This window comes from Molossus molossus, unplaced genomic scaffold (genome assembly GCF_014108415.1).
Source record: "Molossus molossus isolate mMolMol1 unplaced genomic scaffold, mMolMol1.p scaffold_m16_p_15, whole genome shotgun sequence".
Lineage (NCBI taxonomy): Eukaryota > Metazoa > Chordata > Mammalia > Chiroptera > Molossidae > Molossus > Molossus molossus.
In genome coordinates this window covers 47,081,777-47,225,955 of record NW_023425350.1, presented here as the reverse complement: position 1 = coordinate 47,225,955, position 144,179 = coordinate 47,081,777, and the positions used below count along the sequence as shown (strand labels likewise).

The following is a 144,179-nucleotide window of genomic DNA, read 5'->3' as shown; positions in this document are numbered from 1 at the left end:
ATCAATTGGTTGTCTCCCGCATGACCCCAACTGTGACCGGAGATCAAACCTGCAACCCAGGTATGTGCCCTGGACTGAGCATCAAACCTACAACCCTTCAATCCATGGCCAACACTCTAACCACTGAGCCAAAACCAGTCAAGGCCAACATATATTTTTATTTCTCGTTTCTCTTAAGTAAATGCCTAGGAGTATAATTGCTGGATCACACAGTAACTCTATGTATAAGGAATTGTCAGACTGTTTTTCAAAGTGGCTGCACCCTTTAACATTCCCACAAGCACTGTATGAGGGTTCCATGTCCTTGCCAATACTTGTTATCATCTGTCCTTCTTATTACAGACACTCTATAAATATGAAGTGGTATCTCATTGTGGTTTTCATTTGCTTTTGCCTGATGGCTAATGATGTTGACATCTTTTCATGAGTTTCTTAGCCATTTGTGGATTTTCTTTGGAAAACTGTCTATTCAGTGACTTTGCTCAGTTTTCATTAGGTTTTTTATTATTAAGTTGTACTAGTTCTTTTTAAAATTTTTATTTTGAGGGTACATTTATTAAAGCTGGGGGCAGTGAAATAAGGAAGCACTCAGCATAGAAGAGGCAACAGCAGAGCCCAGGCTGCTTTGATTCACTAAAACTGTTATAGAAAGAAAAGAGCTGAGGCAGGGCTGTTTTACCTCACTGGGAAGTCCGAGGAAAGGGGGCCCTGGAGACGGTTTCAGGGGGTTAGTCCCGGATGAGCTGCTGCCGCCCATTGCTCCCCTGGCTGAAAGTCCTGTGGGGTCCCGTAGAGTTTAGGGGATGTCTGCCTGTGGGGGAAGAAGAAGGGAAAAGGGACGGCACGGGCATGCTCCTGGGAGGGAGAACATGCCTAGTTCTTTTTTTATTTTTATTATTATTTTTTAATTGATTTTAGAGAGAGGATGGGAAAGGAAGAGAGAGGTAGAAACATCGATGAGAGAGAACATTGATTGGCCACCTTCTGTGTGCCCCTGACTGGGGATCAGGCCCACAACCTGGGCATGTGCCTCGACCGGGAATCGAACCAGCAACCTCTTGGTGCATGGGTCAACGCTCAACCAAGCCACACTGGCTGGGCAGCATGCCTAGTTCTTTATATATTCTAGATACAAGTCCCTTTATCTATTTTATCTTTTGTTGTTTGTGATTTCAATGTCATAGTTAAGAAACCATTGCCTAATTTAAGCTCTCAAAGATTTGTCTATATTTTCTTCTGAGTTTTATAATTATAGCTCTTATACTTAGGTCTTAGATCCAATTTGAGTTAGTTTTTGTATATCATATGTGGTAGGGAATGAATATTCTTCTGTATGTGGCTATCCAGCTATCCTAACACCATTTGCTGAAAAGACTATTTTCCTCTATTGAACTGTCTTAGAACTTGTGTTGAAAATCAACTGACCATAAATGTGAGGCTTTATTTCTGAACTCTCAATTATATTCCATTGATCCAAATGTTTATTTTTGCATTGTTGACTCTTACAGATGTCCTCCATTTCTCCCACTTTGCCCACCATATATCTATCTTTATTCCAGTAACACATAATAGCTCTGTAGTTAATTCTGAAATTGGAAAATGTAAGTCATCCAACTTCATTATTCTTTTTCAAGGTTTTTTTTTTATTTGCTATTCTGGGTCCTTTGAATTTCCATATGAATTTTGGGATCAGTTTGTCAGTTTCTGCAATGAATCAAGCTGGGGTTTTTATAGGAATTGTATTAAATCTGTATATCAATTTGAGGAAGATTGACCTGTTAAAAATATTGAGTCTTCTGATCCATAACTGTGGGATGTCTTTCTATTTATTAAAGGTTCTTTCATTTCTGGGTAGCGGAAGCGATTCTTCAATTTCTGGGCCACACACACCAGGAACTTAGCCTCTGCAATAAGAGATGGAGGAGTTGAAAAATGCTGGTGGCATATCCTGGTGATACAATGTATCCCTTGACTATGAACTAAGGGGAAAGAAAGCCCTGTCCTTTTGGCCAGATCTGCCTGGAGTGGATCTTCCATCAAGCTGAGGAGAGAAGAGAGGGAGCAGGTTGTGGTTCAACTGCCACAGATTCTTGCTACTCACACTGAAATTTAATAGATTTATTTGCATAAATATTCCTTTTTGACATAGGACAATATGCAAAGACTTTAAATGTTTTGGGTTATTTTTTGGAAATTTTTACCACTTATGATTATTTTGCTGTGGAACAGATCCATGAATCACTTCATGCTGCCATTCTGGAAATAGAACCCCTTGAATTTTCGTTTTTGCAAACAATCTTAGAATAATTAAAGTAACTGAAGTTCTGAGGGGAAGCAGTTCTTATTTGTAAATAAAAAACTATTACAATCTCAGTTCTTCTGAAACGAATTCTATTGGCTAGATTAACAAGCATTATCTATTAAGTTAGTTAGTTAGTTAGTCCTCATCCAAGGATATTTTTCCATTGATTTTTAGAGTGAATGGGAGGGAGGTAGGAAGAGAGAGAGAGATAGAAACATCCATGTGAGAGACACATTGATTGGTTACCTCCCGCATGACTTCCATCAGGGCCGGGGATTGAACCTGTAACCTAGTTACGTGCCCTTCACTGGGAATCAAACCCGAAACCCTTCGGTCCACAGGTCGATGCTCTAACCGCTGAGCTAAACTGGCCAGGGCAACAAACACTATCCTTTTAAAAGCCATTGTTTACTGAATTTATATTTACAAACCCCATATGCAAACATATATTTTTCCTTTATTAAGTAGACTTAAACAGATATTTATTTATTTATTTATTTATTTATTTTTTTATCCTCACCCGAGGATATTTTTGCATTTTTTGTTCAGACACAGCAGGAGGGAGAGAGAGGAAGAGAGAGAGAGAGAAACATCGATGTGAAGGGACACATCGAGTGGTTGCCACCCGCACGACCAACCAGGGCCGGGGACAAACTGCAACCGAGGTACGTGCCCTTAGCGGGAACCGAACCCGGGTCTCTCTGTACTGCAGGCCGACGCTCTAACCGCTGAGCCAAACCGGCCAGGGCTTAAACAGATATTTAAACATAAAGACAATGATGATTATAAAACACAATAAAACTCTAAGTTAAGGCTTTAGATTTGTTTTAAAACCCATGTTCATAGGTAATGTGTCCAAATCAAACTTTCATCTCTTAAATTGAGTTCATCTGCTCAGGATATGTGTTATTTATCCTGTACCAACAATTCCTTCATATTGGATTGTATCAAATATCAATTAGTAGTAAACATGTTTATTTCACTTTCATACAGTATTAGTTCTTAGAGTTTGGTCTTTATTTTGATGATTTAGTTGTAGCAGCATAAACATATACAGAACAAGGGACAGAACATGTCTTTTTAAACTCAGAAAACCTACAATCTGTACAAATTCTTATTTTCTTAAAACTTGGCCAGCAATAATTTAGGACAACCTAAATACAGAAAACACCAAACATACTTGACCATTCCTGCTATTAAAAACATAGAACACTTTGAAGTAGAGATGGCAGGATTTGTCGACAGGTGGAATGTCAGGTGTGAGAAGAGACAGAAGGATGACTTGGTGACTTTGGGCCCGGGCAACTGGAGGGTTGCAGTTGTCTCTAAAAGAAATAGGCAGTTCTGCAGGGAAAGCAAGTTTTGGGATAGGGAAGGCTTATCAGGATTATGTTAGTAACTAAAATGTTCAGGCCAGTGTCTTAATGACAAATCCACACTCTTAACCTAATTTGAACCTCCCCCCTTTCTCAGCTTTGGCCTTCTTTACACTGGGAAGGCACCAGTTGGCAGAGGGCACGGTCAGCTTGTGGGTCTCTTTTCCCATCTGTTTCTCCTCTTCCCCGGCCCTCACTAGGTTGTCTCCAGCTCTTCTTCTGGGACAGGAAGGGACAGAAAGATTGCACTGACAGGCACTTCCTGAAGGTGCCCTCTGGCAGAGGATTAGTCTGTCCTGTCATGGGTCCTCCTTGAGGTCCCCAGAGATTCTTGTGCTGGGCTCTTTGATGACAGCTTCCTGGACCCTGGAAATACCACTCATCCAACTGCCATTTTAACTGATCCCTTCATCGTTCTGGCTGCCGCTCTGTTGAGATCCCACGGCCTCTCAGGACTCGAATTTGCTGTGTAAGAACCAGCACGCTCTGCCCCGCCCTCAGAGGGAGGCAGTCCACCTCGGTGCAGCCCGCTCTACTCCGCCACCTCCCGTCCCTTTGGCCTGGATAAGTCTTTTCAGGACTGGGTTTGGCGCTCGCCTGTGTACCACACCAGCTCCTAGGGGCACAGGCCAAACTCTCCATCCAAGGGGTTCTCCTGGCATCCCCTCTGTTGTTTGGCTAACACGAGAAGACATATACACCAGAACACAAAACAAAACTAATACCAAGTGTTAGCAAAAAATACGGAACAATTGGAATTATCGTATATTGCTGATGGGAGTGCTTCTTTGGAAAACCTTTGACGGTATCTACTTAAAGTAACCTGGCAATTCCGTATCTAGTTAGATACCCACTACATACATACATAAATATATACATACATACATACAATAGGAAACATATAGAGGGATGGTCACAGCAGTATAAAAGTCATAAACTGAAAACAATGCAAATGTCTGTTAGCAGGAGAATGGATAAATAATGGTTATATATTTTTAAAATGGAATTTTAAAAAAGGAATGAGCTACTGCTATATGCAATAAGGGTAAATTTTACAGACGTATGTTAAGTCAAAGAAGCAAAGTACAAAAGAATAGATATTGTTTGATTTCATTTATATGATGTTCAACAACAGACTAAACTAATCTGCTGTTAGAAGTCAGAATAGTGGAGAAAGTAGTGACTAGGAAATGGGCAAGAGAAAGGTTTCTGGGTTAAGGAATATCGTATATCTTAATCTGGGTGATTGTTAAATTTTGTAAGGTAATGGGTTTATGCATTCCTAAAATTTTGTCTAGATGTACAGTTAAGATTTGTGCATTTTATAACATGTACAGGAGTGGGCAAAAGTAGGTTAAATTACCAGCTATCATTACCTAAAAGATAAAGCATAAGTAAGGATGTGAAATCATAACAATAATAATAGAAGACAAATACAAATAAATGAACAATACAAGAATAAATTCTGTGTTTCGAGTACTCACAACTGTAAAACTATGTTGCCTAACCTTGTATGTTATACTTCACTGCGAAAATAAAAACGAAGTTTATGGAGAAATTTGTGTTTTCCCAACTATTCATTCATTGCATTTTCATTATTTGATACCATGAGCTCAGGATGATTTACAAAGGATGCTTTAGTCATGAGGATATTCTAAGCCAAAAACCCTGGCAGAAACATTTACAAAAGTGAAAATGTTAGGTCTAAGTGAGAACAGCCCTCTTCCTTTGCTGCCTGTGGCTCCAGTTCTCACTTGTTTCTCAGGGTTCCACTTAGCCGGCAGCGCGGCTTCCAGAATTTACCAGCAGGGGTCAGCCCTGTACAAAACCCACAGCTGAGCCCTCTGTGAGTCGGAACTTTCTTCCCAGTTCAGGCAAGTTGTCCTGGTCTTGTTAGTTCTCTCCCTTCACGTCTCCAGCTACCCTTTACTCCTGCGATTGTAACACGGGCCAGAAACTTCACCGCCTTCCTCATCCACTCAAACACACTCTCCTGTCCTTCCACTTTCTCAAGCGACCCTCCAGAAGCATTCCGTTCACCTTATAAAGCCCTTCAGTCCAGTGACCTGATGTTTCTCGCAATCCTGCAGTCTCCTTCTCTTGTCTCGACCCCCTATGCAGCCCTGACATCACTGGTCATCAGTGTAATCACTTTTGCAAACACCTTCAACTCTTTGACCATGCCAGCCCCAGCTTCTACCCCATTAATGATTTCCCGTTGCATTTGGCGTAAGATACAAACCTATTAGAGGGCCCCCAAGGCCCTGCAAGCCCCAGCTCCACCAATAGGAAAGTCCTTTCCTCCAAGTCCACTCCTTTTTTTTTATCCTCACTCGAGGACATTTTTCCATCTTTTGTTCAGATAGAGGGGGAGAGAGAGAGAGAGGAAGAGAGAGAGAGAGAGAAACATCGACGTGAAAGGGACACATCGAGTGGTTGCCACCTGTACGACCCATCCAGGGCCGGGCACAAACCGCAACCGGGGTACGCGCCCTTAGCAGGAACCGAACCCAGGTCTCTCTGGACCACAGACCGACGCTCTACCGCTGAGCCAAACCGGCCAGGGCTCCAAGTCTGCTCTTACTCTCTTTCCTGGCAAGGTCTTTTCTTCCTTCAAGACACAATTTAAAATCATACCCGTATTTGTGTACTTGCTTGTCTTTGACTTGAGACTGTGTACTCCACAAAGGCAGCAACCATTCTAGTTTGTTCATCTTCTGGACAAGCAGTGCCAAGCATCTGCTGGGTGCACAGTAGATGCTCGATAAGTATCTGTTATTAGACTAGCACTCCACCTTGACCCCACAGAGACAAGGGACAGATGTGTGTCCTCTGCTGCTTTAGAAAAAAAATATAGCACTTTATATTTATGTAATATTTGTCCTTTCAAAGCACTTGCATATTTATTATCATAATAACTGTATAAGAAAGGTTACATAAGATAGAAAAGTGTTATAACTCCCATTTGATACAATAAAATGAGGCGCATAGAGCTGACGAAGCTGTCAGAGTAAGGGCTAAGGCCAAAATCTCTAACCTACCCATCTGTGCATCTTTACTAGTCTATGCAAATGTTCGATCTCTTTCTTCTTCATCTTTTTTCCCTTCATTTTCAAATGTTCTGTTTCTTGATCAAACTTACAGTGGAGAGGATAAGTTAATAATTAAATGCTCAGGCTCTAGGGACAGACTGTCCAGGTTCCAAACCCAGATCCAATACTTAACTTGCTATGTGACCTTGAGCAAGTTACTGAATTTCCCTGAGCTTCAGCTTCTTCATATATATTCACTACAAAACTTCAGTACCATGTATACAGACAAAGATCTTTCTATCTATACCCCCCCCACAGGTACTCCCACAAACAGGTACACTCTCTATCTATATATGTATAAAAAATACACATACAGTGCTGAACATGGTACATGGGAAGCACTCCACCAAAATTAGTTATTATTTGTAGAAGTCTTTTGAGAATAATGATTATATTTTATACTCCTCTATAAGTGACAGTTAGCATAGTGCCTTTCACAGCGATATTTAACACGAATGTTAGACATGTCCTCCTGGCAACACTGAGATTTCTGTTTTCTTGAACTTATTCTTACCTGTGAATACTGGTGACTTTAAAGACTGGAAAAAGGTGTAATATGTACCCTTAATGTGACCATTCCCTTTAAAACCTCATAATTAGCAGCAGACTTCTAATTGCCTGTTCTATATTAGTTCCCTCATTTTAGAGACCATTTTCTTGTCCTCCTTTGGAAGAGTATGATTAGTATAACTTGTGTTTTCAAACCTTCCCTTTATTCTGGAATGGGTTATATAATATAGCCATGGCTGTTATGTGAATTGACTTAACAAGGCATTGAGATAATGGGTTAATCTTCCCCCACCCCCAAAGGGCAGGATAGATAATCAGAGTAGGATGCAGAGTAAGCAAGTCAGTTCTTTTTATGATGTTTTCTAACAGAGTTGATTAGAGTAGAAAAATCACGTCATTTGAATAATCCCTTTATGCAGGGTAAAATGATAATTTAAAATAAACCTACAAGGGAGATGTAAAGTTCACGACGTTCTATTTAATTTGCTTGGTCCTTTTAAAAATATGTTATGCTGTAATATTTTTGTTTCCTACAATTATTAATACAAATATATAAACATAATGGCCCATAATGACACTTGTAAAACATCTGAGTGCAAACTTCATGGAGGTTTCCTTGGAAAAAAGAACACAAGTGACTAACGGGCTACACTCTGTTTGAACAGATATATGTTTATGTATGATGGCGTCTTTTCTTCTATCTTTGTCATCATTCATTAACATTTATTACATGGTTACCTGAGGTTATGCAGTAAAAATTTGTTTAAAATACAGTTAAAGCGTTCTTCCCTATTCTGTTGCTTTTATAAAATTTAATAAACTACTAAAAGTATAGAACAGAACAGTCTCCATTTTTAAAAAAAAATTAATTTAAATAAATAAAAGTGGAGGGAATATTTCCTAATTTATTTTATTTTATTATTATTATTTTTTTCATCCTCACCCTAGGATGTTCTTCCATTTTTGTTCAGATGGAGTGGGAGGGAGAGAGAGAGAGAGAGAGAGAAATATCGACATGAGAGGGATACGTCATGACTCTGACCAGGGCCGGGGATGAACTGCAACCAAGGTACATGCCCTTGGCCGGAATTGAACCAGCAACTCATTGGTCCGTGGGCCAACCCTCTAACTGCTGAGCCAAACCGGCCAGTGCAGAACAGTCTCCATCTTAATGTTTAATAATTCAAAGTAATGATGTTCAGCCTTCCAGTTTTAGTTTAAATACTACAAATTGATTGGCTTCAAAATGTTTAAATGCACCCACAGAACTGCAACCGAGGTATGTGCCCTTGACCAGAATTGAACGTGTGACTCTTTGGTCTGCCGGCCGACGCTCTGCAGCTGAGCCAAACCAGCCAGAGCATAATTGAGGTATAATTATCACACAATAGAATGCAAAAAATACAAAGGGTATATTTTGATTCGTTTTGACAAATACAAACCACACCCCAACACCCCAGAAAGTATCTTGTGCCTCCTTCTAGTAAATCCTCTCCTCCCTACCCCAACCCCCAGAAAAAACTTCTTTTATGATGTCTTTCACCAGGGGAGATACTAAGTGTTGTCAAAGATATACAGCAACAAAATGCTCATATGGCCCTGGTCGGTTTGGCTCAGTGGTTGGAGCATTGCCCTGGGGACCAGAGAATCCCGGGTTCAGTTCCCGCTAGGGGCACGTACGAAAAAAAAAAAGAATGCTCATATGTACAGTCTCTTTGGAAAACTGTTTGGCAGCATCTACTAATGCTAAAAATATGTATGGATATGTGTATGTATATATTTATATATATTATCCAACAATCTCATTTCTAGGTGTATATAATCAATAGAGATGTGTATACATGGTTTAAGAATGTTCATAACAACAATGTTCATAACAGCCATATCCCTGTAACCAAAAGCTAGAAACTGCCCAAAAACTCATCAATGGTAGAAGGATAAATAAATTGTGGCATATAAATGTTGTAACCCAGGAGAATCAACCTCACTCGGACACAAAGTAATTTTGACTATTAGGAGCTTTATTACCTGCGCAGGCACTGCAGTCAACCTACAGAGGAGAATTGCAGCCCCGAGCTCAGGGGGAGGGTTGCTTATATAGGACAGGGGTTATTCAAGAGTTTAGCAGAGCAAGCAAGCTACGTGTACAGAAGCGAATATCAGCAGTTAGTAGCTGCACAAGTTGTTTATTTTATATTTCTTAACATTTATTAGATCCCAGCCTTGAATGTCTCATTGTCCTGTCTGACATCTCCTGATTAATTGAGTTCATGGTCAATACCCTTGTGGTCATGGCTGATGCATACCTTCCTCTTCGAGAATTTTCTTGCAAAAACAACTCAGTTTCAAGGATAGGACAAGTTCCTTCTTCTAGGGGATGGAGAATTACTGGGTTATAACAATAAACACAATGGAATGCTATGTATCAATGAGAATGAACAAACTATGCTGTGTGCAATACATAGCTGAACTTCACAACTTAAAATTGAAAACCCATATATCGGAACATATGATTTCATTTATATAAAGTTAAAAAATAGCCAAAACTAATCTTATAATGTCAGAAGAGAGGATATGATTAACCTTAGGGGTCTTTAGGATATGATTAACCTTTGTGACTGGGTACCAGTGACAATAACGCTGGGGTTGTGATAATGCACTATTTAATGATCTATGAGCATTACACAGGAGTGAGAACTTTGTGGAAATTGATCACACTGAACACTAATGATCTGTGCTGTGCACTTTTCTGTACATATATTATACTTCAATCAAAATTTGCTTTAAAAATGCTCTCAGAGCCTGGCCAGTGTGGCTCAGTGGATTGAGCATTACCCCATGGACTGAGAGGTCCCCGTTTGATCCCTGGTCAGGGCACATGCCCAGGTTTCAGGCTCAATCCCCAGCAGGGGGCATGCAGGAGGCAGCTGATCGATGTTCCTCTCTCACATCAATGTTTCTAATTCTCTTTCTTCCTTCCTCTCTCTCTCTCAACAACAACAACAACAAAAAATCAATAAAAACATATTTTAAAAAATAAAAATGCCCTCAGAAGTGAAAGACAACCTGATTAAAATATTCCCTAAACGTTATCTTGTCTCTGTCGGTCCAGGTTTTTGTTTTTTGTTTTTTTCAATTTTCTTTTCAGGTTGATCCGAAAACTCATAGAACTATCAAAAAGGGAAGGGCTTTGTTGCTCCTTGCAGCACCGTGAAGATATCACACATGTGCGTTCTAGAACGGTCTAGGGACACAGCATTAAGCTACATCATCAGTGTACAATAGCCGATGCGTGTGGAAAACAGAATCAAGGCAGCGTTGCAGTGGCATATGGCTTTTACCCCCGTGAGATCAATCATTAACCCAGGCACTCTGTAAGGTGCTGCACTAACCCTGCCAGGGCTCTGGGGCTGCCTTCCTCTCTGAAGGAACAACGAAGAGATATAGTTTGGTGGGAGTTCCAAGTCCAGCTGTCGCTTATCTCACTAAACACGTCTTCCCTCCGATTTCTAAAAGGGTGAAAGCACCTTCAAGAAAAGGTTTTAAATGACTGTGAAGAAAAACCCAACCAAAAGGACACGACCCCCGCCTCCTGTTAACCCGTGGGAAACTTGGGGGAGTTGAATGGCCTGTTGGCTTACCTGCTACCAAATGTTCAAAAATGAGTTAAGAAAATTTTAAATGTTTTTTCTTTTTCCAAAATGAACTTTCCCCTCCCTTGACCCACAGCAATTTCTGGTTTGTCAGCAGAAAATAAAATGACTCACTACGTGATGTGGGTTTCGCCAGAAGAGGGCGAGCAGAAACAGCTCCCGAAGGTTGCGATGAGGTCAGATACTTTCTGTTTTGTATCCCACTTGTGGCTGCCAGATTAAACCACCTGAACTGAGCTACGGTGAAAACTGCCTCAGAAATGTTGAGCAGCAAAACAAACCAACAAACATTGAGCGGCTCTCCGCCACTTAACAAATCAAGCACAAACTCTCGGTATCCTTCCAGGTTAGCTCAAGGTGACTGCTTTAGTGAGGGGTGGTGTATTTGGTCCTGTTGGAGTCTGGATAGTGGAAGCAATGCCATCTTTGTTTAGCAACCTCACTTACTCCATGCCCCTTGCTGTTCAAAGCTCCATTGCTGTAAAGGTAGGGTCCCATGAAAACCTAGCAAAAAGAAACAGCATCAGTAAAGACATGGGGCACAGACTGACAATCCCCAGAAGAGGGGTGTGGAGAGATAAACCACAGAACTTATATGCATGTACGCATAACCGATGGACATGGACAACGAAGCTGGGGACAGGGCGGGGAGGGAGGGGGAAGAGGGTGTCAATGGAGATAAAAGGAGAAGTATCCGTAACAAAAATTAATTAATTAATTAATTTAAAAAAGAAATGGTTTACTCTGGTATTTATTTGTTTGATTATTTATTTATTTATTTTTCTGTATTGATTTTAGAGGGAAGGTAGGGAGAGATGGAAACATGGATGAGAGAGAACATTGATTGGCTGCTTCCTGCATGTCCCCCACTGGGGATTTGGCCCACAACCTGGGCTTGTGCCCTGGCCAGGAATCGAACTGGTGACCTCTTGGTGCACAAGTCAATGCTCAACCACTGGGCTTGCTGGGCTTACTCTGGTATTTAAATTGAAGCAGCTATTATCAGCTATTCTCAATAGTCATCCCATTACCTGGAAAGAAATTAGAATAGTTTTGGGACTACAACATTTTCAAATACTACCGGAAAAAAGTCGCAGATTAAAAATCCTCATCTGGCCTGGCCGGAGTCCAGAGTGGCTCAGTTGGTTGAGCATCAGCCTGTGCACTGAAAGGTGGCCAGCTCCATTCTCAGTTAAGGCCCATACCGGAGTTTCGGGTTTGATCCCTAGTCCCGGAGCATACTGATTGGAAGGCAACAGATCGATGTCATTCTCTCTGTCTTTCTCTCCCTCCTCTCTCTAAGAGTGTCCTCAGGTGAGGATTAAATTTTTTAAAATCCTCATCTGGCCCTAGCCGGTTTGGCTCAGCGGTTAGAGTGTCGCCCTGCGGTCCGGAGAGACCTAAGTTCGATTCCCGCTAAGGGCACATATCTCGGTTGCAGTTTGTCCCTGGCCCCGGTTGGGTCGTGCGTGCGGGAGGCAGCCACTCGATGTGTCCCTTTCATGTCGATGTTTCTCTCTCTCTCTCTCTTCCTCCCACTCTCTCTGAACAAAAAAATAGAAAAATGTCCTCGGGTGAGGATTAAAAAAAAAAAATTGAGGGAAACATTTGCAATAAAAATGACAGAAAATAGTAAATATACTAATAAACTAAGATTCCTAATAAACAAAAGACAGCACCATAGTAAAATGAGCCAGTTTATGAAAAGGCAATTCGTAAAAGAGGAACTAGGAGAAGGTGCTCAGTCTCCCTGGGAGTCAGGAAAATGCAATGAATTCATGAATATTATGAGTAGTTGCCTCAGGTCCCAGGGGCCTAGCAGAGGGTAATGATCCTAAGGACAGAAGTCAGAAGTCTTCAACTTTAACTGCACTGCTTTATTATTTTTTTAAATTAAAATATGTTAAGATTTAAGGGGAACGTGAGAAAATGGTAACAGTTATCCAACTTGAGTTGTGTCTTTTGGTGAACATATATTTGCATTCTGTTCAGTATATGCCTAGGAGTAGGATTGCTAATCATAGGACATGCAATGCATATGCTCTAGTAATGATCTGTTTCTTAATCTAGGTGTTGGTTTTCAGGGTGTGCTCAGTTTACGAAAATTCACTGAGATATGCACTTGTAAGATATACATTTCAAATGAAAAGTTAAACAACAACAAAATAAAAACTATCAGGCAATACCACTTCATAGCCACTATGATGGCTAAAATAAAACAGTGGAAAATAGCAAGTGTTGAGGAACTGGGTTGCTCCTATATTAGTAGTGGGGATTTACCTCCATGCAACCCCTTTGGAAAACTAGCATCATCTACTAACAGCAAAAATAGTTTGTGTCCCATGATCTGATAATTCTACCTATAAGCAAGGCATAACTGAAAGAAATTTGTCTATACAGTATTGTTACCAAAAGACATATATAAGATATATATGATACCATTTTTTTTCAGTATTTTTCCTTTTTTATTTAATTTATTGGGGTGACAAGTTAAAATTATACATGTTTCAGGTACCTCATTCTACAACACATCATCTGTATACTGTATTGTGTGTTCCCCACCCCAAGTCAAGTCTCCATCTACTACCATTTATCCCCACTACACCTTCCTCTACCTCTCCCCAACTTCCCAGTATATTTGTAACAACATTATTAATATATATTTGACATATAAAAATTGTATATATTTAAGGTGTATGATTTAATGTTTTAATATAGTATTGTGGTATCATTTTTAAGGCATCAGATTAGGAGGAAAATAAATTATGGTACATCAAAGATATGAGCTTTATACAAATTAAATCTATCATCTATCTATCTATCTATCTATCTATCTATCCATCATCTATCTATCTATCTATCCATTATCTATCTATCTATCTATCTATCTATCTATCATCTATCTATCTAGGCTTGGTGTGATGTCCCTGAAAAGTTAAGTGAAGTAAGTTGTATATAGACTGATCTTATTTTTGGAAGGATAAAAAACAAAGACAAAACTCCTTTTATGTGCATCTATGTATGTAAGAGCAAGAAGAAAAGACTGCAAGTAAATAGATCAAAATATAGGAGGGTAAAATTAAATGGGAAATGAGGAGTGAGATGATTAACTTTTTCCTTAGTCAACTCCATACTGTCTGACTTGCTAAAACCAGAATTGTTACTAGGTAATTATTTTTTGATTGAGATACAATTCACATACAATAAAATTTATCATTTTAAAGTATACAAGTCAGTAATTTTTTTCTTAGAGGTTTCTCAACTCCATCTTCAGTAGATTTTAGTACAGTATATTCACAAAGTTGTGTAAGCATTACTACTAATTCCTGGACATTTTAATCACACCCCTCAACCCCTCCACACACACAAAAAAACAACACAAAAAACCGTTAGCAGTCACTCCCTAGTCCTCCTGCCGCCCAGTCCCTGGCAACCACTAATGTACTTTCTGTCTCCATGGACTTGCTGCCTATTCTGCACATTTCATATAAATGGAATCATATAATATGTATGAAACATTTTGTGTCTGCCTTCTTTCACTTAGTATAATTTTTCTGAGGTTCAACCATATTGTATCGTGTATTAGTAGTTTATTCCTTTCTATGGCTGAATAATATGTTGTATGTATACAGCACGTTTTATTTATCCATTCACCAGGTGATTATCACTTACATTGTTTTCACTTTTTGACTATTATTAGGAATAATGCTGCTATGAACATTCGTGTACAAGCATTATGTGGACGTATGCTTTCCATTTTCTTAGGTATATACTTAAGAGTGAAATTGCTAGTTTATATAGTAACTGTATGTTTAATCTTCTGAGGAACTGACAGACTACTTTAAAAAAAAAATATGTTTGTATTGATTGTAGAAAGAGAAGAAGTGAGAGAGAGGAAGAAGCATTCATGTAAGAGAGAAACATGGCCCGGCTAGTGTGGCTCACTGGTTGAGCATTGACTCGTGCACCAAGAGGTCGCTGGTTTGACTCCTGGTCAGGGCACATGCTCAGGTTGTGGGCCTAATCCCCAGTGAGGGGCATGCAGGAGGTGACCAAGCAATGTTCTCTCTCATCGACGTTTCTATCTCTCTCTCGCTCTCCCTTCCTCTCTCTCTAAAATCAATAAAAGAAAAAAAAATAATAATTTTAAACAAAGAGAGAGAGAAACAGGGATCAGTTGCCTCCTGTAGGCACCAGGAGATCAAACCTGAAACCTGAGCAGGAATCCAACTGGAGACCTTTCAGTGCATGGGACGACACTGAACCAACTGAGCCACCCCAGCCATGGTCTGCCACACTACTTTTTTTGTTGTTACCGATGTTTCTCTTTTTTCTCCAAAAATATGGAATGCGTCACGAATTTGCATGTCATCCTTGCGCAGGGGCCATGCTAATCTTTTCGGTATCATTTCAATTTTAGTGTATGTGCTGCCGAAGGGAGCACCACACTACTTTTTATTTTTTTCATTTTTTATTTTTTTTTGGTGGTATGTGCCCTTAGCGGACACCAAACCCAGGACTCTCTGATCCGCAGGCCAACGCTCAACCACTGAGCCAAACTGGCCAGGGCACCACACTACTTTTTAAAGCAGCTGCATCATTTAATTTCCTCACCAGCAATGTATGAGGGTTCCAATTTCTTCACATTCTTTGTTCACTTGTTATTACAGTAGTCCCTCATTATCCACCGTTTCACCTTCTGCAGTTTTATTTAACAAGGTCACTAAAAGTTTCGTAGTTTTATCTCTTAAATATAGGTCTCTGATACATTTTAAGTAAATTTTTGTATACGATGTGAAGTAGGAATCTACTTTCCTTCTTTTGCATGTGGATATCCAGTTTTCCCAGCCTCGCTGTTAAGTCTATTCTTCCCCGCCCCCTCCCATTGAACTGTCTTGGTACCTTTGTTGAAAATCAATTAGTCGTAAATGTATGCGTTTATTTCTGGACTCTCAACTTTATTATGTCGATCTATATGTCTAGGCTTATGCCAGTACCATGTCTTGACTATTATGTAGGTAATTAAAAAAAAAAAATTAAAAATACATTTTAATACAGTTGTGAGTATGGGAAATAGTTAACAAAGCTATTGTGATCATTATAATCGACATGTCTTTTCAAGCAACTATAGTCTATGTGCTGCAGGATCCAGCACTTGAACAACTATAAACCTACTTTTGCCCACCCCTGTATTTAGTCATATAACATCAAGGACTTATTAAAGCTCTCTCTGGGGATCTTATTCTGTTTTAACTTTTAAAACAGAGCTTGAGAAAAAGGGAAATGTATCCACATCCCTGTATTTGTTTTCTATTGCTGCTAAACAAATGACTACAAATTTAGTGACTAACACAAAAGATATTGACCTTACATATCTGTAGGTTATAAATCGGACATGGGCCTTACTAGGCTTAAATCAAAGGGTGAATCCGGCCGAATTCTTTTCTGTAAGTTCTAGGGGGGAATCTGTTGCTTTGGACAGCTTTTAGAGGCTGCCCACATTCCTCGGCTTAGGGCCCCTTCCGTCTTCTTCAGAGCCAGAGTGTTGTATCTCTTTTAACCATTCTGTAGACACATCTTCCTCTGACTTTTTTTGAACTCCTCTTTCCCATATAAGGAGACTTGTAATTACATTGGGCCCACTTAGATACTCCAAAATAATCTCTTTTTTTTTACAAAATTATTTTTATTGTTTTTTGGGAGGCAGGGAGAAGGAGGAGAAGCTGGAGGGCAAAGCTGGTGTCCTTTGGGGACCACATACCCATGAGGAGGTAGCCTGCTAGTGCCCGTCCAGGCTGCATCAGAATAATCTTATTTTAAAGATTATTTAAAGATTATTAATTAATTATTAATTCTCCATTGCCATCTAACCTAATATATTGACGGGTTCTGGGGATTAGGATTCAGACATCTTTTCCCTAGGAGTAGAACAAGGCTTTTTCTGCCTTTAATATTCATCATCACAAACTGAATCAGAATACAATTTTTTTAAGGCTTTATTGAGGTGTAATTGACAAATAAAATTGTTGGGTATTTAAAGTGTACATCTTGGTGATTTGATATATTATATACGTTGTGAAAGGCTTCCTCCCATGTAGTTAATTAGCATATCCATCACCTCACATACTTATCTTTTCTTTTTATGTTTTTTAAATTGATTTTTGAGAGAGAGAGATAGAAGCATCGATGTGAGAAACATCGATCAGCTGCCTCCTGCACACCCCCTACTGAGGATGGAGCCTGCAACCTAGGCATGTGCCGTGACCAGGAATCGAACTGGTATCTCTCAGTTCATGGGAGAACATTCAAAATCACTGAGCCACACTACCTGGACAATTATCTTTTTTTTTTTTTTAATTTAATTTTTTTCATCTCCATTTATCCCCCCTATACTTGCTTCCACCTCCACCCACCCCTCCCCCTACTTATCTTTTTTTTAAGTGCCAACATTTAAGTTGTACTCTCTTAGCAAATTCCAATTATACAGCATGGTGTTATCAACTTTAGTCATGTTATACATTAGATCCTCAGATCTTATTCACCTTGTAGCTGAAAGTTTGTACCCTTTCACCAACCTCCCCGTTTCCCCCACCAGTCAGAACACAAATGTTTTTTAATAGTTTACATTGACATTGGTTAAATGAGTCGCTTTAAGATCATACAGCAAATGAGTGACAGGCTGGGGAGAGGACACTGGTGTTTTAATTCCCTGTGTGGTGATCCACTTGCCTCACTTTTCATTTAAGAAATATGTGTTGATCATTTAGATAATGTTGCATGCAAACCTTAGGCCTAAAGCCATTTCAGACTTAACCAGCTTGTTGAGTTTTGAGTTCAAGATCTCTGAAATTTTAAAATTTTAAATAATTTTGAATGAAAATTTAAATGTGGCTGATTATTTATAAAGAGCTGACAGTACAAGTGAAGTCAAAAGCCATTTATGACCAGGAAATGCTAGTGAGGTTGATTGGAAAGGAGCTAAGGGGCTAGGAGACAGTCAATTGCAGGTCCTTTCAGTGATGATCACAAAACAAACCTGTGGCTTCTATAGGAAACAGATGTTTTCACATCTACACTACATGCATTGCTACTGGGGAAGAGCTTGAGAAAAAGGGAAATGTATCCATGCAATAGCAACCACGGAAACTCAATATGTGGCCAAAGTAAGTGAACAAAACAACAACCTGTAGAAGAGCATGTATTACAGAGTTAGTTCATTTCATTTATTCCATCGTTCAACCTGCATAAACTCCAAGCAGTGTGCTATGGCTCTGGGCCTGGTCAGGTAGCTCAGGTGGTTAGAGCATCGGCCCCATACACAACCGGGTCTGATACCTGGTCAGGGCACATTCAAGAAACAACCAATGAATGCAGAAACAAGTGGAACAACAAATCAATGTTTCTCTCTCCCTCTTTCTTTCTCTCTAAAAAAAAGAAAGAAAGAAGGAGGCATGGAATCCCTAATGCAAGTCCCCTTTTTCCCTTGGTTGGGTGCTGCCACTGGGAGAAAGGGTGGGGCCAAGAGAGAAAGTTTCGCAGGCTCAAACCTGCCTCCCACCCCTCCATGGCTTCAGGCTGTTCTCAACACACTCAATGTCCCAAGACTAACAACAAGTTCTAGGGACAAAGTCTAAATTCACATTGAAATGAAAAAGGAAGCTTGCATCAAAGGGACAAATCCGCCAAGGTTTCCATGGCCCCATTGTAGACAACCTCTGAGGTTATTATGCAGATTGGTTTCTTTCCTCTTTTCTCAACTTCCTGCTTCTAGACTTGGCTCAGAAGCGGAACAAAGCCTTCCGCCTAACAAAGCCCATTTCAGTGCATTTCCAACGAGATAGGTCCCTTGGCAACCTTCCTAGAATGTGCAAGCAGCTCATTTTAAAATAGAATCCTTTTTTCCTTTGGTCCTGCCACATTTAGTAAGTATACAGTATACTAAGTGAGCAAATAGTTGTCATAGTCCTTCTCCTTTTCTCCCCTCTCTCTTCTCCTCCTCTTCTGTGTCCCTTTTCTCCCCCTTTTATTTTCATTGTTTCCTTGAATACCTCCTTATGGCTCAGTTGTCCTTGGCTTGATATTGTTCTGAACCAGATAGATGAAAGTCTAGGAAATAGTCATTTCTTTTCTGAATTTGGTGCTTGGGTGAAAAAGGAAAGAGGAGAGATTTTTGAGTGAAGAACTGGAGCTGGTGAGAGAAGCAATCGACTCCAAGCAAGAGACATTCCCTGAACTGATTAGTTCATTTCTGGAGCAATTACTCTTCAGCTTTCCAGGAGTGGACAGACTTCATTTTTCTTAGATTTGAAATAAAATGCATGATGCTGGCCCTGGCTGGTTTGGCTTAGCAGTTAGAGCGTCGGCCTGTGGACCAAAGAGTCTGGGTTCGATTCCAGCCAAGGGCACATACCTCGGTTGCAGTTTGTCCCGGCCCTGGTTGGGGTCGTGTGAGGGGCAACCAGTCAATGTGTCTCTCTCACAGGGGTTATGTGGGTGGCAACCAGTCAATGCATCTCTCTCACATCGATGTCTCTCTTTCTCTCTCTCCCCCTCCCACTCTGTCTGAAGATAAATGTAAAAATATCCTCGGGTGAGGGTTAAAAAAAAAAGCATGATACTGGACCCAAGGCTTCCCCGGTCTTTAATCCAGTCTTTTATCTCTGGGTTTCAGCTGACATCAACTGTCTTTTTTACTTATTGTAAAGTTCCTGTCTGATCTTGGATCCACATATGATTTATTTTGTTGGTTGCTATTTCCTGAGTCGTGAAGGGAGGGGTTCCAGTGTTCAGGAAGCCCAAGAATGGATGAGATTTGCGTGACTGCTTAGCAACCTCTATCTAAAAACGAATCTTTTCAGAATTATGTCCAAGGACCAAGACTAGGATGGTATTTGCTCTTAACTTACAGATACCTTATTTATCTCAATTGTGCTTAGTCTATGAACAATATTTCAAGGGAATGAAAATATTTTCATTTTTAACCACAGTTTATTTTGTGTAGGTAGATGTGACTAGTAACTTTAAACTTTAGCTGTGTGACTCAAACAAAAAAAAAAATCAAGTTGTTATTCAAATTCCTTATTTTTTAAATTACTTTCTGAATTTGAGTGATTGGTTTTGTTAATGTAAAAACATCCAAACCTGTAAGAATTTTTATGAGTTTATTTGAGCCAAACTGACAGTTTCCGGAAATCTCAATGAATTGAGAAAATGCTTTTAAAAATGGTAGTTTTATCGTTTACTTTATACATCAGAACCAAAGGAGAAGATGTAAGGATTACATGAGATTCATCGGTGACGGATTGGGGAGGCAGGATAAAGCAAAGTGGGGGAATCTCTGAGATTGGACGAAAAGTAAAACAAATAGACACATACTTCTTTTACATTGGTGGGTACAGGATAGTTAACAATGAACATTACAGCACATAGAGATGATATGGGGATACCAAGATAATAATAAGGGGTTCTGCCCGGCTGGTGTGGCTCAGTGGTTGAACGTTGACCCATGCACCAAGAAGAGGTCACCAGTTCGATTCCTTGCCAGAACACATGCCCAGGTTGTGGGCCAAATCCCCAGTGGGGGGGCATGCAGGAGGCAGCCAATTAATGTTCTCTCTCAGTGATGTTTCTATCTCTCTCTCCCTCTCCCTTCCTCTCTCTCTAAAATCAATAAAAATTATAAAAAATAATAATAATAACAAAAAGTTCTGCAGTCTTGTGTTCTGGTGGGAGATTGTACCCTGACAGGGTCTGAAAAAAAAAAGGGGGGGTTACTCTGACATTCCAAAGGTATGTTATTGTAGATGAAAAAAGACAATAGTTATCTCAGTTAATGTAAAGATTGACCTTTGTCAGGGGTGATGGCCAGTCCTGGTGTCTGAGTGATTCCCAGGGCCCAGCAAATAGACCAAGTTTCCAGAGTCCTCAAAACAAGGGGTAGCACCCCAAAATATGGACTCATTTTCCACTCCGCCTTCATTAGCCGAGCAGCTGCCAGGAACAAAGGCCGATGGCTGGCAAAGGCAGTGTTGCCTCACGAACTGCTTGCTTGTCTGAGGTACCCACAGTGTGTCTGGGGAGGAGCTTCGAGAACAAGCGAAGGACTGGCCATCCTTCTGAGACTGGAGTGATCCCACGAAAGAACCTGGAGGAGCAGGGGCTCGGGCGGAGGAAGGGCTGCTGAGACGGCGAGGACGCTGCAGAAACGGGAGAAATGCCTGGAGGAGGAGAGAACCGGCCGGGGCAGGGCCCTTGCTCCGGAAACAGCAGGACACCAGAGTGTGGAGACAAGTGAAAAACCCTAAAAGAAGAAAAAGCAAAAGCTCCAGGAGACTCCTCGGGAGACTGGAATGGAAGACCCACCTGTCTCTTTATCCAAAGACAAGAAAGAGAAATCTTTTTGCAAGCAAGAGTTGGTTAGTAGTGATCTTGAAGACACAACTGGCAGCGGGAATCTTCCCAAGAGGAAGAAATCTTTCCCCAAAGAGGGACCAGTTAGTGACCCTGAAGAGGCAGGAATCAGGAGTGTCCCCAGGAAAAAGAGGAAATTCTCTTCAGAGGAGGAGCATCTCAGCAGTGGACCCGAAGAGGCTGCTGGTAGCAAGAGCAGCGGCTCCAGGAAAAAGAAAAAGCTCCCAAAACTGATCCTGGGAGGATTAGAATGGACAGCACCCTGGTGGGGTATCACCTCCCAGTTACCCAACCCCTATCTCCCAATAAAAATAAATCCACAGGGGAAAAAAAAGGCCCAGCCAGTGTGGCTTAGTGGTTGAGCATCAACCCATGCACCAATAGGTCACCAGTTCGATTCCTGGTCAGGGCACATGCCCAGGTTGTGGGCCCGATCCCCAGTGGCGGCATGCAGGGGGCGGCCAGTCGATGTTCTCTCTCATCGATGTTTCTATCTCTCTCCCTCCCTTCCTCTCTCTCTAAAATCAATAAAGAAAAAAAATTTTTTTAAAAGACTGACCTTTGTCAAGGAAGGTACTGACCCTAGGACATGACTGCCCACCATGACTAGCTTTCTTTCTTTCTTTTTACAGAGAGAGGAAGGGAAAGAGAGATAGAAACATCCGTGTGAGAGAGAGATACATCAATCAGCTGCCTCCTGCATACCCCCTGCTGGGGATCGAACCCAGACCTCTCAGTCCATGGGATGACACTCAATCCACTGAGCCATACTGGCATGCTGGCATGACTAACTTTTAAGTTAGATTTTTTTTTTTTTTTTAGATTTTTAAGATTTTCATTATCTTTTCTTTCCCCCTTCCACTTTATTATTATTTTTTCAGCTTTTATTAATTTATTTTTGTCACAGATGTTTCTCCTCCCCCCCCCCCAGATACCGTCTTCCCCATCCTACCCCACGCCCCAGCATTGCTGTCTATGCCTATTAGTTATGCATATAAGTTAGGAATTTTTAATTTCAGACATTCTATGTGGTTACTTTACTTTTAACATTATTTATTTATTTATTTATTCATTTATTTATTATTAAGGGGAGGGGGCATCAATTTGTTTTTCCACTTATTTGTTTATCCCTTGTTTGCTTCTTGTATGTGTGCTGAGGGGAGATCGAACCTGCATCTTTGGCCCACTGGGACAGTGCTCTAACCAAATGAGCTACCTGGCCAGGGCTCTATGTGATTACTTTGGATCCTAAGCTTGTCAGGTTTAGTATGTGGCCCCTCTTTGGTCCACAGTTTGTTTTGAGTTAGTTTTGAAAATGGAACTGAGCCCGGGCAGTGTGGCTCAGTGATTGAGCATTGACCCACGCACGAAGAGGTTGCCAGCTTGATTCCTGATCAGGACACATGCCCAGGTTATGAGCCAGATCCCCAGTGAGGGGCATGCAGGAAGTGGCCAATCGATGTTCTCTATTATCAATGTTCCTACCTCTCTCTCACTGTCCTTTCCTCTCTCTCTAAAATCAATAAAGAAAAAAAAGTTTATATATAAAAAAAAGAAAATGGATCTGATTTTTTTTTACCAATTCAGACAACATTGGTGTGACTTGACTTCTTCATCTTGTAGAGAGGAAGAAATAATTTTCTCTCTACTCTTCTGACTATGTGGCTGAGACACTGTAATAAAAGATATTAGTACGAGAAAAACAAACAGAAGTTGATTAACATGCATACCTCATGTATATATAGGAGATAACCAGGGAAAAAAGAGTAACTCCCAAGGTGCTTCAGAATTCAGGATTAAATGTCATTTTAATAAGGAAAGAGAATGTAGGTCTCTTAGGGGACAGTGAATGATTTTTAGGAAAGATAAATGGGCCCTTAGAAGAAGAGATGAGAGATATTATAGTTTGTGACATTTGTCTAGATGTGGCGTCTACTTCTAATCTCTCCAGTGATAAGAGTCCACCTTCCCTGGGGCTGCTGCGATGCCTAGGGACGGGATTTACGACAGTAGAGTTCTTTTTAAAGGCTCTGTCATCAGGCACATACAGGGGTTCAGAGAAAGCCTCTTTCTGCATTTTCTATTTTTCAAGTGCTTTTATTACTTTCTATTTTTATTTTTTAAATTTATTTTTATTGCCCTGGCTGGTTTGGCTCAGCGGTTAGAGCGTCGGCCTGCGGTCCTGAGAGACCCGGGTTCGGTTCCCGCTAAGGGCGTGTACCTCGGTTGCAGTTTGTCCCCGGCCCTGGTTGGGTTGTGCGGGTGGCAGCCACTCGATGTGTTCCTTTCACATCGATGTTTCTCTCTCTCTCTCTGTTCCTCTCTCTCCCTCCCACTCTACCTGAACAAAAAATGGAAAAATGTCCTCGGGTGAGGATAAAAATAAATAAATAAATAAATAAATTAATTAATTAATTTTTATTGTTGAAAGTATTACAGATGTCCCTCCTTTTTCCCCCCACTGACTCCCTCCTTCCACACTTGCCCCCCCACACTCTGCCTTGCCTTCACCATACTGTTGTCTGTGTCCATTGGTTATGCATATACGCATATAAGTTCTTTGGTTTCTAGCTCAAAATAATCAACATACCAAAGGAGCGTACATGGGGGTGGCATATTCTGCTACCCTTCAATCCTTTATGGAGTCAATGACCAGGGGTTCATTAGGTTGCTCATTTGTTTTTATTTATTTATTTATTTATTTATTTATTCATTTATTTATTTATTCTTTATTGTTTAGAGCAGTGGTTCTCAGCCTTCCTAATGCCGCAACCCTTTAATACAGTTCCTCATGTTGTGTTGACCCCAACCATAAAATTATTTTTGTTGCTACTTCATAACTATAATTTTGCTACTGTTATGAAATATGTGTTTCCGATGGTCTTAGGGGACCCCTGTGAGAAGGTCGTTCGACCCCCAAAGGGGTCGTGACCCAAAGGTTGAGAACCGCTGGTTTAGAGAGAGAAAGGGAGAAGGAGACAGAGATAGAAACATCGATGAGAGAGAACATCAATTGGCCACCTCCTGTATGTTCCCCATTGGGGATTTGGCCCACAACCTGGGCATGTGCCCTGAGTGGGAATCAAACTGGCGACCTCCTGGTGCAAGAATCAATGCTCGACCACTGAGCCACACGGGCCAGACAGGTTGCTCATTTAAAACAACTCAAGGGAGTTATTACATTTCTTTCATGATTACTCAGTCTCAATTAGACCAAGGAAAAATAAATTGCTGATTCTATAAGTGAAAGAGAAGCTGTGAAGTTAGAACAATTCCCATCTTCCCATGAACAACGTTTGCATCCCTCCCTTTACATTTTGATAAAATTAAGCAATCAGAAGATAATGTCCACCAGCGTAATACTATATCCACTTTGTTTTCTCCTTCCTCAGTGGTTGTTCCTTCCAGGTTCTTCCTCCTCAGGCAGACCTCTTAACCTTGGAGTTCCCCAGGGCTCCTTCCTTGGCCCTGGCCACTGTCTGCATTCATTCCCTTGTTTTCTCTTTTAGCCTTTTGACTTTGCTTTGTTCCATTCAGGAATGCAGGAGTGTCCGAGAGTGAAGCTACAAGATGTCTCTGGGGAGGTTCAGAGTCTTTCCAAGATGTGTGTAGATTGTTTTGAGCTAAAGACAACTTTAATTGCAGGCTCAAGAGAAACTTCTGGCCCTCCTTTAACTACATCTAAAAACTTGAATTAGGGGCCTTACCCATAATAAGAGATGATCAGAGATAACCTCTTTTGATCTATTTCTTGAGTAGCACAAATTTCTATGTACTAAGCATCTGCTCTTCTGAACATCCTACAATGACCCTTCGAAGCCCCCAAGGCACCTTACCTCACCCCTGGCTCAGGATGTCTTACATACTCAGGTTCCCTTTCTGCCTCTGAAACCTCTCCTGCATGTGGGGTCTCTGACTCATGTATGCGGGGTCCCATACATATGTATGTATTAAAGTTGGTTATTTTCTCTTGCTAATCTGTCTCATGTTTATTTGATGATTAGAAGACCCAGAAGAACCTTGAGGGAGGAGTAAAGTTTGTTCCTCCCCTACATCTCCAATTCTCAAATGATTCCCTAAAAAAAAAAAAATTAAAACATTTATAAATATATTGTAGAGCAAATATGATAAAATGATAACAATTTTTGAATGGAGGTAAAAGATATTTATTAAATACATGTACATGTTAAAAGAATGAAAATAGCCCTGGCCAGTTTGGCTCAGCGGTTAGAGCGTCGGCCTGCGGTCCGGAGAGACCCGGGTTCGGTTCCCGCTAAGGGCACGTACTTCGGTTGCAGTTTGTCCCCGACCCTGGTTGGTCGTGCGGGTGGCAGCCACTCGATGTGTCCCTTCACGTTGATGTTTCTCTCTCTCTCTCCCTTCCTCTCTTTCCCTCCCACTCTATCTGTACAAAAAATGGAAAAATATCCTCGGGTGAGGATAAAAAAAAAAAAAGAATGAAAATAAGTTTAAAAATATCATCTGTATACTGACAACTTCCAAATTATGTGTCCCACCCTGACCTCTTCCTGAACTCCAGACTCTCACATCCAGCTGATTACTCACTTTCCCATTTGGTTGTCCAAATAACAGACCCGAACCGAACTCCTGATCCGCCCTCTTCCTCACAGGCCTGCTCCGTCAGCAGCTCCCCAGCACAGTTGATGATAGTATAGTTCTTCAGGGCAAAACCCTTGGAGGCACTTAGAGGCTTCTCTCTCTCTCCCAGACCGCGTTCATCCTTCAGGAAATGCGGCAGGTTCTGTCTGCAGGCGTAGAATGTGATCCCTCTTCACTGCTGCCTCTCTGCACCCGGGTCTAAACCACTCCCAGCTCTGTTTTGGATCACTGGAGTAGGCTCCCAGTCGGTCCCCCTGTTTCTGCTCAACCCCCTCAGTTCATTCTCAACAGAGAAGCCAATGAGACTCTTTTAAAATGAAGTCAAACTGAAACTGGACAACAAATAGCTTCAGGCCCCCTGTCACTACTCAAGACAATTAAGCCCTAGCTGGTTTGGTTCAGCGGTTGGACTGTCAGCCTGCGGACCACAGAGTCCTGGGTTTGGTTCCCGCTAGGGGCACGTACCACAACAAAAAAGACAATTAAGCAGAGACAAGGTTGAATTGGATATGAGCGTGTTTTCCAATAATGTGGCAGTATGGGGGAGCAGCAGGGTGTCCTGTAAAAATCTGCTCTGAACTCACTAGATAGACGGTAGTTTAGATTGGGTAGCTACCGGGAAAAGGCAGGTAGGTAAAAACAAATAACAATGGGTAAAGTAGTTACAGATTACAGGCATGGCGAAGTAATGTGAGCTGGGGGCTAAGAAGGGTTCTCTCCAGTACCCTGCCTCCAGGACTGCAAAGTCCTTAGTCTTTCCACGATGAGGGGCTGTTCTCAGATAAGGAGAATGGACAGCATTCCTGAAATAAACTCCCAGGCATTCAGCTTCCAGCCAGCTCAGAATGGGCTTTCTTTAATCAGAAGAAAGCAATCACGATGAACAGAGCAAGGATGATTTACGTTTCTTTCTTTCTTTTTTTTTTAATCCTCACCGGAGAACATTTTTCCATTTTTTGTTCAGATAGAGTGGGAGGGAGAAAGAGAGAGAAACATCGACGTGAAGGGGACACATAGAGTGGTTGCCACCCGCATGACCCAACCAGGGCCGGGGACAAACTGCAACTGAGGTACGTGCCCTTACTGGGAACCAAACCCGGGTCTCTCTGGACCCTAGGCCGACACTCTAACCTCTGAGCCAAACCGGCCAGGGCTGATTAATGTTTATTATATGGCTAGTGACCCACTATGATTAATTCTTTATTATTCTATTATTCTTTCCTCCCCTTTCTTTCTTTTTAAAAAAAATTTTTTTTCCTTTATTAATTTCAGAGAGAAAGGAAGGGAGAGGGAGAGAGAGACAGAAACATCAATGAGACAGAACGTGGATTATTGGCCTCCTCCAGCATGCCCCTGACTGGGGATTTGGCCCACACCCTGGGAATATGCCCTGACTGGGAATCGAACTGGGTCAATGCTCAACCACTCAGCCACACCAGCCCGGCTCTCCTCCCCTTTCAAGACTGTGTTCCTTCTCTGCTCTAAAGCACAGCTCATCCCGAGAGTAAACAGAGAGTGAAAGCTGAAATTCTTCAGTGGCCCCAGGTCGGACATGACCTCTTCCCATTTCCTTCCTGGCCCACTCTGCTCCAGCCACTCTGACCTCCCCGCTGTTTCTGAAATAAGCCAAGGTGCTTACGCTGCCTTCTTGAAATTCTATACCAGTCACTGCCTCTTCCTGGAAGTATCTTCTCCCAAAACAATTGCACCTCTTCCAAGTCTGTTTAAAGTTACCTCTCAAAAAGTCTACCCTGACGATTGCATGCTGCTCCTTTGCTCCCCTGGATTCATCTAACCTGCTCTTATTTCCCTGCAGCCCACAGGCCTTCTATCTAACACACTCTAATTTACTTATGTATTCTGTTTATCGTCTCTCTTCCATCTGGATGTCAGTTCAATGAGGATAGGGATGATTTGCTTGCTGTTATATGCTGTGTCTAGAACAGTGCTTGACCCAATGTGGGGCCTAGCATGCAGTAAATATTTGTGGAATGAATAAATTGAGTGAATTGAGCAAAGAACCTATAGTGTGAACTTATAATAGATCATAAATTGAACTTAATTCAAAAACATTTTTAAATCCAGAATCCTGAGCTGAACCTTTTTTTTTTCATTCCAGTTTGCTCTTTATTTTCTCACTACAGGTACTAAGCTTTCTGTGAATGGCCTCTTCTGTGAATAATTTCATTATTCTGTATGTTATGATTCTTGGAACTCTATCAATTCAGCTGTTTCATTGATTTCACTTCCTTAAAGCAAAATGGCGTTACTCAATATGTGAGAATCAGTGGGGGTTAAAGTCAGAATAAGAATAACTTCCATTTGAGTTGGCAGAATTTAAACTGTGTCCCATGGGATATGAAGATGCACTATTGATATCCATTCTCCCTAAAAGTCACCTGTTGGATTAGAATGAAAAAAAAAATTTATAACAATAAGTTTCTCCCATCCTTTTTTTGGCTGATTCCTTAAATAGCAGAAGCAGAGTTATTGTTATGCTCCCAGGAAGCCAATTTATGTAATGCAACACCATTTTTTTCTATAGTAAGTCTACTAAAAAGGTGGGCCTATTTTTTTTCCTAGCTTGACCATATTCATAGACATATTAAATGTTTTTCTTAGTTTCTCAAAAGAAATGTCATAGTTTACATTTTTTTTTTCCTTTATTGATTTTAGAGAGACAGGAAGGGAGAGGGAGAGAGAGACAGAAACATTGATGAGAGAGAACATCGACTGGCCACCTCCTGCAGTCCCCCACACTGAGGATTGGGCCCACAACCCGGGCATGTGTCCTGACCAGGAATCAAACCAGTGACCACTTGGTGCATGGGTCGACACTCAGCCACTGAGCCACACCGCCTGATCAGAAATCTCATAGTTTTAAATGGATGAAGACCCAGTGGTTACTGAGTAGAATAAATTCATCTCATCCTTTTTACTCCATCTCTTCCCCTTCTATTAGGACACAAAAACTGGTGAATTCAGAGAGAAAAAAACAATGAATACAAGGCACTAGATGAAAATAAATTATACAGACATAAGCTGAATGGAGGTTTTCAAAAAGGTCTGATCCTGCCCTGGCTGGTGTGGTGTAGTGGTTAGAGCATCAGCCCATGTACCAAAAGGGTTGCGGGTTCAATTCCTGGTCAAGGGCATGTATCTGGGTTACAGGTTCCATCCCTGTCCCTGTCGGGGTTCATGTGGAAGGCAACCAATTGAGTGTCTCTTTCACATCAATGTTTCTCTCTCTCTCTACCCCTCCCTCCTTCCCTTCCTTTCATTCTCTCTAAAAATCAATGGAAAAAATATCCTCAGGTGAGGATTAATAAAAAATAAATAAATAAAAATAATAAATAAATAAAAATAATAATTAAAAAAGGTCCGATCCTTCAAAGAGAGAATGATAAAGTTAATGTGGCAAAATGTTAATAACTGAGGAATTTGGGCAAAGGATATCAGGGAGTTTTTTGCACAATTCATGAAGCTTTTCTCTAAGTTTGAACTTATTTTAAAATAAAGAGTTAAGAAAAGGTTTGATCCCTTTGGGCTAAGTATCAGCAAACAGGTCATCAACATGTGTTAAGCATCTAATAGTTGCTGGAGGTACATAAAGATAAATAACATCTGGATCTACTCACATATTGTTCACAGTCTAGAAGGGGAGAGAGACATGTAAATAAAGATCACAGGATAATAAAGCGGGCTAGTCTGTCTCAGCTTCAACTGAAATACCACTGAATAGATATCAGTATAATCAATAAGTTGAAGGTAACCGCCCCCCTCTCCCATGTAGAATTTACACAGGGGATGAAAAGTAACTTGTTTTATAATTCTTAGACTCCTTAGTCTGATCAAGTCTGTAGAAAGGAGAGAGGGCCCAAGCCCTGACAGAAGAGAGCTGGAATGTGACTTTCTTACTTCCACGCTTGAGGGACATTGCAAGGGCATAACTTGGAGAGCTAGAGCTTTCAAATATGTTTCTGTAGAGGGAATAAACAGGGAAAAAATGGCAGATTATTAAATGTAAATGGGCTAAACACACCAATTGAAAAAACAAGACTTTGGTGGAGTGGATAAAATACATGACCCAACTATATGCTGTCTACAAGGAACTCACCCCAAATGTAACCATGTAGGTGGGTTAAAGTATGTTTCTTCCAGTGGAGAGATGCAGAACTGAAGCCTGAGAAATGTAAAACACCATGCAAGAGGCTTTGATTTTTATCCTGGATAATCCAGTGAGAGGGGGGTGCTGCTTTGGTGGTGGAGCCAGGAGACTGCCCTGCACTGGAATTGCTCTGCACTCCCGATCTTCCGTCAGCGCCACTCACCTCATAGAGTGGACAGAGGCTGAGACTACAGGCACGGCATGACTCTCCAGAGGAGCAGGACGGCCTTCTGTGCAGGGAAATGAGAAAGGGGCCCATCCACCTTCCCCCCAGACCCTGACCTTGGCAGTAGTAGGGAAGGAAGTGAGCAAGGGGAGAGCAGAAAGATCGAAGACCTCTGTTCCACTGCAATCAAGTCAGGCTTTTTTTTTTTTTTTTTTGCATTTATCTTCAGATAGAGCATGAGGGAGAGTGGGAGGAAGAGAGAGAGAGAGGAACATTGATGTGAGAGAGACACATTGAATGGTTGCCACTCATACAACCCCAACCGGGGTGGGGACAACCGAGGTACGTGCCTTTAGCAGAAACCGAACCTGGGTCTCTCTGGTCCGAGGGCCGGTGCTCTAACCACTGAGCTAAATCAGCCAGGATCCAAGTCAGGCTTTGAGTTTTGATTATTACAGGAAATTGGACACTCATGATTTCTTCTTTTTTTTTAAGATTGTTGAAATGACAACAAAGGGTTTTTTTTTTTTCCTTTATTGATTTTAGAGAGAGAGAAAGTGAGAGAGAAACATCGATGAGAGGGAACATAGATTGGCCGCCTCCTGCAGGCCCCCCACTGGGGATCAGGCTCACAACCTGGGCATGTGTCCTGACCAGGAATCGAACTGGCGACCTCTTGGTGCATGGGTCGACGCTCAACCACTGAGCCACACCGGCTGGACTCTGATTTCTTTTTAATTTTTTTTCTTTATTGATTTTAGAGAGAGAGGGAGGGAGAGGGAGGGAGAGAGAGATAGAAACATCGATGAGAGAGAAAATCGATTGGCCGCCTCCTGCATGCCCCCTGCTACCCAATGGGGATTTGGCTCACAACCTGGGCATGTACCCTGACCAGGAATCAAACCGGCGACCTATTGGTACATGGGTTGATGTTCAACCACTGAGCCATGGCGACCTGGCTCCATTGATTTTTAGACAGAGTGGAAGGGATTGAGGGAGGGAGAGTTAGAGAGGGAGAAACATCAGTGTGAAAAAGACACATCAATATAGTAGCCTCCCACAGGACCCTGAACAGGGCCAGGGATTGAACTGCAACTCAGGTACGTGTTTTGAGCAGGGATAGAATCCATGACTTTTCAGTCCAAGGGCTGACACTCTAGCCACTGAGCCAAACCAGCCAGGGTATTTCTGGATTTCAAATCTATCCCACTGATCTATATGTCTGTCTATGTGCCAATACCACACTGTCTTGATTATTGTAGCTTTGCAGAAAGTTCTGGAATCCGGCAGTGGTTCAGTCCTTCAACTTTTTAGGGTTTTTTTTTTTGTAAGATTATTTTGCTATTTGAGTTGAGGTCCCTTGCAATTCCATGTGAATTTTAAAATAAACGTTTTTGCTCGGCTGGTGTGGTTCAGTGGTTGAGCATCGACCCATGCACCAAGAGGTCACTAGTTTGATTCCCGGTCAGGGCACATGCCCAGGTTGTGGGCCTGATCCCCGATGGGGGGCATGCAGGAGGCGGCCAATTGATGTTCTCTCTCATCAATGTTTCTATCTCTCTCTCCCTTTCCCTTACTTTCTCTCTAATAATCAATAAAGAAAAATAAATAAATAAACATTTTCACTTTTACAAAACATGACTGTTGAGATTTTGATAGGGATTGCTTTGAATATGTTCATCACTTTGGGTAGAATTACCATCTTAACAACATTGAATTTTCTATCACACAAATGCAGTATGTCTTTCTATTTATTTTGTTCTTCTTTAATTTCTTTAAGCAAGATTTTTTTAGTTTTCAGTTGCACTGAAACTTGCACTTCCTTGGTTAAATTTATTCCTAAGTATTTTAATTTCTTTCTGATTCTATTGCAAATGGAATTATTTTCTTAATTTTATTTTTAGATTGTTTGTTGTCTAGCATATGGTAATACAACTAATTTTTGTGTGTTGATCTTGTAGCCTGTAGCTTTGCTGAATTTATTTATTACCTCTCATAGTTTTAGGATTTTCTATATATAAGATCATGTCATCTGCAAACAGATATATATATTTTTTTACCTCTTCTTTTCCAATTTGAATGCCATGTATATTTTTTTCTTACTTAATTCCTCTGGCTGGAACTTTCAGTACAATAGTGAATAGAAGTGGGCATTCTGAAAGTGGGCATTTTGTTTTGTTTCCAATCTTATAATGTGCTTATTTGAAATAGAGTGTGGGGAGACTAAAAATCTGATTTGTAGCTTTGGGTGCATGCATGGACCTTACTGACTGAATTTCTCTGTAGTTGATCTGGTTGTGCTAGTTAGTTGGAAGACCTTTCCATGTCATTTCCTTATTAGGTTTCTCTGTTCAGCTAAATTCCTTGCCCTCTGCTTTCCAGCTTCCAAAATTGTGTTGCTGTTGTCTCTTCTCCCCTTCTTTCTGTCCTTGCAGGTTTATGCCTTTGAAACATATCCCTCTACATTGTATACTCTTGTTTTAAGGAGAAAAATGTATTTACCATCTTTCCCTGAAATTCTAGGACTGAAATTAATAGGTTTTGTGCCATGTGTTCTTTGTTATCTCTAACTCCAGCACTCAGGCCTAATTCAATTCCAGGGATAAAATAGGATTTTCACTTCTCAGAAGACTTTCAGAGTTTGAAATGGCGTGTACTTTCTCTTTAGATCTCAGTAAGCCAGAGCCACCAATGACATGACCTCCTGGCCCTGACAGGTGTTGTGCTAGGCTGTCCCTTAGGAACACCAAGAGTCATCCAGCAATGTGAAAGCAGTTAGTCACCAGTGAACGGAAGCTTCCAGGGAAGTTTCTATCCTCACTCACTATTTTTGTGTTCTTTTTGCTGATCTGCACCACAGAATAAACCCCAGTTACAGAAACTACTTGTGAATTGGCTTTGTATCACATCAGGAAAAAGTCTGTCTCCTACTCGAGGTCATCAGAAAGCTGTGGCACCATGGAGCTTCTGAAGAGCCTTCTGCAGAGTCTCATCTAGACATATGTCTTCTGCTTGGGAGTCACCGGTGTCACTGATTATAGGGCACAGTCTCTGAAGGCTGACTGCACATGAGAATTGTCTTTTAAAAAAACTTGAGCCCTGGACGGTTTGGCTCAGCTGTTAGAGCGTCGGCCCCCGGACCAATGAGTCGCGGATCCGATTCCGGTCAAGGGCACTTATCTCAGTTGCGGTTCGTCCTGGCCCTACCTTATGACACAGTGATTCCACTTTTGGAAATATATTCGAAGAAACCCAAAATACTAATTTGAAAGAACATATGCAATGTTTTTATTGCAGCATTATTTGCAATAGCCACGATATGGAAGCAACCTAAGTGCTCATCAATAGATGAGTAAAAAAGATGTGGTGTATACATACAACAAAATATTACTCAGCCATAAAAAAGAATGAAATCTTACCATTTGTAACAGCATGGATGGGCCTAGAGGATATTATGCTAACTGAAATAGGTCAGTCAAAGAAAGAAAATACCATATGATTTTACTTTTATGTGGAATTTAAAGAACAAAATAAATAAACAAAATAAAAACAGACTTATAGATACACAGAAGATTGATGGTTGCCCAAGGGGAAAGAGGTTGGGGGACTGGGTAAAAAACTTGAAGGGATTAAGATGTACAAATTACAAAATAGTCCCAGGGGTGTAAAGTATAGCATGGGGAATATAGTCAATAGCATTGTAATAACTATGTATGTGCCAGGTGGGTACTGGAAATATCGGGGAAACACTTTGTAAAGTATATGATTGTTTAACCACTATGCTGTACACCTGAAACTAACACAAAATAATATTGATAAACTGTAATTAAAAAATAAAAATTTTAAAATAAATAAAACATCCCTTCCCGTTTTTCTTCACATAATCTAGATATATTCCTTCACTCATTCATTTATTCAATAAATATGTATTGAACACCTACTCTGCTCCAGGCACAGTTCTGGGATCCAGAGATTCAGCAGGAAGCAAATAAGGCTCCTGTTCTCAGGGAGTTTGCTTTCTAGTGGAAGACTTCTTGTAATCAAATAGGTGAGCTAAATGCAAAAGACATCCTGCCAGAGTACCTCTAGGGTCTGTTAAACACTTGGAATGTGTTTAACTAAGTTAAGGGAGCGTGTTATGAAAGAGACTTTGTAAGCCAGAGTGTAAAAACATTTCAAAAGAATCACACAAAATAATGTATGATGAAATCATAACTGTCATTAGTGTGTGAATTACATATGTATTCAGGTGACAAAGAAAGTGGAAGGTGTATGGAGGTACTGCTTAATCATTAAGAATTGTACTTTAGCTGACCGGTGTGGCTCGGTGGATTGAGCATTGTCCCCTGGACTGAGAGGTCCTATTCCATACCAGGTCAGGGCACATGCCCAGGGTTGTGGGCTCAATCCCCAATGAGGGGTATGGGGGAGGTGGCCCATTGATGTGTCTCTCTCAAATGGATGTTCCTATCTCTCTCTCCCTTCTTCTCTCTCTAAAAAAAAAAATCAATAAAAACATATTTTAAAAAAATAATTATACTTTAGAGGGCATTTGTCTTACCTGCAAATGGTTTGGGACAGGCTAATGGTCACCACTTTTATGCTGAGTTTTATTTATTTGTTTATTTATTTATTTATTTAACAGAGAGAGAAAAGGATAATGAGAAAGAAACATCAATGTGTTGCTCCACTTATTTATGCATTCATTGGTTACGTTTTTGTTTTTTTTTTAATCCTCACCCAAGAATATTTTTCCATTTATCTTCAGATAGAGTGGGAGAGAGAGAGAAAGGAAGAGAGAAACATCGAAGTGAGAGGGGCACATCGAGTGGTTGCCTCCCACATGATTGTGACCAGGGCCGGGGACAAACCAAAACCGAGGTATGTGCCCTTGACCAGAATCAAACCCTAGACTCTTTGGTCTGCAGGCTGACACTCACTGTTGAGCCAAACTGGCCAGGGCCATTGGTTGCTTCCTGTATGTGCCCTGACCGGAGATTGAACCCACAATTTTGGTGTATGGGGACGATGTTCTAATCAACTGAGCTACCTAGCCAGGGCCTATGCAGAGCATTTTTAAGTACTATAGGAGAATACAAAAAAAAAAAAGGCATTTATGTTGATTGTGTGAACTCGTAAGAAAAACTATTAGTCTTGTTTTATATCATTTAGTAACAAAACCATGCATATATGAAACCTTAGCACTCTTAGCAGTAAAATAATAGTTAATGCAAAAAATGGAGCAACTAGCAACATTTGGAATTCTGACTATTCACACCTGTCCTTGTTTTCTGTATAAGGAAGCAATAAAGCGAGCAGTTAAGAACACAGATTTTAGAGTCCAAACATACTTGGGTTCTAATCCCAGCTCTGCCTCTTGAGAGCCATGTGGCCTCAAAAAGTTTCTTAACCTCTCTGACCCTCATCTGTAAGACAGGAACAGTAATTATACTACTCTCACAGAATTATTATAGTGGCTAAATAAAAACAATCTATGTATAATTCAATATCGACTGATTATTTAATGATTTGCTATACCCATAAAAAGAGGCTCCCATCCTCTTTCCCTGACAGTGACCCTGCATTACTATTGGCAGCGATAAAGGGGTGCTTCACTAGTGCCCATCATGACACTCCCCTCATCTTCTTCTCCAGATTCGGTCGCGCTTGTCCACTGCTGCTGTCTGCAGCTTTACTGGGATGCTCCTGATTTCACCCCCAAGGTGTGTTCATAACATTTCCACTTCTCAGAGCCCCAGAACAGTGCTGAGGCAGATAGAGCTGGGAGGGAGGCCTCCCGCTCTTCCTTTGCTGTTACTGACAGATCTCTCAAAGCCCCTCTTGAATAGTCCCATTAACCTCATCAACCTCTGTCTATAGTTCCATTTTTACTAGTGAGCTCAAAACCAGTTCAAGGAAGTAGATGGATGCTGGAAATCCTACCTCCTCCATTCTCCAATTCCTTATCTTTAGCCTCTCCCCTTCTCCTGACTTCCTCTCCACATTCTTTTACAAAAGAAAGTTCCTTATAGATGAATGCATATATGCTAAATGATTCTGACATGAATGTAGGATCAGTGGTGTCTACAGTGGCAATAATTAGACAATAAATGCTCTGTTTTTATTTACTTAAAAAATTTTTTTTTCTTTATTGATGTTAGAGAGAGAAGTAAGGAAGACGGAGAGAGAGCTAGAAACATCGATGAGAGAGAACATTGATTGGCCGCCTCCTGCATGCCCCCCACTGGAGATCGGGCCCACAACCTGGGCATGTGCCCTGACTGGGAATGGAACCTCTTGGTGCATGGGTCAACGCTCAACCACTGAGCCACACTGGCTGGGCTAAATGCTCTGTTTTATATGTGTTTGGACATTGGTTGTACTTCATCACACATATAACAACTCCTTTTTCAAACTTTTAATGTAATGGAGCAGTATAGAGTATAATTTTGTACATGATGTACTCTATTAGACACATTTGATTTTTTATTACAGAGAATTCCACAGTGTCAAATATTTCATAGGATTGTGTACAGTGAAACAAAATGGGGTGTTGTTTCCACCTTTCACTGTTGAGAAACTTGGCACTAAAACTATATTGAACAGTTATAATCGATCTGAACAGAATTTATATTTGAAAACAATGAGGTTGATTACAATGAGGTTGTATTTCCAGTTCTCATTAAGAATGCTAATTATGGGGCCCCAATATTTCTTTCTCTGTCTTTCTCTTTCCCTTCATCCTTTCGTCTTCATCCTTCCCTCCCTCCCTCCCACCCTTCCTTCCTTCTCATAGTGACATGATAGAAATTTATCTACCATCCTCTCTATTCATTGTGGAGTTTCAGCATTATTTTAAAGTGGTAAGAAATATGATGGGTGGAGGGATTTCAGATTGGAAGTCAGTCAGCCTGGAACCAGTCCCACTACCTTGAAGTAGAAAATACTGTATTGACTCTATGACCACAGGCAGTTTTCTTAACCGTTCACTTTCTTGTCTCACGAATGGGTAGGACCAATGTTCCTTGTGGGCTGTGCTCTGGCTGTACTGGGAGTTGTCTGCTGGTATCATTCCTAATTGATTCATGCTTCATTTGGACTGTTGGTGCCCAAGCCAAATACTTTTACTATCACCACAGCAAGTGGCTATAATAACTATACTGCCCACCCCACAGGGTTTGGAAGGGTCTTGAAAGCAAATGACACCACAAGCAAAGAATAACAACCATATAAATGTAAGGTCCTAAGGAATGAAAGAATAGAAAAATACCTAGGTCAACAACCCAAAGATCAAAATGTGCATGGCCCCATCTAAGGGTTCAGGATGAGGTTCTTTTTAATTTGTTTTGCTTTTTAAACTAAGTCTTTGTTTCTGCTACTATTTAATCTGGGGAAAACAAAGGCTGTTATGACCTTGAATTTTATCTCAGAGTACCCCCCCCCCATTTATAAAATCACAGGATAGTAAATTATGACAGAGGAGAAAAAAAATCTTTCAAAGAATTGGGTCATTATGGCATGGATCCATGCAAGCTCTTCTGGGACAAGATTTAATTACTTCATAAATTGCGTGTGTTGATTGTGTTATAATAATCCTGTGTGCCTCATTAAACCCCAAATGCATGTCCTTGCATAAAACTCATTTCTTTTCTTGCCAGCCTGATTGGATGTATTGTCTTTGAAGTTGTCTTTGGGAAACAGGTGCACCTGGCTCAGAGTTAGGCAGGTGTGCAATGTCTCAAGAGTAGTGAAATGTTATGCTCTTCGATTCTGACAACCCATGCTCTAGATGAACTATTAGGGGTTCCCTCCTCTTTTTTGTTTCTTAACGGGTGCATCAGTTAATAAAAACTTCCACGTAGGAAAAGTGGAAAAGCGAACCTCCTGAGACTCCAGTCTGTCTTATTCTATATTTAAGGCTTGAGATGCAGTTTTACAAAATGCATGCCTGTCTTAATTTCTTCCACCAAAACCATTTGGAATAGATCTAACAGAATCAGCCAACTTCATTTGATGCAGCAATGCAAAATAAACCAGAGAAACTGAATGGATTTTTAAAGTAATAAAGAATGGAATACGGAGTCCCTGTCTTTTATAGTAGTGCATTTATAAGAAGAGACCTCTTTATCGTAAAATTGGACAATATGAGGTCTGGCTTCCTAAAACAGCAGTGCTACTCAAGATGAGAGCCATTGACTGGTATCAGTTAGCAAACTGTTACTTGTCCATGACAACAAAAGCACAGAAATTGAGAGTGAGCATCTAGAAAGTTTTACAGCAATCTAAGTGTGGACTTGATTTTCATTTTATTTGGCAAAAATGTCAGTTCATGTTGGATTGGAAATGAAAAAATCTGACCCTGAGATAGTTTGAGAAGTGCTACTGTAGAGAATTCTTTCAACACTATACTATCTTTCCCAAAGATGACTGTTGTCATAAAAGTTGCTTAGGCAAGAGAATAATACTGCCCTGAACTTCTTAACTGCTTCAAAGTGTGAAGACACGTAACAATCAATGTTTTTACCTGCAAATATTAGCTCCTTGATAGAGAACCAACTTCCATTCCTTCTGCCCTCTAGTCTCCTTAACTTTTTCCAGATAGGACTCAGTTCCTTCCAGATCTTATGCATTGTCAAAAGTGTGCCCCTACCCTGGCCAGTTTGCTCAGCGGTTGAGCGTTGGCTTGCGGACCAGAGAGTCCCGGGTTTGGTTCCCGCTAGGGGCACATACCACAAAAACAAACAAACAAACAAAAAAACAAACAAACGAGTGTGCCCTTTGTGAGATGTCTGTGATGTTCTAGCTGGGCCCCCGTTTAGATGGGTACTAAGAAATACCTATTTCTCTGGTGCCTCCACATTCCTCCCTCCCATTTTAGGAGGACCTGGTGTGTTATCTTTCTTGCATCAGAGATAAGTTAGGTTAGCTGAGATGAGAGGTAACCTGTAATAGGATATAAGGTGACCTTCCTTCTCAGTCAGCCCTAGATTGTGAGTGAGGCCTCTTTGTTAATTCTCCTGTCCCGAGTGCCCTCTCCACACTGAAAAGCACACGGGAGCCTCTCAAGTCTTCAGGGCTTTTCTGGCTGGTGACATAGCATCTGATTAAACCTGAAAGTTTTGAAGTTCCTTTTGTATACAGATATCTACCTTTTGGAGGAGTATCTGTGTATTGGGGGAAGGGAGGGCTGGATAAACAATTTTTTGTTGTGAATCCATTGTTTTTTTTGTTTGTTTGTTTTGTTTTTTAAGAGAGAGTGGAAGGGAGGGATGGAGGAGAGAGAGAGAAAGAGAAATGATACGAGAGAGACACATTGATTGGTTGCCTCCTGGATATGCCCTGACTGGCCGGGGATTGAACCTGTAATCCAGGTACGTGAACTTGATCAGGAATTGAATCTGAGACCCTTTGATGCATGGCCTCATGCTCCAACTGCTGAGCTACACTGGCCAGGACTGAATAAACACTTAAAAAAATTTTTTTTGTTGACCGACTTTAGAGAGAGAGAGGAAGGGAGAGAAAGAAAGAAACACTCATTTGTTGTTCCACTTATTTATGCATTCATTGGTTGCTTCTTGTATGTATCTTGACAGAGACTGAACCCACAACCTTGGCATATTGGGATAATGCTCTAACCAACTTAGCTACCTGGCCAAGGCTGGAAAAACATTTTTTTAAATTAAAAACCTTCAAACTCAGAATTAACAAATGCTAATTTTATCTTTTTTCTGGATATATTTTGTTTGCATTTAAAGAACTAACATATTGCCCAGCCGGTGTGGCTCAGTGGGTTGAGCCTTGTTCCATGCACCAAGAGGTCACTGGTTCAATTCCCCATTGGGGCATATGCCCAGGCATCGGGCTTCATCCCCAGTGGGGGCTGTGCAAGAGGCAGCCAACTGATGTTTCTCTCTCACATCTATCTTGCTCTCCCTCTCCCTTCCTCTCTCTCTAAAAAAAATCAATAAAAACAAAACCAAAAAAGAGAACCAACATATGAAGTCTCAGTCTTCTTTCTCCCCTTCCAAGATGCATTTACTATCTTGAAGTTGGCAGGTACACTCCTGTCTCTGTTTTTATACTTTTACTATTTTATTTATTTATTTATAATCCTCACCCAAGAACATGCTTAGAGAGAGGAAGGGGGAGAGACAGAAGCATCGATGTGAGAGAGAAGCATCAGTTGGTTGCCTCTGTACATGCACTGATTGGGGATCGAACCTGCAACCTTGGTATGTGCCCTGACCAGGAATCAAATCAGCAACCTTTCAGTGCACTGCATGATGCTCAACCAACTGAGCCACTCCAGCCGGGGGCAGTCTTTTATTTATTTTAATAAACACATAAAAAAGGGGGCTTCTGTCGTGAGTGGCACATGTAGAAGAGCTTGATGGTTCTATGTGTGGAATCGACACCAAGAGATTTGGGGAGCATAATTTTTTGGTACTTGGGCAGCTGATAATCATTGGTCCTGGAGCCTGGGAAAAAAAGAAAAAAAAGAAAATACTGTATCAAATACATATTGTGACATTACAACCACTCCAAAATGTACTGGCCGAAGTAATAACAATGATTGTGTTATTATATTTTACTGTTCTGTGGGTTGATGGGGCCCAACAGGTGGTTCTTTCATAAGATTACAGTCAGATGGCAGCTGGAGCTGGAGTCATCTTAAAGACTTCCGCACTCACAGATCTGGTGATTCATGCTGGCTATTGGCTAAGAACTCATCAAGGGCCCTCAGCGGGAACGTCTACATGTATGGCTTCTTCAGATGGCCTGAGCTTTTTTTTTTTCTTTTTTCCTCACCCGAGGACATTTTTCCATTTTTTGTTCAGAGAGAGTAGGAGGGAGAGAGAGAGAGAGAAACATGGACATGAAAGGGACACATCGAGTGGTTGCCACCCGCACGACCCAACCCGGGCCAGGGACAAACTGCAACCGAGGTACATGCCCTTAGCGGGAACCGAACCCAGGTCTCTCTGGACCGCAGGCCTATGCTCTAACCGCTGAGCCAAACTGGCCAGGGCAGCCTGAACTTTTTCACAGCATGTGGCTGGATTCCAGGAGAAAATGTTCCAAGAGGACCGGGTAGAAGTCGCATCACCTTTTATGATCTACCTTCAGAAGTCACATGATATGACATTATTTCTGCCATAATTATAGCCCACTCAGATTAGAGAGAACATAGACCCCCCGCCACACACACATAAAAAATAATAAAATTTTTAATTGATTTATTTTAGATAGAGAGAGGGGTGTATAGGGAAGAGAGATACATCGATTTGTTGTTCCACTTATTTATGCATTCATTGGTTGTTTCTTATAGGTACCCTGACTGGGGATTGAACCTACAACCTTGGTGTATTGAGATGATGCCCTAACCAGCTGAACTACCCAGCCAGGGCCTTATACACATATTTCTTGACGGGAGGAATATAAATGTCATATTGTAGGAAGATCATGTAGAATGGAAAATCCTGTGTCCATCTTAGGAAATACAACCTGCCATAAATACTTATTATGTGCCAGGCACTATTCTGTGTTTTACAAGTAGTACATATCCATAATCAAGATGTGGTACTATTTGTATGTTTTTTATCTTTTTATATGTGATATCATATGGTATGTATCATTTTATAACATTTTCCCTTCAGCTTTATAGTTTTGAGCTCTACTTAGCTCAAAAGTTAGTGAGGACAAATGCATTTCTTTTTTATTTATTTATTTTTTTATGGCTGCTTTCTATTGCATTGTAGGAACATATTACAGTTTGTTCATTTCCCATGTGCATATATCTTTTATTTAAATTCTCGCCTGAGGATATTTTTCCTTTTTTTGTTGTTGTTCAGATAGAGTGGGAGGAAGAGAGATAAACATTAATGTGAGAGGGACACATCAAGTGGTTGCCTCCTGCACGACCCCAATCAGGGCCAGGGACGAATCACAACCGAGATATCTGCCCTTGACCGGAATAGAACCCGAGACTCATTGGTCCATAGCCAATGCTCTAACCTCTGAGCCAAACTGGCCAGGGCTATATCTTTATTTTTTAAATTGAAATGATATAGTACATATTACTTTCTGATATTTTGAAAACTACAGTAAATGGTCATCACTTTCCCATGCCACCAAATATTCTCCCAACATAAAATTTTAGTGGCTACATTGCATTCATCCATCATATGAATTAAACATAATCTTTAAACTCTTAGAGATGAAATTTTAGGTTGTTTGTAATTTTTTTTCACGAAACCCTAACCCTATCCCTATTTGTCCTTTACCATATCTTGTTTATCCTCACCCAAGGACATTTTTTTCCATTTTTTGTTCAGATAGAGTGGGAGGGAGAGAGAGGAAGAGAGAAGAAAGAGAGAGAAACATCTACGTGAAAGGGACATATCGAGTGGTTGCCACCCGCACGACCCAACCAGGACCGGGGACAAACTGCAACCAAAGTATGCACCCTTAGTGGGAACTGAACCCGGGTCTTTCTGGACCACAGGCCGATGCTCTAACCGCTGAGCCAAACAGGCCAGGGCACCATGTCTTGTTTAAATAAGACTTCCCTGACTCCCCAGGTAAGAGATGCTTCCCTCTTACAAAGCACTTAGCTTGATTATAATAAACAATTCATTGTGTAATTAGTTGTTTAATGTCTGTCTCTTCCACTAGACCACAAGCTCACGACAGCAGGGAACATGACTATCTTTCCACTTCTACAGTCCTCAGAGTCTAAATAAGTATTTGTTAAATGAATGAATGAATGAATGAATGAATGAATGAATGCGTGCATGAATGAAGAAATAAACAGGTGGTTAGATAGATGGTGATCTCATCATCCCGTTACATGGCCTCAGTTTTCAGTATACTTGTGACTAAAATGTATATTGTAAATTCTTTCTCTTTTGAAACTGAAGAATAAAATGATATTCAGGAAAAATCTCTTGCTATATTCTAAACGCAAGTGCTAGAACACCAGAATCCATGTAGATATTTTGTAAATGCCAAATGTCAACAAAGGGGCACACGATTCAGCTAGTGCTTGACCTAGGAAATAGCATTTTACTGCCCACAGAGTGTTTGGAGACAATTTTCCTTGGGTCTCATATTTCTTCATGTCTTGTGAACAGAAGCATCAGTAGTCTTTTGTTCTGTATTATCTTTTCAAGGATAGTATAACCTGGGAAGATGGACATAGTGTCTCCCTCCAGAAGAGAAGGTAGAATGTTTGCAGCATAATAAAGATATGTCTCCTTCTGGGGCAAATGTTGGACAATGGGTTTGCCTGTTGTCCATTATACAAAATTGGAGTTTTCTATGCTTGGGGTTCCTCTCCTGGAATGAAACCCACCGTGCGTACAGGCACTGCCTTCCTCTCATTGTATCACCTCTAGGAACCGGAGTTGGGGAATTGATGCAAGAAAATGATCATCTGTGGATACTGCTATCATTGTGACTAATAAACTCTCCTTTGTCACTAACCCAGGAGATCTGTCTTTGATCAGTATCCACAAAACTGTGGCCAACTAACTTGTTAGCTTGCAAGTAGGATAGAAATCTCAAATCTTTCACAGTTCTTGACACAAAGCAGCTATTTATAAACATTCATATTACTCGTTTGGTGATCAGGGAACGAATGTTTTAAACATTTTACATCCTACTATAATTGATTGTCTCATATCTAGGTGCTTTAGAGTGTTTTAGTTATGATGTAGAAAATAGTGTAATTATGCTTTTCCTCTTTAAATAATACAAAATTGGCTTTCAGTTTGGGTTTTCACACCGAGTTTCTACTTTTATATACAAACACATATACATATATGTATATATATATATATTTTTCTTCTTCTTCTTCCTTTTTTGATTTGAGAGAGAGAGGAAGTAAGAGGGAGAGAGAGATAGAAACATCGATGAGAGAGAACATCAACTGGCTGCCTCCTGCATGCCCACCACTGGGGACTGGGCCCACAACCTGGGCATGTGCCCTGACCGGAAATCGAACCGGTGACCTCTTGGTGCATGGGTTGATGCTCAGCCACTGAGCCACAGGAGCTGGGCCAGAGTTCCTACTTTTTAGAAGAGATTTTCTGATACTGAGTGGGAGGTGCCTGTGCCTTTGTCCATAGTCACTGGTATGTGGTTTTGGAAGTACCTTAACTCATTCTCTCGAATGTAAGCTTAGCATTGCCAACAATCACTCAAGGGCAAGATCCATGAATGCTCTTCTTTTGCATTCCTCCTCTCCCTTCTTTTTTTTTATCCTTATCTGAGAACATTTTTGCATTTATCTTTAGATAGAGCGGGAGGGAGAGAGGGAGGAAGAGAAAGAGAAACATGGATGTGAGAGAGACACATAGACTGGTTGCCACCCACACGACCCCAACCAGGGATGGGGACAAACTGCAACTGAGGTACGTGCCCTTAGCAGGAACCGAACCCAGGACTCTCTGGTCCATGGGTCAATGCTCTAACCGCTGAGCCAAACCAGCCAGGGGTCCCTTCTTTTTTTTAATCCTCACCAGAAGATATTTTTCCATTTATCTTCAGATAAAATGGGAGGAAGAGAGAGATACTGAGAGAGACATTGATGTGAGAAAGATCCCCAGGGCTCAGAATCGAATTGCAACTGAGGTATGTGCCCTTTACTGGAATTGAACCCACAACTCTTTGTTCCAAGGGCCATTGCTCTAACCACTGAGAAACCGGCCAGGGCCCCATCCTTCTTATAAGGCTTCTGTCCAAATATTATAATTATTCCAATATGGTTGATTGTACTTTCCAAAGGTCAATGCAGTGATATCTCCCACTCCACCACACTACTTTTGTGCTATGTGACTTTGTCATTCTCTCATCAAGAGGTGCAGTCTCTTTCTCCCTCTCCTTGACTCTGGGAAGGCTCTGTGACCCTCTGACCAGTAGTAGAATATGGCAGAAGTAATATGGAGGAAGTTTCAGACATAGTTCTTTACTGGCCCTGCAGTTTCTGTTCCTGCCTCTTGCAACACTTGCTCTTGGGCTACTTTCTCTCCTAACTCAGCCTTCGTGTTGTGAGAAGCCCAGGATAGGTGCTCTGTGTGACAGCTCCAGCTGTGCTCCTGACCAGCATTCAACATCAACTGCCAGCCAGGTAAGTGAGTCACCTTGGATGTCTTACCTAGTTGAGCCTTCAGATTACTGCAATTCCACTTGATTACGTGAGACATCAAGTAAGAACTGTTGAGCTAAACCCAGTCAACTTGCAAAATCATGAGAGATAATAATAAATTGTTGTTTGGGGTAGCTTGTTACATAACCATAGAGAACCAAAACAAAGAGGTCCCTGAATAAAGAATTTCAGTTGGCGGTATAGTGCTAAACCCATCCTCAACTTCTTAGAATCCTTAAAAACAGGAAGTGAGTTTTACTCAAGATCTTGCATGGCAGTTTGTACCTAGTAGACATAACTGAAGTAATTTTATCTCATAAGTAAAATTAATAAATGATTTGATTGTATAGAAAATAAAAATCACTATAAACTAGAGATGTTAACCCCAGATTTTAAAAAAAAATGTGATTTGACCATCTATAAATCAAACAGAAATAACTCCTCTTCCTTAATTTAAATTTACCTGGATTCTTGGGCATGGCCAGATATACAGACCAGAAGCCAGATAACCTGTCTGATCACAAGTCTGAGCTCAGGTAGGAGGGTATTCTAGAACTGGTTTTGCTATTGTTGGGCAACAATTTGAAAACAATATTGTTATGGTAGCCTAGTATGGAAGCACCTTAGTCACCCTTTTTAAACCTTTATGAATGTTAGGTCATGGTCCTGAGGATACAATTTTCAGATCTCAGAGCATAAAGTGTTTTTTTGCCTCAAAAATTTTTTCTCTGATGTATAGCAATGAACATCAATCTCTGCCCTCCCCTATTTGCCTAAAAGCAAGACGTACATTTGTAAAGGTGTTACCCCTCTCTACTCTCTACCTAGAAGGTCAAAAATGAATCATCAGAGACAACTCTAGACCCTTCTCAGCCCAGAGATAGCACCAGAGGAATCTACGTAAACTTTACTAAGTAGTCCTATCTTACATTAGTTTCCCCATATGTAAATCTTCCCACAATTTGCCATCTCTGGAAACTCAAAGTCCTTTTCCTTTGTTTTGTCACTTCTCAACAAATGTATTATTCTTTTGTTAAAATGCAATGTAAGCCTAAGGTCTTACCATCCTTTTGGGTAACTCATCTCTGAATCTGCCCATGTACATGTACAATGTACATCAATAAATTTGTTTTGTGTTTTTCCCTTTGTCTTTTATCAGTCTAACTTACAAGGCAGTAGCCAATGAACCTAAGATAAATAAAGAAAAAATATTTTTTCCTTCCCGTAAGAGCACAGCTGAAACTTGAGTGATGCTGTGTAGAAGGTTATGGTGCTGTATCCATAGGTGGTGCCATGGCAGCAGCACTGGCACATACCCCATGAGAACCATTATTGAGATTTGTCAATCAGTGGTTGCTACAAACCCACTCATCACTGTTTAATATATATTAATCCTCACCTGAAGATATTTTTTCATTGATTTTTTTAGGTACAGTGGGAGGGATGGAGGGAGGGAAGGAGAGACAGAGAGAAACACTGATGTGAAAGAGACACATCAATTGGTTGACTTCTGAAGAATCCCGACTGGGGCCAGAAATCAAACCTGGAACCCAGGTATATGCCTTTGACCGGGTATCAAACTTGCAACTCTTTGGTCCATGGTCCGATGCTCTAAATGCAGAGCAACACCAACCAGGGTGTGACTTGCTTTTTTATAGGGCGTATCTAAAAACTTCACTCAGTCAACATTTACTCAGCATTTAAAACATCTTAGGTACTGTGTGAAGTGCTTTGAGATATATGAATAATTTTTTATTTTTTAAATTTAATTTACTGATTGATTTGAGACACACACACACACACGCACACTGACTTGTTGTTCCACTTATTTATGCATTCATTGGTTGATTCTTATATGTGCCCTGACCTGGGATCAAGCCTGTAACCTTGGCATATTGGGACGGTGCACTAACCAACTGAGTTACTGGCCAGGTAATTTTAAAAAGTTACTTTAAAAGCCTTTGTCCTGAACATATTCTATTATGGTGAAAGATAACCAATGCCTGCGTGTTCATTACAATTGACTATTTATCATAATATATGTGTTGATTTTACAAATAAAATACTAGATATTCACAGAAGATCTATTATGGGCTAAGTCTTAGATACACAAAGAAGTATGCAATCCTCAAGAAGTATATATGGCCCTGGCCAGTTTGGCTCAGCGGTTAGAGCGTCGGCTTGCGGTCCTGAGAGACCCAGGTTCGGTTCCCGCTAAGGGCACATACCTCGGTTGCAGTTTGTCCCCGGCCCTGGTTGGTTGTGTGGGTGGCAAGCACTCGATGTGTCCCTTCACATCGATGTTTCTCTCTCTCTGTTCCTCTCTCTCTCTCCCACTCTACCTGAAAAAAAAAAAAAAAAGGAAAAATGTCCTCGGGTGAGGATAAAAAAAAAAAAGAAGAAGTATATATGAAGGGTAACTGAGAACACTCATACCAAGAGAGTGGTGTGGGACTCAGTAGGCTGGTAGAAGTTCAGATGAGAGAGGAATCTTTCCACTCAGTGGTCAGGAAACACTTCATAGAGAGAAAGGAGCCTTTAAACTGCATCTGTAGAATAGGTAAGACTTGGAGGAATGAAGGAGAGCTGTATCTCAGGGCTAGATGCCAGGGAAGGAGATGAAGATGAAGGGAGTTGAGGCCTCCTCCATGGCAGGCCCCTTCATAAACATTGCCTTCATTCAGTCATCCAAAAAAAAATGTGGAGTATAAATGAAAAAAAGAGAGAGAGAAAATAAATAAATAAAATGTGGAGGAAGGAGGGTGTAAATGGGGGGAAAAGGAGAAACATCTGTAACAAAAATAAATTAATAAAGTAAAATGAGATTAAAGAATCTTTAAAAATGTAGAGGACAATGATGGAAATGAGGTCCTTCTTCTCAAAAGTATGAGTATTACACTTAAAACAATTAGAAAACAATAGAGGATGTTAGGGAAGAAAATACTGGACTGCATATAATCAAGCATGGCCCAGCTCTTGCTTGCTAGTGGATTTCTGGGAGAGATTAGGTTTCAGTAATTGAATCCAAAAGCCCTCCTGATAGAGATCAGGCAGGAAGGTGAAAGCTGGGGAACGTCAGACTTTATGAGTTGTGCTCTGAAACAGGTCCAGGTTGGCTAGCCCAGCCCTCCGACACCCTGAGCCCAGGGTAGCTGGAAGGGTTCTGAAACCTACTTAGAAAAACTTCAGTCTGGTTTTATTGGACACACCCAGAGCCTCGCCTTGCTGGTTGCTGTACACCAGGTGGACTTGGCAGCACCCTGACCTCATAGGAATATTTCAAATTGGGGACAACTCCATGGGAGGTGGAAGTCAGGGAACTAGGCGTTCAGACAGAAGTTCTTTTCAGAGGACTGACGACTTGAGTTTGATATCTATGGCAGGCATAGAACACTCAATACCTCCCTTTGCCCTTTCTTCCTGCTGACCATGCCTGGATCGCCAGGAGTTTCTTATCTGTTAAGCTTCAACACATTGTCCCTCTTTCTGGGGAGATGGATTCAGTTTTTTGGGGGGCTGAGGGAAAAAAAAGCAAGAAAAATTTAAGTAATCTTAGAGCTTACTAAAAAACAGTTCTTTCCCAAGAACCCAGTCAATGAAAATGTTGGATATTTCTTAGATATATAGCCTTGTGCAAAGTACTGGTGGGAGAGTATACAGGGTTTTACAGGGAGTGGTCTCTGCTCTCAAAGAATTTATAGTCTAGCTGCAAAAATAAAACATACATAAAAAAATTATAATAGCATGTAGTGCTGTCCAGTAGATCTTTTTTTCTTTTTCTTTTTTTTAATCCTCACCTGAGGACATTTTTCCATTTTTTGTTCAGATAGAGTAGGAGGGAGAGAGAGGGAGAGAAACATTAATGTGAAAGGGACACATGGAGTGGCTGCCACGCACACAACCCAACCAGGGCCGGGGACAAACTGCAACTGAGGTACATGCTCTTAGCGGGAACTGAAGCCCGGTCTCTCTGGACTGCAGACCAATGCCATAACCGCTGAGCCAAACCGGCCAGGGCTTTTTTTAATCCTCGCCCAAGGATATTTTTTTCTATTTATCTTCAGATAGAGTGGGAGGGAAAGGGAGAGAGAGAGAGAGAGAAACATCGATATGAGAGAGACATAAACTGGTTGCCTCCTGCACAACTCCAACTAGGGCTGAGGACGAACTGCAACCGAGCGAGGTATGTGCCCTTGACCGGAATCGAACCCAAGACTCAGACCGACACTCTAACCACTGAGCCAAACCAGCCAGGGCACCAGTAGATCTTTTTTAAATTAATTTATTTTTGTTATAGATGTTTCTCCTTTTCCCCTCATTGACACCCCTCTCCCAATACCTAGTAGATCTTTTTGCATCGCAATGATGGAACTATTCTATAATGTTCACGTCTAATACAGTAGCCACTAGCCACATGTGGCTGTTTGGCACTTGAAATGTGGATAGTGCACCTGAGAAATTGAACTAAATGTTTAACTTATTTTTCATTCATTTAAACAGCTGTATGTGGGTCATGGCTTCTGAACTGAACAGCTTTGTATGAGGCATTACATGAGCACCAAAGAATGAGGACAAAGATCACCCATTTCAGGATGATGTGGACAGGTAAGGCTTCCAGGAAGGGATGTGAGTAGAGTTGGGCCCTTAGGAATATGTAGGATTATGATAAGGGAAAAAAAAAGATAGCACTAGCTTCCAGAAATTTTTAGAGCACTGTTGGGGGTACCAGAGAGTAAACAGAGTGGAGTCCTCTTCTGGTTTTCACTTTAACTATTGTGTTGAAAAGACGGTACAGTTTGATGAGGTAATTCTCTCTTTTTAGTGATCTCTGACACTTTTTCTCCAGGGGACTGAGCAACTGATCTTAAGGGCAATAAAAAGAGCACTAAAATGGGAGTCAGAAGACATGGGTTTTACTCCTGCTGTGCCATTAACTCTCCCACAGGGCTTAGTTTCCTTGTCTAAAAAGAATCAAGGTTTCTGTTCTGTACCTGTGTTCTCTGATTCCCATCACATTTTAGTGGAACAGGATGGGGTAACCCAAGTCATCCAGCTTAAAATCTTGCTCAAGGTGAAGAAGGGGACTCATTGGGGCAGGTGGGGTGTGTGTGTATAGGGATATAAGGATCAACATCGTTTTTATTCTTCTGTCTTAGAGGGACAAAGCAGAGGTGAAGGAGTGGGTAAGCTCACTTCTAAAGTCTCTCACCCCTAAGGCAATAGACTATTGAATAGAGGAGCTTCTATAGCAGCGGTTCTCAACCTGTGGGTCGGACCCCTTTGGGGGTCGAACGACCCTTTCACAGGGGTCACCTAAGACCATCGGAAAACACATATTTCTGATGGCAATTCATAACAGTAGCAAAATTACAGTTATGAAGTAGTAATGAAAATAATTTTATGGTTGGGGGTTACCACAACATGAGGAACTGTATTAAAGGGTCGCAGCAATAGGAAGGTTGAGAACCACTGTTTTATAGGTTAGGGAGGGGTGGCGAAAGAGTAGGAGCAGAAAATGCCTTAAACTGAGGTGGGGATGAGTTTAAGGTGTGTTGGGAGTATTTGGGGTAAGGCTGGATGTGGGGAGGGAATACCTGGAGGAAGGGGGTAGTGGTGACTGGGAAGTTCAAGTCCTGAAAACATTTCCAACTGTACAATTTCCCTTAAGATTTTTCACCATTGCTGCCTACTATCTTATATCAAATGTGATGTTTTAGAGCCACTGAAATAAGGGATGTTTCTTACAGTCATCGGACATCTTAAATCCAGAGTTCTGTTTGACAAAAACTCTCCTTTACCAAAATCTAGTCAGGCTCCTTTGAGCCCTAGTCTCAACTAGGTCTCAACCTTGACCTATAAAATCCAGACTTTTAGCACAGATTATTTTGTCCATCCCACTCCACCCTCTATGCACTAAGAGATCTGAACAAACACCAGGATAGTTTATACAGCTCAAGGCCACATCCTCAGGATAACCCCAGGCCCCTTAAAATGCCTGCCTGAGAAAGCTCAGTGCTGCCTGGAGAATTTACTGTTTGTTCCAGCCCAAATTTGATGATAGGCAGATAGGTCCCAGAAACCCCTTTTGAGCAGTTACTTTTAAAAGCTTGCAATTATAAATCCCTTGCTGCTTTCTTTCTTTTTGAAATGCAAACATTCAAGCCATAACTCACTCCCAGCCCAGGGCTCTTACTTGCACCACTACCGCCTGTCATAAAGATGCAAATGAGCCTGTGATGAATTGCTTTAAAAAAAAAAAAAAAAAGGCAAAAAGTTTGTCTTCCAATTAAATGTCAATTAGCAAAACCACATGGCCTAGTCACATGGACCACCCCTGCCCTTAACACATTTCAAAGCCTTTCCCTTAGCACACCTGTTTTTAAATAAAAAGTGTATCTTTTGTTTTAGTGCTGCAAAATTCAGTTTACACCAAGCCTTTTCCCCTATTGCAATAGTTATTACTGAATAAAGTCTATTCTTACTGTTTTAACTCGTGTCTGGCTTCCTGTCTTTGACAGTGTTCTGACTGATTGATCAGAAAAGGGACAATTTTGTGTTGGTTGAGAAAAGGGACAATTTCAGGTACAGTCATGCACCACTTAACGTTTTAGTCAACGATGGACTATGTATATGGTGGTGGTCCCATAAGATTATAATGGAACTGAAAAATTCCTATGGTCTAGTGATGTCATAGCCATCATAAAGTCATAGTGCAACACATTACTCACTTGTTTGTAGTGATGCTGGTGTAAACAAACCTACCGAGCTGCCAATTGTATAAAAGTAGTGTAGCCCTGGCCGGTTTGGCTCAGCAGTTAGAGCGTCGGCCTGCGGTCCAGAGACACCTAGGTTCGGTTCCTGCTAAGGGCATGTACCTTGGTTGCAGTTTGTCCCTGGCCCTGGTTGGGTCGTGTGGGTGGCGGCCACTCGATGTGTCCCTTTCACGTCGATGTTTCTCTCTCTTTCTCTCTTCCTCTCTCTCCCTCCCGCTCTATCTGAACAAAAAATGAAAAAATGTCCTCGGGTGAGGATAAAAAAAAAAAAAGTAAAGTGTATACAGTTATGTACAGTACATAATACTTTTCTTCCCCATGTCTTGAACAGTACATAAAACTTGATAATGATGATGAATGACAGTTGCTGGTTTGTGTATTTACTATACTATACTTTTGTTATTTTAGAGTGTACTCTTTCTACTTATAAAAAAGAGTGTTATAAAACAGTATGCCCTTTTATGCTGGCAGCAGCCTCATACATCTTGTATTTACAATTTCATCATATTCTCTTGTGTTTGATTTAATCTCGTGTTGTTTTGTATAGTAACAAGCTGTGCAGGCTTGTAACCTAGGAGTAATAGTAGGTTATACCATATAGCCAAGTATGCTGTAGGCTCTACCATCTAGGTTTATATAAGAGTACTCTATAATGTTTATGCAATGACAAAATCACCTAAAGACACATTTCTCAGAACATATCCATTCTTTAAGCAGCACATGACTATACTCTAGTACCTCCATACCAGGGCAGCTTTAACCCTGACCTTGAGCTGCATAGCACTGCCAGTCTTCCTCCTTTTTTACCCCACTCCACACCCTTCCTTCCCTGTTCTCTGACTTGGCTGGGGCCTTGGTTTTCAAGCTGGCAGGTGAACTGGGTATCTCTGAGTCACTTTTAGTTCTTCTCCTCCCCCCACACCTTCAGGTTCTAAATTCTCCTCTCTGGAATCTCCTCTCCTTTCCATTCTTGATATAATTGCTCTAGGTCGTCTCTTGCCTAAATAAATCTAATTACCTTTTAACTAATCTCCCTACCTCCAAAGTGTTCCTTTTAAAACACTAAGCTGATCACTTCACTCTTCTTCTCAGAACTTTCGACTTTATTGCCTACTGAATAAAGTTAAAACTCCTTAACAGGCATTTGGGACTCCCCATGATCTCACTTTAACCTTAATGTCTCCCAATTCATCTTCCACAGAACTATTCCTTAAACAGGTGTATCTTTGCACTTCTAGGATTATGCTCAGATTCTTTTGTCATTCTGGGATGAACAGCACCCTCTCCCCCATTTTTGCCAAATATCAAAATATGAATCTCTTCCGAGTCCCAATTCAAATATCATTTCCTTCATAAAAGCATTCCCAATAACTTGAGTTGGAACTGTTTCCCTCCTGTGTACTTTCACCTCATATCATTATTTAATGTCAGGTTTATAACTAAGGTACAACTAACCATCACCACAATGAAGATATAGAGTCCAGTTGACCCTTGAACAACATGTCGACCTCCCGTGAAGTCAAAAATTTCTGTATAACTACTATATTTCCATCAAAGTTCCCTTCTGTCTCTTTGTAGATGATTCCTTCCTCCCACTCCTAGTTCCAGACAACCACTGATCTGATTTCTGTCCCTATATACCTCATATAATTTAATCTTATTTTTGCATTTTCCCCTGTAGGTCTTGTTTTGTGTACATCTTTCTCTCACTAGGTTGCAGACAGAGAGCTGTAATTATTCACCTTTGTATTCCTCAGGATTCCCAGCACAAGTTCCAAACACATTTATTATGTTACAGGTCATAAATGTTTGATTTAAAAAAAGGGGAGGGGGGAAGGAAAGGAAAGAAGAAAGGAAGAAAGAAAAGAATTACCCAAAGAAGAAATGAGCAAACTGCTCTAGAAGAGTTCTGATTCACCAACAGGGCAACCAACAGGGCTCATGCTAGTTTAATGAATTATTCTGAGTTATTAATCTGAAGTATAAAAGTAGCTACTCTTACACACCCACACATAAAATATTTTGTTTGAATCGGCAAAACTGACACCTTAAGTTTGGCAAGGCAGTCTTAATGTAAATGACGATATAAGTTGTAGTAGGGTGTAGGAAAAAACCAGCCACCACTCCCAAGCTAAGCTGCCTCTGATCTCCTTGCATATCATAACACTATAAGATTTAAGGTGTTCTATTCTTGGTATACAGCAAGTACACTTAAAAGTTTCAGGAAAATTAAGGAAAGGAGTAAGGTAATTAACATTTACCAAGTGCCCCACAGCCATTGTGCAATATGCTTTATAATACGTTTTAATCTAATTCTTACAACTATTCTCTCGCTTAGGTTAAAAGTTATTAGGAAGTATTTCTTTGGGAAAGAAAACAGGCAAGTCAAGAAAACTTGGGGGTATACCTTCAAGGGAAAAAAAATAGTAATTTTGGCTCAGGATGAGTTCTTGAGAGATTTTCTGAGTCTTTCGTCTATGAAATCACAATAAGCAAGAAAGGACAGGAGTCTAGGGTAATCAACACTTTTTAAAAAAGATTTTTAAATTAATTTTGAGAGAGAGAGAAACATTGATGTGAGAGCAAAACATCCATCAGCTGCCTCCTGCACACCCCCTACCTGGGATCAAACCCACAACCTGGGAATTGAACTGGCAAACTTTTGGTGTATGGGATGATGCCCAACCAAATGAGCCACAACTGGCCAGGATTAATCAATACTTTCTGATGTCTAATCAACACTTTTTGATGTCTATAATTGATCCATTCAAAGTACTTAGGGTGTGGTGACCATACTCATTTCATTAGCTAATATGATGTGAAGGAACTCTAGTGTATTGTTTAATGAGGTTAACTATAACACTGGTGGGATTTAGGGTTAAGGGGTATAGTTAGTAAATGGGTAGAAATAAGAACTGCCTTCTTTCCTTATTTGGTGTCTTGGGAACTTTAAAGTGATTTTGCAATCACTCTTGGGAGATAATTTTTTTGGTTCTTAGAACAAGTTGGAAGATAAACTTTGGACAATATATTATACTATGCCCTTTGTAATTATATAACCCAAGATAATGTGTTAAAGTTTAGTGATTTAAATTCCTGAGCTGATTAAAGAGAGATGTTAAGATCAAAAAATTGTGTTAATATTACTCCTGGGAGTTTCTCAGCATTATATAGTGATGAATTGCATGTTTGTATCATTTATTACTTTCCAATCTTGCATAACAGCTCAGCATTAAACTAAAAATAAGTACAACTAAAAATAAGTAACATAAATACAACTTAAATGCTGAGACCAGGACAGGAACACCTTGAATTTTTGGTTGACTCTGTGCTGTGCCCCATCTTTGGAATGAGAAGCCATTGAAAGTTGTGGGGTCATGCCTGGTCAGTGTGGCTCTGTGGATTGAGTGTGGTCCCATGGACTGAGAGGTCCCAGTTCAATTCCCAGTCAAAGGCACATGCCCCGGTTGTGGCTTGATCCACAGAAGGGAGTGTGCAGAAGGCAGCTGATTGATGTTTCTCTCTCATATCGAAGTTTCTATCTCTCTCCCTTCCTCTCTCTCTAAAAAAATCAATAAAAACATATTTTTAAAAAAGTTGTGGTGTCGTAATGGAAGTGCTGTTCCAGGAAGATAAATCTGGCTGTGTGTGCAAATAGCATTGAACAAAGAAGAGATAGATGCAGTTAGTCAACTTGGAGGCCACTGCAATATCCAGGCTGCTGAGATCAGAGCAGGGATCAAAGGGAATATAAAAAATAAATAAAAATGATAGTGCCTGTGGGGTTACCTGAGTGAGGAAGGAAACTGAAAGAACTGCTTCGTGTTTTCAGAGCCAGGAAGTTTTCAACAGAGGCCCCTTGACTCCTTTTTCGTCCTTAGAGAGGACGTCCTGAGACCAGCCCCAAGGCTTAAGTCTCACGCTGGTCCGGCCAGTAAAAGGCGCACGGGAGCCAGGACAGCCCAGGAGTGTCCTCCAGCCCCCTTCCCTCCCCGCCTTCGCAAGCAAGCGGACCCTAGGGTTGCGACCCCTCTCTCTTCATCCGTTCGCCCCCAGATATCCCCCTACTCCCATTCTTCGCCGACTCCAGCACCGCCCTCTGCCCCGCCCCGCCCCTCCCCTTTCCTCCCCTCCCCTCCCCTCGCCCTCCTCCCCGTCCTCTCCTCCCCTGTGGGGCGCTGACTCTCGGGGCTGCCACGTCTCACTGATGACATCACCAGGGCCGCTCGGCCTTAGCCAATCCGCTAGGGGGAGTCCGAGCGAAGTGCTAGCCAGCGAGTCAGCCAGGAGGGGAGCAGGGACCGGAGGAGGGTGGCGGTGAGAGCTTGGGGAATGGGGCGGGAGACAGCTCCTCCAGTACGCATGCACCAGAAGCGCGGGGCTTGGCGGGAAGCTGAGTCCCGGCCTCCGCGCCGTAGCGTCAGTTCCCAGCGCCCACATAGGCACTGGCAACACTCTTTCCCGGCATGCCACGCGGTGCGGCCGCCCTCTGGGCTATGTAAAGCCCCCTCCGTCTAAGGCTTTCCTATTTCCTGGTTCGCCGGCGGCCATTTTGGGTGGAAGCGATAGCTGAGTGGCGGCGGCTGCTGATTGTGTTCTAAGGGGACGGAGTGGGGGAAGACGTTTGCTCTCCCGGAACAGCCTACCTCATTCCTCTCCGATTACCCGTGGCGCGGAGAGTCAGGGCGGCGGCTGCAGCAGCAAGGGCGGCGGCGGCGGCAGCTGCAGTGACATGTCCAGCATGAATCCCGAATAGTGAGTGCAGGAGAGCACCGGGCGGCTGGTCGGTGGGCCAGCTTGGGAGAGCTTAAAGGGGGCGAGGAGGGCTGGGCTGGGCTGGGGGGCTCGACTGGGGTGCGGCGAGGGTGATGGGGAGGAGGAGAGGCTGGCGGCAGGGAGTCGGGCTCCATTGTCTGGCGGAGGAGGGGCGGCCTCGGGGAGGGGTCGGGCCGGAGGGTCGAGCAGCCCCGGCCTGGACCGGGTCAGGGTGCAGGCCTGAGTGTCGGGCCGGTGCGGAGGAACTGTCTGCTGAGAGGGGTGGTGCTTTTGGGAGTCGGCGGTAGGACGGTGGGAAGGTAACTTCTCACAGAGGCAGTGACTTTTGAAGGAGGACTTGTTTTTAAGGAGAGAGGACAGGGTGGGAGAGCTCTCCTAGAGGGCACTGTCAGACCCTGCGCCCGCACTCTGCGGAGCTGTCAGAGTCGCCTCGGTGGAGACCGGTTTACTTGTAAATCTTGAGCTTATTGGCTCTCGCTTCTTCCACCCTCTCCTTCAGGTTGCAAGTAATGTGGGTGTTTTTCAGGACTGCGTGGGGTGGAGGGGAATGAGACGCGATTTAAACATTTTAGTTGTGTGTTTTAGTTATTTTCTGGAGTTGTGTAAGAACTCTCCAGGCCCACTGCCTTCCTAAAAAACGTAGGCATTTGTGGTCATTTTTTTTAGAGGACAGTAAAGTCATTTTATATGGTGTAGATCAAGAAAGAAAAAGACAAAATCTTAGGAACATCTTTCTGATATTACTTAATTCAAGGAAGATGTCACTGTCAAGTTGAAAGGGAAACAAATGGCTCTGTGAGCTGTAGGTTTGGATTACCTACTTGAATGTTTGCAGATAGGGAATGAGGTTCCATGACGTGTCATGAAAAGTTAATGCATTTCTTTTTCTTGCTTACTCAAGAAGTCACCATAGCAGATGTGACACACCTGGCACTTTTCCTGGGAACTGGTGTTCACTTTCGCTGGGAAGACTTTGTTTGGGCTCTCTTAATGGGCCCTTAAAAAAATCCTTCTACAGCTTGCATATATAAATTAATGAATAATTGGAGATTTAATTGATATTTTCTCTTTGGTGTCAGAAGGCTTTGGGGACATGGTGAATTTTTTCTTTTTAAAGCAGAAATCAGTATTTGTTCTAAAAGTTGAGTTTATTTGCTGCTTTGGTCAATTAAACATTTCCCCTACAAGGTCCACCCATCCGTTTAGCTGACTGTCATGTGTATGTCACATGACTCTTGCAAAATGCATTCTGACTTCAAGTTTTGTAATATTGTGGTTTGATGCTGAAATGTCCCCCTTTTCAGAAAAGCCATAGTATTTCATTAAAATTTTATAAACTTTATAAGAAGTTGAGGATAGTGTTCTTATAGTGCCATATTTGCTATGTTGGCAGTTTTTAAATTTCTTTATTTCCAAGAACAAAGTTTGTTTTGCATAGTTGGGCAGAGTTGAACTTAAGGTCCCTAATTTAGTTTTCTTGGCTACAATAAAGCACATGGATTTGTCACTTTCTGGAGGATTGTAAACCTGTTTTGTTCAAGAAGTTTCTTACATTTGTTACATATATTGAGTACTGTAAATAGATTTTGAAGATTAGTTGAACAGAACTATGACACATTATTTGGCCTCTGAATTTGTTTCTCTTTTTTAAAAAAATAGGATAATAGCCCTGGCCAATTTGGCTCAGTGGTTAGAGCATCGGCCTGTGGTCCAGAGAGACCCGGGTTCAGTTCCTGCTAAGGGGTGTACCTCGGTTGCAGTTTGTCCCTGGCCCTGGTTGGGTTGTGCAGGTGGCAGCCACTCGATGTGTCCCTTTCACGTCGATGTTTCTCTCTCTCTCTCTCTCTCTCTCTCTTTCAGTCTTCCTCTCTCCCTCCCACTCTGTCTGAACAAAAAATGGAAAAATGTCGTCAGGTGAGGATTAAAAATAATAATAGGATAATAGGAGTCATTATTCCTGTCGAGGTAGTTGTGAGGCTCAAGTGTAAGGAAAATAATTTGGAAAACTAAGAACACACTAGGTGGTATATATCATTATCATGTAAGATATTTTAGTAGTGCTAGGATTTAGGAATGTAATTCTTACTCTCAAGGAGCTAATAATGGAATATAGAAAATAAGTTGTATGTATGTCAACTGCCAGTAGATGTAGCAAGTTCCAGATGTGTGCCACTGGATTGGAACAACAAAATTTCAAAGGAGGGTGGAGGGTTCAGGAAGGCTTTATAGAAAAGAGACCTGTTAGGGAATTATTAGTAATAGTTTTGGAGAAGCAGAAGGAGTGAGGAGGATTTTTCTAGGGGGAAGAAGGAAGAAGAATAAATGGCAAGGATAGTAATTCTTAAGTAAATACAGTGCCAAATTTTCCTTCTTTTGTGTTCTCTGGATTAATGACCTCAACAGAATCAAAACCAGAAATCATGTTTATATTTTTTTCTGGCATCAAGTATGCCAGTACCTGGCCTACTGAATTTATATTCTATATTGTGTCTAATAAAATAATCTAGGAGTTTTGGGTAAACGTTTGGAAAAGCATCAGTGAAAATTACTTGAGGTGAGAGGAAGTAATGGATATTTTATTATGGAAGGTCACAAGGACAACTAGCAGGCAAATGTTTAGCAATCTGACTTAAGCAGTTTCTTTTTGTCTTTAGTGAAATTTGTTATAAAAGTAATTAGAGAAAAAATGGCAAATAGAGAAAAGAAGGAAAGAAATTCTATTTTTGGACCCACACAGGTCTATTTAACACTTTGTTCTAAACTTGCCTGGCTCCTGTGGCTCAGTGGTTGAGCATTGACCCATGCACAAAGAGGTCGCTGGTTTGGTTCCTGGTCAGGGCTCATGCCCAGGTTATGGGCCAAATCCCCAGTGAGGGGCATGCAGGAGGCAGCCAATTGGTGTTCTCTCACATCGATGTTTTTTTTCTCCCTCCCTTTCCCTCTCCCTTCCCCTCTCTCTAAAATTCAATAAAGAAAAAACAAACACACAAACAAAAACTTTAAAGTCTTATGTTTTTTCTTAAATTAAGATTTGTGTTGGTTGACATAGTTGATAGTTTTATTACTGAATACTTTTATAATCTTCAAGTTGTAAGCTTTTGGTTTTGGGGTGAGAATAACAAATACATCAATCACTGATTAAATTTTAAGCTGTCCGACTATTTTTCGTGTTATTAGTCTGATTTGGGAGAATTGACAACCCTGGGTTACCTTTATGGTAGAAATTAAAGGTAATGACTGACTCACTTGAATTTTAAGTGCAAACAAAACAAAAAAGCACTGGAAGTGAACAATGGAAAAGTAGATGGAAAGTGTCAGAGCTTGCTTTATTTTGGAGACCTGAAGAAAGATTTTGATTTCCTGAGCTAGGTGGTGAAGCAGGTAGTGATTATTTCAGCACACTCATTAAGAAATACTTAACATTATTCCCATACCAGAAACATCCCATTAATCCAGTTAGCCTCTAATGGGGTTTTTTGGTGTCGAGAAAATAATATTGGCTGCTTCATGTATAAGGAATGTGTTAAGAATAAAGTACGTGTATCTATCATGAATGTACCAGTTAACTGAAGTACGAAGAACTATAATAGTCTGCTTGGATCAACTGTGGTTCTTTAATGCAGAACAATTTTATAGTAATTACCTTGTTTTTAGTTTTGTTTGTTTGCTTTTTTAAATCATGGCTCCAGATGATACTGAGATTGTGGCTCAAGATTTAATCAGTCTTTGCTCCTCTGTTGTGGTAGACTCAAGAAACAGTTGACTTTTTTTTTTCTTCTTTTTTTGCCAACACTGCTTTGAATAAATCTGTCTTTAAGTGAAGGATTTGAAAGTAAAAGCAGGTTAGATTTGTTATCTATCTGACAGAGTATATTTCACTAATGAGTATACCATTACTAGCTTTCATATAATTTTTAGTTAGGATTTTTTTATTAGAAAAGAAGCTGAAAATCAACTAAAAGTAAGTTGTCTTTGTTGGTTGCCTTGACTTTTTGGTGGTGTTGGTAGAAGTTCGAAGAATTCAGAAAAGTTTAAAAAAGAACAATAACCAGTATTTTTGCTACGAAGAATATGATTTAATGTCTGTAGAGATTCAACATATGTAATTCTGTGGGTAATGTAAGTTTCCAGTAGCTATATAGAATCCCCACAAAGTGCATCTTAAGAGTTTCATATCAATGGATAATCTTGTAGGATCATTTGAAGATAACCAAAATTTTGCGTTTAAATTTTTCTATTCTTTTTCATTATAATTAAGTTAAAATGAGAGATGTTGACAGTTTCTTCCAGCAAATAAAAAATGTAAAGCTTTTAAAAAGATGTCTTAAAGGTGGGCAAATTTAAGAATCAAGTGCTCCCTTGCCAATTCTTTAGTTGGCTTTTAAAGAGAATTCTGAGTAATTTTATTTTAGTCTTTAAAAATTTTTTTTTTATTCCAGAAGCAATTTTAGTAATTTACCTATGAGCTAACATCTTGATACATTAACATCCTGCTAGCAGTCCTTTGGCTGTGTATATGTGTTTTCTCTCCTTGGCAACTTTTGACTGTACATATATGATGACTTTATTATTTGCAATTGCTAAGTTTCTGTTTTTTATTGTTAAGAATAGCTTCTTTTGCTAATGTTATCTATGCTTGTCTCTCCCCTAATACATAAAAATGTTTAGGGTTAAATAAAATGCTTTTTAAGATTTTAAGATTTTTTTTTTATCCTCACCCGAGGACATTTTTTCATTTTTTTGTTCAGATAGAGCGGGAGGGGCAGAGAGAGAGAGAAAAAACATCGACGTGAAAGGTAAACATGGGCCGGGGACAAACTGCAACCGAGGTACATGACCTTAGTGGGAACCGAATCTGGGTCTCTCTGGACTGCAGGCCCAGACTCCGACCGCTGAGCCAAACTGGCCAGGGTTAAGGTTTTGAGATTTTTAAAAGATTTGCTGAATAATACTTTGAGTGCTTTAAGATGAAGAGAAACCAAAAATGGGTGTAGAATGCCAGTGCGTGAGATATTTTAGATTTGTAGCTTATCAGTTTTTACCACACTCTGAACTACATTTTGGAGTTTTGAGATTTAGGCAAAATGCCCACACTTTTTTTTTTTTCCTCTTTTTAATCTTACATGGAGAGGGAGAGGTCAAGACTATTCCACTGTTTTCCTGTAGAGGGTGGGGCTGAGATTGCTGCTTTGATGTCTGAAATAGACTTTAGGGGAGAAAATCTAGGGCTTGGCTTTTCTGTGGAACCACTTCGTTAAGTGTTTCAGATTGTAATGGTGGAACATTTGGGGGGGGGGGGGAGTAGTCCTAAGAACAAGTGTTTTGTTGACTGACTTAAATATGTGAAGAAGTAAGGTACAAAGAAGTAGGAAATGGAAGTTTTCCTTGGTACTTTCGTGACTGGTTGGCTCAATTGGTCAGAACACCCTGTTTATTAAATCCAAGGTGTGATAGGTTTTAATTAAGTTTACTATATTCCTAATTCTGACAGGTAGTGTTAAGTGTGAGTGCCTTTGCTCATAAGGGGAACCAGTGTTTGGAAGCATAATTAAATAATAATAGTTACTGTTTAATTAGTGCTTACTCTTTGTGCTAGCCACTTGGCAAGGGTCGGTACCTCAGATAGTGAGCTTTAGTGAATTATATAATTGAAGCTTTCCAGGAACAGTGATGGATTTAACTTGTCGGAATGTATTTCCTTTGAGTAACAATAGAATTTAAGTGGATAAATGTTGGTCCTTTTCATTCTGCCTATAGATGTTTTCTAGTAACTTGATTTAGGATAGTAGTCATTCTTAACCCATTTATGGTCATGTACCCTCAGGAGCATTTGATGAACACTGTGAACCTGCTACTTGTGTGCATACGTACTCAATTTTTTGCATAAAGTTGCAACCTGTTCACACTGCCTGAGCCTGTTCATGAACCTCAAGTTAAGAATGCCAGGCCTGCCCTTGCCGGTGTGGCTCAGCAGTTAGAGTGTCGGCCTGTGGTCCAGAGAGACCTGGGTTCAGTTCCCGCCAAGGGTGCGTATCTCTGTTGCAGTTTTTCCCCGGCATTGGTTGGTCGTGCGGGTGGCAGCCACTCGATGTGTCCCTTTCACTCCGATGTTTCTCTCTCTCTCCCTCCCTCCCACTCTATCCGAACAAAAAAATAGAAAAATTTCCTTGGGTGAGGATTAAAAAAAAAAAAAGAATGCCAGGCCTGGCCCGTGTGGCTCAGTGGATTGAGTGTCATCCCATGCCCCAAGAAGTCATGGGTTCGATTTCTGGTCAGGGTACATGCCCAGATTGCTGGCTAGATCCCTAGTAGGGGGCATGTAGGAGGCAGCAGATTGATGTTTCTCTCTCTCCTTTTCCCTTGTCTCTAAAAAATAAAAAAATACATATATAGATATAGATATATAAAGAATGCTTGATTTGGGAGATTGAAACAGAAAAGAATGTTTACTACCACTCTTCTGAAATGTGAAACCTGAGAGTGTTAAGAGTTTAATTTTAAATATGGTATCCTGTCCTGGCCGATTTGGCTCAGCGGTTGGAGCATCGGCGTGTGGACCAGAGAGTCCTGGGTTCGGTTCCCGCTAGGTGCACATACCAAAAAAAATAATAATAATAAATAAATAAATAAATAAATATGGTATCCTGAAGTAATTAGTTTTAAAATGTGAGACTTGCACTGGCTGGTTTGGTTTAGCAGTTGGAGCGTTGGCCTGCGGACCAGAGTGTCCCAGGGTCGGTTCCCGCTAGGGGCATGTACCAAAAAATAAAAAATAAAATAAAATAAAATGTGAGACTTGTTTGGGCATGGCTTTATTTTGATGACCTAATCTATGCTTTTCTTCTCTTCCTTTCCGTTTTTTTAATGCTTACTTTTTCATTCCTCATTAAGTTACAAATATATGCAGTGTTTCTGAGTCTTGAAACAAAGGCACACTGAGTTCACAGGACATTAGCTTTCACATTAAGAACAATAGGTCATTTCTATAGTGTCTTTACCACTTTATTATTTTTTTTATTTTATTTGGTTGATCCTCACCCAAGGATTTTTTTTCAGACATTTAGAGAGTGGGAGGGGGGAGGGGAGAGAGAGAGAGTGATGTGCGAGAGACACATTGATTGGTTGCCTCCAACATGAATTGAACCTGCAGCCCAGGAATGTGCCCTTGACCGGAATTGAACCTGAGACCCTTCGTTCTGCGGGCCAATGCTCTAACTGCGGGCCAATGCCAAACCGACCAGGGCCTTTGAAATCCATGTGGTTGTAGTTAGGATAATATGCTTAGCCAAGTGTAATTTAGTCTTAAATGGATTAGATGGAATTTATAAAAATAGTTAAATAGCTAGATTTATGAAAGGACATTTGAAGCAACTTTTTGAAATATACATTGTGTATATTGGTGGTCAGCACCTGTTCCCATGAGTAGTATTTATGTTCATCACTTCCTAAAGCCAACAGTCTGAACTCTGAAATTTACCATGCTCTTTTGAGCTGAGCTAACACAGCTGTCCTAAGTGAATTTAAGCTGTGAATCACACTTTTCTTTATATTTAGTCAGTTCTTACATGCTAGTTCATAGATGCCTTGATTCATTCTGATAGGTTTTATACATAGGATTTAACATATTTACTGACATTTTTATCATCTGAGTATATAAAGTGTCATTGAATGAATGTGGTGTGATAAAAAGAATATACCATTTGGAGTTGTAAACCCTAGGTTTGAATTCAGACTGCCACTTACCTCATACTAGTCATTTATGCCTTTGAGCCTGTTTCTGTATCTGTAGAATGTGATTAGTTCCACCTCAGTTCTGATTCTCAAGAGTAAACTGGACAGTGCTATGCTGATATATGACAGGTATATTCTAGTAAGGGATATTAGAATATGTGTAAATAGCAGGTGGTTTCAATTTTCAAGTTTTTTTACACATTTAATTTTTGTACATTTATCTTTCTCCTTATCTGCTTTAACTTTTTTTTAATACAGACTTTTAAAACCTTCCAGTAAATATATATATACACATACATGTGTGTATACACACGCAGCTAATTTCACCTTGAAAGAAAGCTTGATAAAGAAAACAGCCAGCCCTTTCTTTCTCTGTCATCAATTAGAATATACTAGAAGTTGAGGCGTTTTTCTGCTTTTATTTTTTAATTATGAAAAATGAACTCTGCTCCTAGGTGCTTACCAGTTAGTTAAGAAGATGACTCATGCTCAAATGCATAATCAATATAACAGTGTTAGCACAAATTAAATCTTGTGATACTTTTTTTTTTATCCTTACCTGCGGACATTTAAAAAAAAAATTTATTTCCTCACCTGAAGACATTTTTTGCATATATCTTCAGATAGAGCGGGAAGGAGTAAGGGAGAGAGAGAAACATTGATGTGAGAGAGACACATTGACCAGTTTCCACCCACATGACCCCAACCGGGGCCGGGGACAAACTGCAACCAAGGTACGTGCCCCTAGCGGGAACCGAACCCGGATCTCTCTGGTCCGTGGGCCGATGCTCTAATCGCTGAGCCAAACTGGCCAGGGCTAAATCTTGTGATACTTTTATTTTATTTTTATTTTTATTTTATTTTGGTATGTGCCCCTAGCGGGAACCGAACCTGGAATTCTCTGGTCCGCAGGCTGATGCTCCAATTGCTGAGCCAAACCGGCCAGGGCTTGTGATACTTTTAAAGAATTAAAATGGCAGGATAGACAATGCAAAAGATTTGGAGAAGAGGCCTATGATTTCAATTTTTTAAAAAAAATAATTTTTCCTTTATTGATTTTAGAGAGAGGAAGGGGGAGAGAGAGAGAGAGAGAGAGAAACGTCGATGAGTGAGAACATTGATGGGTTGTCTCCTCCTTGGCTCCCACTGGGGATTGGGCTCCAACCTGGGTATGTGCCCTGATGGGGAATCACACTGGCAACCTCTTGGTGCCTGGGTTGACGCTCAGCCACTGAGCCATACCGGCCGGGCTGATTTCTATTTTTTAACAAAGTTAGAGTTATGTTTGATTTAGCTGGAAAAGAATAGAGCGCTGAGGAGGACTCTCCAGAACTCTTGATGCTAGCTAGTTCTGGGATGAGGTCAACAACTAACAATTGGAGTTTCTACCACCAGCCAGAAAATTATATACGTACATTGTTTCCTTTAATTCTGTGAAGAAATAGTGCCCTAGTTTTACAGATTTGGAAAAAGAGGCAGAGAAGAGTTAAATGGCTTGCCCAAGGGCATTCAGAGTAAACAGCCGAATTGGAATTTTAACTCAAGGACTTGTGAATTCACAGTCCAAATATGCTGTTTCCAGTTTTACTCTGTGTGCTTAACTTCTGCTAGTTAATTACACAACTAACATTTTTGTGGTCAATTACTTTAAAAATTCATGATCAGAGAGGTCTTTTTAAAATGTTAAAAAGGATCTCTGAGTTACATATTACAAAGGGACCTTTGACTTTTCTCTTTCATATCTTGTTTTGGGTTGATAGTTAAAGCTTCTTTAGGTTTGAAGTTAATTATTGTACCCATTCTCAGTTTTTCTACCCTCATGACTATCATTAAATATGTATACTTGAGGCCTTAGAAGTCATAGTTGTCTTTCTTTTTTTTTTTTCATCCTCACCCGAGGACATTTTTCCATTTTTTGTACAGATAGAGTGGGAGGGAGAGAGAGGAAGGAGAGAGAGAGAGAGAGAAACATCGACATGAAGGGACACATCGAGTGGCTGCCACCCACACGACCAACCAGGGCCGGGGACAAACTGCAACCGAAGTACGTGCCCTTAGCGGGAACCGAACCCGGGTCTCTCCGGACCGCAGGCCGACGCTCTAACCGCTGAGCCAAACTGGCCAGGGCTCATAGTTGTCTTTCTTTGAGTAAAGCAAGAGGGCACACTTGCTGCAGACCGGGCTACTATAGTGCTTGCTCGGTTTTGGAAGTTGTGACCGGTGTGATCATAGTACTTATAAATTTTAGTTAGTAATTTTTAAACTTTTAGATTATACTAGTAAGTTGGGATACTTTGTCATCCGTCGTCTGAACAGAAGCTTTGGATAAATAGCTTTAAAGTTTTTATCCATAGATCTTAAAATTTTTTTGTGGTTTGGATGGAGGAAGGAAAATTAATAGTAATTGCCACTTATTGTGCTCTTGTAATGTGCCACACACTGTGCTAGAGGTTTTAGAGACATTATGTCTAATCCTGACAAGATGCCTAATTTGGTGGTAGAGGGTGCTAATAGAATCTTTTTATAGATGAGGAAATTGGTGAGTACGTTACCTCAGTTATAGCTAGTATGTAATGGTACTTGATTAACAGGCTGCTTTTGTCCATTGTGGACAGTTTATTTAATTCAGTCACAAAACTAATATGTGCTCTATGAAATTCAAACAATATAGAAGTACACTAGGTAACTAGAAGTTCTGTCCTTTCTTCTCCAGCCTGATAGTCAATTTTGAATTGTGTTGAGCATAAAGTGAGTGAAAAAGAAAAGTTGATGTCAGACACAATTATTGCAGCCCAAGGTTTTTTTTTGGGGGGGGGGGGCGGGTAATCCTCACCCAAGGATATTTTTCCGTTAATTTTTAGATAGAGTGTAAGGCAGGGAGGGGGAGAATGAGAGAGAGAGAGGAACACTGATCAGCTACCTCCTCCTACATGACCCCTTACTGGGGATTGAGCCCACAACCCAGGCATGTGCCCTGACCAGGAGCTGAACCAGGACCTCTCAGTCCATGGGACTACACTCAATCCACTGAGCCACACCAGCTGGGCTCCACTGATTTTTTATTTTTAGATAGAGTGGGAAGGAGGGAGGAAGGGAGAGAGAGAGAGAGAAAGAGAAACATCAGTGTGAAAGAAACACATTGATTGCCACCTGACCTCAACCAGGGCCAAGGATTGAAACTGCAACCCAGGTACATGCCCTTAACTGGGAATCGAGCCCTCCGCTCTTTGGTCCTTGGGTCAGTGCTCCAACCGCTGAGCCCAATTGGCCAGGGCCCCATTGAATTTTTTGAAATAGCAGGCCTTTTTAAAGGTATGCTTATAGCTGATATTGAAAAATTTGCATTTTGGGGCTACTGTTTGATTAAAAACTCGACATTATAGTCTTCTCCTGTTTTACTTTTTTCTTTCTTGGTATGTTTTCAAAGGGTAGAATGTTGAAAGTTGTGTTAATGTCACTCAGCTTTCTCTTGTGAAATATTCACTGACCTGTAAACGATGTCTAATAATCCAAATTTTATTGCATAAAAGAAGAAAAATATTTATCCTCATTTAATCTAAAAAGTTATAGTTGTGGCTATATTGGGAATGTGCCAGTGCTATCTGCTTACAACCTTTACCTACTCTGCCTACATAGAAATCATTTGTGTTATGGCAGGTAAGCTGAACGCACTTGTAAGGGAGTTAAGTCATTGAATAAACCCTGATTTAAAAAGTTTTTCCTCCACTTAACATCTTTTCTGGTTATAAAAGTAATACAGTATAGACTTACTGAAGACTGTTAAAAAAGAGTATAAAGAAAAACATTAATGAATTATAATACTGTAATTTAGAAGTGTCCATTTTTCCAAATCTTTTTAAGAAATGTTTTTTATTGATTTTAGAGAGAGAGGAAGAGAGAAATAGAAGCATAGATGAGAGAGAAACATCAGTGCTTCCTGCACACCACCTAGGGGAGATAGAGCTCAAAACCTGGGCATGTGGCCTGACTGGGAATCGAATTGATGGCCTCTTGGTCCATGGGACTGTGCTCAACCAACTGAGCCACACTAGCTGGGCGATATTTTCCAAATCTTTTGTGTGTATGCAAAAAATTTTTTAAAGCAAAAATGAGTTATACTAAATAAAATGTTCAATAATCTTTTCGCATAACACTTTCACATAACTGTTTCTTTTGAGATTTTAGAATTCCCAGTAGCATTTTAGATCCGGAAACCAGCAGATTTATTCCCTACTTCATATTTTATGTATACAGTTTGGTAACTTCATGAAAAGGAAAGCATTTTACTTAAATAGAATTTTGATTCAAAATCTGTTTTAGTAATTTTTTTTAATCAATAAGCAAACAAGGATATATTTATTGATTTGAGAGCGAGAGAGAGAGAAACACTGATGTGAGAGAGAAACATCCTCCTGTATGCATGCTGACCCGGGATTGAACCTGCACCCTAGGTATGTGCTCTGACCAAGAATTGAACCCCCAATCTTTTCAGGGCATGGGACAATGCTCCAACCATCTGAGCCACTCTGCCAGGGCTCTTTTAATAACTTTTCAGAAGAATATTGTTTCATGCTCTCATAATAATGACTTTGTTAAAGGTATAGAAAATGTTAGTTCTTGCATGCAAAAATGCCATAGGTAATTAAGATTATGTCTGATCATAAATAATGAAAATAGAGAGTCTCGGGTATTGCTAAAGTACACCATGAGTTGATTTACAGGAAGAACTGAAGCAAAAATAATGTTTTACTTGTTATTATTTTTTATGCCCTACCATCTAATTTTTAAAGCCTGTAAATTTCTCTGAATATTCCCCTTTCCATTCAGCTTTAATCTATCAGTCTAAACTATTTTTGCTTTCTCACTGAATTATCTACTTTAAATTAAACTATAGTACTTGTTCATGGTATTATAAATTCAAGTAGTTCAAAAGAATTTTCTCTGATTGTTTCTCAAAAGTAGCTTTGGTTTAAGTTTCCATTTTACAGATTCCAGCATGATTTATGTTTTTTATTTAACTTGAGAAAACATAAAATATCTGTTATGTTTAAGAAATATTAGGAGCCAGGTTCTCTCTCTCTCTCTTTTCTTTTTGGTTAATCCTTACCTGAGGATATTTTTTCATTGATTTTTTTTTTAGGTAGAGTGAAAGGGAGGGAGAGAGGGGGGCGGAGAGAGAGAGACAATGATGTGAGAGAGGCACATCTATTGGTTGCCTCCCACACAACCCTGACTGGGGCCAGGGATTAAGATTGAACCTGCAACCCAGGTACATGCCCTTGACTGGGAATTGAACCAGAGACCTTTCTCTCTACAGGCTGATACTCTAACTGCTGAGCCAAACCGACCAGGACTGCTATAGTATTCTTGAGTCTTTGTACCAAAATTCTGACTTGTGCTTTCTAATTTTAAATGTGCATATTGTCTATCAACATTTTTACTAGTTCTGTTCTATAAATTATAGTTACAGAAGTATCCTGAAGCAATCTCAAATCTGAATTCTCTTTAACATAAATAAACTACTACAGTAGTAGGTCATTTAAAATGTCCCAGTGCTCCTGGCTGGTGTGGCTCAGTGGACTGAGTGTTGCCCCATGGAGTGGGAGGTCCCAGTTTGATTCCTGGTCAGGGTACATGCCCGGATTTCAGGCTTTATCCGCAGTGGAGGGTGTGCAGGGGGCAGCTGATTAATGTTTGTATCTCTTTCTCCCTTTCTCTAAAAAATCAATAAAAACATATTTAAATAAATAAAAATAAAATGTCCCAGTTCAAGTAATGATCTCTAAGTGTGTGTATTCAATAAAGGGAAGAAGTTTGTGAGTTTGACTTTGTTTGCCATTCTCCATGTCTCTTGCACTGTTCAAACCAGTATTAAATAGTCTTGTTTAGCAGTGATCATCATTGTAGAGGAGTACTCAACTCTTCATATAATTTTTAATGGCTGTAAACCTTATGTTTTCAGAAACACATAAAAACTTACAAATTAATGTTTGAAATAACATTTTAAAAGATTGTGATAGCCCTGGCTGGTTTTGCTCAGTGGTTAGAGCGTTGGCCTGTGGTCCAGAGAGACCCGGGTTTGGTTCCCTCTAGAGGCATGTACCTCAGTTGCAGTTTGTCCCCGGCCCTGGTTGGGTCTTGCGGGTGGCAGCCACTCACTGTTTCTCTCTCTCTCTCTTCCTCTCTTTTCCTCCCACTCTATCTGAACAAAAAATGAAAAAAATGTCTCGGGTGAGGATAAAGGAAAACAAAAAAAGAGAATGTGATAATTTAAAAGGGTGATTTTAAAAAATTGACTATTAACCCCCTCCCCCCAACCTATAGGGGCTTTTTATAAGAGTTTATTTGAACCAAGCTGACAATATATGCTGGGTTGCAAGATCGCAGATGCTCCCGACTATTATTTTTTAGAATCCATAATGTAATTTGTAACAATTAGGAAGTATTCGTGATTTTCCAGCCTTATGATTACTCTGAAATAGAGAAATTGATCTTTAAGGTAATGAATGCTATCTCAGGCAACATCTGTGGCCCTGTGCTATTCTTTATTGTAACAGGGTCCAGTACAGCTGATTCAAGGGATGTTTTTAAATGTCTGCTGGATGGCCTAGCACTGTGCTTAGGGAGATTGGTCCATTCAGAGCATCTGTTGTGTCAAAATTTCTGTTAAAAACGAAGTAACTGTAGCGATATCAATGGTGTGATTATTCTTGTTAACTGAATTGTAAATTCTTTTTCTTTTTATCCTCACCAGAGGACATTTTTGCATTTATCCTCAGATAGAGCGGGAGGGAGAGAGGAAGGAAGAGAGAGAGAGAGAGAAACATCGATGTGAGAGAGACACATCGACTGGTTGCCTCCCACATGACCACATGACCACACAAGCCGGCCGGGGACAAACTGCAACCGAGGTACATGCCCTTAGCGGGAACTGAACCCGGGACTCTCTGGTCCGTGGGCTGACGCTCTAGCCACTGAGCCAAACCGGCCAGGGCTGAATTGTACATTCCTAACGTGTTACTTACTCATTGCTAATGTTCAGTGTTCAGCATTCTTAAGAATTTGGTCTAATTAAGGATGAAACTATCAATGGTGCTCAAGTCAATCAGAAACTGTATTACCCAATAAAAGTCGTATTATGTTTCAATCATTTATTAAGGGTAAAATTTTTACAATGAATACCTTCTCCTCTTTTTTCATTTAGGACGTCAGACTAGAAAGGCCATTAGTTACTTAGTTCATCCTGTGCTTCAGTCGAACCCTTCTTAATGACTTATTTCAAAGCTTCTTATTTCCTTCTATAACCTTTATTTTGCTGCTTACTATAGTACTTTGGATTTTTTTCCTTCCTTTCCTTGAGATATAATTAGGGAAAATAAGTGTACTGTGGTTACTTGGTGTAACCAAAAAGATAGGTTTTAAGTAATATATATCACTGTAAACATGGGTAATGTAATTGATGAATATTCACAAAGATAATCACTGCTAAAAATTTTACGTCTTGCTTACATGTAAATATGATAATTGTAATCTAAATTTAAATTGTAATATTTGGGTTTCACCTTATAAAGATAACATTAAAAAAATATAATCACAAAGAACAAAATTGAAACTCATATCTATCGTCTAAAATAATAAACCACAAATTCTGGTTTTTTTAAAAGCCTTTTGAAATTATTTAAAAGAACATACAGAACTTGTCAGAATTAGGAAGGATCTGTGAGGGATTCCTTTGGAGACCACAGGCAGATAGTCTATTGTCTTCACGTCAGTAAAGGAATCCTGAGGGATGGTCTTTGAGTCAGGCCCGGCAGTGGTCATGTACATAAATAGAGCCTAGCTTTCAATGTTGTCTGAAGAATGCTTTAATACAAGCTTAGAATGTTGGTCAAGTTGTGCGTTTTCCTGAACAGCCTTTGATTTTGCCACATCTTCAGTTTAAATTATTTATAATACAGGGTTACCAGAAGTTAAATGAACCTTTTTTTAAAAGGGGAGAACTTCCAGGTGGATGCTAGGAAAGATTCATAAAAACCACTTGGAAGATTGTTATTAAATAATGATTTGATCTTGGAATTAGGAGAAGAAATTAGTTTCATTGGCAAGAACGATTAACTTTCAGTATTGTAATACTTCAAAGGGAATGGGATTTATCTAGCATAGTTTCTTGGTGTGCCTCACTGGTTGAGCATCGACCCAAGCACTAAGAGGTCGCTGGTTCGATTCCCGACCAGGGCACATGCCCAGGTTGTGGGCCTAGTTCCCAGTGTGGGGCATGTTGCAGGAGGGGGCCAATTGATGTTCTCTCTCATTGATGTTTCTCTCTCTCCTCCCCCCCTCCCTTCCTCTCTCTCTAAAATCAAAAAGGAAAAAAAAGAAAAAAAAGAATGCCTATCACTTATATTTCCTTTATTCTTTCCTTGGAAGTAGTTCGCTGATCTCAGAGATATTGGTGGCATTCCTTACCTTACTTTTACATAATTCTGTCCTGTGCATTGAATCATCAAAAGAGCTTCTGCTGTTGGTTTCAGTTTCAAGAGCTGTAGTCTTCCTAAGTGAGCCGTTTATTATTCTTGCTATATTTTTGTTGTTGCAGAATTTACAATACAATATGCTTTATTAATGTGACTTTTTTTTTTTCTTGTTGCAGTGATTATTTATTCAAGTTGCTTCTGATTGGAGACTCTGGAGTTGGAAAGTCTTGCCTCCTTCTTAGGTTTGCAGTAAGTTGAAATTGAAATGCCTTTAAAGAAATTAATGCTGTGTATGTTTTTTAGGTAGACAAAAGATTAAACAGTTTTATTCACAATAAATTATTCCAGAATTTACATATTAAAGTCTCCAAGTATACACCCCTAGTGATACCTTGGAGTCTTAAATAAAAGAAATGTCATTGCTTTTAAAAGAAATTCAGCAAAGTGTGGTTATAAAGTCAGCGTGATAGTCTTGGTAGAGTTCAAGCAGTGTTTCATTCTAACATAGGTAGTGAGGTAAGGGGAAAATAGTTGGCCTGTGTTGAAAGTGACTTGATGGAAAACGAATTTTCAAGTAAAATTTTAGTAGAATAAAAAGAAAAAGCGAGGTCTGATGCAAACTTTTTGACAGTGGTACAGTGTTTTATATGCTGAAATTTATAGACAGATAAATGACTTTCAACCTAATGAGTAGAATTCACAGTCTCCTTTATAGTGTTTATCAACTGCCATCAAATTTAGCATGTTTTCTGTGTCACTCTCTAGATTATTGGTTCTCAAGGTGTGGACTAAAGACCTCTGGGGATTATCAAGACTCTCTCAGTGGGTATTCCATGAGATCAAAAGTATTATTCTAATAATACAAAGCTGTTAGTATTTACTCAGTAAATAATTACTTAGTACTAAAAGAAAGACATTTGCCTTTTTCACTGTGTTGACATTTGCTTTGATGATGCAAAAACAGTGGTGGGGTAAAACTGCTAGTGCATTAACACCACCATGTCAAGGTTCTGCTAAGCTCCAGATTGTATAGAGGCATTGTATTTACCTCTATTCACCCACAGGGAGGAAAACCATTTTCCCTTAAGAGTGTCTTTGATGAAACAGTAAAAACTATTTTTAAAAAAAATCTTGTTCCGCCCTGGCCGGTTTGGTTCAGCGGTTAGAGCATCGGCCTGCGGTCCTGAGAGACCTGGGTTCGGTTCCCGCTAGGGGCACGTACCTCGGTTGCAGTTTTTCCCCGTCCTGGTCGGTTGTGCGGGTGGCAGCCACTCGATGTGTTCCTTTCACGTCGATGTTTCTCTCTCTCTCTGTTCCTCTCTCTCCCTCCCACTCTACCTGAACAAAAAATGGAAAAATGTCCTCGGGTGAGGAAAAAAAAAAAAACAAAATCTTGTTCCTTCAGTATTCTTTTTTAAGTACATGTTGTGAAGAAATGAGGTATACACGTAAAATACTTTTAATGCTTACTAGAATGTGTTTGTCCCATTGTCTCAAGGAAAAGAAAAGCAAAAAAAAAAAATTTTTTATGTGAGTTTATTCCAATATTGTTGGTAATGTGGGAGAACCACCAGGTCATCCTGCAGACATCTGCTCTCAAAGTTAGATTCAGAGTCAGAGTGGTTAGGAGTAGGAGGCTTAGAGTGTAAGAAGAGAATTTGGTAAGTAGAATATAATTGGCATAGAGAAAGTCGAGATCAGAGGGTGAAGAAGGCCTTGGATATAAAGTATTTCTGACCACTTTCCATTGTGATGACAAAAGTTATCTAAATCATGCAAAGTGTTGAAATCGAAAGTGCCGTTTTCAGGCTATTGGGAGCCATTATCCAGTTTGTACTGTGGCCAGGTGGTATTAGAATAGAAAATGAGACGCCTGGGTTTAATGTCTCCCATGAGTCTGAGCTGGTCAAGGGCCTTAAGGAGACAACCCAGAGGGATGGTTTTCAGTGGGGCAGACTGGTTGTTGCCCATGGCGAATTCCCGAGAGGGGTGAGTCAGTGACAAGCCACTAAGAGTGAGGGCAGCCACTGCTCTGGTCAGGCTTGTACCATGAGAGTGAATGGGAGTCCTCTAAGCCAGGTGTCCCTAGTTAGAGGAGTCCGAGGCCAAAAGGCCATGGGGTCTCCTGGCCTTGTGCAAGGTCTTTTGAGATGTGAGATGTTAAAGGAGAGTGATGAGCCATGTATGAGCAAAAGGCTGGTCACCTACTCCTAGAGAGAGAGTGAGAGACATAAGACCCAAGAATGAATGGCTGGTCACTTACCCCAGAGAATTGGCTGGTTTTGATCGGGTGGTCTGCTACGGAAGGGAGAGACGTTCTCCCTGGCTGGCTGGGGAGGGGCCCGCAGGGCCGGGGAAAGGCACAGCCGACCTGCCACCAAAACACTCCCCCACCTTGGGTGGGGTTTGGAAGTTAGACTGCTCTCCGAGTAGCATACCTGAGGTGTCCATGGCCAGGTCGCCACCTGCTTTCCACCAGATTTACCCTCCCACATTTGGGCACCAAAGGTTAGATCGCCGAGGGAGGAACCCACGAGGCCAGAGTGATGCAGGAACAGAATTTTATTTTGGACATCTGTAAAGCAGATGGGCTGAGTCCAAAATGGCATCAGCCCAAAATTATTGTTTTACTTGAAAGAACAACTAATAGACAAACTAGAGATGTGTAGAATTGGATATTGGCAGACATTTTTTTAAATGAACTGAGATTGTCATTTCAAGGAAAATATCTGACAGCATTTGCTGCCTGTAATAAAATTCAAGCTTTCAAAGCAAAATTAGAATTTTGGAAAACTTAAAATTCACCACTGTGAGCTTGACAGCATCTCAAATACTAAATATGACTTTTCTGATAAGGTGAATGATGATAATAATGAATGTCATTAAAAATAATTTCATTAGCCCTGGCCAGTTTGGATCAGCGGTTGGAGCGTCGGCCTGTGGTCCCGAGAGACCCGGGTTCAGTTCCCGCTAAGGGCATGTACCTCGTTGCAGTTTGTCCCCGGCCCTGGTTGGTTGTGCAGATGGCAGCCATTCGATGTGTCCCTTTCACATCAATGTCCCCTCCCTCCCCCTGAACAACAACAACAAAAAAGGAAAAATGTCCTCGGGTGAGGATTAAAATAATAATAATAATAATAATAATAATAATAATAATAATAATTTCATTATAGCCCTGGCTGGTTTGGCTCAGCGGTTAGAGCGTCAGCCTGCGGTCCACAGAGATCCGGGTTGGTTCAGTTCCCGCTAAGGGCACATACCTCGGTTGCAGTTTGTCCCCGGCCCTGGTTGGATCATGCAGGTGGCAACCACTGGTTGTGTTCCATTCACTTCAATGTTTCTCTCTCCCTCCCACTCTATCTGGAAAAAAAAAGGAAAAATATCCTCAGGTGAGGATAAAAAAATAATAATAATAATTTTATTATATATCATAGTTAATGAAATCATGGAAAAAATGAAAATAACATGTAGGTGATTCTTTAATGTGTGTGAGATTATTTTCTAACAAAAAATTAGGAAAGAAGATATTGTTAAATTTGATTGCAAGCATATAAAAATGTTAGAAGACAAGTGGTACTAGCCTCCCAAAAAGTATGTGTATGTAAGGGATGATATTCTCAATAGATAAAGCACACTTACACATTAATAAGAAAAGAATGTTTCTCCTAATAGATATATGGGCAAATACATGAGTGAGCAGTTCACAAAAGAAGAAATACAAATTGCCAATGAATATAAAAAATGTTCGATTTTATTTGTAGTTAAAGTTTAAAATTAATTTTACTTAATTTTTTAAAAATTGGCAAATATTAAAATTAAGAATAATTCCTAGTATTAAATCAACAATTCTAGGTAGGTAGGAAGAATCTGGCATCTTTTGATGAAAGTGGCTATATAGCCTGAGAATTGTGTTTCAAAGAAAATCTTCTTTAAGATGCCTATTGATCTGAGTTATAGGTTTTCAGTACTGCCTACACAGTAAAATCACCTGGTAGCATTTGTAAAAATACTGATTTCTGGATCCCCAAGATAGAAATGAGGTACAAAAGGTATTATAAAGAAATGTATAATAAGCTATGGGAGCACAGAGGGAATGATCTCTTAACTATTGGCTGAGGAGTTGGAGAATGTTTGGACAGTTAGTATCGCCTGGGTTCAAAGTTGAAGAGTGTGCAGAAAGAGATAACTGAGAATTTGGACAGAAGGAAGAGCATATGTAGTGGCTCAGAGCCATGCAAGTAAGGGTCATTTAGGGAGTTACAAGAATTCTAGGAAAGCATTTATAAGTATTTTCTAACAAAACAACTGGCATGTAGAAGTACTAACTGAATGTTTATTGAATTCATTTTGTTTTCCATTCACTTTCTACAGTGCTTGATACTTAATAGACATGTAATTAAAAATAAAAATAAAAAATTTCAAAATGAGTATCTAGTGATGATGAGCAGCATTTTGTCAAATTGCATCAGTGCTTTAAAATATGTATCCTTGCACTGGCCGGTTTGGCACAGCGGTTAGAGCATTGGCCTGCTGTCCAGAGAGTCCTGGGTTCGGTTCCCGCTAAGGGCACGTACCTGGGTTGCAGTTTGTCTCCGGCCCTGGTTGGGTTGTGCGGGAGGCAGCCACTTGATGTGTCCCTTTCACGTCAATGTTTCTCTCTCTTTCTTTCTCTCCCTCTCACTCTGTCTGAGCAAAAAAAATGGAAAAATGTCTTTGAATGAGGATAAAAAAAAAAATGTATCTTTTTACACAATGATTCTACATGTGCATAAGTGTGGAATCTATGAGGAGAATAAGTCAACTACCTCTGGCCACTTAGAACTCCCTCCCTCTGATCACATTTTACAGTTTTCTTTGAAGACTTTTTTTTCAACCCTATATATTCAGCATTATCAAGACTTGCCTACACTGGCCTGTTTAATCCTTTGTTCCCCTTCTGTTTGTTGGAGTGTTGTAATGCAGATCTCAAAAGTGTCGGGTTTTTTTCCCCCTTCATACTTTGGTGTGAATTTCAAAAAACTGGACATTTCCATATAAAATAACATTGGCATTGTTAACTTAGAAAATAAATTTCCCTGATTGTTTTAGACATGTTGGTATTACAGTTGGTTTGAAGCAGGATTCAGACATGGTCCACACATCCCTTTTGGTTGTTTTGCTACTTAGTCTCTTAATCCAGCGTTTTTCCAACCTCCCACTTCTTTATTTATTTATTTTTCCTGGTACTTACTTTTTTCAGAAACCGAGGCAGTTTTCCCATAGATTGTCCAGCATTTTAGGGTTGTCACTTTGCTTCCTTATGATGTCTTTAAACTTGTTCAAATTCCTCATGTTTCTGTAATTGGAAGTAAGCCCCCAGAGCTGTGCTGTACTTATGGTACTTCTAGCCCCATGCAGCTATTTAAATTGAAACGAATTAAAGTTGAATAAAATTACAAATTCAGTTTCTTGTTCTCACTAGCCACTTGGGGCTAGTGGTTACTGTGTTAACTAGCTCAACTTATAGAACCTTTCCATCATCAAAGAAAGTTTTGTTTGATACTACAACTATTAATAGATTTAGGTTTGATTAGATTTAGGCCCATCTTTGTTATCAGAATACTTAGTAGGTAGTGCTTTGTGCTTGCTAAGATTGCTCAATGGGTTTAGGTGGTGATAGCTTGATCTCTGTATTCATATATCTTTTCACAAACATTAATAAGCACAAACACATATTAATAATTTTTTATTCCATTCTGAGTAAAAAGTCATAAAAATTTAACAGCATAAACATTGTTAAAAGCTTGTACACAAATGTTCATAGATAGTAGCATTATTCATAATAGCAAAGAAGTAGAAACAACCCAGAAGTCCATCAGCTGATGAATGGATAAACAAAATGTGATATGTATGTACAATGTATATTATTCAGCCATGAAAAGGAATGAAGTAGAAGTACTGATACATGTTGTAACATGGATGAACCTGGAAAACTTTATGCTGAGTTAAAAAATCCAGACACAAAAGGCCAAATATTATATGATTCCCTTCATATGAAATGTCCAGAACAGGCAAATCCATGAAGACATAAAGTAGATTAGTGGTTCCAGGGTCCAAGGGAAGACAAGGAAATGGAGTGACTGCTACTGGGTACAGGGTTTCATCACAGGATGATGAAAATGTTGTGGAGTTAAATAATGGTGATGGTTGCACAACCATGTGAATATACTAAAAAAACAACACCACTGAACTATACACTTTATTTTATTTTTAATTTTTTGTTCTTTATTGATTTTAGAGAGGATGGGAGAGGGAGAGAGAGATAGAAACATTGATGAGAAAGAACATCGATTGGCCGCCTCCTGTATGCCCCCATTGGGGGGATTTGGCCCACAACCTGGGCATGTGCCCTGACTGGGAATTGAACCAGTGACTTCTTGGTGCATGGGTCAACACTCAACCACTGAGCCACACTGGCCGGGCTGAATTATACACTTTAAAAGGGTAAATTTTATATTATGAGAATTTGAAAAATTCATAACTAGGAAATCAGAGTGACTTCTAAATAAATTCAGAAGAGGTGAATGACATGGTCATTACTTTGTGGTGAATAAATTGGATCTGTGGTGGGGGGAGCCTAGAGTTTCACTGATTAGCAATTAGGAAAATCATTCATAATCATTAAAAATATAAACCTTTTTCTATATAATGTATGTAAAGAATTTGCCAAGAAATGTGTGAAAAGATTAAAGAACAGCTATTGAACAGAGTCTTAAGGAAAACTGTTAAAAAGTGCTTTGTAATAAAAACATGAACCAGGTACTGGAGCAGGATGGAGTGGTTGTTCTTAACATGTTATGCCTTTTAACCTTATCAACTTTGTATATGTAGGTTAACATTATTTTCTTATTTACTCTACTGAACATTAATTTTAATCATTAACTTTTTTCCCTTTCAGGATGATACGTATACAGAAAGCTACATCAGCACTATTGGTGTGGATTTCAAAATAAGAACTATAGAGTTAGATGGGAAAACAATCAAGCTTCAAATAGTAAGTAATTTTTTGACTAGAAGTTTTCTTTGAAATTATTTTGATAAATTTAGTGTATTATTACTTTTTAATATTTAACAAAATTAAATTTAAAGTATCTTAAGAATCATGCATCTATGATAGAGTGGTAGAATAAGACTTGTTCAGATTAAAAATGGTTTCTCTAAGATTACCTTCCTCATTGAATTTTCTATTGATAAAGTGGAAAAATACATGTTTTAAGTCAAACTTGGTCCTAGTTCTTTTTCTTGTGCTTTTATCAGTGGGGTCTAAGTTCAACTTTACCTTGTCTTATAGCAAAAGTATATTGAGCATTTTCTTTATGTCTTTTACTGTGCCGAATACTGTGGAACATGAAAAAAAATCTAGGGAGAGGTCCTTTTTTTTTTTAAATCTTCACCCAAGAATATTTTTCCATTTATTTTCAGATAGAGTGGGAGGGAGGGAGGGAGAGAGAAACATCAATGTGAAAGAGACACATTGACTGGCTGCCTCCTGTATGACCCCTACCAGGGCCAGGGACAAACTGCAACCGAGATTCGTGCCCTTGACCGGAATCGAATCCGAGACTCTGGTCTGTGGGCCAACGCTGTAACCACTGAGCAAAACTGGCCAGAACAGAAGAGGTTATTAATATGTGGCTTACCTGAGTACAGTTGACCCTTAAACAGTGTTTTAACTGTGCAGGTCCACTTATACATGGATTTTTTTCCAGTTAAACTATGCAGTTCATTTGACCCATGCAGTTCAAACCCAGATTGTTTAAAGGTAATCTGGTAGTTGGGAATCTACATGTGTGGAGGGCAGACTTAAGTTATATGTGAATGTTTTAACTGTGCTATTGGTTGGCGCCCCTAACTTCTCCGTTATGCAAGGGTCACCTGCATTTATTTCTGTTGTGTTTATTACATTGTATGTACCAACTCTTAGAAACAGAATTAGCTTTTCTAACATGCTTTACAGCTCAGAAAATGGATGCTGATTTAATTACTTGCCTACAGTTCCTGGCTGAACCAAGTGACCCATAGCTCTGTCTTTAATATTTTGTGTCCCCGTGCCATCTATCTATCCTTGCAGCCCCAACCCCAATTAAAAATAGGCAATTGTTATGCCCTGGCCGGTTTGGCTCAGCGGTTAGAGCGTCGGCCTGCGGTCTGGAGAGACCCGGGTCCGGTTCCCGCTAAGGGCACGTACTTCGGTTGCAATTTGTCCCCGGCCCTGGTTGGTCGTGCGGGTGGCAGCCACTCGATGTGTCCCTTCACGTCGATGTTTCTCTCTCTCTCTCCCTTCCTCTCTCTCCCTCCCACTCTATCTGTACAAAAAATGGAAAAATATCCTCGGGTGAGGATAAAAAAAAAAAAAAAAAAAAAAAGGCAATTGTAGTAGTTCAGTTATTATCACTTTAACATGGGTCTGGGACCACCAGTGTGGACATATCTGTGGTCTTTTAAAATATTAATCTCTGGTTATCTTTTAGAAGCTGGCTATTAGTATGAGGTACCATAGAAAACCAGTACTGTTCTTTTCATAGAATTGATAGTACACTGAACTGGGAGTTCTGGATTTGGAGTCAGAAAACTTGGATTTGTTATCTTCATTCTGGTATTTACTACTTAGAGAGTCATGGGTTTAACTTCTTTTTCCTGAGACTCAGTTTCTTAATCTCCAAAGTGAGTGTGAAGATACTTGATTTACTAACTCATAAGGTAGTTGTGAGAACCAAATTTAGTAGCTTTGTGTATATGTATATGATAATGTATATGAAAACCATTTGCGCCCTGGCCAGTTTGGCTCAGCGGTTAGAGCGTCGGCCTGTGGTCCAGAGAGACCCGGGTTCGGTTCCCGCTAAGGGCACGTACTTCGGTTGCAGTTTGTCCCCGGCCCTGGTTGGTCGTGCGGGTGGCAGCCACTCGATGTGTCCCTTCACATCGATGTTTCTCTCTCTCTCTCTTCCTCTCTCTCCTTCCCGCTCTAGCTGAACAAAAAATGGAAAAATGTCCTTGGGTGAGGAAAAAAAAAAAAAAAAAAAAAAAGAAAACCATTTGTAAACTTGGGCAGTACAGTAGTCCCTCCTTATCATGGTGGATAAGTTCCAGGACCCCCAGGGGATGCCTGAAACCACAGACAGCACAGAACCCTACATATACTATGTTTTTTCCTATACTATATACATACCTATGATAAAGTTTAATTTATAAATAGGGCGCAATAAGATATTAACAATATACTTTAATAAAAGATATGTGAATGTACTCTCTCTCTCAGAATATCTTATTGTACTATGCTTACCCTTCTTGTGGTAATGTGAGATGATACAATGCCTATGTGATAAGATGGAGTGAGTTAGATATGCTGAATGAAGGGGATGATTCAGGTAAGGGGTAGGACTGAGTGTGATGATGCAAGATATCTTGCACTGCTCAGAATGGTGTGCAATTTAAAACTTAAGAATTATTTCTCAAATTTCCATTTGAAGTTTTGAACCACAGTTATCCAAGGGTAACTGAAACCGCAGAAAGTGAAACTGGATAAAGGGGGGACTATTGTACCCAAATGTTACTGATGATATGAGGTAATCTTTTTTAGTTGCTCCCTTTCTTTAAAATGACTCTGATGAGGGAAGAAAAGGGTGCATTACAAAATAATTGTTGGTGTTGCTACAAGTTAACACACTTGGTACTCCAAATTAGGACTTGCAAGGATATAGTTATCTGAGAGAGTTTGAAATACTTTAAACCATTAAACAGCTCCCTTTCATATTGACTCCTCCTCTACCCGCATAACACGTAGAACTTTATAAGTGGAATCGTATTTCAGGTGCCAGGTATAAAGTTAGAGGCATATTTCAGAAAGATGCACCCAAGTATCTTAATTACTGATGTGAATTATGCTATGTGTGATTATTGGTCTCCATAAAATTTGAATGTATGTTTGTGAAACATTCATATACTGCTACTTTCCTGTGGCTGAAACCTATGATAATAGATCACTCATTGAGTCTTCCTTTCATCTTTGGTAGGAATTTCCTTTCCCTGTCTGGTTCCTTTCTTGGAACATTTTTGGGAAGCTCATTAGTTTTTCAAGGAACCTAGTTCCATGTATAAATAACCTCTAATTGTTAATTCTTTATATTGAGCTGAAGCCAGTTTCCCTTAACTTCTAGCTCTTGTTCTTCTGCCTTTTGGAGCTGCCTGAATGAGATTAATTTCTGTTGGCACCTGCCCTTTATTTTTATTTTTTAAAAATTGCTTTTCATTTTTCAATTGAAAAATGACAGTTGACATATAATATTATGTTAATTTCATATGTACAACCCAGTGATTAGACATTATGTAACTTATTAAGTGATCATCCCCATAAATCTTTTACCCATTTGACACCAGATAGTTATTAGAATATTACTGACTATCTTTTGATGACTATTCCCTAACTACCAATTTGTACTTCTTCTTTTTTTTAAAGAACTTTATTTTTTTTCTTACTGATTTTTAGAGAGAGAGAGGAAGGTAGAGGGAGAGAGAGAGACAGAAACATCAATGAGAGAGAACATTGATTGGCTGCCTCCTGCATGCCCCACACTGGAGATTTGGCCCACAACCTGGGCATGTGCCCTGACTAGGAATCGAACCTGCAACCTCTTGGTGCATTGGTTGATGCTCAGCCACTGAGCCACACTGGCCAGGCTCAATGTGTATTTCTTAATTTCTTCCCCTTTTTAACCCATCCCACCCCCCATCTGGCAACTGTCAAAATGTCTTGAGTTTGTTTCTGTTGTGCTTGTTCATTTATTTTGTTATTTTTAGATGTTGATAGATATGTATTTATTGCCATTTTATTGTTTGTGTTTTTTTATCTTTTTTTCTTTCTTATTCCTTCTTCAAGAAGACCCTTTTTTAAAAATATTTTTTCTTTATTGATTTGAGAGAGAGGAAGGGAGGAGGGAGAGAGAAACAGAAACATCAGTGAGAGAGAATATCGATTGGCTGCTTTCTGCATGCCCCCCACTGGGGATCTGGCCCAAACCTGGGCATGTGCCCTGACCAGGAATTGAACTGGCAACATCTTGATGCATGGCTCAATGGTCAACCAGTGAGCCACACCAGCGGGGCTTCAAGAAGACCCTTTAACACAGTGGTTCTCAACCTTCCTAATGCCGCAACTCTTTAATACAGTTCCTCATGTTGTGGTGACTCCCAACCATAAAATTATTTTTGTTGCTACTTCATACCTGTAATTTTGCTACTGTTATGTCTTAGGCGACCTCTGTGAAAGGGTCTTTCGACCCCAGAAGGGGTCTCAACCTACGGGTTGAGAACTGCTGCATAACATTTCATGTAATACTGGTTTGTTAGTGATGAACTCCTTCAGGTTTTTCTTGTCTTTATCTGTCTTTCTATTCTAAATGATAGCTTTGCTGGGTAGAGTAATCTTATTTGTAGGTCTTGTAGGTTGTTGCTTTACATCACTTAAATATTTTTTGCCAGTCCCTTCTGGCCTTTAAAGCTTCTGTTGAGAAATTAGTTGACAGTCTTGTGGGAGCTCCCTTATAGGTGTCTACTTTTTTCTTGCTGCTTTTAAGATTCTCTTTTTGGCCTGACAGGTGTGGCCTAGTGGATTGAGCATCGTCCCATGGACTGAGAGGTTCCAGTTTGATTCCTGGTCAGGGCACATATCCAGGTTGTAGGCTTGGTCGCCAGTAGGAGTGTGTGCAGGAGGCAGCCAATATTTCTCTCTCAGGTTGATGTTTCTATCTCTCTCTTCCTCTCTAAAAAACCAACTATATATATATGTGTGTGTGTGTGTGTATATATATATTTTTATATATATATATATATATAAATAAATAAATAAATTCTCTGTCTTTCATTATGCGTTTTAATTATGTGTCTTGGTGTGAGCCACTTTGGGTTCCTCTTATTTGGGGACTCTCTGGGTTTCCTGGACTTGTATGTCTATGTCCTTCACCAGGTTAGGAAAGTTTTCTGCCATTATTTTTTCAAATAGGTTTTCAAATTTTTTATCTCTCTCTTCTCCTTCCAGCACCCCCATGATGCGAATGTTGGTATTCTTGAAGTTGTCCTGGAGGCTCCTTACACTATCCTCTTTTTTTTTTGGATACTTTTTTCTTTTCTGATTAGGTGTTTGTTTTTGTTTTCTCTCTTATATTCCAAATTGCTGATATGATTCTTGGCTTCTTCGGCTCTACTATTGATTCCCTGTAAATTACTTTTTTTTTTTTTTTTTGGTACGTGCCCCTAGCGGGAAGCGAACCCAGGACTCTCTGGTCCGCAGGCCTACACTCCAACCGCTGAGCCAGACTGGCCAGGGCTTTAAATTATTCTTCATTTGGGTTAGTGTATTCTTCATTTCTGACTGGTTCTTTTTTATGGCTTCCATGTCTTTTTTTTTATGCTGTTGAGGTTCTCACCAAGTTCATCTGCTTTTCCCCTAAGTTCATTAAGCATCCTTATAACCATAATTTTGTTGTTGTTGTTAATCCCCTCTCCAAGGGAGGGAGGGAGGGAGAAACATCAATGTGAGAAAAACACATTGATCAGTTACCTACCACACCACCCCAGTCAAGGTTGATGATTGAACCTGCAACCCAGGTACTCGCCCTTGACTGGGAATCAGACCCACAACTCTGGTCCGCAGGCCGACTCTCTAACCGCTGAGCCAGACAGATCAGGGCTATAACCAGTATTTTGAACTCTGCATCTAGTAGATTGCTTGTCTCCATTTCATTTAGTTGTTTTTATGGGGTTTTGTTCAGTTCTTCATTCGGAACGTTTCTTTGTCTCATCATTTTGGCAGCCTCCTTGTGTTTGTTTCTATGTATTAGGTAGAGCTGCTACATCGCCCATGCTTGGAAGAGTGGCCTAATGTAGTAGGTGTTCTGTAGGGTCCAGTGGCACAGCCTCCCGGTTGACCCAGGCTGGACATTCTAGGTGCACCCCTTGTGTGGGCTGTGCACACCCTCTTGATGTAGGTGAGCCTTGATTGATGTTGGCATGTCAGTGGGAGGGATTTACTTCCAGGCCAATTGGCTACAAGGACTGACTGGGACCACCATGTTCACCTTATAGAAAAGGATTTACTTCTGGTGCCCACTGAGTCTGCCCCTTGAGTGTGTTGTTTGTGGAGGTGGTTGAGTGGTGCTTAGATGTCATCTGAAGTTGTCCACTGGGTGTGCTGGCTCTGGGGCTACCCGGAGGTGTAGGCCAATGTCAGCTGCGCCTATGTTCTGCCCAGGGTCACCGGGCATGAGCTACAAAATGATCTGCAGATGACTGCTACTTGTGCTGGGCTTGGAGGTGCCCAGGAGAGACGTAGCTGTGAACCAAGGCCACTGCCACTGGTGTCAGGCCTCAGGCCACTTAGAGGTATGAAGCATGCTGAGGCCAGATGCTGCTTGTTTGAGAGATTTTAGGAAAGCCTGAAGCATGAGCCAAGACAGGCCATTCCTATGGAAAAGGCACTGGCAAGTTTGGTGGGGCTGGTTCTCAGGGAATCATGGGGGCGTGGGATAGCCAGGCTGACGGAGACCCAGATATGGCACCTATCTTCTGGCTCTGTGTAGGGAGAGTTCAGAAAAGGAACAGTGGCCTCTGATAGCACTTCTGTCTGGGAGAAAGATGCCCCTCTAGTTCTCACCCTGATGCCAGACAATTCAGTCCCTCCTTGTTATGTGCCTAGTGCCTTTCAAGCTGCTGCCCCAGTGCTGGAGCCCAGAGGGAGTGAGTCTGAGTAAATCTGTGCTTGGGCCCTTTAATAGGAACTCCAGCAGCCCTCTGTCTCACTCAGCCACAATCTCTGCTGTTTGTTTGTTTGTTTATCCTCACCTGAGAACATTTTTGCATTTATCCTCACATAGAGTAGGAGGGAGAGAGAGAGAAAAACATCGATGTGAGAGAAACATACCTAGTGGTTGCCACCCACACCACCCCAACTGGGGCCGGGGACAAACTGCACCCGAGGTACATGCCCTTAGTGGGAACAGAACCCAGGCCTCTCTGGTCCGTGAGCTGACACTCCAACCGCTGAGCCAAACCGGCCAGGCCTCTGCTGGTTTTTAGTCAGAAGTTAATGGGGACTTGCCTTCCTGGCACTGGACCCCTTGTTCCTTGGGGGTGGGGTCCTGGCAGCCAAGGTATCCCTCCCAGTTTTTGTGTGCCACACATGGGTGTGGGAACAGCCCAGCCCTTTCCATGTCTCTGCCTCTTCTACCAGTATTGCTGTGGCTTCTTTATATCCTTAGCTGTAGGACTTCAGTTCAGCTATATTTCAGGCATTTGTGCAGATGGTTGTTCCATAGTTTAGTTGTAATTTTGATGTGGTTGTGGGAGGATATGAATTCTGCCCAGCCTACCCTTTAGATTGATCTTATCACAACCCCTACATCTGAAATTAGTTATTCCTTTCTGGAAGCATATTTTCCAAACCTTTTACAATTTGAGTTACTCTGTGTTTTATTTATTTTAGTTTTTTCTTTATTGATTTTAGAGAGAGAGGAAAGGAGAAGGAGAGAGAGATAGAAACATCGACGAGAGAGAACATTGATTAACTGGCTCCTGCATGCCCCCCATTGGGGATCAGGCCCACAACCTGTGCATGTGCCCTGACCGGGAATCAAACCGTGACCTCTTGGTGCATGGGTTGACCCTCAACGACTGAGCCATACCGGCCAGGCGTGTTTTATTTCTTTTTTTCTCTTGCATTTTATAAGTGCCTTTTGTTAAAATGTGATTCCTGAAATCAAATACAATGTAGTTCAAACAGTGTGGACTATAGGAGATAAATCCTCTCTTAATTTGGACTCTGAACTTCTTTGTTCCCCCCTTTTGGACTTCAGAGACTCATGGCCTTTTCTCTTCGTTAATCCATTCAAGGTTAGAAAAAAGTGCCAGAATTTACTACATTTGCTGTATCAGTTGATTTACCTACTAGTTTAGACCTTATGGCTTTGGGTTTGTTTGTACTCTCTCTCTTTTTTTTAACCTCACCCAAGGACATTTTTGCATTTATCTTCAGATAGAGCGGGAGGGAGTGGAGGAAAGAGAGAGAGAGAAACATGGATGTGTGAGAGACACATCGACTGGTTGCCTGCCACCCACACCACCCCGACTGGGGCTGGGGACAAACCACAACTGAGGTACATGCCCTTAGCAGGAACTGAACCCAGGACTATCTGGTCCGCAGGCCGACGCTCTAACCACTGAGCAAAACTGGCCAGGGCTGTTTATACTTTTTTTTAAAGAAAGTCTTATACTTTGTGACTATTGTTTTTAAATCTGAATATTAGGTTTTACTTTAAACCCATTTACATTTCATCTTGCTTATCATGAGTTATCCTTCCAAGTTTTCTAGGTCTTTAAAAATTATTGTGTTGATCTGTATTTTATTGATCTTTTCAGCTTTTCCTTTTCAAGTGTGCCATCTGGGTCTTTATCAGTCAGCAGGGCAGGGCAGCTTCCAGACCCACAGCGTGAAGGTATCCTTCTGTGATTGTTTGTTCATTGATGAAGCATTTATGGAAATGCTTACATCATAACAGCCACTCAAAGAGATTCGAGGTTATAGAGATAAATGATTAACATAGCCTCATAGGCGGAGATCCCATTTCAGTGGGAGAGAGAGATGGAAAATCAGTTACCCTGTGATTATGAGGGGTAATGAGGATTATGTACAAAGGGTGATCAATTACAGCGGTAGGTGCTGTTAGGACGTGGGGTCAGGAGAGTTTTCAAAGGTTGCAAGGAGACATCAGAAATTTTACTCTTTGGCCCTGGCCGTTTTGGCTCAGCGGTTGGAGCGTCGGCCTGCGGTACAGAGAGACCCGGGTTCAGTTTCCGCTAAGGGAACGTACCTCGGTTGCAGTTTGTACCCGGCCCTGGTTGGTCGTGCGGGTGGCAGCCACTCGATGTGTCCCTTCACATCGATGTTTCTCTCTCTCTCTCTTCCTCTCTCTCCCTCCTGCTCTATCTGAACAAAAAATGGAAAAATGTCCTCAGGTGAGGATAAAAAAAAAAAAAAAAAAAGAAAAAGAAATTTTACTCTTTGGATGCCATTGGTTAGTCAGCTACAATTCTTTGTTAACATTTGTTCATAAACAATTTCTTCCTTGTTTTGTGTTATCTTTGTGCAAGGGGTTCGTGGGTGGAGAAGAGAATGGAGTACTTTCTTCTGTATATAATCTTCATTACCACTCACAGAGTAACTGATTTTCTCATGTTTATCTCTCCCACTGAAATGAGATCTCCTAAGAGGGTTATGTCTCATTCACCTCTCTAACCTTGCATCTGAGTGCCTGGTGTAGTGTAAGCATTTCCATAATATTTTATTGAGCAGCTTTTACAGTCAGGCATTCTGCTAGGCATTTTACAGACATTAGTTCATTTAAACCTATTTAGCAATTCTATAAGGTGAGTGACACCTAGGGTTTATAGATGAGGAAAATATTAGGTGACTGTCCCTAGCATTAAATAACCAGGAACCTAGACTTGATATTTTGAAATCAGATTGGCTTGACTCCAAAGCTCATGCTTTTCCAAGGATATCCTGAAAAACTTTGATGTTCTTTACTGATACAGATCTAAAGTCTTTTAAGCTCTCAGGCCAGTATTTAGAACAAAAAAGGTAATGAAGCTGTTGTGACTTGTTTTTGTTTTAGATTGGTGATGTTAACTTTATTTGCTTCACTAATTTTTCCCCTGGAATATATTAAATTATAGACATTATTATAAGTTCGTATGCATCTCTATTTTTCTATGTAACCATCATCACATATAAAAAAATTGACACCAAAGCCTCAATATTATCTAATATCCAGTCTATATTCAAATTTCCCCAAATTTTCAACTTGTTTTTTTCTTTTATCCTCACCCGAGAATATTTTTTCATTTTTTGTTCAGATAGAGCGGGAGGAAGAGAGAGAGAGAAACATCAACGTGAAAGGTATACATTGAGTGGCTGCCACCCGCATGACCCAAGCAGGGCCGGGGACAAACTGCAACCGAAGTATATGGCCTTAGCAGGAACCGAACCCGGGTCTCTCTGGACCGCAGGCCGACGCTCTAACCGCTGAGCAAAACCAGCCAGGGCTTTCAACTTGTTTTTAACAGCATGATTTCCATTGGGTTCTGGGAAAAGAAATTATTTCACTGAGTGCTCTTGAAACAGTTTTTTTTTTTTTTTTTAATTTAATTTTGCCATTTAAAATGTTGAGTGGATTAATGTCACATTCACAGATATACTCCAAAACTTTATAATTCCCTCCCCATAAAGCCTATTGCATCTTAATCTCCACTTGTCTAAGGCTTCAAGTCCATTTATTTTACAGTAACCATTGTTTCCCCATCAATCAGGATGTTACTTTTTACCGGTATTGTAGGTGTTACCTTTTACCAGTGGGGTAGGTAGCTATTCTAGTTATATAAAAAATATTTTTTTAGGTATGTTTTTATTGATTTTAGAGAGGGAGAAACATCAGTTGGCTGCCTCCTGCACACCCTTACTGGGGATTGATTGAGCCCACAATCTGGGCATGTGCCTGACTAGGTATTGAACCCGTGACCTCTCAGTTCAACTATCTGAACCACACTTGCCAGGGCTAATTATACAGTTTTTTTTAAAGAGGCCATTATCTAAGAACAATTTAAATAAAATTCTCATTGCCCTTGTTAAAACTAAGACTTTTAAAATCTTAACAATTGAGTTTCCCTGAATTAAAACCCAGAACTTTAATGTAGTAATTTAAATGAGTATTTGTTTTTGGTGTTTAGGCCTAAATCATTGAAGTGTGGCAAATTGCTCTTAAAATGAATTTTATAACAGTATTTTGAATCATTTTCCATACATTGTTTTTCCTAGGATTAAGAGAGTATCTTCCACAGATGGTTAAACTGCTGTCTTGTCTGGTAGTTATCTTAGATCCTTTCAGTGCTTTCCATGATGCTAAAACATGCTAGCAAGTAATACTGTCTTATGTTGCGTATACTGTGTTAAAGAGGTGTTCGGCCAGTAGTCTTCCTAAAGTCATTCTGTTTCTGCCATCATACTGAATGTCTTGCACAGTGCTAAGGGCTGTAGGGAATATGAAAAGTATGACACAGTTCCTAATCTCAAAGAGCTTGTAATATTGGTAGCATTACCACAAGCTAAATTGTAGGCACTGCCTTCTTTTCTAGACCTTCAGGTAGTTGGGAGTTACCATATACAATTTATAGTGTGAGCACTAAGGGCTGATGTTTCCATATCAAACCCCGGTCATTTCTGTAACTGTGTAAACTAAACTGTTCTCTCTTCTCCTCCCCTTTCCCCCAACTTGATCTTAATGGAATTGTTTGGATTTCTTGATTATTTTATAATAGTGGGACACAGCAGGCCAAGAAAGATTTCGAACAATCACCTCCAGTTATTACAGAGGCGCCCATGGCATCATAGTTGTGTATGACGTGACAGATCAGGTAAGTTCCAGGAGGAAATTGTGCTATAGTGGCCAGGTAGGAAGTTACTATTTGATAAATGCCCATCCATATTATTTACATGGCTAAAAACTTTGCTTCCAAATAAGTAAATCACATAAACATTATTTGGGTACCTAATGAATTGGTCAACCAAAATTTCGTATTATTTTCCTTAAGTAAATAGAAAATTTAGTAATTGGCTTTACATTTGCTTTCAAGGGACTCTGGTTATATTTATTATCAACTAAATAACTGACCATTTTGGCAAGAGTTTATAGGGAGCTGTGGGTTGTTTGGCTTATTCCATGTTCTTGATGTTAAGTATTACTGAATTTGCCTGGTAGACTTCTCAGAATTGTCAAAAGCCAAGATTATGGGTCTCTTCCTGTAGAAGATATGGCTCAGAAATAGGATGAGCTAGAGGAAGATTTTAGGGAGATAAAGAATATCTGAAGATTAGCTTTGGAGAGAAGGTGAGGGCAGGTGTAGGGATAGTGTGAAGAATGTGGTCCAAGGACCATAACTATTGTTTTGATTAGAAAATTTCATTTTTTTTTTTTCTATCAAAGAATAAAAGATAAATGTTCAGAACTTATTTTTCTTGTAGCAGATGTTAAATCTCACCTCAGCTATGATATCATAGCTAATTAGGAGATAACTGGAATCATAAGACTTTAAATTCAATGCAGTGAGAGGTATTGAGTGATACAAGAGAAAAAATGGTGCTAATTTAAAAAAATCTCCAGTCATTGCTGTGAAATATTTAAAAATAAAAAATTTCTTCTCCTTAATATGACTGCAGAAAAGAAAACAAACATCTTTACTTTGGACCCATTTATTTAATACTATTTTGAGTCTCGAATAGTAACAATAAGCTATCTATCCATAGCTTATTAAGTGTTACTGTTAACACTTAAAAATTTGAAGTCAAATTTCAGTTCAGATTTGAACTATATATAGTGTGATGCTGAGCTATTTTTCTCTGTCAAATAAGGTATTTTTATCTTGTAGCCTTTAAATTCTAATTTCTTATTTATTTAGGGATGGCTATTTTAATGTTATCAGTCACTTCTTAGCCAGCACTATAGTTATTATTTGGAGCTAGTGGTTTTATTCATTATTCTTAGGTCAAGAAAGACACTTCTGTTTATCACTCGCTTCATTAGAGCAGTTGTTGTAGAGGAGAACTATATTATCATTCTTAAAAATGTCTGTCTTCTTAGGAGTCCTTCAATAATGTTAAACAGTGGCTGCAGGAAATAGATCGTTATGCTAGTGAAAACGTCAACAAGTTGTTGGTAGGGAACAAATGTGATCTGACCACAAAGAAAGTAGTCGACTACACAACAGCAAAGGTATGTTTAAAGTTTGATTTTTAAACTGAAATTTGAAGGTGTTGAATTTGAATTATGTATGGGTGTGGAGTCATACAATGATTACAATTTTGCTTTTAAAAATGTTTCTATTCATCTTTTTAGAGAGGAAGGGAGAGATAGAAACATTGATGTGAGAGAAACATGAATCGGCTGCCTCCTGCACACCCTCTACTGGAGATCGAGGCCACACCTGGGCATGTGCCCCGACCGCGAATCAAATCAGGACCTCTCAGTCTATGGAACCATGCTCAGTGAACACTGAGCCACACCGGCTGGGCACACGACCTTTTGCTTTTAAAATGTGAACTAGAACCCTGACTGGTTTGGCTCACTGGTTAGAGCATTGGCCCGTGGACCAAAGGGTCACACGGGTTTGATTCCCTGTTAAGGGCATGTACCTGGGTTGCAGGTTCCACCCCCAGCCTCAGTCGGGGTCCTCCAGGAGGCAACCAATCAATGTGTTTTTGTTACATTGATGTCTCCCTGTCTGTCTCTCTCTTCCCCCTACCCCTTCTTCCTATCTAAAAATCAGTAAAAAGTATCCTCAGGTGCCGATTAATAAAAAAATAAAATAAAAATGAAATGTGCACGAGAATACATTGACATGACAAATTCTTTTTTTAATCCTCACCCTAGGATATTTTTCTGTTTATCTTCAGATAAAGTGGGAGGGAGAAAAAGGGAGAGAGAAACAGCGACATGAGACACATTGACTGGTTGCCTCCCACATGACCCTGACCAGGTCCGGGACGAACCACAACCGAGGTATGTGCCCTAGGCCAGAATTGAACCTGCGACTCATTGGTCTGCGGGCTGACGCTCTAACCGCTGACTGGCAGGGCGACATGATACATTCTTAATGGTGTCTGCTTGGATTCGGAAATTTAGTCTTTCCTCACTGCCCATTTTAGATAGAAATGCACTAAATGAAAAAGATTTTTCAATGTTAATTGTGCCTTACTATTCTCTTAGGAATTTGCTGATTCCCTTGGAATTCCATTTTTGGAAACCAGTGCTAAGAATGCAACGAATGTAGAACAGTCTTTCATGACAATGGCAGCTGAGATTAAAAAGCGAATGGGTCCTGGAGCAACAGCTGGTGGTGCAGAGAAGTCCAATGTTAAAATTCAGAGCACTCCGGTGAAGCAGTCAGGTGGAGGTTGCTGCTAAAATTTGCCTCCGTCTTTTTCTCACAGCAATGAATTTGCAATCTGAACCCAAGTGAAAAAACAAAATTGCCTGAATTGTACTGTATGTAGCTGCACTACAACAGATTCTTACCGTCTCCACAAAGGTCAGAGATTGTAAATGGTCAATACTGACTTTTTTTTTATTCCCTTGACTCAAGACAGCTAACTTCATTTTCAGAACTGTTTTAAACCTTTGTGTGCTGGTTTATAAAATAATGTGTGTAATCCTTGTTGCTTTTCTGATACCAGACTGTTTCCCGTGGTTGGTTAGAATATCTTTTGTTTTGATGTTTATATTGGCATGTTTAGATGTCAGGTTTAGTCTTCTGAAGATGAAGTTCAGCCATTTTGTATCAAACAGCACAACCAGTGTCTGTCACTTTCCATGCATACAGTTTAGTGAGATGTTATATGTAAGATCTGATTTGCTAGTTCTTCCTTGTAGAGTTATAAACGGAAAGATTACACTATCTGATTAATAGTTTCTTCATACTCTGCATATAATTTGTGGCTGCAGAATATTGTAATTTGTTGCACACTATGTAACAAAACAACTGAAGATATGTTTAATAAATATTGTACTTATTGGAAGTAATATCCAACCGTATGGTGATAAGTATTGTTTTAATTCTTATGGTTAAAGGGAAATAGAACCTTGTATTATTCTTAAAACATCCATTTGTGTGTGCAACCAGGGCATTGTAGTAGACCTACCTTAGAGCAGCATCCAATATGCCTTCCAGATATTATACCCAATAAATGACCTTGGGAAGCTTTGTGTTGGGTAGGGATTTAATCAAGCTTAGTGGTTCAAAGATTAAATTGTATGGAAAACAAGTTTAGGATGTATGCTGTCTAGCCTGTTATCTCTGATCCTTCTCTAAAACCATCTGAAATGGCTCCATTGATCAATACTTTGTTAATTCTTTTCTGTGGTAAAGGTGGAAAAAGCATCACCTTTTAATTGACAGCTGATCAGACTAACGCATGTGCTAAACATGCTTTGAGTCAGATGTCGACTATTTTATCCTCCACAATTGTATAGCTTAGATTGGAGGAGAGATAAAGCATTAAAGTAGAAAGCAGGAAAATTTTACTATTTGATTGCCCTAATTTTAGAAATTATATCCCTAAAAATTAACTGAAAACACAAAAGCTGGGTGGGAATAATAAATGAGAGATATATTTATTTCAGTGGAATTTTGCACATGTGAAAATTTTGTTAAATAGGACCTTAGAGATTCTAGGGTTTGTTTTTATTGTTGGAAACAAAAATCTTTTGCTAACACTGGCATTTTAAGGTGATAGAAATCAAAGACTATCTTCCTTGGGGTTGAAGTACCCGCCAAAATATTCTTTAGGGCTTGGGATACGGTTGTTGGCGACACATTTTATGGTGGGGTCTTGAATTCAATGATAAAACTTTAAAATTAAAACAAGCCAAAAATTAAAGTTTTTTTAAATTTTTTTATTTTCACTAAACAGGCAATTGAAATACATGGTACAAAAATAAGTGGTAAGATTATTGTAAAATAAAATGGACAGAATAAATATTCAATTTAATTTTCCATCTATGAGAATTTCACAATAAAATCATAGTTTACTTTGTATTATAGATGTGCTTGTTGGATCTATTCATCCTCACATAAGGCAACTGAACTCAATAGTTATTTGGGTGAAGATTTTTTTTAATGCTTCAAAAGGTTTTTTTTTTTTCTCTTTATAATATGGTGTAATGGGGGAAAAGATTCAGAAACTATTTTCTAAAGTAGATAAATGATACAAATGTTAGTGATGCGGTGCACTTCAGTTTTATACAGCAAGTTGTTCAAACTGTCAGCTTATTCTTGGGGAGTTAGCAAAACACATTACATGAATTTATTTTAAGATGTAAGCATATTTACATACATAGTTTTGAAAATTCTAGTGTTCTTTCCCCCATGATAGTCAAGATTGGGGCTTACCTAAGCAAGATGTTTCAGCATGCTCCATTGTTTGCTTTTATGACTACCAATAAATGCAGTGTTGAAAAAAAAAAAATCCCATTCCTACCCCCTTTTCAACACACATTTCAAACTACTATAGACTTTAATAATCTATTTACTTAATAAAAGGAAATTATCACTTGTACTAAAAATTAAGTCGCTGCCATAAATTAGCTTACATTAAGAGTAAGCTAAACCTAAGCAGTGTAGTCTCTGGGAAATCCTTACAGAATGATAGCTATTCTGGTCTGAGCAGGAACTTCCTATTCTTTAACCTTGGATTGAAACTTCCTTTGACCTACATAACATGTTGCCATTGCAGTACATTTTTACATCAATCCTTTATGTTCCCATTTAAGCTTCAATACAGCCGGGTTTACACTGTATCCATTTTGGAGATGAGCTTAGCCATGGAGTCGCAACAAGAACCCAGGTCTTAAAATTGCCAATACAGCTCGTAGTACTGCCACTTCCCTGTGGACTTAAAATTCTACTAATTTAAAGGGACTACTAGGACATTTACTACAAAAACTTGGGATTTCATAACCACACTTATGTCACTGTAGGCCACTGTTGTCCTTAAGGCTAATGTGTACCACTGTGCACTGGTCAGCCGGGCTATGTAACCCGGCCGTGTTTGCTCATGCAAATGCAGCTGGCATCTTCCTAGGCTGAAACAATTTCAGCTTCTATTTTTTATAGCAATGCTGAAGATGTCATTGGCATTCATAACTAGGTCCAGAATAAGCACCCTTCAGTCACACCTTATTTCAAAGGAGAGGAACAAAAATCTTGAAGAGTTGACCTCTAGGTAAAGCAACTTTGTTGGGAAACAGGGTACTTTAAAATAAAGTACTCTGAAAATTCCTATCATTACAGTTATTAGGTTGAATGGAAATAGAATGGCAATATGCAGCATTCAATTGCTGTAACACTGGTTAATTTGTTTTTATAGGGTTGTCATCTTCAATTTCTTTTTGCTAACCAACAGACTTATTCTCATGCCTATCAAAAAGTAACAGTAAATAACTGGGTTTAATTCCTACCAGCTCTCTTGTAACATACTCACTGGAAAGGCATGTAACAATTTATGGCCACATCAAAGAGAAGGTGAAATATAGCCATTTTAAAAGAGGCTATTAGACATGTCTGCCTCTAGACTGTAAGAATATTTTACATATACAGTTATTTGCTAAGGAGGTGTTTTGTCTATTAAAAGTCTATGTATGGAACCAAGATTAATATGGAGTATCATAATATAGGCAGAACCTTAATACATGATACAGTTTAATTCTGATCACGCCTCTTAAGAATTATGGTAAATCATACCATAGTAGCAGCAGGCACTTGAAATACTGAATTTTATATAGCTACCACTGAATTTTATATCACTTCCCAGTGACTATGCAATATGAGAAATTTTAAAGCAGAAAAATTACATTTAATAATAGGACTTTAGTTCATATGGAAGTGGGTGTGATGGTGTTAAGACTATGTGGCTCAGCCCTGGCCTGTTTGGCTCCGCGGTTAGAGCATCAGCCCGTGGCCCAGAGAGGCCTGGGTTCGGTTCCCACTAAGGGCACGTACCTTGGTTGCAGCTTGTCCCCAGCCCTGGTTGGGTTGTGCGGGTGGCAACCACTCTATGTGTCCCTTTCACATCAATGTTTCTCTCTCTCTCCCCCTCCCACTCTATCTGAACAAAAAATGGAAAAATGTCCTCGGGTGAGGATAAAAAAAAGATAGATAGATTATGTGGCTCAACCCCTAAAACAAAAGTCCTAAACTTCATTTAAAGTAATTTGGTATTAAATGTTTGTTTTGTTCTGAGAGGATATCAAAAGTCTGCTTATGAGAGTAATTATTCCAACATCACCTTTTGGTTCGGGATGACTTGTTCAATCTTTATAAACATATTTAAAAGATCTTCCTTTTAAAGCACTTTCCTCAAATGAGAATATGGAAGGAGTTTGAAAAAGATCTTTAAGTGCTTATCTCATATATATGAAGAACCCTTTCCTTAAGTTTTAGCCCACTATAATACTAAAAATATATGAGGGGAAATGTACTTTGTTCCTTCATGGCAAAGAAAAAACAAAGTAATTTTTGTTTTGGCATAATCTGTGGTTACCAGCACAGGTGATCATTTTGCTTTAAAAAGCTATAGAATTGATGCTTTAAATGGTTAATCGGCAGATTTATTTCTATCAAAGTACTTAAGTGTTGACTCCCAAACAACAAAAATTTCCTTTTCCTTCACTATTGATAGCCTTAGTTTCTGTAGTTAACCAGGCTGTGTGATACAACTGTGCCCTTCCCTGACCTTGGACTACTCTTCTACAGGAGAGTAGGTACCCTTAAGGTGGATCATTAGTTCATAGCCTTGCTGAAGCTCAATGGCAGTTCCTGAAGTCCCTGACACATTTTCTTTAAGTTATTAGTTAGGCAGGCAGTTGGCTCCACGAAGATGATAAAAGGTGCCCTAACAGCCCAAACTAATTTGTAGAGGTTCTACTGGTTCAGAATTTTGTATGAATTTGGAGAGTTAAAATCTCTTCTAAAATCTTCAAAGTGGGATTTATAAACCTAAGCTTCATTTTAGAAAAGACCCAAGTTCCTGGCTAACCATTCACTCTTCTAGTCTCTTACTGTCCTCTTGTACACCTGAGAGTATAGTACTGAATGTTTGGCACCTTCTTTCTCATACCAGCTTTCTTTACATGATCCCAGCACGTGGACTAGGTTAGGTGCTCTGCCTGCTCTTTTTAACTGAATAGAGGGGGAGGAAAGACCTGTAAGCCCATTAACATTATTTTATCAAAGACTGCAAAGCCACATGCTCTTTGCAGAGAAGCACCAAAAGAACACCTTAATTTGGAATTACTCATTTTAAATAAAAATAGTAACTGAATAGTCCCTTACTCAAGGAAGAGAAAGACAGTTTAAAGCTAGTACATTAGGGTTAAGTTTCCCCCTTGAATTAATGTTAAATGGCTCTTACTAGGACTTCCTGCAAGTTTCCCACCAGCCAGGTTTTAGGAGACAGATTACATGTCTGCCTGAGAAGATGCCTGAAAGAGACAGAGAAGCATTTGTTAATAGATGGAATGCTGCAGAGGAAGAAATGACAACAAACATTTTAGAACTAAAATGACTTGATCAATTTTCTCTGACACAAATACATGGACTCCCTGCTCTTGGCATACCTGGATTTTATCCTTGACCTTCTTTTTGTCTGCAGTGAATTCTAATCTGGAAAATCTGAGTTAAGCACCACAGTTTGATTGGTGAGGCAATTTCAGAGACAGTAATGGTCCAGTTGTTCTCTAAAGTGGGTACCAACCCCCTATGCTTTCTCAGCCCCTTCCTATCATTCCCTGTTTGACTTTTCTAGAGATCAGAAGAAAAGTTGTACTATTAAGTTTCCAGGCAGGTTATCCTCAACTATCCCCCAGCCCTCTGTGGGAAAGGGAAGTGCAGGGAGTTATCAGTAACTGGGTTTCAAGGCACTGGTGCTGTCAGTAGTTGCTTGGAGATGGAGTACCACATGAGCTGAGAAGAGCCATAAGTGTAGACGTACCCACACAAAAAGTAGGTATAGGTAAGCTTTGCTACTGTTGCCTGTGGGCAGTGGGGAAGGGGCTACCGGAGAAACCGGAGCTTAGGGTCTCCGAAGATCCTAGTCTTCAGCAGGCAGCAGGGTGAGACAGTAATGGACTCCCCCCGCCCCGCAAGCTTCTTCCTGGCATTGGTAGCGTCTCCCATTTTTTAGTATCGGGCTTCTCCTAGCTTCTTATTTGTTTTAATAACTCTTGGCTCAAGCACTGGGATCTGAGGAGAGAGGTTCTCTTGGGTTATTCTACTTACCAGGCTAATCCCAGTCATGTCAACACTCCGAGGTGCCATTGGTATGTTGTCAGGGATGAGGGTGCAACCAGCCAACATGTCCACAGAGGCTAAGATAGAGTCATACAGGTGATCTGCGTGGCTCTCCAGCTCGCTGGGCTGCTTTGAGATCCTCCTGAGGACATCCTTTAACACTGACAAAACAATTAGGCCAAAAAATTCATGTGAGTTATTTTCAAAATAACATACAATGGTGTAGCTTACACAAAACAGGAACATGGCACTAGTCTGAAATGTCCACTCTTAACAGGAACTCCAGGAAATGCTACTGCACTTGTGGGTCTATGTTAACTTCTGATTAAAGCTGAGAACAATTTCTCTGGCTCCTCTTTGGAATTATGTAATTCCCCAAAAGGTGGAGACTGCTGCCTGGTATTATGTGATTGTTAGAGATAAGACACAAGGCACACCTAGATCTTGTGGCGCAGAAGGCTTAAATGAATAAAAGCAAAATATGCCCAGATTAGGGCTAGGGTCCTACCAGCTTCTGTTGGCTGGGGGACTGTCACTGAGCATGTGTATGGTTAGGCTGGTAAAATTTGGAATGCTCATGAACCTGTGTGTATCCTAAATGAATAAACTCCAAAAGAATAAAAGCAGGCAAATAAAAGATGGTTGGTTAAGGCCAAGATTCCCTCCTACAGGCCAAGTGTTCATTTGATAATGGGATGGGCTAGGTTCAGAGTGCATCCCACACAGCAGGCTTTTTTTTCTCTCAAAAAATTTATTTTGTTAAACAGAAGGGCTGCTTTAGCTTCCTGTACCTTTATCAGCTGTGTTAACACTCTCCCTAGTTTCCTGCCAAAGCTGCAACATCTGCCAGCAGCGGAAGGGAAAGGGGAAGCTGCGTATCTGCAGAGGATGCTGACGGGTGGGCAGAAGCACAGGCTGGCTGTGTTGAGATCAGCCCCAAGGGAAGCCACATCAGTGCACAGTCATCAGAGCAAAGTGCTGTCCTGACAACTCATGAGAGCTGTGAGGGCAAGGCATGGCAGAGGACTGCACCAGCTGGCCTGCAAGGGCACCTGGGATGGGCTCCTTCCACGTTCACCAGACCTTTGCTCAGTCTCCTGTGTGCTATCAGTGGAATTCAGAGGACCTTTATTTTTTTGAACTTCTATTTTAGGATATTAGAATGGTTGGTTGGAGTCTAGGAAATCTGGGAATGGGAATAAAATCTTTCCCAGTGAGATTTTATGTTTCAATTGTACCGGGGCCTGGTTCAGCTTGCTGCCAGTGGGTTCCAGCCACTTCATCCAGTATAACGAGTTCGGTATAAGACAGCACTGTGGTGAAAACCTGCCAGAATCCCGTGGGGAGGCCTTTGGCAGGAGGCTGAGGTCGGGACATTTTGGAGGGGAAAGTAATTTGGCTTCCCATCCCCAACGTTATACTGTGGCAGAGGAAGAAAGCAGGCTCTGGAGTGGCTGGGGAGGAGTCTGCTTGGACTCGGTCAGTGTTCTCTGAGAGAACAGTCGTGCTCGAGCTAGGAAGACCCCATGAACATCAAGGGGACTAGTGATTTCCACAAAACAGTCACGTTCCTGATTATGCCAATCAGGATGGGGAGGGGCAGAGTGTCAATCTGGATACATATGTGAAAACCACTGAAACCCCAAAAGCCTCTTTGGCAGTGAAATACCTCTAGACTCCTTTGAGAGAAAGGCAAAATGGGACGTTTTTAGTATAAATTAAGCACTGAAGTTTTACTGAATCGATTTTTAAATGAAGGTCAAAGAACCTGTAGCTTTTAAGAGACCCATTGTTACATGTGGCCTCTGGGAAGTTTCCTGGTATTTAGTCCCTTCCCTTCCCGTTCAGGCCCCTGTACCCTTAGATAATGACAACAGCACAGGAGCCAGCATATGGGGCTGGAGCCAGGTTGCTATTCCTTGTGTGACCCAAGGCAAAGCCACCACTCCACTGAGCTGAGAGTAATACTAGTATCCACCTCACAGGGCCGTGATTAAACGGAGAAAAAATTGATATGTCAACTGCTTCAGCAGTGTCTGGCACAGTGTTCAGTAAAATGCTGCTGTGATTACAGGTAGCAAAGAGCTTAGCATACTAAATTTCTGTCCCAATCAAAACCAAAAAAAAACCCTCCAGTGTAAGAGAACAGCAGAAGAGCCAAAACAAAGGCCTCCCAAGGGCAGGTGACTGCAAAGTCTCACGTTAAGTCACTGGATAAGCACTAGCCCTTGGAAATCCCTGCAGAGGCTCCATAGCGCCTTCAGATCTCAACCCTGGTGATTTTTCTTCCTAGAGGGCATTTGGCAATGTCTGGAGGTATTTTAGGTTGTCACAAATGGGGAAGGTGCTACAGGCATCTAATGGGTAGAAGCCAGGGATGCTGCTAAACATTCTGCCATGCACAGAATCTCCCCCCGCCCCAAAGAAAGAATTATGTGGCCCACTATGTTGATAGTGTGAGGTTGAGAAACTGCTCATATCACCTCCTTAACATGCACCTGCCCACTATTTCTGGTCAGGAAAGTGCAACCTGACTGTCTCTCAAGTCAGCAGGTCCTGCCCAGCTTTGCTTGTTATTTGCTTCTAGCATAAAGCTCACCTCCACATCCGAGGCGCAGTATGGCTAGGCCTTTATAGCACTTGGACATTTAGTCTTACAGAAAATTAGGGGCTGCTGGGTGCACCACTTCATAGCTTTAACCTAGCATTCTCCTAGCTCATCACATCACACCTGCCCCCAGCAAGGGCAACACGATTGTAAATCCTTGCACTGTACTACATGCTTTAATGTACTCTTAAAACTTAGTGATTTTTTACATTTTCTGACCTTGGAAACCCACCCTACAAAACAGCCTGTCGTTTGTGCACCACTGTCCGCCCTGTTCCCCTTCACCAGTCCACTTCTTCCTTCATTCTACTCCCTCAGAATAGACTGACTACTCTTAAATCCTGAAATTCTTCCCCAAAGCAGATAACCAGAGTTCTGCCTGCACTGGGAAAGGAGGGGAAGCCCTGAGGGCTCCCCATTGTGAACACCCTAGCCAAAACCAAGGGCAGCTGGATTAAAACCGTCATTCCCACTAGGACACCAGGAAAAGATAAAAGCGGAAGCAAGTGTTGTTCTTACAAGATTGACACCTAACTTGTATCGGGCTTGCCATTGTGACTGTGATTGCCTCCTGGTGCAGTGATGATGTCGGAGGCCAGCAGTCACAGGAATCCAAGGCAACTAGCTGCATGTGGGAGGGGCTCTAGCACTACTGGCTCCTTACCAGTGAGTGTGTGGGTCCCTGGATCTGCTGCTGACAGGCTGGCTAAATTCAAAGTCTCAAGCATCTCACCTGGGGTGTTATCCAACAGGCACTGAAGAAGAATCTCCCCTTTCTGTAAGACATTCTCCGCCAAGGACTGGTGTTCATCTATATCTTTCTTAAATTGCTTATAGCATATCAGAAAAAAGAAAAAAACTTCATTACTATCATTTTATAAATGATTCCTTGTAAGGTAGTTTGATTCCCCTCTAACCTAGAATGTAAACCCACCAGTCTTCAGGGTTCTCCAGGTACACAGTGTAATAGTTTAACTTCACCTCTGTGAAGCCCAAGGTAAATACAAAGTCAGTACTTTTTTTCTGTTTATACTTTGACAAAAGAAGTGTTCTCTTTTCCTTGGCAGAGCCTGGTTTATCAACAGCATGGAGTCAGGGCTTCCTTCTTATACCACACCTCACAGGGTAGGTTCTCTTTAAAGTCACAGGGCAACAGACTCTTAAAAACACAGTCTTCTATTCTACTGGAACTGGCAAGTAAGAACCACTAGAGATGCTGTTAACATGACCACTCGGGGACTGCTGCCTCTACCGTGTCCTCCCTCAACGTCCTATTCTGTGTGGACCTTGGGCCTTGGGAAGGCACCAAGGAAGTTGTGAGTCTCCTAAGCAGCTCATCTGTTTTCCCCTCACAGGTACCAACCCTACTAATTGATTGGTTTTGATATTCCTTTAGCCACTAAGTGTAAAAGTCACGTGTATGACCACTTTTAGTACGGGGTGCAAAACTTGGTTCACATTCTGAAGTTATAATTTTTCTCTTGGATTTACTATATTTCTGTCTGCAGCTCTAATACCTATGCTTATTATTTATTTTTTAGCTACTATCAATAGTTTACATGCTGCTACAAACCCACTGTGTTAGTAAGACAAAAGTATACGAGACAGAGTCCAGTTAAAGTATATGAATACAGCCCTGGCCAATTTGGTTCAGTGGTTAGAATGTTGGCCTGCAGACCAATGAATCACGGGTTCGATTCCAATCAAGGGCACATACCTCAGTTGCAGTTTGTCCCTGGTCCTGGCGAGGTCGTGCGGGAGGCAGTCAGTGTGTCCCTCTCCCATTCATTTTTCTCTCTCCCTCCCTCCCTCCCTATCTGAAGATAAATAGAAAAATATCCTCTAGTGAGGTTTATAAAATAAAGTACCCACACTCATGCTTATGTTAAGTGTCTCAGCATGGGTCAAAGGTAGCTCATACATATGCACGAGCCATGCACCATTCTGTGTGGTCCCACAGTTGTGTGGGTGACACGAGGGCTAGGTTTCACTGAGCTGCAGATATAACTCCCAGCTCAGATCTTAGCTCTACTCACAAAGCAAGATAGTCGCTTCTGGTTAGCCTGCAAGTTGAGGCACCAGACTTAAAAGGGACACAATAGAGGCAATGGAATTGTCTTATTTGGCATCTGCTCTGATGGGGCTGGGGTACTCTGGAAAGGCCACCCAGGTAAACCTAACAAGGACAATTTCCTCTCCCCACAGTGTTATTGCCCCTGGGCCATTTGGGGGTGGGCCCAGCACACGGAGGACCCTCATACTCAGCCTTCCTCAGTACTCTGGGCAAGAACTCCCACACAGCAAGAAACAGCATTCCCAGTAGTGTAGGGCAGCTAGCCCACCCAGGCATGGCTCCTCCTATTTTACTTAGCTCCGAGTTGGAAAACAAAGGCCCTCCATCCTGCCTGGGTGTGGTGTGAGCTCTAGGCTCAGCCCAGCTTGGTATGGCCCCTGGCTAAGTAAGTCATGCCCTCTTTTGGGGAAGGCACTCGGTCAGGTTATAATGTGGGAGAAATTCAAAGAACTGTCCCAGAAAAACTCTTCCTAGACTATCATCTGGCTCAGACCACAAATACCCCTGCTCCTCCATTAGATATTATAAAGGTTTGGCCAACCAGACATGCTAGAAGCCATGGGTAGTTCAGTCAAAGTTAATGTTATGTTTAGGATAACTGTAATTTATCATCCAATTCAGAATACTTCTGGGAATGAAGGGGGACCTATTGATAATTAGGCCAGAAAAGCAGGCACAAACTGTCACCTAAATATATTTGATCCAAAGTTGTAATCAGAACCATAATTAAAGAGATTTTTAAAGTTAAACGAAACCTCAATTTTTTTTTTGAAAAAGAGGCAAAACCCCTCAAAACAAAACACACTGAGTAGCAAACTGAGTCGTATCTTTGTTTAAATGTCATCAAAATGTCCTGAGTATATTCTGAAGTCAGTACAATTTTAGCTCAAATACTTATATACCAGTCTGTGCTACCAAACACAAACTCTGTGGTAATGGAAATGTCTCTCTGCACTGTGGCCACCAAATGAATATGTGATCGGACACTTGGGATGTAGCTAGTGCAACTAAGAAATCTGTATCTTTAATCTTACTTTAATAAGCCATATTAACAGTTCAGATGTATGCTTATTAATCCCTGGGACATTTGGAAAATTACAATGGAAATTGCCCTTAAGTATTTTCTTCAAACTCTATTTGGCCTAGGAAATAACTGATACATTTTAGTTTTTCGGCATTAAGAATTTGAAAAGGACCTATGTATGATTAGATTTCAGGTAAGAGTCAACTGAACCCAATGTACTGAGCATCAATCATTTGAGCTTTTACTTTGTTATCAAGTGGTTTAGCCCCCCCTTTCGTGAGAGGACAGCCAGAAGCCAGGACCACATATTACCCGGTAAAGCTGCAGAGAAGACTTGAGACCTGTAAGGCTGGACTTGGGTGGAGTCAAGTGGTCGGTAACATCTGCTATGTTATACAGCCAGTGGATCAGCTCGTCTAGCTGACAGCAAAATGTCTGTGTAGACAAATAAGACACATGCTGTTTACATTTTGAAAAGGCTAAAAATATCCAGGGGATTCGGAAATGGACTGTGCACCTTTCCAGAGCATTCCTTCACTTGAGGCTTTAGTCTCCTCTGTCCTTCCCTGTCTCCATCCCGTAACTCCAGACCTCTGCCAGGGCCCCAGGAACAGCCCCACCTTGGTTCTGTGTTCCTTCAGGCTGACGTGATACCAAAACTGACAGGCTGAGAAAAGCCAGCTCCGAACAGGGAACAAAGCCGAACAGGCGAAGGCAGGAAGGGGAACAGCTCAAAAGAGGCATGCCTGCCACAGATACCAGTTCTTGGGTCAGCACCCCTGCTAACCGTCTGTTCCTGGGAAATAATGTGGACATAAAATAAATGACTGATCATGACTACCCTGAATGTATGGCTGACACCTGAATGAAAGCTGCATGTCCATTCTGCTTCCACACTGCTCAGGGAGCAGGGCCCCTAGACTCCGCCAGCTACTCACCCTATGGAGGCCGTCAGCCAAGCACTTTACTTCCCCATTCCTTTATCTTGTATCACAGAGGATACGTGCTAACATTTGTTCTACCTGCTTCACAGTACAAGTGAAATCTGGCATGGGAAATCACGCAGGGTAAAGCCCTCCTCGAGCACTAGGAACCATCTGCAGCATCAGCTCATGGGTACGCGGCCCTCTGGCCGGCTGCCCTGCTGCGGTGCAGATGCGGTCTCCATGTGCGCACCTGTGTTTTTCCCAGCATGCGTGAAAACAGCCACACATACCAGTGTCAGGGACTGTACGAAGCCCTTGATATGAATGATTTCATTTAATCCACCCAACACCCCATAGTGGTACATATCATTTTAGAAAACAAGCAAACTCAAGAGACTGAGTTGAATTCCAAAGACAGCAGTGCCGTGATTCAAATTCATATCAGCCTGATACTGACAACTGTGTTCCCTGTAGTATTAATTTTATCTCCAGATAAAATGGGTGGTCGTGAGAGAAGGCTCAGTGGCCAAGAAGTCTAAGAAATGGTACTTCTAATAGCCCCTAACTCTGCAGTTCCACCACTTTTTTATTAAAAGTTGAAGCTCTGAGAAGTCCTGCAGTCGAGAGAGCACTTGCTTTGTTTAGCCCGGTGCTTCCTAACAGCATCTGAGCAGACCCTTCTTGTACAGAGACCTCTGAATCTTCAAGGTCAAGAGCCTTAGGAATCAGCCTGGGGTAGTGGTTAAGAGCTCAGGTTCCAGCCCTTGCTAACTACTAAGTGGACATGTTGTCTAACCCCTTGCTGCCATCTTCTCTAACTGGAATGAGAACCATAGTCCTTACTGGGTAGAGTGCCTGGCACACGAAACAAGCTCAGTGCTACGTTTTATTATACTAGTGGGCTAGGGGAAGGAATGAGATACCTCTACACAAGACTCTTACAATGTTGACTTTACCTTCACACACTGCACGAGTGATTCTTTTCCCTGCTCTCTTCCTCTCCCAAGAGGCTGCCCTTTGGGATCTGGGTCCGAGAATGCCTGCTGGTCCAAAATAACTGGCAAAGAGGAGCGTGTTCTCAGAGGTCCAGAGGAGACCCCCAGTGCCTGGTTGCTCCCCAGACTGCCGTCCCCTGCAGAGTCCCTTGCACAGAGAAAGGAGCGTAGCAAACAATGGTTCTGCCTCTCAAGCCCCCCAGACCTTCTGAGGGCAGCTCCAGATGGAAGCTGGCTTTGGCTAGAGTCCGACGGGAGTGAAGTGGGCACATCACTGTCTGACACATCCACGGAGCTCTGCCCTTCAGCAGCCCCAGCAGGCAGGGTCACCAAAGTGGGAATGGAACCTAGGTATGAAGCCAAGCTAGAAACTTGCGTTAGCCGAGTGGGCAGGGCAAGGTACTCATCGTCACTTTCCAACTCTTCTTCTGGTTTCCACCCAGACTCCATGCAGGCAGGGCGCTGGCTGCCTTGGCTTGCCCACTTCTCTCTTTCTGGCCCGGATGAGGACCATCCTCTGTCCCATGTCCTCAGCTGGGGAGGGCCTACCTCGAGGTGCTTGCCCACAGGCCGCCAGTCCTTCACGTCCCTCAAGGGTGGCTCTCTACTTTCCCAAGGGGTGTCTTTACTGCCTTTGGCCCTGGGAGTAGATATGAGCTGGCTACAAGAGGCCAACCCCACACTGCCCTGCTCCTGGGGTACTCCAGAGTGCCACCGTTTAAGGCTTGGCTCTATGGGCCCGGAGAATGGCAGGGCAGTGGCCTCTGCTGGTGGGCAACTGTGGGAAACATTAGTGGGTGACTTTAGCGTGCTTGCTGGGGAGACAGAAAAACTATCCAGGTCTATACCTGAGTCCTGCAGGACAGGGTCAGCCAACACCTGGCTGTCAAGGTGCTTTGGGAGCCGAGGCCTGGGCCTAAGTGGGTAAGTATAGTCCAGCAGGTCTTCGTACTCTTTATTCGGGTTCCACAGCGGGGAGTGGCGGTCAGGGGACGGTGGCAGGGAATCTGGCAACACACAGGCCCAGTACTCAGCTTGGAAGGAGAGGCGCCTCCTGCCCAGCCCAGGAGCATCACCCCCAGAGGACACAGGCTGTGGAGACCACTGGAGCTGAGGCCCAGGTCCCACCACAGAGGGGGCCGACTGGGGGCCGACCAGCTCCAGGGAGGATGAGACCTTGGCAAGAGAGCAACTTGAAGGCTCCACCTTCTCTTGGTGACTCTGGAAACTGCTGCCAGGGGATGAGGCAGAGACACTGCAGCCGGAAAATGGAGGAGCAGTGGCACCTGGGCTCCCCATGGACCTCCACTTTGACGAGAAAGGGAAACCTGAGATGTGACGCTGTTGGCTGAGGTCCAGCACCCGCGGAGACTCAACTGGGGATGGCTCATCTTCGGTATCAGCATCATGTCCTGAGCAAAGAGCTGTGGCTCTGGGAACAGTGACAGTCTGAGGTAGTTCCTCTGACAGAGAAAGCCTGGTGTCTTCCATCTGCAAGGGTAAGAGGGAAGAAAAAGGGAAAATAAGTAAACTAAATTTATTTCTTAGATGACAAATTTGAAGTTTTCTTTGGGGAGCCCAGATGATATTCAGAAGGGGTCTTGACATGAAGAGTCTGCTACCTGATGCACGAACCAGAGCTGCCAGTGGCAGGGTGGAGTCTCCAGTCCGCTCGGGAAGCAGACTGTCTTCCCCAAGCTGAGGCCACCCTCAGTCCTTTCAAGTTCTTCCTCCACAGATACCCTTGCCTGTGAGCAGAACTCGGAGTATTCTAGCATGAGGAAGGTGGAACACACTGCCTCGCCTTCTGGAACCATGAACTAGGTGGACGAAACCTCAATCAGTCACTGACAGGAGCCATCCAAACCCACTCAGCTCAGCTCGCATGCCAGTGGCAACTGAACAATGGCAAAATGAGCCATTAGTCTCAGCCTTTTCACTTTGAGTTTTCAATCTGCTTGATGAAGAACTTGCCCAAGGGAGGCCAACAGCACAGTGGTTAAGGCCATGGGCTTTGGACCCCGACAGACCTGGTGCAAACCCCTACGTGCCACCTTCCAGATGACTTTGAGCCTGCTTCCCACACCTGTAAAATGGAGATAGTAATAGTACCACTTCCTCAGGTCACGAGGATTAAATGAGCTCGTGTGTGAAAAGCACAGAGTGAACGCTCCACACACAATAGGAGTTACAATAAGCACCCGACTCATATCACGAAACAGCCCACTTGGCTTATTTGCTTCCTGCCTCACTGAATCTGACTCACAGGTTCCCGGAGCCTCCCACTGCTCTGGCTCCCAGGCAGGTGGGGCCAGCTTCTGTTTTCTCCCATAGTCACGCTCAGAGGTTCCATGCAGGATGGGGCTCCATAGGGGCAGCATGCAACAGCCAAGGCCACAACGACACAGAAGATCAAAGCCATTCCCATGAAAGGCCTTGGCAAGCAGAACATAATAGGACATCAGAGCTGGGAGGGACAGGTCCTGCAGGTCACCTTCCCAATTATATTAAAGGGCCTGAAAGATTTGGTGATTTGCCTGAGGTCACAGGCAGGACTCCCTGCTCCATTTGACTCCCACAAGGCAAGGCTGCCCTGCAGAGGGCCCAAGAAATTCTCCTTGCCCAGCAACAGTGCTGCCCACCGCAGGGGCTCCACGGCTTTGCCAGGTTTCCTGGGTTCCCAGGACATACAGTCTCAAAGCCCTCAAGAGACCACAGCCCTGGGCCCTCCTTCCCCAAATCAGAACAGGGCATGGTTCCCCCTTTCAAACTTTCCTGGCCTAGCCTTCTGCTTAGCAGGTGTTGGTCATAGCATCCCTGGCTCTTAGAAGGTCACCAGTCTCTTAAGGAACAGGAGATACTATGGACAGAGAGCCCCCTCTGACCCCAAAGCCCAATTGTCCAGATGAACCTGTAAAACAGAAATCGCCACACCCAGGCTCCCCCAGTGCCCCACCTTGCACAGGGACAGAGACAGCGTGTAAGATGGTAATGAAATGCTGGAACACCCTCCCAAAAGACAGCATTAGGTAAATCTACAGTCCCATTGACCTTAGTAGTTACCTGGCTTTCCACAGAATGCAGATCTCCAGTCCCCACACTGGCAGGAGGAAGCAGGCAACTGAGAGCAGGCTGAGATGTACCAGCTACCGGCTCCCTGCTGGTGTTGCTGGACCATGACTGGCAGGCTCCAGAGGGGTGGCAGGCAGGGGCAGGAAGGCCCTCTGCCCCCAACACAGGGGAGGCAGGCCCTCCTTCAACTTCCAGGCATGGTGGCTGCTCCTCACTCACAGGCCCTGAGGTGTCCACCTCCTGCTCCCTGCAGCTCCACCTCCCACAGGATGGGGCCTTTGTGTTCGTGGATGCCTCCACCTCTGCCTTTTCTTCTCCCAGGGCCATTGACACGCCCCTAAGTCCGAATTTCCTTAAGTCCTCAGCTTCCTATAAACTGGGAAAGGGAGACAAAAAGATAAATTTTCTACATCTGTGTCCAAGGCAACCTTGCTTTTTAATAATTAAGAAAAACATCTTTTGGGGGTGGAGGGGCAAAGGAAAACAAATGATGGCTACTCCACTCCTTCAGAGAACAGAGGTCCAGGTCCAGCTTTTCCTTGGCCCCCAAACCCTTCCAAAGGGAAGGCAGGAGCACAATCTTTTGTCCTCTGCTTCTATGTGGCCTGCACCAGTCCCAGCAGCAAGTACCCAGGAGGGTCAATGCAGGTCCAAATCAGAGTCAAGGCTTGGTCCTCACTAAAGTCACCTTTTCGTCCCAGTCTCTTCAGCCCAGCCCCACTGGGTAAGAGGCTGGGCTGCACCAGCCCAGCTGTGGATCTTGTTGAAACGCCCATCAGCAGGCGACTCTGGCCTGGCTCTGACCGCTCTGTTCTGCAGAGGAGCATGTCAGGGCATGCCCAGGCCTCGGCTGAACCCAAGGTGTTCCCACAGTGGCCAGTCTGCTCTGTGGAGAAAACAGGAGCCCCTCAAAGCACAGAAACCATGCCCTAGGTCATGGAGCAGGTTGTGAAAAAAGAGAGAAATACACTGGGCAGAAGGCAGGCTGGGAGGGAAGGAGGAACAATTTAGGAGGCGGATCTGAAAACAGGATGGCTGCAGTAAGAGCTGTGGGAACAGAGGGAGACCCTCTAGGCCTGCGTGTGCAGGCAAGGGCTGCTGCTGGGACACAACTCCAGGAGGAACTGGAAGGGGAGGCGAGGGACCCTTCAGCACCCAGGATTCCAGCAGCTGCCTGAAGTACAGAGGGCCAACCCCGAAGCTAAAACCTGGACACAAATAGCCCTGTTTCCTCAGAGATCAGGAGGTGAGTGATGGCAAACAGGTGGCAGCAGGGAGGTCTGAGAAAGTGGAGGAGCCTGTGGACATGGGCTCACCCTGCTCGGCTCGTGTGAGGACAGCTCTCTGGAGACTGCCCGTACCAGAGGGTCCTGCCATGCCTGCCTGGGCACTTGAGGCTCCAGACCAATTCAGAGACCACCCTAAAGGAGAGCACATACTTCACATGTACTCTCATTTATGTCTCACAACCACCATATGTGGCAGAAACCAATCAGAAAACCTAATTTTTTTTTAACAAGTTCAATATATGGCTAAAATACAAAATGTACTTTAGATCAAGTATCCCTCTGCCCTTGTCCGTTTCTCCCTAAAATGAGCTAGTGCATCACATGACTGGGGGCATCACAACAGTGCCTGGCACAGTGTCAGCTAATGCCATCACTGTCATGGAGGCTGTGTGTGAGACAGAGGCAGTGTAATAAGTTACAAGGAACAAAGTCCAAAGGAGAAAAAGCAGCCTATTTCATATAAATCAAGCAAAATATTTATTACTAGATACTCCCACAAAAAACAGGTTGCCTCATTAATTTTGTGTATGTCTCTCATCTGATGCATATGCAGACAAACAAAAATATATTTCATCCTTCTCCCTCTTTTCACATAAAAATAGCAAACTGTATAGGACACGCTGTTCAGAACTTTGCTTTTCTTTCTTTTTAAACAAAATATCTTGGAGACTGTTCCTTAGCAATAGAGACAGCTTCCTCTTTCTTTGTATCACGGCTCAGTACTGTGTTCCACCATAGGACTGCACTCTAGTTAACTTCACCAGTCCCTTACTAGTGGGTATTTGGGTTATTTTCAGTCTTTCACAGTTACAAACAATGTTGAGATGAACAGCCATGAACACATACTATCTGCACACATGCTAGTACACCCACAGCCTAAACAGCCAGAAGTAGAACTGCTGTGGCGAAGGGTACCTGCATGTAAACTTCTGGCAGATGCTGGCCAAGTGGCCCTCTATGGGGTGGCATCCATTTACACTCCCACTGGCAGCATGTGAGGGTGCAAGTTTCCCATGGGAGGCAGGTCCTCTTATCCTCATTTCACAGCGGGGAGCCAAGGTTGAGAGAGATTCCACTCTACAACTGTATGACTCCAGAACCTAAGCCTTTATGAACCAACTAGGAAACAAGGTACAAAACAGAGGCACACAAAGTAAAAGAGGGAAGGGATTGGTGGAGGGGACAGAGATGAGTGACCAAGTCGTGCTGGGACAGATTTGCAGGGAGCCACATCCTCACCTTGTGGTGATTTAAGAAACTGCACATGAATACATGTATAGGCCGACTGTTTTCACAACTAGAGGGATAAGCTGAGCCCATGAGCTGGAAAAATCAGGATGATGACTGAACCTAGCCCACGGACCCTAGTTTCGATTTCCTGCTCCATTCCTAAACTCACTGGCTGATATTGGGCCCTGGTAGGTGGCAGCTAATCCCCCTTTCACTCCCCTACTCTTCCCTCTACTAAAGGGTGTGGTCCTGCAACAGAGGCTGGAGTAAGAGGATGCTGGGGCAACACAGGGGTGCAAATGAATGATCTGTCTTTGTTTTGATGGGGAATTTTTTTGTCTTGTCTGGATTTCATTATTCAAAATAGAAGGTATCCATTTACCCCTGGGTGGTGGTGAGCTAGAACTATAAAACTATGCAGGAGACATCTCTAGGTAACTTCCAAGTATACATACAAACCTGAACTAGGTAACAGTGTTATTAGAGGCCCTTCAGCAACCAGGTAAGAAGGTCTGAAATTCAATGACTTTCATGGAAATGGCACTTTTTTTTAATCCTCACCCGAGGATATTTTTCTATTTATCTTCAGATAAGAGTGGGAGGGAGAGAGAGGGAAAGGGAGAAAGCGACAAAAACACGGATGTGAGAGGGACACATCAACTAGTTGCCTCCCCCACAACAGCAACCAAGGTCGGGGACAAACTGCAACTGAGACATGTGCCCTTGGCCCGAATTGAACCTGCAACTCATTGGTCCATGGACTGACAGTCTACTGTTGAGCCAAACTGGCCAGGGCTGGAAATGGCACTTCTGAAAAGACAGATTATAGGCAGTTATTTTCTCAGTCTGGATAAGTACTCCTTTCATAATCTCACTTATTAATTGCCTGACAAATCCTGTGTTTTCCCTTGCACTACACAAGTTTATTATGAGAACAGACACATGTGAAAGAAAAGAATAAAAAGAAGTCCATCATTCTGATTTGTATATAAGATGCTACAGAATACAAACAAAAGGGAGAAGTCAACTGGGGTAGAGATAATCAGGGAAAACTCCTTGAAGTAATGACTGCTGAAGGCAGACAATTTTTCAAACATCAATCAGCCTACTCGGAGTGGCTCAGTTGGCTGAGCACCTGTGCATGGAAAGAAAGGCTGCAGGTTTGATTCCCAGTCAGGGCACATATCTGGGTGGCAGGTTCAATCCCCAGTCAGGGCACATACAAAAGGCAGCTGATTGGTGTTTCTCTCTCACATTGATGCTTCTCTCTCTCCCTCTCCCTTTCTCTCTAAGCACGTCCTCGGGTGAGGATTAAACAAACAACAACAACAAAAAACTAATTATGTTGAAGAAACAGTCGCCAAGCAAATGCACAACTTACCAGGTGGGCATCTGTAATACTGCATGAAGGTCCAGCCCTCATTTCCAGATTCTAGATTTTACACATCATTCTTTCTGACAATCTGGGATGAGGTTTGAGGTGTGGGATTCTGCTTGGGTCCTTCCAAAGACAGTTTACTCCTTTTCAAAGCACCTGATGGTGCTCAAACTGATGAAAATGACTTGCTAGGCTGGGCCAACACTGTCCCAAGTTAGTAGCTTTAAACCTACTACTCTGTGTGGGGTTTCCCTGCTCTTAGATCACACATTTTACAGTGTTCTTGGTGGTTAGCAGCTCCATGGTGGGCAGAGGCCTCAGGTGGCCTTCTAACAGAGAAGCACCAGTAGGTAGGACTGAGTGACTGGAGGCCTCAGAGCACAGACAATGAACAATTCAACCCTCCCATCTCAGAAAGGTCTGTACACACCTTATCTGCCCTGTCCTTGGCCAAACCAAGAGACAAGCCACACAAGGATATTCTGGGGACCACCTGCCCTTTGCTATTAAAATTCTCCATCAGTTTCCAGGATTTGTAGAAGTGGTGCAACCTACCAGATATAATTAGGAGTGATGTAGTCTTGCTTGGCTTACTCCTGTCCTACAGTAAAAATATGCTCACACATCACGTATGTGGTAACACTAACTCCGTAAGCCCGGACAGCTGACCCTTCCTGGTGTCTGCTGCACCACCCTCATGCAGTCCTGTCACAGTGGCCAGGGCGTCCTCCCACTTGCTGCGATCCAGGATGGAGAAAGAAGGACTGGGAACTAGGGGGGAAGGATGATGTTCCTCTCTTCACTAAACCACTCAAATTCTCCGATCGAAAAAGGACTTTCCTAGGGTTCTTTAAATCATGAGCTCCCTTGGAAACAATGTGATTTATACCAACTTTGTCTGGGAAGGGCCATCTCTGTACCTGAGTGCAGACAGCCACCTGTACCAGCCAGAGTGAGGTGTCACTTGACACAGCAAGCTCTACCAGTTCAGGGGCCAAAGCCCTGACACTCCTTATCTTTGCAGGAGGCTACAGGTGTAAGTGGCAAATGTCACGCATACACTGGGGCAGAATCTGACCACAGAACCAGACAAAGAGGCTCTCAGTGCTGCCCTTTCTCTAAGAACATGAAACTGCCTACAACAAAAGGGGGGAGAGGTGGGGTAGAACCCAGCACTGTAGGTTGCTGGAAGGAGTCTGGGGGAACTAGATTGATGGGAGAAAGGAGCTTAAAGGCAAAAGCCCATCTATGCGTGGGAGGCAGCATGAAAGGGGGTAAAGACATATGTGGAGGAGGCCAACAAAAGGGGCAGTCATAAGAGGCCCAGGCCTGCCTCAGAGCAGGGGATGCCAGCAATGCTATGGCTGGAGGTTTGAGAATGGGAGGCCAATGGCCAAAAGTGACTGCCATTTCACCTGCTCCTTCTCTGGCTGTAGAAGCTTGAAGCCCCTTAGTCCTGGACAACAGTCCTGTCCTTCCCTGTAAGGCAGGTCACCATGAGTGCTATGTTCCCCTCCTTTACTGGTGAAAGCACAGCAAAGTGAAAAGGAAGAACAGGCTCAAACCTGCAGGGGGGCAGATGTGTCTCCAATGGGCTAATGCCATCCTCAGCATCCTCGTGCACCACCAGTCCCCTTTCCCTAGGGTGCTTCCCCACCTTTTGTTTAGAGTGAAAAAAAAAGGGTCCTTCAGGACCCTAGAAGGAGCCACTGGGTCCTTCCATATCAATGCATTGGGAAGGCTGTTGCCAGGCTGCTCTCCCCTCCCTTACACTCACTCACCCACCCACCCACCAGTTGGCTGACTGGGACCACCGGACAGCCTCACAGCAGGGCCAATCTTCTAATTTGTCATGAGAGGTCTTCGGTTGCCTTTAAAGAGATGTTAACTGCCGCATCTACAAGGAACTTAGGACTGAGCTCCTAGCCATCCCTCCCCTCAACCCCAAGCTCTCAGGCCTCTTCAGTAGTCAGTAGACTGTTCCCATCCAATAAAGCTCAAAGTACAAGGATATTAAGGACTGAACATGTCCATTCCCACCAAAGAGCAAGGCAGAAAAACAGCTTCCCTAGAACAAAAATAGCTCTTACTGTCGCAGGAAGCTGGCCCTGGACCAGTTCCACAGGCCATTGCTTTCACTGTACTGATGGTTTGCTGTGAGCCCATCAGGATACACATATGAAGACTGATAAGAATCTTACTAGTTTTCTCAAGAGAAGCTATGAAGAATGTCACTCAAGTACCAAAACCAAAGCATCCTCTTAGAGAACCCATGAGACAAAAACTCTCTGGTTTCAGTAAGAGAAACAGCTGTTTAACCCAGTAGCCAGTTGGTTTTGATTTTATAGTTATTGGCAAAACTGATTTTTTAAAAAAGTTCCTCTTTGCTTTGACTGCTAGAAAGCTCAGGACCAGATCTATAGTCCCACCCAAACAAAATAAACAAAGAGGCACTCATTTTTTTTTTTTATTGATTTTACTCTTCACCTCCCTTTTCTTTTAATGTATCTGCCTCAATTACTTTTATTAAAAATCCTGTTACACTGATAACATATCTTAGAAAGAGTCCTTAAATTATTTTTGGAACCAAATAGAGAAACTGTTAAAAACAGAATAGGGGAGAAAAGCTCCTAAATCCAAGACTTCATCCCTATACCATAAGAAAACAGTATCTGTTTATCAGTACTTCTAAAAAGCAAATGCAGATACTTGTGTTAGTACCTTTCTACTCACTTTGAGTAAACCACATCTACATCATCGTACAGCTTGTTGGAAATACAGATTCTCAGGCTCCACCTCATACCTTAGAATCTAAATTTTAGCAAGATGTCCAGATGACAGGTAAGCACGTTAGAAAGCCCATTTTAGCACTGTGAAGCAGAACTATAATGGCTTTACACACATTCACTGAGTCAGGCACACAGAAGGAAATGTATGGCCCTGTCCTTAACTGTTTTTCCAATAGGATACTAGAAAAAGCTCACATCTTGTAGCAGATTTTAAATGGCTAATTACAGAATGACATGGCTAAAGGGGAGTCCCCAGAAAGAACAGCATCCCCAAGAAAGGATTAAAGATTCTTTGTGGCTTCAGTAAAAGCAGAATTAGAAATCAGAATTCTCCTGCGATAGTTACAAGTGCAGAGTGGTTTTGTTTTGGAAACTCCAAATAATTTATGAGAAACTGATGTGCGAAGGGGACCTACAGCTGGAAGGAAATGTATAACTTAGCCTGTTTCCTGCAACCAGAAAGTGGTACAGGAAAACCTGGAAGTGAGGCAATATCCCCTAGAGGTTATATAGGCAACCTCTAGGTCTAGCAAATAGATCTAGGGCCAACAGGAAGACTTCTCACACTTTTCACAATGTTTATGAACAACTTTAAAGACAGGAACCAGTTTCTTCATGAGAACAGATCTGTTTTAAGGAGAGAAGCCACCCAAGTCCACCTCCACAAGTTCTGCCTCTCTCTGGCCAAACTAACCATCCTAAAAGAATTTGTGTCAGCCACACAAGGCCCCATTTGATTTACTCTGCTCGTTTTGATTAAGAGGCCACATTTTGAGCATATCCCCTATCGTACTTGCCAAAATGCTATTTCGTACTTCATCAATCTCTAGTGGATAGTGAGACTAAAAGCATAAAGAGTTAATTTTCTAAGAAATAGAGGCATACCTTGAGCTAGTGTAGGTTCAGTTCCAGGTGACAGCAATAAAATGAATATGGCAATAAAGCAAGTTTGTAATCCTTTTGCTTGAAGGGTCTTGCCTTCAATTTGTATAAAACACAACATCTGTGAAGCACAATAAAACAGGATATGCTGTACATACTGTTACTGGGGGAGGTTGGGGTGGGATCTGAAAAGGTTTAAAGTTATTTTTAAAAATCAAGAAACACATAGGACCAAAGGCAGACAGATCCTGAAGGGTCAAGTGCTAAATGAATATTTATTATTAGTGAATCTGTTCAAGTATCTGTTTATTTTTATCCTAACAACTGCTAATAGCTACTGAACATTTCCAATGTGCCAAGAACTACACTAAGCACTTTATGTCAATTATTTTATTGAATCCTCAGAACCCATGGAATAGGTACTATTCTAACTCCCATTTTACAGATGAGGAAACAGGCATAGAAAAGTTTAATCACTTGTAGAGTAACATGGAAGGGCTAAAGTCTTATTTGACTTGAGTGCCAGAGCTCAACTGTCTCTCTACCCTGCAAGAATTGGTCCAAGTTAAAGGAATTAAAGTTTTCGTTTGGCAAACTTTTTGGCTATGCTGCTGATTTTTTGTTTTTCTTTTGGCTTCCTTCAGTCACTGCCTTCTGGGCTCCAGCATTGTGCTAGGGGCTGGGGAAACCACAATAGAGCAGCAGAAGGTAGCCTAAAGGAGGGAGTGATTATTAGTTGTAGGAAGGGAAAAGAGCTTTAAAAAGCTTTCCCAAAGAGGTTAAGCTGAGTACTTTGCTCTTTTCTGTACTAAGTGGCCCAGAATTGATTGATCTAAGTGGTGGAAAAAACAGATATGAGAAGTGGTGACCTCTACTTCTTTCAACCAAGCCCTAGGCCCTTGCCTTCTTGACTGACACTTTGTCATGCATTTTAACAACATTCTTCATACCCTAGATGTAGGAACTGTTAGGATCTTTATGAATGCCAGCTATCTTCAGACCAACTCCCCAATGAATTCCCAGTGAGGTCCAACGTGCTCTGGCAGGTTTCCGCTCATTTTTATTACAAACAATACACTGAACTCAACCCAGCAATTACAAAGGCCCTGAAATAGGTTTAGGACATGTGCCCCTGGGCTGCATACAGCTGTTCTAGAGATGGCAGTTGGAAAGGGTGGCCCTTCTAGGCATAAGAGTGAGCTATCTTGCGTGCCCTCACCCCCCACCCCCGGCAGCCGTGAACAGCTGCACTCAAGGCGACAAGAGAGCATCATTCGTTTTCATCTTTCCGGAGGGAATGACCCCGAGCCGATGAGACAGGCTCTCTGCGTTAGCCTGGGTCAGACTGGTTACTGCCGGGGCGTCTGGGCACCGGTTGGGCGCAGGGTAAACAGGCCACTCCTGCAGCGAGGCCCTGAGGGGCAGTGAGTACCCCGGAGTTAGAGGCCCACCGGCGGCGCGGCTGCGAGTCTGCGTTAGCCGCGCGCGCGCCCCCCCGCCCCGCCTCGCCGCGCTCGGCTTTTCCAAGCCCGGCCTCCCGCCTCTCCGCCCTGACCCCAGCCGCGACCCGCACCCGCCGTTCCGTCTATAAAATGGAGGCGAAGGCACGAAGCGCCCCCGCCCCCAGAAAGCCTTTGTACCCTTCCCGGTGGGGGACGCGAGGCCCCGCGGCCCGCCCGGCCTCGCAGACCCCGAGAGACCTCAGGGCACAGGGGGCCGGGCCGCGCGGGCGGGGACTGCCTGGGCCGCCGCCTCCACAGCCGCAAACCCCCGACACCCGTGGCGGCCAATACCTACCGCGTCTCGAACCCTTCCGACGCCCCAACCAGGCCTGCGGCAGCGTCCGCCGCCCCAGCAGCCCCATGCAGCAGCCCCGAGGCGGGGGGTCCCAGGTGCAAACCGCGGATCTCGCGCGGGAGCCCAAACGCCTGGGGCGGGACCGAGTGCCGACCACGCCCTTCGTACTCGTCCCGCCTCCTGGCGGAGGGCGCCTTTGGGGAGGCATGGCCAATCCCAACCGTCAGTCCAGAGATCAACCAATGCGCGACGCACTTCTGCAAGAAGATCCCACCCCTTGTGGCGTCTTGACGAATGGGAGACCGGATCCTCTTCGGGCTCTTGTCCTCCCTCCCTCCCTACTTCCCTCCCCCGCCTCCCGCGCTCAAGGCTCACGTTCGCTGGTTCCGTGCCAGAGGGGTCGTGCGAGGGCGCGTCGTCTGGCGCGGCGGGAGGGGCAGATGCCACTGGGCGCTCTTTCCCTGCGTGTAGGCCGCGCCCTGAGTCCTGCATTCATTCATTCATTTTGTTCCGGGCGCATGACTTTATTCCCCGCATGCCACTAACCCGGAGGCGGTCCCACAGTCTTCGTGGTTTGTTTACATTCTTCTCTAAAGGACCAGGCGTAGGATGGAGGTCCGAACAGGTGCCACGAGGCCTGTGCCTCGGATAAGGGCGAGGTCACCAGGCAGGGTGGTTGGAGACAGCTTCATGGGGAAGGTGGGACTTAGTCGGGAGCTGCTTAGTGGCTTTCTGAGCTGCCTGGTCTGATGGGAAATCAGTGACGGAGTCCGAGGGGAAATGGGAACCAGCCCGTGGGAGGCCGAGAAGCTCATCTCCTACCACCTCGTCCTGTCCAGCCCTCTCCACCAGTGCCTAGGAGCCAAATGACACAACTCTAGCTTTTCCTGCTCAGCGGAATCCTGGGGCACAGAGGAACTACCACCAGCCTGGGGTGGGAAAAGGGTCACACTGTAACCCATGTTAGACCCGTTTCTCCTTTCTGATGTTTTTCTCCCAGCAGCACTTTCAGAAGCTGGCTCCCATCGTCATAAAACAGATCTGTAAATGCCTGAACCCCAGCTGTGGGCAACTTGAACTCCAGTGTACAAATTATTTCCCTTGGAGATCCTGCACCCCAAGCAGTTTAGGAGATAAAGACTTGTTGGGCCCAGCCAGTATGGCTCGATGGATTGAGCATTGTTCCATGGACTAAGAGGTCCTGGGTTCGATTCCTGGTCAGGGCACATGCCTGGGTTTTGGGCTCCATCCCCAGTGGGGGGTGTGCAAGAGGTGGCAGATTGACGTAACTCTCTTACATCAAAGTTTGTCTCTCTTTAAAAAAAAAAAAAAAAAGGCTTGTTGGATTCTCCTGAACCTGTCATGATAGCTAGTGATTTTGTCTAATCCAGGAGTGACAAACTTTTGACAGCAAGTGCAGAAACTAGCGCACAAATGGTTTTGTTTGGGCAGCATGTTGGTTTTATTTATTTATTTTTTAAATAAGGACACAAGCCCCACAAGCAGCAGCACTTATGTGTTAAGTAATGGCTAGCCACTTCATACATTTGTTACCTGCTTGGCATTTGAAGTCATCTGGGTTTGTGACCTTTGGTCTTCTCTGAATATATAGAAAACCTAATTCCACAGGCTGAGATTAATGTCTTTCCCAGCCAAGACACACAGCTGGACAGAGAACAGACAACCAGGTCAAGCAGAGAACTAGGGCACCATATCCAACTGAAGAGAACTTGAGAAAAAAATCAGGCCTGAATGAATAAGATTTCAAAAGTCCAAGGAACTTATGGGTGGTGGAATTTGACATAAGCAGACTATGAGCAGAAAAGTAATTCTGAAGTTAGTGAAAAACCAGCATAGTCCTGACCCACTGTGTGTCTGGTCCCATGTCAAATCCCGCTACTTACATCAGGCTCACCCTGATCTCAGACAGATGTGCATTCTCCCTCTTTTGAACTCTGCAGCACATGAGGTGTACCTTTTCTGTGACCTTTCTCATTTTCTACCCTGTATGATCTCATCTGTAAGAGAGGATAGGATGGATGACTCCTGAGGGTCATGACATTCTGTAATTTTGTATTGTTAAGTATCTTTTGTTTTTGCCTGACAAGTAATCTTTCCTTTGAGGAATTGCCTAAAGTCCCCTGGATTAAATGGTTCTTAAGGGCATCACACTTCCCTGGCCTCCCAAGACAGGAAGGGTGGGGAGAAAAGAAGGTATGAAGCCCAAGCCTGGCCAACTCTAGTCTCCCTCCTCTAGTCCTCATAGACGTGACCCAACCTGAGATGAGCTGAGCCCTTGCCTGGGATTTTAGAGATGAGGTTGGGGGAGAGGCTCATTTTTTTCCTCTGTTGTTTCTAAGCTTGGGTGAAGTAAGCCTGGAGCTTTGTTTGTTTATAGTCCATATACCAGAAAAGCTGGAGAACCAAATCTTGAAATGGTAGAAACCCAGGAAGGCCAGGCAGCGATGATCCGTGAAAGCAATGCTGCTCCAGTGCTCTGATTAGGGTGCATGCCTGCCCTTTTCATACTGCCATGAATTATTTTTCAACTCTTCTGTGATATTAAGTATCCTCTCAAGATTCAAGTTTTGGTCAGGATCATTGACTTGGCCTAATCAAGGTCATGTGCCAGTGTTCCAACTGGTAATAGGCAAGGAGAGTTTTAGTTTCTGCTGTGGCTTCTATTGGACTCATTGGCTTCTAGTGTAAGAGGAAGGGCCCAAGACTCAGAGTGGGGCAGGCATCCCCCAATTTCAAAGGATGTTCAAATGCTGGATAGTCAAAAAGAACTCTACTATAGACCACCTCTTAGGCATAGGAATGCCCAACATCCACAGACAGGCTTCATTTTATGCTCTCAATTTTAAATAAAAATGCTCCCATTCAAGATAATGCAACCAACTCTCTTACAACAACAATAAAAATGTATTAATCTCCTCCCCAAATGAGGACAGCTCAATATTTCATCAGTTATTGTATCTAGCCCCAGTTCAAATCTGTAGGTGATGATGCATGCTTCCTCTGAATTTTATCATCATCCTATCTCAGTGTTGTCAAGTATAGACTAAAATTTAAAGTTAACCCTCACTGATATACTTTAAATACAATAATGAAGAGAAGAGAGACAAAAGAAAAGGACCATCTCTAAAAAATACATATGATACAGGAAGAAAGGAAATACCAGTAGAGGCTACAACCCTCATTTTTGCAACTGGTAATGAATCTGTATTGGCATCTACGATTTCCCTTCTCCACTACCCATTCCAGGTTCCTCTTACCTTTGAGCTAGCCAGGGTTCTTTACCTGGTGGCGTTAATTAAACCTTCATTCTTGAGTAGTCTGCCTTGGTGGGCCTGCCTGTGTGTAGTGAAGTACCTTTTCATTAACCTGCGTCTCTGCCACAGGAGTGATGAGGTGCCTTAGGAGACCTCCTGGGTTCTAATTATCTCCTCTATCCTCTTGCTAGTGAAGACCAGTCACCAGCCAACACTGTAACCTCCAGTGGCATGAGGAGACCCCATCAATCTCAGTTGTCCATCAAGAGGAACCATTATTATGGCCTCTGGTTGAAAGTCCTGCACTTAAATATTTAAACCAGCTGATCTGAAGAAAAGGGAAGCATAAATTTTGAAGAAGAATCATCAGGTATAATTTGAAAGGTACCACACCCACTTTCACCAGCTGATTCACTGACGTTTGCATTCTGTTGTGCAAGAAAACTGTGTTCAGAGTGCACACTTCATCCACCAGGACAGTACTAGAAACTCCCAGAGTACTGTCTCCCAGGAGGCATTTGAACTAATTTTTTCCTAACTTAACATTTTTTTTATCCTCACCCAAGGACATTTTTGCATTCATCTCCAGATAGAATGGGAGGGAGAGAAGGAGGAAGAGAGAGAGAAACATCGACGTGAAAGAGACACATTGAGTGGTTGCCACCCACACAACCCATCCAGGGCCGGGGACAAACTAAAACCGTATTTTTATATTTTTAAATAATGTTATTGATTTATACATTTTCGACCTGATTTGTTGACTTCTGTTATGTTAGATGATGATTTAGCCCTATTGTAGCCCCTTTCCCACTTTCTCTCATCTACCTTATCTTTGCTATATCACAATTTTCATAATTTAAGTCAAAGTCATTATGACTCTGGGAATATTGTTTACTGCGAAGTTCTATACTATGATTATGTTTCCTTTCTGTTACAACATTTTGTTTTCCTGGAGCTAATGATGTTCTCACAGATTTCGTTGTGTTTATCCTTATTATTTCCATTAAATGTGTCATATTTCTCCTAGTAGTTTGTTTTAAAATGCTCACACTTGCCCTGGCTGGTTTGGAGCGTCAGCCTGCGGACCAGGAGTCCTGGGTTCGGTTTCTGCTAGGGGCACGTACCAAAAAATATAAATAAATAAATAAATAAATAAATAAATAAATAAATAAATAAATAAAATGCTCACATTCATTTGTGCTACTATTTCCATTTCCCCCACCCCCAGAGATTTCCTTCCTAAGAAATTTTCTTCCTTCCAATATCTTGCTCCAAACTTGACCTATTACTCTTGTACAATGTCATCTGCCCTCAGTAGACACATTTGTTATTTCTGGTTCAGGAAGATCCCAGACTTTGTGAAATAAACAGAAAACAGCAACCGACATCCGTATAAAACAACGATAAGAACGAAATAATAAATTTTTTATTGCTAATGAAAATAACAAAAAAGCAGAGAAAAACTGTAACACAGCACTCTTAACATGAATTAAATATCATTTAGTAAACAACGGCAGCTATAAAGAATCTAAAAAATAGCCCTGGCCGGTTTGGCTCAGCAGTTAGAGCGTGGGCCTGCAGTCCTGAGATACCCGGGTTCGGTTCCCACTAAGGGCACGTACCTCGGTTGCGGTTTGTCCCCGGCCCTGGTTGGTCGTGAGGGTGGCAGCCACTCGATGTGTTCCTTTCACATCGATGTTTCTCTCTCTCCCTCCCACTCTACCTGAACAAAAAATGGAAAAATGTCCTCGGGTGAGGGAAAAAAAAAAAAAAAAAAAGAATCTAAAAAATAAAATATTTAAAAGCTCAAAATAGAAATGGACACAAAACAGAGCTGTTAAATGAGGATCCACTGAAGTCAGGAAAGAAATAGAAGAAAAAATCTTGAGATATGACAACTAAATTACATGGTATCCAAGAGAAAATGGGTTAGGCTAAGAGGTCAATAAGGGACAATGGGGGGGGGGGGGAATTAAACGGTCAAAAGAAACATATAAATTAGGAAAAGAAGTAAAAATATCAGAGAGAAAGTGAGAGACACAGAAGAAAAAGAAGAGCCAACATATATAATATCAGAGTCACCAAAGGAGAAAAACATAGTAAAGCAAAGCTATAATACAAGGAAATGTAAGACATGAATTTTTGAAAGTACCAACGGTATCTGGGAAAATATGAACTTAATATCATTAGACTCAAGGAAATGCAAGTCAAAAATCACAATGAGATATTCGTTCACATCTATTAGGATGGCTATAATAAAAAGATAGGTAATAACACGTGTTGGTGAGGATGTGGAGAAATTGGAACCCTCATACATTGCTGTAGGAATGTATGGTGCAGTCACTTTGAAAAATAGTCTAGCGGCTCCTGAAAAGGTTAAACATAGAGTTATCCTATGGCCCAGCAATTCCACTCCTAGCTATATACCCAAGAGAGATTAAAACATATATGTTTGCTCACACACTTGTACATAAATATTCATAGCAGCATTATTCATAATAGCAAAAGAGCAGAAACCACTCAAATTTCATCAACTGATGAATGAATAAATAAATGTGGAATGTCCATAAAATAGAATGTTATCTGGCAATGAATGAAGTTCTGATACATATTTTATAATGGGATGGCCCTTGAAAACATAATGCTAAGTTTAAGAAGCTATTTGCAAAAGACTACATTATATGATTCCATTAAGATGACATGTCCAGAATAGGCAGGTCTTTAGGCACAGAGAGTAGATTAACAGTTGCTTAGGGCTGAAGAAGTTGGGGGGAATGGGAAGTGACCACTAATGAATGGGTAACAGCTTTCTTTCTGGGGTGATAAAATGCTCTAAAATTGATCATGGTGATGGTTGCACAACTCTAAGAACAAACTACAAACCATGGAATTGTGTAGTGTAAATGGGTGAACTGTATGGTAAGTGAATTATAAACATGTTTTATTTTTTTAATGGATACAGGGGTCAGCTTGAAAGAGTTTCTCACTGGCCAAATTTGGGACAATTTGTACATCAAAATGAATAATGTTAATTTATTATATAATAACTTTTAAGACATAGTTTCATCATAATTCTCAAACAAAACATTAAATAAAGGGGGAGACAAAGAAGAGTTGGTATTTACAGTGATAAATGTAGAAAGAATGATAGGTTAGACAGCACTTGCAAGTAAAACAATGAACCAAGTCAAGGACTACTAATGGACGCTAAAAGTACTGTGAAAAAGATGGCTAGGGAACAGGATATTCACACAGACTCCAGGGATTGTCCCAACGATTACTTACTAATTACAAGAGGAAGGTTATGCATTTATAAAGGAAAAATTGAACAGTTACCACAATAACCAAGTGATCAAATGTCACTAGTAATGGGACTATCAGACATGTGTCCCCTAAGAGGTATTCTTTCCAAAAATATTTAATCTAATTTCCTGCTGACAGGAAATACAGGGGACACTGGGACAAGTTAAACAAAACCATAAGGAAATAATAATCTCCAGAATATAGGGAATTCTACAAAACAATTGGCCTGGACCCTCCAAAAGAGTCAATGGTATGAAAAACAAAAACAACAAAAAAGAAAACAGAGAAAGATGGTATTGGGAAGAACTGTTCTAGATTAAAATAGACTAAATAGATAAAAACAACCAAAAACAATATGGGAACCTCAACTGGATGCTGCTGTAGAAAAAGAAAAGAGCTGCAAAACTATAAAAGATATTTTGGGGATATTGGGGAAATTGAGTTTGGGCTGATATTAGATAATATTACAGCACTATTGTTAAATGGTGTGATAACATTGTGGTCATGTAGGAAAATGTCATTATTCTTAGGAGATGCATGTTGAAATAGTCAGAGGTGAAATGTCTTAATGTCTATAACTTATTAAAAAATTATTTTAAGTCAAGAGCAGTTGCTGTAAGGATATTCATCTTTTCAGCCATTTCTACCAGAACTTCAGAAATTTGCATCTATAAATAGGGGGAGGGAATAGCTTTTGCAAATTGTATGATGTCCAGACTGCGGCAGCATCTACGTGCCGCCCACAGACACTGCCTGATCATTGAGCTTCTCAATGTAGGGTAATTTTTTGTGATACCAATGTGGGATTTACCCCCATATTCCCTCCTTTCCCCTCCTCAAGCAGGTGGCAGGCTCTGCATTTGCTTTCATCAGGGAAGGTTTGCAGCCAGCTGAAAAATGTGCCGGCAAAACACATCCCTTCCTGACTTTGTTTTCCAAAGTATACCCCCCCCCCCCAGGTGATTTAGTGTAGAGGAGAAAAGAAATGGCTCTGAGGGAAACCTGAGCAGGCATTGGTGGATTTTCCCAGGCTAAAAGATATCCTCAGGCCGGGGGAGGGGGCCCAGGCTCTTTCAACTCCTAATACCTGGGACCCTGTGCCCTGCTACCTGACAACACCCCTGGGAGGTGGCCAGGCCTCAGAAAGGAACAGTGAGGGGTTCCCAGACACACCAAATATCCATATGTCCCAAGGGCAGCATGTAGCTAGTGGGCTATTGGAACTGAGGGGATTATGTAAACTGAGACATGGAGGCCTTGCCAGTGACCAGGGATGACCTAAAACTGCAGGGTCTTCCGAGGACCTCCAATGGACAGCTTGGAGCAGAATTTTCTGTTGGTTTGGAGTTGTGGGGATGAATATGCTGCATCAATAATATGGCCCTGACCATTTTTGTGCATTTAACTTTTTCTATACTATATACAGAATTCTTTTTTCAAGGTAGATTCATAAAAGTAGAAGTGCTGATTGAAAGGATATAGACATTATTAAGACTCTTGATACATATGGCCTAAATCTCCTCCTCTGGATGGGTACCTTTTTAGATTTGGATTTCAAAACTAGGACCTCTCTTCAGTGGGGCCAGGTGGGGGCAGATTAGAAACCTGTTAGCAGGCTAGTACAGTAGTTCACATGAGACATGAGGAAGATTATGGCAGTGGGGAGGGAGAAAGGTGAACATTCCAGTGTCATGAGGGGGCGATATCAATAAACCATCTCCTGCGTAGGTGAAGGAGAGAGATCCATCAAGAACATCTTACTGATTTCCAGCTTTGAAACCTAGTAGATGAGAATCCTATCAACCAAAGGGCAGTGTTGGTTTGGTGGCATGAGCCTGCGTTGTGGATCTAGTTGACCAAGTTTAAATCCCAGCTTCCCCATTCACTAGCTGTGTGGTTTGGGGCAAGTTATTGAAACTCTCTGAGCTCATTTGCCTAGACTTCCTCATTTGTGAAATGGCCACTGTAATTTGTCAGTCTCTCTGGTTACCGTGAGGATTAAATGTGAAAATGTTTTTAAAGCACCTGGTCTATTGTGGCTTTGAAGAAAAAAAAATCGATACTATTGATAGAATAAGATGCAGAGAATACTAAGTATATGTGGTTTGAGATAAGTGTGTTGAAGATGTCTGCATTAGTTCCATGCAGTAGACTTCATCTTTCTATACTTCTCTCTTTTAAGAGACCTAGAGGTATGAGAAGGGCTAGGAAAGGGATTGGTGATGCAGTTGTGTTTGGGAGTAAACCATGGAGGGTAGTGCTGCAGTTCTCAAGTACGACCACAAGGTGGAGTCCATTTTTGTAGCAAAGAGCTTCTCAGACTTGCCTGACTTGGAGTGGGAGTGCAGTATTTATCTGCAAAACATCCAGGGAGCCTGTCTTCTGTGCTGGACTGTCATCCAGAAGCTCCCGATTTGTATAGCAGGGGCTGCAGCTTATAGGAGGGCAATCAGTTTCTCTTTCCCACCATTGGGTTTTAGGCTTTGACCTAGTCAGGGAAGCTTTCTTTCTAGGATGGTCACTGAATTGTCTGACCAGGCGCAGATTCATCTGCACACTGGGTTTCCTAACAGCTAGAAGCACTTTTCTATTTCTGAAAGTGGACTTAGAAAAAAAGGAACATTTAACAGAATTCAAGAGGTTTCTTGGGGAGGTATTGTAAAACTCCCCCCACCCCTTAAAAAAATGAGGACATTGAAACAGTTGAAAAGGGAACATCTCACCCTGGCCAGTGTGGCTTAGTTGGTTGAGCATTGTCCCATGCATCCAGGGGTTGCCAGTTTGATTCACATCTGCCCAGGTTGGAGGCTGGATCCCCAGTGGGGGGCATGCAGGAAGCGGCTGATTGGTATTTCTTTTTTACATTGATGTTTCTCTCTCTCTCTCTCCCTCTCCCTTCCTCTCTCTCTAAAAAAAATCAATAAAAAAGAAAAAGAAAATATCTCTGACCCAAGGGATAGATCTTCCCTGCAGAGAGTGTTGGAGCACAGTAACCAATCTTATCTAGAGAAAAAAAATATTAACAGGAATTACACTGTTATCAGCATTACATTGGAATATATGTGTCTCTCCCATCCCCAACTCACATGTTGAAACCCTAACCCCTAGTGTGGCTGTATTTGGAGTAAGAAAGTAGTAAAAATTAAATGAGGTCACAGTCTAAAAAAAAAAAAAAAAAGGTGAAAATAAGCATTCAAGTAACTAGAATGCAAAACTTTGTAAGGTCTGGGCTGTATATCATTTGGGGTGTCATCCCAGCCCACCAGCCATTCATTCCTTTTTCTCCAGACCCTGTCCCCCCTGCCCTGGGATAGGGGCAAGCAGCAGTTGATAGCAGAAAGAGACTCTGTCATGAGAAAAACAAACAAACAAACAAACAAACAAACAAATAAAGGACAACAACACAACAAAATGAGAAAGAGATGGAGCAGGTCAGTAGACATGTCTCTGCTTTTTTTTTTTTTTTTTTTATCTTTACCCAAGGACATTTTTCCATTTTTTATTCAGATAGAGCAGGAGGGAGAGAGAGAGAGAAACATCGAAGTGAAAGGAACACATTGAGCGCTGGCCAGTTTGGCTCAGCGGTTGGAGCATTGGCCTACGGACCAGAGAGTCCCGGGTTTGGTTCCCGCCCAATTATTTTTTGTACCAAAAAATAAAATAAAGTTAACAATATTTAAAAAACAAAAAGGGACACATTGAGTGGCTGCCACCTGCATGACCCAACCAAGGCCGGGGACAAACTGCAACCGAGGTACATGCCCTTAGCGGGAACTGAACCCGGGTCTCTCTGGACCGCAGGTCAATGCTCTAACCACTGAGTCAAACTGACATGTCTCTGCTTTTGAGTCCAAAGAATTTATAATCCCCAAATTACTTTTAGGATGTTACACCTACTTTGATTTCTCGCTGATTCCAAGTTACCATTTATATAGTTAGTCTAAACTGTGTATTTTTTTCATATGCTAGAATAGCTTTTAAAAATGTGTTTCAAGTAACTTTATGTGTCTATTTTAATTTTCTGCCTTTAATAAGCTCTTTGCATCATGGAGATTTCTCCATGAATCATTGTTTATGAACTAGACTGGGCTTCTGAGTGTTCTGGGCACTGATGTCTATTAATAAACTGGTATAAATGGTTTATCTAGTTCTATGTCTAACTAGAGGTAAAAAATATGGATAATGTAGATATGAAATGTATCCATTTCCTCTTTCTTTTTTTATTTTTATTTTTAAAACTCTTTTAAAAATAGATTTTTAGAGATAAATAGAAACATCAATGATAGAGAACATCGACTGGCTGCCTCCTGCATGCCCTCCACTAGGTATTGGGCCCACAACCTGGGCATGTGCCCTGACCAGGAGTTGAACCAGTGACCTCTTGGTGCATGGGTCAGTGCTCAACCACTGAGCCACACCAGCCAGGCTCCCCTTTCTTTTTTTTTTTTTTTAATATGTTTTTATTGACTTTTTTAGAGAGAGAAGAAGGGAGAGAGATAGAAACATCGATGTAAGAGAGAAACATCAATTGGCTGCTTCCTGAACACTCCTCACTGGGGACAGAGCCCAAATGGGAATCTAACTGAGACACCTCTCAGTCCTTGTGAGGACACTCAATCCATTGAGCCATACCGGCCAGGCTCAGTTCCCTCTTTCTATCTCAAAAGATTATTCACAGCTTTTCAGCTGGGTGAGCTTGGACAAATTACTTAACCTTCGTTTGTCATTTGTAAAGTGGCAATTACAGTAGTGCCAACCTCACTGGGTTGTTCGGAGGATTAAATGGAATTATCTGTGTAAACCACTTAGCACAGTGCCTGGCACATCAGCAGGCCATGGCCTACAGGGCCACATGGGGAATCACTAGCTTTCCTCGGGGGGCAGAAAGAGTGAGGAGAAAGCATGGTGCAGGGACTTGATTGTGTTTTCTGTGGCAAAGGCAAGGCTGGACAGGTTAACAGTGTAGGGCTAGCTAGTCTGAATAATGTCAGTGGGCTCTGGGCTTTCGGGGTGGGTTCTAGTTATCTGGCATCTGGCCCTGGGTTGAATTAGAGGGCGGGGAATATCGGCTTGGTGTGTGACAGTTTGATAAAGGAGATAGATGGTTAGGGTATCAACTCAGACTTGGTTGGTTTGCACATGAAAGGTGTGTTTGTAGGTAAGTTATTATTTTCAGAATTAGCTAGTCCTGGGAGTGGCCGTCTTATCCCAGTCAGCAAGGCTCCCCAAGATGTCAAAGCATCATAAAATTACAACATGATTAATACATCTCAAAATACCATTTCTCAATAAAAGGATCCAGTAGTCCTTAGAGAAATTGTTGGCTCCAGGAAATATATGAGATGAGCTTAGATCTTGTCATATTAGAGATCAAGAAAGCTTTTAGATGGCTTGGGTAATGCCAGTAGGGCTCAGGGGCCAACTTGAGGAATCTCCCACTGGCTAAAAATAGGATCATTTCAGCATCAATGAAAATAAAAACTATACTGGGTTAAAGCACATTAAATATATTTAAAGTCAACTCAGTATTTGGAAAACTGGTGAAGAAAAGAATCAAGCATTTATCCTGCTTTTCTGTAAAAAACAGTACCATTGAGGAGCCAAATAGTAAATGAAGGGTATCTTCATTGTTTAAATGCCATATGAGGAATAATGGAATTAGACTATCACCACTGGAAAAGTCCTAATGTATTAAAGGATCTACACATGGGATATCAGCGCTGTTGTCATAGCAAAAAGAGAAACAACCAGACACCAATGAGCCTCCTGTGAGAACACACCACTCCCCAGGAGGTACTCTTGCAAGACTTTGAATCCAAATCTGAATGAGCTTCTATTTCCAACAACCAAATTATAAGAAATTCAAAGGAAAAGAAAGAGAAACACATGAAATGATGTCACCCATCGGATTTTGTAGCCAGCAAAATCCAGACTGTGGAAAAACTCTCCAGGTCAAATACTCCACTGTATTCAACAAATTAATTTCAATAAAAAAAAGTTAAATGGGGCAGGGTTGTAGGTGTGGGGGACATCGGGACTAAGAGACATATCAGTCCATTGCAGTGTCAACTTGATATAGATCCTAATTCAAATAAACTTTTTAAAAGTTATAACTTGGCCCTGGCCAGTTTGGCTCAGCGATTAGAGAGTCAGCCCGCGGACTGGAGAGTCCCGGGTTTGGTTCCCACTAAGGCCATGTACCTCAGTTGCAGTTTGTCCCCGGCCCTGGTTGGGGTCGTGTGAGTGGCAACCACTAGATGTTTCTCTCTTCCTCCCTTTCTCCCTTCCGCTCTATCTGAAGATAAATGCAAAAATGTCCTCAGGTGAGGATAAAAAAAAAATTTTTTTTTTTAATTTAAAAGTTATAACTTGGAGTCTTTATCTGTTAGAGATACATACTAAAATATTTATGGATAAAATTTTGCCCTGGTGGGTTTGGCTTAGCGGTTAGAGCACCAGCCCGTGGACCAAAGAGTTGCGGGTTTGATTCTGGTCAAGGGCACTACCTCGGTTGTGGTTCCCGCCCGGCCTCAGCTGGGGTCCTGCGGTGGGGGGGTGTGTGTGTGTGTGTGACTCATCAATGTGTCTCTCTCACATCTACGTTTCTCTCTCTCTCTTTCTCTCTCCCTCCCACTCTATCTGAAGATAGATGGAAAAATATCCTCAGGTGAGGATTTAAAAAATGTTTTTATGCTGTCTGGCAAATGCTTCAGAATAATGTGGGAGTGGGATGTGGGTGGGTGTAGATGAAATGGGATTAGCCAGTGTGTGATGGACATAAAGGTTCTTTATGCTATTCTGTTTACTTTAGTATGTATTTAAGTTTTTCCATCATAAAAAAGTTAAAAAAAAAAGCCCTGGCTGGTTTGGCTCAGTGGTTGGAGTGTCGGCCTGTGGTCCAGAAAGACCCGGGTTCGGTTCCCACTAAGGGCACATACCTTGGTTGGGTTTGTCCCTGGCCCTGGTTGGGTTGTGTGGGTGGCAACCAATCGATGTGTCCCTTTCACGTCAATGTTTCTCTCTCTCTTTCTCTCTCCTTCCCACTCTATCTGAACAAAGTATTGGAAAAATGTCTTTGGGTGAGGATAAAAAAAAAAGTTAAAAAAAGAATGTGAACCTGATAGAGTAGGCAGTTAGACAGGCATGAGCAGAACAGGTACGGAATGTCACCAGGGCAGAAAGTCCTGAGTGCCTAGCAACGGGTAAAACTAGAGAAAACAACTATTATAGGCTAGGACCTTGCCCGGAGGGTGACTTTTCCTCCCCTGGCCTGTCTCTAGTCATGGGGTTTAGACCCCCTTAGAGGAGGAACAAGGGGGCCAGAGAACAGCCTCATACAACTCCCCTACTAGCCCTTGCTCGACCACTTCCTTCAATAAGCATTAAGCCCCAGGACCAGGAGGTTCTGATCAGCATCAGATAATCTTAGGAACTCAGCCTCGAGTCCGTTGACCATGGAGATAGAGTTTTGGTCAAACTAAAGAGAACATCTAGGCCTTAGTTGTGTTTTAGCTCCAGGCTCAGATAAGCAGCAAAACCAGACAGAGGAAGACGCCATGGCTGACATTGTTATCAGCAAGATGACAAGACCTTGGTTCTTGTCTTCTTTTTAAAAAAAAAAAAATTTTTTTTTTCTTTATTGATGTTAGAGAGTGAGGAAGGGAGAGGGAGATAGAAACATTGATGACAGAGAACATCGATGGGCAGCCTCCTGCATGCCCCCCACTGGGGATCAGGCCCACAACCTGGGCATGTGCCCTGACTGGGAATCAAACCGGCCATCTTGGTGTGTGGGTCCGACGCTCAACCACTGAGCCACACCGGCTGGCAGTTCTTGTCTTCATGAAGGAAAGATTTCAAGAGACAAAGTGTAGAAAAGGAAGCAAGAATTTATTGGCAGCAATAATTTATTGGCAGGGAGGGCCCAGAAGAAGCAACAGGAGAGCCTGGGCGGGCTGCTTTGGCTCATGGGAAGTTGTGGCGACAGAGTCAAAGAAAGACCACCAGAGAACTGAAGTCCAAATAAGAGCCGTTTATTAGCCAGCTGGCGTCTGATCCCGAACACCCCTGCGACAGAGTCTTCAGAGATCAGCCTTGATATGCTTATTACATGCCTTTTATACCTTACAGCAAAAGTTTAATGATGTAAGAAAATAGGATCTTCTTGATGTAATGCCCAGGGCTACAATAATGCTGAATAGAATTAGTTTGCCTTGAGGATAACAGGAGCACCCAGGCACACTCAGGAACACCCAGGCACACCCGGGGACACCCAGGAACACCCGGGCACACCCAGGAACACCCGGGCACACCCGGGCACACCCAGGCACACCCAGGCACACCCAGGCACACCCAGGTATTTCAAGGTACATTGGGTCACACTTAGCCCCAAGCTGCACAAACACAATGTGAGCCTGATTCCTTGAGATCGTGGAGGAGGTCGAGTCTCTGACTCAAGATCACCAGGCTCCGTGGACTCTGTCAGACACGTAGCCAGCTCCCCAAAATTTCTTTGTTCAGGGAGTATTCCAATTTACTGACGTTATTTTGATCTCTATCCTGTTGATTAAATTTTTTACAAAACAGGTTCAGCTAGAGGACTTCATCAATTATGGAGCTATAAACAAGTCAGCACAATAATTTACCAATCATCAATTATAGGGTTATGAACATGTCAGCATGAAGTCAGAGGAAAGGGGGCCCTGGACACCCTTAGGGTTTAGGAGATATGTGCCTGGGTGGGGGAGGGAGGGTGGGAATGTCATGGGCGTGTTCCCTGGAGGGAGAGCGCATCAGGACCTTTATTTTCAGGGTTTTAGAGGCTGGGTGTTTAGGGAAGGTCTTATCTGAGGATCAAAAGAACATTCACCAGCTTTATGCTGATGTACCAAAATGAGATTTATTTTCTTAATTTGTCTCTACTTGGGTGTGGTTGGCAAATGGCACTAATTGAATTTCTGTTATCTGTCTCCCTGAGTAGGGCAATTTAAGCTATTTACCCTCTGGTTGGGGAGAAGTGCAGACCATTTACTCTTTTTTTTTTTTATCTTCACCCGAGGACACTTTTTGATATTTTGTTCAGATAGAGTAGGAGGGAGGGAGAGAGAGAAACATCGACGTGAAAGGGACACATCAAGTGGTCGCCACCCACACAACCAACCAGGGCCAGGGACAAACTGCAACCGAGGCACGTGCCCTCAGCGGGAACCGAACCTGGGTCTCTCTGGACCGAAGGCCAATGCTCCAACCCCTGAGCCAAACTGGCCAGGGCCACACCATTTACTCTTAAGAGTCCTTGGTTTAGGGGAGATAGGATTAACTAGGTGGCTGCAAAGTGCTGTTTAACTATCTTATTTTCCCTATTCCGACTGTCCTGGAATTCTCCTAACTTCTCACTATCCTGTAACAACATCAGGACCAGATGCAATGACTAATGACCCCCTACCTTAGCGCCTACCAATCAGTAGAGACCAGGACCCTGGAAGGACACACTTGGAATGCTAATGAATATTCTATGGAGATCCTCCCCTGAGACCTCCCCTAGAATCCCTGCCTTTGGAAAACATAAAAACCCTTGAGACAAAGGACCCAGCTCACACTCTCTCTGCACTCCATGCCTTTCCCCCTCTTCTTCCCTCCAGTGTGTTATCTGTTTTCTTTCTCCCAAACTCCAAGGGCCCTTCTTTGGCCTCTGTAACTTTTTTCCAGAGTCCATTCAACCCAGCTGGCTCACTTCTACCTCTGTGACTTTCTAAATAAACTTCTTGTGCCAGAGTTCTTGGCTATGAATTCTTTCTTAGCTAAACTCAAGAACCGAGGTCTAACTCTGCCATTAACAGAGTAACAACAAAATTTTAGCAGTTATTCTCTGTATGCCCAGTCCCACATCTCCAGCATAGCCCATTAATTAAAAAAAGACCCAGTGCTGGTCTGTTGCTAAGTGGTTAGAGCATTAGAGCATCAGCCTGAGGACTGAAGGGTCTTAGATTCGATTCTAGTCAAGGGCACATACCTGGGTTGCAGATTTGATCCCTTGCCCTGGTCAGGGTCATTTGGGAAGCAACCAATCAATGTGTCTCTCTCATATCAATGTTTTTCTCTCTCTGTCTCTCTCCCAACCTCTCTCTCTTCCACTCTCTCTAAAAAAAATCAGTGGAAAAAATAGCCCCAGGTGAGGATTAACAACAACAAAAAGGTCCCAAAGACTAGCAGTTTACCCGGGCAGTCAAGGCTCAGTTTTCAAGTACTTAATAGAGCTTGCCAGGCACATTTACAATAATATCATATTAATTCTTATGGAAATTAGATAGTCTAGGTTTAATTTATCATTCAGACAACCAAAATTGACCCTTTTAAGTTAAATGCTAATTATTTTGATTAAGCTTTTTCTAAATGTCTTATATCATCCCCTATCATAGAAAATTAAGTTGCAACTTAGTTTTTTTTGTTTTTTTGTTTTTTTGTAATTTTATGATTTCAAGTCATTGTTGAGAAACTTCAGGCATTGTGCTGGTTGTAATCCAGCCTGGGGTGGGGGGTGATTTAATTATCTGGTATCATTAGTGTAATTCAAAGCTCTGAGACTTTTATTCCATCTGGTGATCTTCCTGTTTCCTCATTCTTTTTGCCATCAGCATATTGGCTCTCCCCACCCCAAATATACGTAATTGTAATCCGCTCACTGCTATCTCTTTTACGATCTTCATTGCAGTCTAAGAGGGTGCCCTGGACACAGTAAACACTCAATAACCATTTAGAGGATTGGATTAAACCTGGGAAGAATGGAAAGTAGCCAGAGGAAATCAAATAATTAAGCTCATTAAATCATTAACCTTAATTTTAGACACATCACTTAAGCTGCTGAGTGTAGTTAGGTAATTCATACCTGAGTTCCAAATGGCTGAGGTTGCCAGGAGTCTGGCTGCTGAATTAAATGGGGATTATGGTTCCATTATATATTAGAAGGTATGTTTGCAGGCACACATAATTGCTACTAATTGCACCACAGGAAGAACAAAAGTAGCAAATTGATAAAGGAGTTCTATTACTACTTCTAATATGAAGAATAGCTCTTGATTACCTTAAGTACAACCCCTACCATCACTGTTGATATCAGTGTATGAAAGTTTTATCTGCAAAATTCCAAGGTGCTTTTTGAAATTAAAACACTTTTTAAAAAATCCTTACCCAACGCCCTGGCCGGTTTGGCTCAGCGTTTAGAGCATCAGCCTGTGATCCAGAGAGACCCAGGTTCGGTTCCCGCTAAGGGCACGTATCTCGGTTGCAGTTTGTCCCCGGCCCTGATTGGGTCGCATGGGTGGCAGCCACTCGATGTGTCCCTTTCACGTCGATGTTTCTCTCTCTCTCTCTTCCTCTCTCTCCCTCCCACTCTGTCTGAACAGAAAATGGGAAAATGTCCTTGGGTGAGGATAAAAAAAGAAAAATAAAAATGATTAAAAAAAACCTTACCTGAGAATATATTCACTGATTTTTTCTTTTTTTTTGAGAGAGAGAGAGAAAGAGAAAGAGATCAGTGTGAGAGAGAAACATTGATCGGTTGCCTCCTGTACATGCTCCGAGTGGGGGCAGAACCCTCAGTCTAGGTATGTTCCCTGACAGGGACTTGAACCTGCAACCTTTTGGGTGTAAGGGATGACACTCCAACCAATTGAGCCACCTGGCTGGGGCTAAAACACATTTTTATAGAAGGAGATGAAATGCTTTCACTAAAACAAAGAAATAAATTTTGTGAAAGGAAAAAACAACCCATAATCTTCATTTAATTGGTCTTTCCCACTAAAACATTTGTTCTTTACCTATGAGATACATCTTAAGTGTATCTTTGGTAGGCACTCAATATTTCTCCCTCACTATGGTTTTGCTCAGGCATAAAAGCTTGGAGTCATCCTAGATTCCTCTTGGTATCCAGTCTCACCTATCTCATCTTGTGGCCTTCAATCCATTCATAAATCCTACTGATTACCTTTGAATTACCTTCAAAATCCATCTGGAATCCAGCCATCTCAGCATGTCCACTGCTACGCCCAATCCAAATCTCCATGCTCCCTCTCCTGAGCTTTGTTTTAGATTCTCATCTGGTCCTCTACTTCCACGGCTGTGAGTTTTCTATCCATTAGCTGGGGCAATTGTAGAAGACAATCTCATCATATCTCTTCCCTGCTTAGTACCCTCTAGTGGCTCCCATGACACACTAGTCCCCGTCATGGTTTACTTGTCCACACATGGTCTACGTGGTCTATCTCCTGCCTGCCTCTTGGAGCTCATTTCCTCCACTCTCTCCCTCAGCTCAAATCAGACAGGTTTTCTTGCTGCTCTTAAACACACAATAAGTATTTGTTGAATAAATGGAATACAATCGTTTCTGAATAAACAAATGAGTTCTATAATAATTATAATCAATAACAATTCATATAAACTATTACTCTAGCCCAACCCAGGGAGATGCTATTTTTTTTTTCCTTTATTGATTTTAGGGAGAGAGGGAGAAGGAGAGAGAGATAGAAACATCGATGAGAGAGACCATCAATTAGTTGCCTCCTGCATGCCCCCCACTGGGGATCGGGTCCACAACCTGGGCATGTGCCCTGATGGGGAATTGAACTGGCAACCTCTTGGTACATGGGTCGACGCTGAACCACTGAGCCATACCAGCTGGGCGGGAGATGCTATTTTACCCGATTGGTCTAAACTGGTAGTTCTCAGCCTTTACTTGGGATCAGAATCACTTGGAGGGCTTGCTAAAACTCAGATGGTTGGTTCCATTGCTCAAGTTTCTGATTCAGTAGGTCTGGAATGGGCCTAAAAATGTGCATTTCTAGTAAATTTCTAAGGATGCTAATGATGCTGGTCCAGGCACATACTTTGGCCTAAATATTCCAGTCTAGAAGACCAACTGACCATTCCGAACGGAAATTTGGCAAATTTTGTCCTGTTGTTCCTTTCTGCTCTTTGGATGAAAAAGATTACCTGCAGAAATGTATGGGGGGAAAGCTCTGGACCTCATTTTTGGACACTTAGCCACAGGGTGGCCACCTAGCTCCAGAAATGACTCCATTGGCCCCTAGTTAAAACAGCTTTTGTTGTTTGGAGAAGTTCCAAACTTTTTTTTTTTTTAAGTGAATTTAGCTGTAGGACCAGTAGTTTGCTGTTCACAAAAGGCAGTCGTGGGACATGTGGCGGCTTCGTCAGCAGTGTCAGATTCTATGCTCCATTAGAAGTCACTGCAGTCGTCAGATGGAAATGACACAGGGGCGAGGAGGTTTGAAAGTTGAAAGATGAAAGAAGATTTCATTGTGGCCAAGAAGAAGGAAAGTGTCCTCAGGACAAACACCCAGCTCTGTGTCCATCCTGCCGTCCTGCACACAACAGACACCCCTCACACCCCTCCACGCCCCTCCCAGCCCTTCATTCCTGTATGAGGGGGAAGGGGCCTTTCTTCCAGGTGCCAGCTGCCCTTCCCGGATTCGTCACCGCGCTCCCAGGCAGACAAGGGAGCCCGGGCACAGCAAGCGTGGGAGAAAAGAGCAGGACTGAGGGCCTGGGCGTGCCGCCTTCCTGGGCACGCGCTGGTACCGGAGGAGCTGGGCTGGTGGCTGATGGGCCAAGAGCGTGAGCGCTGAGGAACTGGGGGCAGGGAGGCAGCACGCATGGACCCCAGGCTCTTCCCTCTTCTCTCTGCACGAGTCGTCTCTTGCTTCTCTTTCTTTGTGGAGTGAAACCCACTTTCATACTCTCATGGAGTCTGGAAACCACGTCCAAGTGAGACTGTGCAAACATTCAATATAGCCTTCCATATTACAACGGTGTTTCCACTCCCAGAATGGGAAACAAGGCTATACAATTCCTAATGGCACATTGTACGTTAGACATATTTTTCAGTAACATAGTTTTAGTGGTTTAAATGTGCTCCTGACATGGGAACAGGCAGTTGTTTTTTTCCCTCATAAGGGTCTTGATGAGGCGATGGGTTGACTGCCTTGGGTACTACTGGTAATCTTTCATCTTTGTTTCAGTTTTATGAACTTTAGGAGACGGACGCATCTCATCACAAATATCATTACTCTCATTTCTCTGTTTTCTTCTCATCTGAGAGAAAAAAAAGAACGAGGGCAAGAGCCATAAATCACTCAATAGCTGTAAAGCAAACATTGCCGCACTAGACGCTGACACCGCAGCGGCGGCCCCGGCGGCTGCAGGCGGCACAGTGAGAGGTCTGCCGTGTCATTCGCTCATGAAATCTGCGCTTGCCACAGGCATTCGGGGACATCCAGCCCTTGCCTGGAAGAGGGGGATGTGTGCTGTGACCCACCCTGCTTGTTGGCCCCTCCAGGCCCATTCTGACTCTTGCACCTTGCTGCGCTATCTGAAGCTGAAGAACTAGAAACCACTTTCCCGGACTTGCTTGGAGCGCGGCCGAGCAGAGGCACCTGTGTAGAAGGCGAGGCTGGGCAGGTGGAAGCGAGCAAGGTGGGCCGAGCTGCGCCGGGAGGCCGGGTTGCCGCGGCTCGGCAGTGCGCTCCTGCTGCCGGGCTCCTCGAGCCCCAGGTGTGGGGTGGTGCGCAGCAGCAACAACGGGACTTGCCTTAGTACAGTTCTTGGAGAACCCAGAACGCTTAGCTGCGTTGTTCATGGCTACTAGCAGCCCACCTGTTCCCGTATCCCCAGAAAACCTGGATGCTGCTTACTAAATACTCTGTAATCAACACTTGCTTTTCGTAACTAGAGAGGATTCTGTTGTCTCCAAGTTGGAGTTCTTACCCATAGATTGCTCTATCCAAATCAAAGCCCTTAGAGTCTGAGCTCAGGGAGATGTTGTGACATCGTCACCCTGACAACACAAACACCAGGAGGAAGCAAACACATTGATTTGTGTAACTCAGAATGGAAAAGCAAAGCACAAGTGCTCATTGATCCGGAGCTTACAGCACACAAGCCACGAGAGCTGCATCAGCCACGGGCACACGCTGATACTGCACTGACTGGCTAATGGGTGTTGAAGGGAAAAAACTATGCTAACTCTTCTTCAGTCCTGGGATCCCTCATGTGAAGGGCACTATGAGCTTTAAATATAACAATACTAGGGTAGTATACCTCTATTGTACAAAAAGGCAGATGGCAGGAAAGTTGAATATAGGTGCTGAAAGCTACCTAGAGATGCAGCCACTACACAGGGACAGAAGGCACCTGCCTAAGAAGGGAAATAAAGTGGCTAACTGCGACTCTAACACCAAATTCCAGTGTGTGGGAAGTCCCCCCCCCCCCCATGACCAAGCAATTCTTCAACACCAGCTGGGTGTCCTACAAGTCAACTCAATTCTGACACTGTCTGCCTGGAGATAGCATCAGGTCCCACAGGTTAAGGGCTCAGTCCTACAAGACTGCCTCCACCTCAAGTGCCAATTGCAAGCCCAGGTAGGTTGTCACCTGTGCTTCTGACCAACTGGCTGCCTATCAGGGGTTCTCATGACCCTCTCTTTGGGTTTAATTTGCTAGAGTGGCTCACAGAACTCAGGAAACTGGTTTACTCACTAGATTGCTGGTTTCTTTAAAAAGGGTATAACTGAGGAACAGCCAGATGGAGGGGAGGCACAGGGCAAGGCCAAGGGCTTTCATGCTGTCCCCGAAAGTGCCACTCTCCCCGCACCTCCTCGTGTTCACCAACCTGGTAACTGTCTGAGCCGCCCCTTTTGGGCTTTTATGGAGGCTTCAACATAGGCATGATTGATTAAATTAGGGTGATCAATTCAACCTCCAGCCCCTCTCCCAGGAGGTTAGGGGGCGGGACTGAAAGTTCCAACCTTCTAATCACATTGTTGGTTCTCCTGACAAGTCCTCCACCTTAGGTACTTTCTGCAAGTCACCTTTTAACATAAACTCAGCTGTGGTTGAAAGGGTTGGTTATAAATAACAAGACACCATCTTACCTTTATGGCTCTGAAGCAATTTTAGGAACTCAGGACAAGAGACCCATTATTGTAACAAAAGATGCTTCCATTGCTTTGATTGCTCAGGAAATTCCAAGTTGGGGAGCTGTGAGCCAGGAACTGTGGACAAAGACCAAATACATATGAGAAATATATTTTGGTCACCTGAATGACCAAGTATATATTTCTTTTTTAAGAAATGTTTTTATTGATTTTAGAGAGAGAGGAAGGGAGACAGAGAGAGAGAGAGAGAGAGAGAGAGAGAGAGAGAAACATCGATGAGAGAGAAACTGATCAGCTGCCTGCTGCACTCCCCCCACTGGGGACTGAGCCGGCAACCCGGGCATGTGCCCTGACTGGGAATGGAACTGGCGACCTCCAGGAACATGCGATGATGCTCAACCAACTGAGCCACACCAGCTGGCAGAATATATATTTCTTATAAATCACAATATTGTACTAGCTCAGTACAATAGAATCACCTGGGACTTTTAAAAAATGTAAATAACCAGGCCCCACACTACATTGATCAAATCAGAATCTTGGTGAGTAGGGCTCAGGCATTTTATTTAAGCTCACGTGATTCTAATGGGCCCTCAAGGTTGAGAACCACTGGCTGGGGCTTTCTACGTTGCCCTATTTATTCTTGTGACTGTATGGGAACCCCATACACATGAAAGAGCCAGAGGCCCCCCATGCAGGAGAGGTTCAGAGACAGGAAGGGATGGAGGTATATAAGACATCCTGAGCTAGGGATGGGGTAAGGTGCCTTGGGGGCTTCAAAGGGTCATTGCAGGATGATAGAAAGAACAGACTTTAGTAAATAGAAGTTTTCCCTGTCATGTAGATAGTAGTTAAAGGGAGGAGCCAAAGTTTCTTTTAAGCCTGAAGCTAAAATTGCCTTTATCTCAAAGTAATCCCCATATCACAGAGGACCATCTTGGGGTGGCTCCCATCCTGAACCGCTGTAGACACTAGTAGTCAAAGATTGTTGAGGACCATCTTCGAGTGCCCTTCAGATAAGGTCTTAGTTTGTCTTTCAGCTAGTCAAAATCCCAACCGGCCAACCAGCAAACCTCAGGCCGTTGTCCCAGGGTTAGGATGGCTGAGCCCACTTTCCTGTGCTGGACATTATTACAATACAGTTTACATGGCTTTCCAATTTCCATCAAACAATACCAGGGACAAGTGCGTCAGGAGAGTGGGGAAATATTTTCTTTAGAGCAGGAATTGACACTTTTTCCATAATGAACTGGATAGTAAGTTATTTAGGCCTTCTGGGACAAGAGTTGAAATCGAGAATATGATGTAGGTTCTTATATAACAGAAGAGAAAACTCTGCCCTGCCTTGCCTACTGCATTCGCCTGGTGTGGGCCATCCCCAGTGGTGGACAAATGTGACACCCACTTGCCATCAGATGGAGACATTCTGAGCACAAAGAGCCATTGGCCTGATGGGGCGGGGTTGA

At 42.0% G+C, this 144,179-nt stretch overlaps 2 protein-coding genes and 2 non-coding genes across 6 annotated transcripts; 2 read left to right on the top strand and 2 right to left on the bottom strand.

Moving 5' to 3' along the window:
• Window positions 1–15,270: 15,270 nt before the first annotated feature.
• On the bottom strand, window positions 15,271–15,377 carry LOC118631346. Its single transcript, XR_004959816.1, has one exon. It is a non-coding gene; the product is annotated as a U6 spliceosomal RNA (small nuclear RNA).
• A 25,268-nt stretch (window positions 15,378–40,645) lies between these two features.
• LOC118631306 lies at window positions 40,646–40,779 on the top strand. Its single transcript, XR_004959790.1, has one exon. It is a non-coding gene; the product is annotated as a U11 spliceosomal RNA (small nuclear RNA).
• Window positions 40,780–56,753: 15,974 nt separating this feature from the next.
• RAB1A (RAB1A, member RAS oncogene family) lies at window positions 56,754–94,858 on the top strand. The gene is made up of 6 exons (XM_036262318.1): window positions 56,754–56,973; window positions 73,376–73,448; window positions 80,137–80,232; window positions 91,602–91,697; window positions 92,921–93,052; window positions 94,046–94,858. Exons 1-6 carry the CDS (start codon window positions 56,951–56,953, stop codon window positions 94,241–94,243), a joined length of 618 nt encoding a protein of 205 aa, XP_036118211.1. The 5' UTR covers window positions 56,754–56,950; the 3' UTR covers window positions 94,244–94,858.
• Window positions 94,859–97,900: 3,042 nt separating this feature from the next.
• On the bottom strand, window positions 97,901–120,296 carry CEP68 (centrosomal protein 68). Of its 3 annotated transcripts, XM_036262619.1 has the most exons (8): window positions 120,189–120,296; window positions 118,395–118,512; window positions 110,815–111,199; window positions 107,713–109,242; window positions 106,143–106,265; window positions 103,466–103,562; window positions 100,113–100,285; window positions 97,901–99,316 (listed from the first exon to the last, which is right to left on the bottom strand). In XM_036262619.1, the coding sequence occupies exons 3-8, from the start codon at window positions 111,148–111,150 to the stop codon at window positions 99,293–99,295; spliced, it is 2,283 nt and encodes a 760-aa protein (XP_036118512.1). In that variant the 5' UTR covers window positions 111,151–111,199; window positions 118,395–118,512; window positions 120,189–120,296; the 3' UTR covers window positions 97,901–99,292. The 3 variants fall into 3 exon arrangements, with proteins under 3 accessions (XP_036118512.1, XP_036118514.1, XP_036118513.1); XM_036262621.1 differs by lacking the exon at window positions 106,143–106,265; XM_036262620.1 differs by lacking the exon at window positions 118,395–118,512 and having other exon boundaries at window positions 120,189–120,277.
• Between the last annotated feature and the right edge of the window lie 23,883 nt (window positions 120,297–144,179).

Coding starts and splice junctions, on each gene's coding strand:
- CEP68 (XM_036262619.1), bottom strand. CDS start 111,150: ATGGCCCTGGGAGAAGAAAAGGCAGAGGTGGAGGCATCCACGAACACA. Junction 100,286..103,465: donor CCTGTTGGATAACACCCCAG/GTGAGATGCTTG, acceptor TTGTTTTGTCAG/TGTTAAAGGATGTCCTCAGG. Junction 99,317..100,112: donor ACATGACTGGGATTAGCCTG/GTAAGTAGAATA, acceptor TGTCTCTTTCAG/GCATCTTCTCAGGCAGACAT.
- RAB1A (XM_036262318.1), top strand. CDS start 56,951: ATGTCCAGCATGAATCCCGAATA. Junction 73,449..80,136: donor GCCTCCTTCTTAGGTTTGCA/GTAAGTTGAAAT, acceptor TTTCCCTTTCAG/GATGATACGTATACAGAAAG. Junction 91,698..92,920: donor TGTATGACGTGACAGATCAG/GTAAGTTCCAGG, acceptor CTGTCTTCTTAG/GAGTCCTTCAATAATGTTAA.